Source organism: Raphanus sativus, chromosome 4 (genome assembly GCF_000801105.2).
Source record: "Raphanus sativus cultivar WK10039 chromosome 4, ASM80110v3, whole genome shotgun sequence".
NCBI lineage: Eukaryota > Viridiplantae > Streptophyta > Magnoliopsida > Brassicales > Brassicaceae > Raphanus > Raphanus sativus.
In genome coordinates this window covers 8,667,953-8,805,126 of record NC_079514.1, presented here as the reverse complement: position 1 = coordinate 8,805,126, position 137,174 = coordinate 8,667,953, and the positions used below count along the sequence as shown (strand labels likewise).

The window sequence follows — 137,174 nt, the reverse complement described above, 5'->3', positions numbered from 1 at the left end:
ACATAGATAAGTAAGAGAAATTTAGATTTAAAAGGAAAAAAACAAACACAATGCATTACAATTTCCGGTTTAATAATTTAAATGAAGCGGACATTTTATAAATTGCACTTATCTAGGTTATTCAGTCAAATATTTAATTCATACAAATAATTCGGTTAACGTATATGTATGACCAAAACTTAAAATACAATCACAATCTCAGGTAAATTAATATCTAAGTTAATATTAAAGTGAACAGAATTTGTCATACATATCACATAATATAAGGTTTTAGTTAATGTTCATGTTTTAATAAGAAAGATATCAATAATAATTTGAAACAATAAATTAAATTACTACATGTAAACTATAAAATTGTTGTGTTTGAAAATATTATATTAAACTATTAGTAATATGATAAATATTAAAATCACATACCACTGATCATGTAAATCAAATATTTATATGTATATAATGTGAATAATTATTTACTCGGTTGTGCTGATCAAGATCTAGTAATCCTATTAATAAAGATTTTAAAGTCTACTTGTTTCTCAGTCGACTACCTTCGACGGTAGTTATGGTTCATTTTTTTATAATCAGCAAGACCTCTATGCTCGTTACTACTATTGGAACTTGGGACTAAGGAGAGTGTATAAAACAAGGCCAGAACAACTTTATTCACTGTGAAAATTTAAATAAAAAGCAATGCAATCTAAATGTCCGTCCCCATAAACTGATTTTAAGACTAGCATAATATATTAATCGCTAGATTCATAATCAATCACGGAACCCCGAACTCGTCGCTGCCCGCGTCCTAACACTTGTGATGGTGGCTCATATAACACAGGAACGTTCTGTGGTATGCTCATCTCCGGCGAGTGTCCAGAGATGCACATCGAACCAGAACCATCTTGTTGCCAGTACACTTCCACCATCATTCCTCTAGGATTCTCCGCGTTTTCAGTTCCTGGTATACCTACAAATCTTGCTCCAACAGGTATCTGTACATACATAGAGTTTGTATCCATTAAACTACAACATGTGAAACGTGAATTTTTTTTGGTGGAATGTCGTAGATGATTTACCTCGACCAAGATGCCTGATTCTTCTAACTCGAGAGTAACCAAGGTTCCTTCAGCTGTTGCACTTTCTAGTTCAGCCCGTCTTGCGATGTTCAGAAACACTTCTTCAAGAGTTGCAAGCCCTAGCTGTATGTCCGAGATTCCAAATTCAGATTCTCTGTGTTGTAGCTCTTCAAAAAAATCCTGTCAAATTGAGAAACGATGATGAACATCATAGACGAAAATCGAAGAGTTTTAAAGTTAGTTACCGCCAAAAGTTTCTCTTTGTCGTGGGGGATAACAAAAGTCATGAAAGCTTTTTTCTCTTCTATTGGCTCAACTTTCAGTTGCTGCAAGAAAGATATTGTTCCAGGCTCAGAGGCACTACCTACTTCAACAATTGCCGGTAAAAAAAAACAAAAAAACTTTGGCCTGAGTGTACACATACATTTTTGAAGAATTTTTTAAGTGGCTCAGGTGAGGTTCCAGCACCGTCGTTTTTGTTTTCAAGGAAGCTAACTGTAGTGATGAAACCCGTGCCGAAGCGAGATTTTAACCTGATGGAGGTTCCAATGCAGCGGAGCCTGCCTTTAGCCATGATCCCTATTCTATCACCTAAAATATCAGCTTCTTCCATAGAATGTGTTGTTAGTATGATGGCACGGCCTTTCTTTGATTCCTGTATAATGTCCCACACATGTCTCCTTGTGATAGGGTCCATACCAGTAGTCTACAATCCAAAAATATGTGTTACTGTGTGTGTGTGTGTGTTTATGTATAAACACATACTGTAAGTATGTGTTACAGAGGAAAGTATTAAGTTGCATGGCATACATACCGGTTCATCTAGAAAGACCAGCTTGGGATCACCAATGAGTGCAATTGCAACACTGAGTCTACGTTTCATTCCACCACTGTAGCTTCCTGCTCTAAATTTAGCTGCTCCTGTCAGCTTTACATCTGCAAGTAACTTCTCTGCAATCTGTTTAACCAGAAAGAAAAATCTTTAAGAAAAAAAAAAAAAAAAAGAGGGGAAGATAAAATCAGTTACCATTTGTAAAATACATGAATAACATACCGGTTTGATAGATGCAGGTGGCAACCCTTTGATGCTAGCAAAGAGGTGGAGGTGTTCTTCACTTGACAAAGCATCCCAAAGGATATCAAACTGATAAAAAAAATAAGAGTGATGATGAAACAAATCATTTAAGCAGAACATAAAGATCATTGTGTAAGAAAAAGAGAAGACAATGCAGGGAGAAGTTGACTTTACCTGAGGACAAACTCCAATCATTTTACGAATGTTGGACATACCAACAGAGCTTCTTATGGAATCTCCATAGATAAGAGCTGTTTTAAGTCAATCAAATTGAACTTATTAACTAGTATTAAAATGGAAACTAGCTTCTTGTCAAAGAGATCCTTACCATCCCCACCAGTAACTGGATTTATACCAGTCAGACAGCTGATAGTAGTTGTCTTCCCTGCACCATTGGGTCCAAGAAGACAGAACAACTGGTCTTTGGCTATATTCATCCACAAACCCTAAACATATTTCATGAGCCAAAAAGAAATGTAATAATACATTAGAAACCATAGCAGACAACTAATGAGCACTAGGATTGTTGATGTCTTGGCGCCTTTGAACACACACTAACTTCCGCAACAAGAATAATTGATTTACCTTTACAGCATGAAAAGGGGATGTTTTGGTACATTTGCAACAACCAAGCTTTGTCGTGCCAGGATATGTCTTTGCAAGACCATGAATCTCAACAGCAATGTTAGGATCAACTATCCCACCGCTTGCTTGTTGTCTAACTAGTGTCTCCTCTTCAAGCACATCTTGGTCCTCTGGTGATAAATGCTCTACAGGTGGAACTGAGCCAAAGCAGCTACAAATGCTCCCTTCTGAAAAAAGTATTACATAGGAACATCTTTTGGCTTTACACTTCCGAAACACACAATTTGTTTTTTTTTTTTTGGTCAAATGAAACACACACAATCTTTTCTATAAAATCAAGAGACAAAGAAATACCTTTCACTTTGTTGCCCTCTTTGCTAGTCCAATAACTAGGCTTTAGAAAGTAGAAGATTGTTTTTCTTACACCAGAGGCATTGGGGATGATATTGTCAAAGTAGATAGCCAAAACAAACCAGAAAAAGAATGTCCCCACAAGCCATATGTAGATTTTATTCTGCACAAAAAGACTCAAATGAGAGACAAGACAAACAACAACAACAAGGTGAGATCTGTTGTCGAAAAAGTTGGCATACCATTGTAAGAAAGCAGGTGGCGTCATCCCCTGAGCATACATCTCTTTTACTCCAACTAATTCCAGGGCTTCCGGGAACTGATGTCGCTTCGATAAGCAGCTGCAACCCAGCAGAAAAGGTATTGGGTGGAAAGAATGACCAAATCACCCGGCGGGTAAGGGAATATGTGCTTGAATAAGGGAATCCACCAGAAGCTACAGTCTGCAGTCAGAACTATAACGAGTAAGAATCCAACAAATCTCAGCTAGTGTTTTAGCTAAAGAGAGGCCACACACCTGTGTGATAAAGCCAATGAGAAAAACAAGGAAACCAACGGTTGTTGCTGAAGATGATTTGCTAATGAAAGATGACAGCACGAACGCTAGGCTAATCTAGCAACACAAATGACATAGATAAGTTTATGTATTATCCAAGAAAAATCAATGGAAAATAATTAAGAATGGATGAGGATCTTTAATTACCATATTAAACTGAAAAAGCAAGAAAAGTAGGAAGACAACAAAGAAACTGTTCTTCAAGAAAAAATCGAATTGGAACATCATTCCAAAGAGGACTAAGAAGAGTGATGATACAAATGTAAGGATGCCTTCCCATATGAGCCATGATAACCAATAAGCTGTATCGTAAACTCCCATCATTGTCATTGCCTGTTGGAAAAAAGAAAAAAAAAAACATTATTGAACACAATCTAATATAAAATACACAATGGTAAACAATCTTAAAGTGAAGTATTAGACCTGGCGAAGTTTAAGCTCTTTCTCGGTAGCTAGAGAACCGAGTTGGAGAACAAAACCAAACATGGAGAAAGCAAGAAAGAACACTGGTCCCATAAGATTCAGTGGAGAGATAGTTACTTCTTTAGCAACAGCTGGTCGTGCAAACTCTTTAAATCCAAAACTCCAACCAAACTTTGGATCTAATAATGCATATACAAAATACATTTAAATCTCCACGTAGAACATATGAATCCCAAATCAAAGATTTTCAAGATAGATGTTACCTCCAATTAAAGACCTTGCGATCTCACGCTCTGCAGCGATTTGAAGAGGGACAAGAAACTTAAACGTTGGATCTTCAGTCCGACCACGTTTTGTAGCCGAAGAAGAGTTTGTCTGAACTCCATAGCTGATCACTGTAGCGTTCCTTTCCGTAAAATGCAAAGCTCCTGGGGCATGCAAAGGATGTGACGTAAACCATGCATCTACCTCCTTGGGTCCTTTGAATGATTGAACCTGAAAAACACACACACACACAAGAGAAACATTTCAGAAACAAACATTAAAACAAAAAAAAAAGAACCAAACATAAGAAAAAAGAAACTAACCTTGTTGGTCGGAATAGGTCTTCCTGGATTGTTCGCCATAATAGCAGAGACGATGTTGGACACTCGTCGGCTCTGGTTCCCACTCCACACGAAGTCGTAGCATGGAAGCTTCGCGTAGAACTTATCCTCACAAGGCGGAATCGGAGGCGAAGCTAATGCCTTAGGATCGGTGATATTTACGTGCGCCAACGAGGTTACCTCGCTCGCCTTCGTCGCTTCTTGGATACAGAAGATGAGAAAGATGAAGAAGAACGAAGAGAAGAGATGGAGACACGTGGCGCTCTTGTTTCGCCATGAGAGCAGTAGATTCTTTTTGAACAACGCTGTGAACTGCTGATACAGAAGCGGCACACCTTCTCTCAAAGTCATGGTCAGAGGACGAAGACGATTGGACTATTTTCTTTTATTTTTATTGTCTTTTTTTTTTAATAAATTATGATAAATTACTAAGTAACGCGTATGAAAGAAAAGAGTAACCATTTATAAAGACATACGTTATAAAACTCTCATTTATTAACAAAATTACAAAAAGAATCTTCCTACTTGTTAACAGCTATCAATGTATAATCAAATCTATTATATTTTGAATTTTGAGATAAATATTATCTTCCTATTTTGTATCATCAATCCATAATTTTAACACGGTTTTCTAAATTCGGAATACAATGTATGTAATTATATTTCTCATATTTTTTCCGTCTCTACACTAAAGTTGTTTCCGGGTTACCCTTTGTTTGATATGTTTGGCAACTAATCTTCTTTTAGTGGAAAGGTGATCAAAGATTAGCAACATTGTTACATTGTATTCAACCAAACTTTAACACAATATGTTACTAATGTTTTACTAATGGATTGTTATTATTGATTAATTATGATTTGATTTATTAATATATATTTCCTCTTTCTCTTATTTCTTTCCCATTAAAGGCTGATTAGTTCCCACATTAACGTCAAAAAACTAGGCGATATTTTTTTTGTAAAATAAAACTAGGCGATATTGAGTCCTAGAAAAACAAAAACGTTCGGTGAAAAATAAACTGAGGAAGAAAGGACAAAACAAAAGCTTCTTTCTTTCATCAATGGCGGATCATGGTCAAGCCAGTTTCTGGACTCAGGCAAACGCGTTACTTAGGAAAAACTTAACTTACCAGGTAATGTTTTGTACATGTGATGTGTCTACGGGGTTGGGTGGAAAACATGATCCTTGTCCTCCACGATGTAATATTGTCAATCTTTTTCTTTTGGTACAGAGGAAACACATATGGACGAATGTTAGACTCGTTCTGGTTCCACTCTTCCTTTGCTTACTTCTCCTGTCGATTCAACTCTTGATCGAGGCTCTGATGAACAAAGTCTCGGATATGACTAAATGTGGAAGCAAAGATGCTTCGAATGGAGATTATTGTCCCATCCCAAACCCTCCATTGTTGCCTCCCATGTTGCATATTCCAGAACCTGAATCTCGTGCTGTTAAAGCTGGTTTCTTACCCTACAGTAAAGACCTTCCTGACTTGTCCTGCAGAAAAACAAGAACTTGCCCTGTAACTATGCTTCTTACTGGGAACAACCAGTCTCTTGGTAAAGGTATATAGGCTTATTATCATTGTTACTCTTCCTTCTTTCATATATATACATACTTATTACATGCATGTGTGTTTCTTCCAGCGTTGTCCGGGACTATGTTTGGTGGTTCTTTTGCAGTGAATACCTCCGACCTCTTGCCTAGTTTAGCTGATAATGTCTTGGTATGTTTGCTTTTTTTTTTCTTTTCGTTGGAGAAAAAAAAAGTGAAACACATGTATCTCTGTTTCTTACTAAAAGGTCAATGAGATTTTAGGGTACAACAATAGGAGCAGGGATGGACAGTTTCACGGATCCAGCGATTACCTCAGTTCTCCCCATCTACAGCATCCAACCTCAGTGCAATGCAAACTCTACATGGCCACTCTCATTAGGAAAAAACCGTACAGGTAACTTAGTTATATGAGTGCTCTTGAAGATTTAACAAAGAATGATAGGATAAAAATGAAAAAAAAAAAAATGAGAAAAGCAATGAGTAACTTAGTGGTTTGTGTCAAAAAAATATATACCAGAGGTGAAGTGTGTTCAAGGTTTCTGCCTTTGGAGAAATACATCTGCAGAGGTCAATGAGGAGATTTTCAAGGGTAGTTGGAGGGGAAATCCTGAGCGGATGACAAATGAGATTGCTGCAGGTTTTTTTTTTTGTTAAAATCTTTTCTATTTGTTTATATAAGTTATCTATATCTTGACTGTTGATGTATATATTGTTGCTTTTTAGCGTATGATCTCTTGAGTACGGATGGAAAAAACTTGGATGTGAACATCTGGTATAATGCGACATATTACAGTGACGGTCCTCAAAACAAACCTTTGGTCCGAGTTCCTCGCTTGATCAGTCTGGTATGAACTTAGGTCTTTGGTATATGCTATTTTCTTTATATGTTTCATTAACTGAATGTACCGGTCGCAGGTATCAAGTGCTTATTTAAAGTTTCTGAAAGGCCCTGGGACAAAGATACTATTCGAGTTTGTCAAAGAAGTTCCTAAGCACTCTACTAAAAGCAATCCAGATGTTGCATCCTTGTTTGGTCCGCTGTTCTTCACTTGGGTTGTTCTTCTTCTGTTCCCTGTAAGTTATATATTATTACTACAGATGAATACTTACAAAAGTACTAAACTCCACAACATATTACTAATCATCCCAGTGTAATTTTTGCAGGTGATTGTGACATCATTGGTGTATGAGAAACAACAACGTCTAAGAATTATAATGAAAATGCATGGCCTAGGTGATGGTCCATATTGGTTGATTTCATATGCCTATTTTCTCACCATATCCGTGTTGTACATTCTTTCTTTGGTGAGCTTTGGGTCAGTGATAGGACTCAACTACTTCCGGCTCAATTCATATAGCGTCCAGTTCGTTTTCTACTTTATCTACTTAAATCTGCAAATCGCCATTGCCTTTCTAGTCTCTTCATTGTTCTCAAAGGTTAAGACTGTTACAGGTAATAAATAACAACTTATCACATTTTTTTTGAATCTTCTCCTCAAAAGAGTAAAAAAATTCAACTGTCTTCTTGGCTTTTTAAATGTTAGTTGTTGCTTACATTATGGTGTTTGGAACTGGGCTCTTGGGAAACTTTCTCTTCGCACAGCTACTTGAATCTCCCTCATTCCCCGGTAAGTTAAAACTATAAACCAATACACATGTCTATGACCACTTGTTAACTAGTATTAATTTTTACCTAAAACAGAGAAATGGATTATGGTCTTGGAGTTGTTTCCTGGATTTTCATTATTCAGAGGGTTGTATGAGTTTGCACAAGCTGCCTTCCATGGAAACGGGATGAAATGGGGGGACCTCAACGAAAGTGGAATGGATAAAGTTTTCTACATCATGTTAGTGGAATGGTTTGTGACTCTCACTCTGGCCTACTTTGCCGATCAGGTTCTTGCGTCAGGGAAAAGCCCTTGCTTTTTCATCAAGAAAACTACTACTTCCCTACCAGACCCTAGTGCACAGAGTCAAAGCTCTGACAACGTCCTCATTGACATGGAAAAAGCAGATGTCACTCATGAGGTATGTAAACGAAATTTGTTATTGTTCTTTTTATTTTCAAGTCGTTCTGATAAAAAAAAAAGAAGGTGGAACTAATCAGAGGGAGAAAGTGGAGCTAGTGAGGATAGAAGGGAGCACAGGGCACGCGATTGTATGTGACAACCTGAAGAAGGTGTATCAAGGTAGAGATGGTAACCCTCCAAAAATAGCAGTAAGAGGGATGTATCTCGACGTGCCTTCAGGGGAATGTTTTGGCATGCTTGGACCTAATGGTGCTGGCAAAACCTCTTTCATCAATATGGTCAGTTCCACAAAAAAAAAAAAAAAAGAGACCAATGTTCTTACACTGATGAATAACGTTTCAGACTGTTATAAGTTTTGTAATTTTTTTTCTCTGTTGTGTTTAGATGACTGGCCTCTTGAAACCGACATCTGGAACTGCGTTGGTTCAAGGTTGGGACATATGCAAGGATATGAACAAAGTCTACACTAGCATGGGCATATGCCCACAGCACGAGTAAATACTCTTCAACAATACTTATTGCATGTTTCTTTCATTACCAAGAAAATAAGGAACAGCTTTGTTTTGATGTCGTCAGCTTGCTTTGGGAGACACTAACAGGAAGAGAACATCTTCTCTTTTACGGGAGACTCAAGAACATCAAGGGCCGTGCTTTAAAGCAAGTAGGTTTTAAACACTTTTATTATTTATTATCTCATATGTTATTACTCCACCAAGAAAATGCTAATTTTTATAGATGTACGTATGATTATATTTTTCAAGGCTGTGGAAGAGTCTCTCAAAAGCGTCAGCCTCTTCGATGGAGGAGTTGCTGACAAACCTGCTGGAAAATACAGCGGAGGTATGAAACGACGACTTAGTGTGGCCATTTCGCTTATTGGGAACCCAAAGGTACATCTCTTGGTCTCTTGTTTGTTAGAAATATAGCTCAAAATTAACTCCATTTTTCTGATATGTTAAAAGGTGGTGTACATGGATGAGCCTAGCACTGGACTTGATCCAGCCTCAAGAAAAAACTTATGGACCGTGATCGAGCGTGCAAAACAAAACACGGCCATAATCCTCACAAGTAAATCAATCTCTCTCTATTCTAAAGGGTTCTGCAGACTAATACTACCAGATAAGAAAGTGATGGATAGTTTTTTAACCTAGCTTGCCCCTCACGTTTTTTACAGCTCATTCAATGGAAGAAGCAGAGGTTCTCTGCGACAGATTAGGGATTTTTGTTGACGGAGGCTTGCAGTGCATAGGAAACCCTAAAGAGCTAAAGGGAAGGTACGGTGGATCGTATGTCTTCACGATGACGACCTCATCAGAACACGAGGAGGTAGTAGAGAGAATGGTTCAACGCATTTCACCAAACGCCAAGAAAGTGTATCATCTCTCAGGAACGCAGAAGTTCGAGATCCCTAAGCAAGAAGTCATGATTTCGGATCTGTTTTTAATGGTGGAGAGTGCCAAAAGCAAGTTCACAGTTTTCGCTTGGGGGCTCGCCGACACAACTCTCGAAGACGTCTTCTTCAAGGTTGCTACGAGTGCTCAAGCTTCCTTGTCTTAATCTTCGTATGATCCAACCCCTATTTAAGCGGGTCTCAAATTAGGGCTTTTTATTATCGAATCCGATGTCTTGTGGAACACGTTAGTTCTTAAAAGTCATAAACTCTGGTTTGATTTTAATAACATTGTGAAAAAAAGAAAAAGAAAAAACAACTTAGAGCTCATCACGGTCCGTAACTAACGACCTCGTGATGTTCACCATACGTTCTTGATCGATCCCGAACACGCCTCCAATGTTCACGACGCCAGGGTTCTGGCTATTGTAAAACGAGAGAGCGGTGGCTCGTTCGAAGCCACCGCTCAAGCAGAAATGAAGCAAGCCTTTAGGGAAGACGAAGACATCGCCTTTCCGCAGAACCGTCTGAAAAATCTTGTCGTTGGTATCGACAAATCCGGCGAACACGACTCCACTGGCCACAAAGAGCAACTCGGATGACCTCGGATGCGAATGGAGCGGCACGGATCCGTCCCTTTCGAGGTCAGTGCGTGAGACAGAGAGGCCGAGAGTGTTGAGACCTGGAAACTCTGATGCAGTGAGCATCGTCACGTTCGACTGGAGATAATTGTCTGTGTCTCCAGCTACAGTAAGTTTGGTGGACTTGAAATCCTGAGCGTTGACCTGGGTTGGGTTCTTGCAAGGATAGCCGTTGATGAAAAAGATGCTCTGTTCTCCCGGAGCCGTTGGACAAGTGTCTTGCATATTGTCTAAATCCGCAGAGACAGTTAAGAAGATTGCACAAAACAAGATCAAGTAGAAGAGTTTCATCACTGTGAATAGGTATGAAGAGTACATATATAACTTGTTAATATTCACATATATATATATGGAAACTAAAAAGTGAAGCCAAAAAAAAAAACAATATGTTGCTAGGCGATATGTGGCTTAGAGTTGAGTACACTACTTGGTGGCTTTTTGAGTAAGATTATGTTCTAAGATGAAAATCGCTTCTAAGTAATTCACTAATGTTCCAACTTACTGATGTTGACATTATTACTTCTTCAAGCTCTAATTCTAATTTGGTTACCTGAAATATGCAATTTAGCTTTGCTATAACTGGAAACCAGACAAAAGCTTAATAGGCTTAGCAATCTTTCTTGGAGACTTCGTTATTCCTCAAATGAAAAGTACAGCACAGTGTTCTGGTTCAGTTTGGTTCGGTTGGAGTACATAATTTGAAATGAGTCAGACCATTTCAGACCGGGAAGTATAGGTTTCATGTCTGTTTGTCCGAGCTCTCAAGTCTCAACTATATCTTGGTCAAAGGGACACACTAACCTAGTGCACCCAACACCATTTCCATCAAGAACATGAGTAAAATCCACCAGCTTTATGTGCGCCCGCTCATCATCCTCTCCTTTCATCAAAAACAATTCATTCTCGTAAAACATCAAAACCGAGCAAGAATTGGGAAGTTATAGCATTTGAGTTTCTAACCAAGCCTTAACAACTGTGTTAAGATAACGCCATAAGGTTGTGACGCAAATCCAACCCTGGCTGTTCTTACTGACTCTCTCTCACTCGTCACTCTGCTGAAGAATGGAGATTCTCAACCTGAACTGTTCGGTATCATGTTTGATATCTATAATGCTTTGTCTTATTTTGATGTTATATCCTTTCATTTCATCTCTAGGAACTTTAATAGTGAGGCTGATAATCTGGCTAAATCAGCTCTTGCTCGGTTGATTGTAAACTCCAATGTTGGAGTATAAACCTTTTTAGTGTTTTATGAAATGTTGTTTGATCAAAAAAAAAAAAGGTTGTGACGCAAATCCAGAGTCTGATGGTATCGAGTTGGCTAGTGAGTTTATTGACACAAATCTTCCTCAGAGCCAAACTAACATCATCGACATTGAATCCATGAACAACCTTGTACCATGTCCTAGATCCAATCATAACACCCATTATAGACGGATTCGCGTAACCTGAAAAAAAAAAAATCTTCAAGAGCTATATGTAGAAGCTTGCCAGATCCATCAGATGCCTCCACTAGGTGAGTATCGTGTCGTGATACACGGGAAGTATCCACGGATATGATCCGGAACATTCTTGTTGGAGGAGAAGGACTCTTTGATACTCTGAAAGGGCTTGAAATATCGGCATTCTCCGTCTACGAGCGGACCAAACTTCCCATCTTTAGCCATGTGACCAGCAGCTTGGTGTTCAGGAACCTTGAGCATCTTTGTCCAGCAAACAGTATCTACGTACGATGATGAATCTGAAGAATAAGAAATCAGATGTATCTTTCTTGAAAGACAAGGATCAAAATGTTTCATCAATTGACTTGAGATAACCTAAAATCGTATTAAAAAGTCAACAATGATCTTTTGATTAAACTAAGCACTGAACTGAACTATACAAAAGGTTGGAGAAAGAAGAAGAACTTATCAATGAATAACCATCCTCATTGGCAGCTGTGGATTTATAGATGAAATCGGAAGCAATTAAATAATTCAGCTAGGACGTAACTCCTATCCAAACACGATGATAATGATGATGAAGTAGGTGTTAGAGACAACACAGCCATGGGCCTCGTCTCAACTCCTTCTGAAGCCCATAGACACCTACAGTCCAAGCAACGGCTCTCTGCTTCAAAATACCGAGGAGGTCAATCACTAAAATTATCTATTGAAACTAATGACTAAACGTGTTTTGTCCAGAGTGACAACACCATGTGTAAGGTAAATGAAATCAGTAAAATTATTTATGAAAATTAATGATTAAAGTTTAAAATTATAAAATCATAAAAATGTGACAAGTAAGTAAAATTAATTCTCAAATAATTGTATAAATATATTTTCAGTTTTATAAATAGTTTTTAACCGTGTTAGAAGTATATTAATTTCTAATATGTTATCAAAGTAGAATAGAATAATTCGTGTTTTAAATTTTTGTAGTCAATTAGTTTTATTAATAATTTGAAATTGCAATCATGTGATCCATAATTTTAATATGTGTTGTATTGTTTAAATTCATCTCATATTTGATAATATTTTTATGTTTGTTGAAAATTTTCGAAATGCACTATCAAGGATATCCTCTTACTTTAAATATTTTATAAATTAAAAATAAGTATAGTTAACATAAATATACCTTTTCAGTACTTTTAAGAAATTCAATTTATCTTATAAAACTGTTGAATCTGATTTATTTGTATTATAATTACTTTATTTTAATTTATGATTTAATTCCACAAATTATTGGTATATTTATCAACAAAGTATAATCATAATATACATTATTTAAGTGTATATGTCTTTACGTATTTGCCAATTAATTTAATTTAAAATATATAATAATATTATATATATGATTAAACTTATTATCAGTCCATAGTAGAAAGTCTATAAAAGCATTGTAAAATATAAAACAAAGTATAAAATAGCATAAATATTTTTGAATATATATACATACATATATATATATATATATATATATATAAATAATTTACTCTTATATTATAAATGTATGTCAGTTATATTGTATAGTATAAAAATGGAGAATTGTAGCAATTTAACATACATATATGACTAATATATTTTATATCTTTCTAAACACTTTTTGCTGAATAAATTTAATTTGTTTCTATTGGTTATATTTTTATTTAAGATATTTTTTTTTGCATGTGAGAATATTAAATAGAACGTCCATGGATTGAAATCAATAACAACTCTATTAGAATTTTAAATATTAAAATCAATTCAAGACTTTGTTACTGATTTGGTGTTTAAAAATATTGTATTGCATTATTTAGGAATGAAGCGACAAATTATAAATTAAAATATTTTAATTAGTAAGTAAACCCCACAAAATCTAATGAAAATTTTGATTTCAAATATTATTTTAATTAAGTGCTTGGAAAATTACATATGTGTAAGTTGAAATGATAGAAAGGATAATTAAATGTAGTGGTCTAACAGTAATTTTTTGAAATTGGCCTTTTTGAGTGATTCTATTTAAATAGCATAGATTTATTGCAAGACTTAACATAATATTTCTGCCAAATTAATATGGATTTTCTTAATTAATATGTATTTGATTTTGGTAACAAATAGGAAATCAAGCTTCAGCAAACGAATCTTAATGCAACACATCCATCCAAAAATATATCTTCCCAATTAGCACACAGGAAAAACAATAGATCTTCCCCTCACACGTGCTTGTCGATTCTCATTAATTCGAATGATAACTAAATTTACAAAAAAAAATCCATTATTTAGTCCTAGTTTTCACTATTTTTTAAAACTGATTTATTAATTTATTATTCAATGCAAATGCAAGGAAATGGGTTGAATATGGAAAATTATTCGATCGTCCGGGTCCATAAAGAAGAAGACAACAAAGTTCACCTAATATGAGTACGACTTGTTCCATTGGGTAATATATAAAATGTATTTCTCTTCTCGACTCCAGTGCCTTTAAAATCTGCTTTTGAAAAAATTATCAGAAATTCACAATTTTTTCACTGCACAAACCATTATTGTTGAATGTTGACCAGTGAAATATTGTAACTGGCAAAAGATAAAAATGATGCAGACAGGACTGTTTTCACTGACTAGGTACTCCATTATCAAACTCAAAAACTATGATTGCGTCTCTCAAGACTCTTTAAATGTTACAGTACCATCACCTCAGACTTGTTCTCGTCATTTTCAATTGGTAATCCCTATTACTGAGAAGTAAGAACATAAACAGTCTCTTTGGTGTCGTTGCTCATGCATGCCTTGTGGGCCTTGTTGCGGTCCTAGTGACAGAAATGTGATTACGGTGTCTGTAAAGGGATGTTCTGGTCAGTTAAGTGTTAAGTTTTGGTAATCAAGGTCCAACTAATAATGATATCCGCTAATTAAGAAAAAGAGGATCTCTCGAGAAATTGGGAAGTACATGAATTTTGGTAGGATCCATCATCTTCTTTTTTTTTTTTTTGTAACTTGCTTGATCTTCTTTTAAACTGTAACATCTAGACCGTTCATCGTCATAATCAAAATTCGTAATCATGGGTTTCTTTTTATCTTTAAAATTATCTTTATGAATTTAGATGGTTCGCTTGGAGATTTTTTTTTTTTGCCAAAAATTGCATATTTGATTGAAGCTTATGATATGCATTAGGGCTGGGCGTTCGGGTTTCGGTTCAGTCCATTCGGGTTTCGGTTCTTCGGGGTCAAAGATTTCAGCCCCATTCGGATATTTCTAAATTTCGGTTCGGGTTTGGTTCGGATCTTTGCGGGTTCGGTTCGGGTTCGGATAACCCATTTAAAATATTTTTAAATTTTCAAAATTCATTATATACTTTAAATTTTCAAAATCTATAAGAAAGATAATATATTACATATAAATTTTCATAACATATATGTCAAAATACCTTAATTTAACATATAAATTGGTTTTCTTTGAATATTTGGATAAATAATCAATAGATATTTAACTATTTTTGGTATTTTCAGTATACTTTAGCTATTTTAAACATTTATTTTTGACTATTTGCATATATTTTTCGAGTATTTTGAAAAACTTAAAGGTATCTTATATATTTTTAATATTTTAATATATATTATATATAAAAATAATGTATATATTTAAGTATATAAATTTATTTCGGATACATTCGGGTACCCAAAATACTTCGGTTCGGATCGGGTTCGGTTTCGGTTTTTTAAATACCGAAATTTTGAACCCGTTCGGATATTTAATCAATTTTGGTTCGGGTTCGGTGCTACTTTTTCGGATCGGGTTCGGTTCGGTTTTTCGGGTGCGGATTATTTGCCCAGCCCTAATATGCATGTTACATTGTTAATATGTCATGTGACGTAAGTTTTATGACTTGCTGAATGAATTAATAAACACACAATGTCACAAATCAGAAGATTTGTCAAAGATTAGGTAACAACATCACGTTTCAACAGATTTAGAATTGGAAACAACAAGGCTCCAAAATATTTTGGGATACTAAAATCCATACATTCGGTATTTTGAGAGTGTTATATAATTATGATGGGAAAAAGGAACTTTAAGGCACAAATCTTTAAAATAAAAACGATGTAAATAATGTTCAAACTGACAAGAATAAATTATATTGATGAAAATGGATTACAAGATGTAAACACGACATTTTCATCTTCTTCTTCACTTACCCTCACCACACTATCACCCTTTTTAAACCTTACCCTAACCTAACACAGAAAGAGAAACAAACAGAACCATGAAACTTCTCCTCCTCCTACTCCTTCTTCTCCTCCACATTTCTCACTCATACGCCGCCGTTCATTCAATCTCCGAGCTCCGTGCTCTTCTCTCACTCAAATCCTCCCTCACCAGCAACGAAAACGACCAACACTCACCTCTCGCCTCATGGAACCTCTCCACAAGCTTCTGCCTATGGACCGGAGTCACGTGCGACGCCTCTCTCCGTCACGTGACCTCCCTCGACCTATCCAGCCTCAACCTCTCGGGGACTCTCTCCTCCTCCGTAGCTCACTTACCTCTCCTGCAAAACCTCTCCCTCGCCGCCAACCAGATCTCTGGCCACATCCCGCCGGAGATGGCCAACCTCTCGGACCTCCGCCGTCTGAATCTCTCCAACAACGTCTTCAACGGCTCGTACCCCGACGAGCTCTCCGCCGGATTGCTCAATCTCCAGGTCCTCGATTTGTACAACAACAACCTCACCGGAGACTTGCCCGTCTCCGTCGCTAACCTGACGGAGCTCCGTCACCTCCACCTCGGCGGTAACTACTTCGCCGGGAGAATCCCTTCGGCGTACGGAAGCTGGCCTGCTCTCGAGTACTTGGCCGTCTCCGGCAACGAGCTAACCGGGAGAATCCCTCCGGAGATCGGAAACCTAACGGCTCTCCGAGAGCTCTACGTCGGATACTTCAACGCCTTCGACGGCGGCCTTCCGCCGGAGATCGGAAACCTCTCGGAGCTCCTCAGGCTCGACGCCGCGAACTGCGGGCTGAGGGGAGAGATCCCGCGGGAGATCGGGAGGCTCCGGAAGCTCGACACGCTCTTCCTCCAGGTGAACGCCTTCTCGGGGCCGTTATCGCCGGAGCTGGGAACGATCACGAGCTTGAAATCGATGGATCTGTCGAACAACATGTTCACCGGAGAGATTCCCGCGAGTTTCCAACACCTGGAGAATCTAAAGCTCTTGAACCTCTTCAGGAACAGGCTGTACGGCGCTATACCGGAGTTCATCGGCGATATGCCGGAGCTCGAGGTGCTGCAGCTGTGGGAGAACAACTTCACCGGAAGCATCCCTAGGAAGCTTGGGGAGAACGGTAGGTTGGTGATTCTCGACCTCTCCTCAAACAAGCTCACGGGGACTTTGCCGCCGAATATGTGCTTCGGTAAACGGTTAGTGACGTTGATCACTCTCGCCAACTTCTTGTTCGGTTCGATTCCTGATTCGCTTGGGAAATGCGAGTCTTTGACCCGGATCCGGATGGGCGAGAATTTCCTAAACGGGTCGATTCCGGAAGGGCTTTTCGGGTTACCCGAGTTATCTCAAGTGGAGCTCCAAGATAATTACCTCACGGGAGAGTTACCGTTACCTATAAGCGGAGGAGTGTCTGTAAACCTTGGTCAGATCATTCTTTCGAATAACCAACTCTCCGGTCCGTTACCGCCGGCTATCGGGAACTTCTCCAGCGTCCAGAAACTGCTTTTAGATGGTAACAAGTTCGCCGGTCCGATTCCCTCGGAGATAGGGAGGCTTCAGCAGCTCTCGAAGCTGGATTTCAGCCACAATTTGTTCTCCGGCGGGATCGCGCCGGAGATCAGCCGCTGTAAGCTGCTAACGTATGTTGACCTGAGTCGCAACGAGCTCTCAGGTGAGATCCCTAACCAAATCAAGAGCATGAGGATCTTGAATTACTTGAATGTTTCGAGAAACCATCTCGTCGGTTCCATCCCTGCGACGATATCGTCGATGCAGAGTTTGACATCCGTTGATTTCTCTTACAACAACCTCTCCGGTTTGGTTCCCAGCACTGGACAGTTCGGTTACTTTAATCACACGTCCTTCGTGGGTAACTCTGATCTTTGTGGTCCGTATTTGGGTCCTTGCAACCAGCCTCATCATGTCAGACCACCTCTATCGGCTACTACAAAGCTCTTACTCGTCCTCGGGTTACTGTTCTGTTCGATGGTGTTTGCCATAGCTGCCATAGTCAAAGCCAGGTCCCTGAGAAACGCCGCCGAGTCCAAGGCTTGGAGACTGACAGCTTTCCAGAGACTAGACTTCACTTGTGATGATGTCTTGGTCTGTCTCAAGGAAGACAACATCATAGGCAAAGGCGGCGCTGGGATTGTCTACAAAGGCGTGATGCCTAGCGGCGACCTAGTGGCGGTCAAGAGATTGGCTACCATGTCTCATGGTTCTTCTCATGATCACGGGTTCAACGCCGAGATTCAGACTTTGGGTAGGATCAGACACAGGCACATCGTCAGGCTGCTTGGGTTTTGCTCCAACCATGAAACGAATCTCCTTGTGTACGAGTACATGCCCAACGGTAGCCTCGGAGAGGTCCTCCACGGAAAGAAAGGAGGTCATTTGCATTGGGACACACGTTACAAGATTGCACTTGAAGCGGCCAAGGGTCTTTGCTATCTCCACCATGACTGTTCACCTCTGATCGTCCACAGAGATGTCAAATCCAACAACATCCTCCTAGACTCCAGCTTTGAAGCTCATGTCGCTGACTTTGGTCTTGCCAAGTTCTTACAAGACTCTGGTACTTCTGAGTGTATGTCTGCTATTGCCGGCTCCTACGGCTACATCGCTCCAGGTACATCACTTTGGCATGTAAATCAAAACCTCTCTGAAACTAATATGTGTTCTTGTTATGGGCAGAGTATGCGTATACATTAAAGGTAGATGAGAAGAGCGATGTGTACAGCTTCGGTGTTGTTCTTCTGGAACTCATCACCGGAAGGAAACCCGTGGGAGAGTTCGGAGACGGCGTGGACATCGTTCAGTGGGTACGAAGCATGACGGATTCGAACAAAGAATGTGTGCTCAAAGTTATCGATCATAGACTCTCTTCCGTACCCGTCCACGAAGTAACGCACGTCTTCTACGTTGCGATGCTTTGCGTTGAAGAACAGGCGGTGGCAAGGCCGACGATGAGGGAAGTCGTTCAGATCCTCACCGAGGTCCCGAAGATCCCTCTTTCGAAGCAGCAGGCGGTGGAATCAGACGCGACGGAGAAATCTCCGGGAGTAAATGAATCGTAGCCGGATCTCCTCAGTAGTTAAGACTTTCCAAACGACGGGTTTAAGTTCATCGAGGGGCAAACTCGTCTTTTAAGGCAAAGAGATGGTGTTTAATCACGTGTTTAATCCCTAAAGGCAACTATGAGTTTAAGCAACTCTTGAAGTTTGTCGTTTTTTTCTGCCCATAAATTCGAGTTGCATTATTTTGATAGAAATTTTGACGTTAGGCTGGTGAGTTCTTGTTCTCAATTTGGTTTATTCTTTTGGACCGTAACTGAATGTGGTAACTGTTACGATGCAAGAAGACAATTACATGTGAGAGGAGACAGAGAAGGGAAAACTAAGGGTATGCTGAGAAGGGGAGAAAGTGAAAGCTCACTCACAATTTCTCCAGTTATTGCAAATGCATGTGTAGTGTCTTTAATGAATCTAACTAGATTTTGACCCGCGCTTTCAAAGCGCGGATTTATTTTCCTTTATTTTTTTAAATTAAAAAATATTTAGTATAGTAAATGTCATATTTTCATATATTTATTTTTTTTATAAAAGACTTAAGCTTTTTATATTTCTTTATCGTGTTTCATTTTAAATGAGTATAGGCCTGAGTACAATATCCGGACCCGAATAACCAACCCGAAACCGACCCGAAAATCAGGGTCCTGAACCCGATCTGACCCGGGTTAAATATCCGAATGAGTTCTAAATTGCTATATCCGAAGAACTGGTCTCGAACCTGACCCGAACCGAGAACCGAATGAGTACCCTAAAATATCCAAAATGTGAATATATATCTAAAATATATGTTATAGTTATATTTATAATTATTTTAATATTTTACATTAATATTATAAGTTAATTATAGTAGTTATTTTTGGTACTTTGAGTATTTTTGGATAAAATATGATAAGTTGAATAAAAGTTTACCCAAAAAAACTGTATAGAATGGATATTTTGGTTATTTTTGGTTACTTTTGAGTAATTTAGATACAAAATTTTGAACTGAATCTAATACTTTGGTTAGTTTGAGTATAAATAACCAAACCCGTTTTAGATACTTTGGTTATTTAGTTATTTTTCAGGTTCTTATGCATGAGAACCGAACCCACCCGGACCCGGAAAGATCCGACTCGAATCCGACCCGAAATTTTATAATACCCGAATGAGATTTAATTTCAAAACCCGAAAAATCCAATACCCGAAAGAACCGATCCATACCCGAATGGGTACCCGAACGTCCAGGTCTAATGAGTATTTATGTTTAGAAAATTAAACTTTATTTTTTAATGAATTAAGTTGGTATAACTCTGATAAATTAATTTTATTATGTGGTTAATTTTTTAAATAAAAATTTATATAATTTTAGTAAAGATTTATACTTTTCGATGAAAAAATTCAATTTTTTATGAATGCTTAAATTATATTAAAAAGAAAAAACATAATAATTAAGTGATTAATTTTTTTTCACTACAAAAAATATTAAGAATGGTTGAAAATAAATTATTTGAACTTGGAAAAAAAAATAAGAATTGGATCTGATTTCTTAATCGGCCCAAATGGCCCAAAAGAGATCTGATGTGAGCAGTGGGCTGAATCAAAAAGAAAGACCCAATATAGATGTGTTATTGATATTACTTGATTGTCATTAATGAAATGTGCAATGTTAATAAAGAAAAGGGTAATTTTAGTAAAAAGACCAATAGGATCCTGCTTTAATAGTATAGATGGTCCTGAGAACTTTTTCAACCCTCTTCCCTTGTCTTTAAGCAAAAATCTACTCCCTCTGTTTTTTAAAGATACATATTCTAGACTTTTCACATATATTAAGAAATCACATTAAAAATACATTGATTTTTGTGAATAACAATTTTCCATAACTTTTAACCAATAAAAATCCAATAAACACAATTAATTTTTTTGAAATTAACAGATTTTCATTAAATAATACATTGGAAAAGTAAAAAATGTATCTTTTTAAAACAAATTTTTTTTCTAGAATATGGATCTTTAAAAAACAGAGGGAGTAATTTATATGAAGCATTTATTGTAAGCCATAAATCCAATTTTGATTTTGACCCATCCAAAAAATCGAATCCTTAGGTGTTGTTGCTTTCTTTGATAGCATATATCATAGTTATTTCTACTAGATCGATTTCCGCGCTACGCGCGGATAATTTTTATTTAAAATTTACTAATAATTAAATATGAGTATAACTCACAAAAAATTATTTTAACCATCTAAAATATGTATATGATGGTGAGCAAATGTAAAAAAAAAAAAAACTGTTAACTCAATGTTTTAAAACCGGATCAGATATTGGTTAGGTTATTATATGCCTAGAGGATCCCATTAACTCGACATTGACTCCTAAAAAAGAAAAAAAAAATTTAAACATAGTGGATTATATTTATTCATTTGATTTTATTTTACTTTGATATAGTTGAAGAAAACTAAGGTACAAATAACTAATATTTTTTTTCTAAACGTTTCACATTTTTATAGTTTTAATTTTCATCTTCGTAATTTTCAGAAAAAATAAGATGTAGTTTAATTTTATTTATTATGAAAGCTGAAATTGAAAATCGAGGCCATTACATATTGTGCTAAAATTAATTTAAAAAGTAATTTGGTCATTTGCTTGTAATAAAAGTATGTGTCATACCGTTTGTCTAGGTTTTTACTGGTGGTTTGTTACTGTTGTTCTTATACTCTTAAAATATTATTATTTTGTAATATTTATTTTTGTTTTTTTCAGTTATATGGATCATAACAAATATCCGCTTTAAATTATAGTTTTTGTTATTTGAAAATCAAAGGGATGGTGGTGAATCAAAAACAGATTAAAAATTAATGATCTGGACGAAATAAATTGGATCATAAATACTTTTGAATATCGAGATATTTGATTCATGCCCATCCCTTGTTAGAAGTTTTACATTCTTGTTTTGCCTGAAATGCTCACATTCTTGTGCAGTTATTTAACACCCCCTCTGAAGTTTTACATTCATAGGGTTGTGTAAATTTGAAGAGGGATGATTGCGTTTCTTGTAACCCCGTGGTTTGATTTGCAGATGTTTTTAAATTTCTCCATATAACAGGTTGTAAGAGGGTTGATTGAACTTATATTGGCTACAATTTGGAGCTGCTGAAGTTTTTTTCTTTTCATAGTTGCTTAGATTTTTTTGCTAAATGGTTGCTAATTTTGATGCTAAGTTGAAAGTCGTGTGTTTTCTGGTTTTAAAAAGTCTTTTGTTTGGATATTGATTCAACTGTGGTTGTCGTTTTTATTTGAGATTTGTATACCTTCCCTTCCAAGTAACTTGTAATGAATATTAAGGAAGCTCAATTTCTCAAAAAAACAAAATATTAAGGAAGCCCAAAAAGAGTATTAAAGCCCACACGTTGGCTCACTCATCTATTGTTTGTCTATACCATTTAATGTAACGTAAGATTCTTTGTAGTTTATGAACTTTGTGGATGCTGGACAGTGGACACGACTAATGAGCCTGCCAAATGGGTCTTAGTATTTCCTGCAAAGTATATTTACTTCAATTAAACTAAGTAGCAGACAAAAAAAAGTGAGTAAAGAATATACGTACACCTCACACATCCATAAGCAAATTCAGGCTTATTTTCAATCATTTGAGCTTTATACAGTACAGCACTGGAAACCACCTTCGTGACACTTCGTTGATGTCACAGTTTCTGTATTTGGGGATCCATTAACGTTTGAATCAAGTTTAGGAAACACCGTATCAATTTTGACCTTATCATTACTCAATTGACGTGTACTTCGTTAGATAGTTTGAATATAGGCAATATTCTTGGACGTGAAGGTAGCCCATCCTCAACTCTACAATGATGTTATCATTATGTGTGTGAAACACCTGTTTAAATTGAAAGCGCAAGTGTCATTGGGGTGATCACTGTTGTATCCCGTGTTACTGTTGTATCTTGCGTTAAAAGGGTAGAATCAGTGAAGTCACTTGATTGACGACTATGGCCGTAAGAGAAAAGTTGAGTTCCTCTATCTCTTGCTCGTGTGCCCTTTATCTGTGTCATAGGCACAGTCCTAGACAAATGCATCCTCTTTACTTTTTCTTCTAGATTCATGCTCGATAAAGGGATGTAAGAAACAGAGGAAGCTGCATAAGGGAAGGTTGATTCTTCTGATAGTTTCCCATCACCATTGCTCTGCATTTACAACAACACATGTTTAATTTAATCCTAATTGCTTGAGTTTGAGAAGAGAGAGAATCCAAACTTGGCCTGACTATACTTCGCCAGCATTAAGTTCTTCCAGGAGAGCTCCAAGTACATGTTGGGGACAATACTTATCTGGAGTGAATTTGCTTGCCTATATTCATTAGTGGAAGGGTGATTGAGTGTAGAGCCGTACCTAAAGTGCAACTTGTTGTTTTAATAGTATCTTGAATATGCTATTCAGTTTTTCTTAAGTTGGATACAAGGCAATATACATCTTTGATATTTGATATGGGAAGAATAATACGAATTTATCTTCAGAGTTTGGTGTAACCAAACTTTTTTTTTTAGTGTGTAATTTAACTATTTTATTACCGTCTGAAGTAATCGTTCAATAGATTGGATCTAAAGAATTTGTCGTGTACATATAATGTCAGCAAAAATAAAATATAAACATGGGAAATAGACTATTAGATGTTGTTTTTCTGTTTGCCAAAAAAAAAAGATGTTGTTTTTCTTCTATCTTCAAAGTAACAATCGATGAGTTTAGTAAATTATTTCCATTAGAAGAAAACTCTGATCTAGGTCAGTGATCTCAGATGGCTTAGTTGGTCAAGTTGTCCTCCAGACCCTCCATTGGGGGCTTGAATATAGGCAGGCGAGTCTCCCCTGAACATGGAGTCAAGTAGCCCTACATACCATCACTGGAAGCAGTTCCAAGAACATCATGAAACAGATTGGGGAGATTTTAAGAGTTGCAAGTATAAAATCAAAATTACCAGCTGACTTAATACTCATCCACTATGACGTAAAAAAAAAAGAGAAAGTTTTGTTTCATTTAAATTATGAACCTTAGCTCCTGTCTAACTTTGATATGAAGAGCATGTTGCAAAAACAGTTATACGCTTTTTTCATCCTGCCGAAATAAAGAAAAACACTTGACAGATAATCATTTAAGAATACAGAGCCTGATCTAAAGACAATTATTCAAACATTGGAGTGACGTGCTGGCACCTTTATATTTTTATTTTTTTCTTAGTATTTTCATTTCATCAACAGTTGCTATTAGCTCTCCATGTCTGAAACTGTATAAGAAGCTTCAACGGCATCTCTCCTCGATCATTATCCTGTAAAGCCAATCGTTCTCTCAGATATACACAAAACCAAGTAAGGCTCGGGAAGACAAATGTTAACAAACGGTACTACGGGAGGTAAATGCAGACCTTTTTATGACCCAAATTTGTGAAGGTTTGTTCTCAAATTAATTGCAATGCTTCCAAAAATATTGATGAAGCTCCGATGACACAATCTCCCATGGTTAAAGAACAGAACATCAATCATCTAAAGCTGTAAACCTGGTGCAATCACAACCTCAGGCTCTCATAGGAAATTAAAGCCTTCCAAATCTGCAAGAAAAGAACCCATCTAAGCATATAACCTAAGAGGGGCTATGTGAGGAAATTGCAAGAGATAGAAACAAAACACAATCTTGCAGCATCACAATCAACAAACGATTGGTAGTCTTGTAATTTATAATGCTGCAGCTGTTTTAAATAAGCGAGTGTGGACCATTATTGTAATTTTAGACGCCAGACTGTAGATAAAACATAAGGAAAAATGTCAAACCTAACTTGAAGAAAATATAAGCATGGAGATAGCATTGACAGCGCTTTTAGATGATCACGTGATGTAAAGTTATTCAAGTTAAACCAAACAGAATGCATCAAGAGACTACTTACGTACCATACCGTGTTCCTGATAAAAGCTTGTGCACCAGGTGGTTTCAGATAGAATTGATAAGCATGATGCCCTTCACTCTGTCAAACAATTAACTCAGAGTGAGATTCAAGTCCTAACATTGCTTTATTCTTAAAGTGACTATATTAGCCTTAGACAAAAACACATATATAACTGTGAAAGCACAACTTGTTTTTGTAAACAGAAAATATCAATAAAGCTGGAAACATATAAAAGTGCAAGAATAGATACGGACTTTGGTCGCTAAACTAACTTGCTAAGAGATGAAATTTTCACTTAATCAGTCGCTCCAAAGACTTCTCTACAGCAAGGTAATGCGCTCCTTTAGTGGGAACATGATTCTTGCTAAGAACAGATACTCCTAGAGACTCCCTTCATAACCTCATCACAACAGAAGAATCCTGACACAACAAAGTTCTCGTTAGTGTGAAGACCATACAATAACCTAAAGCAGAATATGTTCTATGTTTACCTGATGCATAGTCTCCTGAAGTGCTTCAATAGTATTCTCTAGCGTCCAAGACAGTTCACTGTCCCAAGCAAGAGTTGTAGCCATTAGCCAACATTGAGCTTCCACCTAATTCATTAAACTCAACTTGCGTCAACGGAAGTGTCGGAATGACTGGTATCTTATGAAAAAAAAGCTTGAAACTTTAGGCTACAGAGTCTTAATGACATGAAAAAGAGGAGATTATGAAGAACCTTGCCTCAAGGCCAGCGTACACATCAATGAAAAGTGCATACCCAGCAGGACCATAACCTGTTTTCATTCCGTCAAGACAAAACTCATGTCAGCTTCTGAAACTAATCTAAGAACTTGTCCTAAAATGCATCAATTGTCACTGATATCATTTTTCAATGTTAATTGAACTTACGATGAAAGTGGAGACCGCCGCTACGCCTTTTGACTTCATCGAGGTGACATCGCCGGAAGAGACACCGGTCTGGACGACTGGTTTGACGGGACCGGAGGAGACCGCCGCTACGTCTTTTGGTTTCATGGAGCTGACGTCGCCGGAAGAGACACCTGTTTGGACCACGGATTTAACCGGAGTTGAGGGGACCGCCGCTTCCCCGTTCGGTTTTACTGAGTCGGGAACACCGGATAACTTCATCGGAAAGCGCAGTGGAGAGGATTTAAGAACTTCTGATGAAAACCAAAACACAGAGAATGAGATCTTATATAGAATCTCAGAGGGAGAAAGCAAAAAGAAACCATTAATGGGATTAAAGAGTGAAGAAGAGTGGGGAGAGAATTGATTGTTCCTACGAAAGATCTCTTAACGGAGGAAACGAAGAAGAGAAGAAAATAGAAAACCAATCGACAATCGTGAAAGGAGAAAGGGGATCTCAGCGTGAGATGGGCTTCACGGGCTCATCAAATTAGAACGATACGGACCGGTGATTTCGAAGCCCAAATGTTAGACTCGACGCATCTGACGTGGTTAAATGCTCTCTTCCTATTGGACGATTTAATTGGGTGACGTGGACAGCCTAACCTTTGAAGATATTTAGCTTTTAGTATTGTATTGATTGTTGTAAAAAAAAAGTTGCTTTCTTTGATATCCATGACTATGAGATACGAAATATAAGAGTTAAAAGAATATTTGTTAGAATATTTTAGATAAAATCTTCAGTATCAATGATCAATGATGTATGATACGTTCATCATGTTTTTAGATAATATCAATTTTATATTAATAATTAGTGATTTTTTTAAATTAAATATCATGTTTTTAATTTAAATGTAAAGATGACACATAAGAATAATTAAGTATCTAATTGATTGTCACATAAGTAAAGAGAGTTTTTTACTTAATACAAATTAAACTAGGTGTTTTACCCGCAAATGCGGGCTTAATCTTCTTAAAAGTATTTATTAGTTTATGACTATTAAAACAAATATCAACATTATAAATTATTATCTATGTGTCAACTTCTCCATATTTTTAGATAATTTTTTATTTTTTTATTTTACATATTTTTATTAGGTTTTAGCTAAATCATTAATTCATTATTTGTTTTTAGCTAAATCACTAATTTATTAATTAAAATTACCATTAATGAATCTTATATATGATTAAAACGAATTTTATTTAATAATATCACATTTATATTAAAAATAATTTGAGGAGTGAATTTGTTTATGTGTCATGTTCTCCATGATTTTAGGTATTTGACTTATTATATAACTAAAACGAATTTTCTATTAATAATATCAGGTTATATTTTATATTAACTAATTGATTATAAATTAATATGATAATTCATCAAAACTATATTTAAAAAAATAATTCTTATATATATTTTTTGTTATATGAAAATAATACTTTTTATTATAAAACATTAAGACATAGAAAATTTTATAATTAAATATTGTGATTTTGTTTATATATCATGTTTTCCATGATTTTAGATATTTTTGATTATTAGTTATTTTTAATAATATTAGATTATAAAGTATATTAGCTAATTGATTATAAACGAATGTGATAAATCATCAAAATATAAACATGTTTAAAAATATTAAGATAATTCTTATATATATATATATATATATATATATATATATATATATATTGTTGTTGTTGTCTAGAAATAATTTTATTATAAAACATTAAGATATAGAACAATTATAATTAAATATTAATCAATCAGAAATATTTGTATAAAATATCTAAAAAATTTCTAATATATAATTATTTGAAAAGTTTATCACAATAATAAACATATATATATTGATGAATTTTTAACATATATATATGATGTTAATTTAAACTTTATGTCAAAACATAAATAATTATTTATTAAATTAATTTTTGAATTAGTAAATTATATAATTATTCGTAAATAGTTTATGCCCGCATGTGCGGGCAAAACACCTAGTATAATTAGTATTTTGTTGAAATTAAAAAAAAACACTAACATATTAGGAATAACTTAGAAAATATATTGTTGGAATTTTTTTCAATTATAAATTTTTTTATATCTTTATTTTTTAACTTTATAATAGAAAATACTAGTTTCAGATAACACAATATATAATAAATTATCAAATATATTTTAGAAATATAATATTATTAACATAAATTCACTTCTAATTATTTAATAAATTATATATAATTCATTAAAATTATCAACAACTTTAATCACTCTTAACTTTATTTTATGATATTCTATAGGCATAGATAGATTCAACAATTTCATGGTGATATTCTATAGGTCTTATTTGGTTGCCATACTATATTTGTTGTCTATTTTACTAAGTGAATAATTATACTTGCATTGAGAAATATCCCACGAACTAAGTTCTATAGGTAATTTTTTTTCAATTATAAATTTTTTTATATCTTATTTTTTAACTTTGTAATAGAAAATATTAGTTTCAGATAATAACACAATATATAATAAATTATCAAATATATTTTAGAAATCTAATATTATTAACATAAATTCACTTCTAATTATTTAATAATTATATATAATTCATTAAAATTATCAACAACTTTAATCACTCTTAACTTTATTTTATGATATTCTATAGGCATAGATAGTTTCGACAATTTCATGGTGATATTCTATAGGTCTTATTTGGTTGTCATACTATATTTATTGTCTAATTTACTAAGTGAATAATTATACTTGCATTGAGAAATATCCCACGAACTAAGTTCTATAGGTAATTATTTTTTCATCTGACTTTGGTTGCTAAACACGTCCAATACAAACTAATAATATATTAAAAGATTTGAAAATTAAGTATAAATCTTTTGTCGGAGAAAAACATGTATATATATTAAAAATATTTTTTCATTAAGGGTAATATAGATATTAATCACCCTAACTTTTAACGTGAGAGTTCGATTACGAAAAATTACTTCGCAAATAATAGTATAAATTAAGGTTACTATTTTTTAAAATATTTCTTTTTTAATAGGGGATAACTAATAATCATCATATATTGTCAACAATTTAAGTCTCAGAAACTATGAGACAAAAAAATTACAAAGAATTACATCTTTATTCCCTTAAATTATATTATGTTTTATTTGTGTATTCCAAATATGCATGCTTTGATAAAAGATATTAAATCATAAATTAGATATATGATAAACTTAATTATGATATTATCTCTGTAATTTGTTAATAACTATTTATTAATTAAATATTCTATATCGTGACAAATATATATATATAGTAAGACAGAGTTTAAAATACTAATGACTTATCTTTAAATAATAGCATAGATTTGTTACTTGTTCTCTTGATGATTTTAAGTTGGGTTTTGGGTAAGTAGTTAATGAAAATATATAACTATACTATTATTTGCGAAGTGATTTTTCGCAACAAAGTTTTTATGTTAAAAGTTATACTGATTAATATCGTTTATACTCTTAATAAATTATTTATTGATTAATTATATAATATATAAATAAATAAATTACTTATAATAAAATCTGTCAAAAAAGAACATGCGTAGAAAATATTTTGGATTGTTAGATATATTTTGTTTGAGATACTACGTATGATGTTTTGATATTTACTGATGATAATGATTATTCTTTTTCTTTTCATAAAATAAAATCTATAAAATTTTAAGATAAGTATGTACATATATTTATCGAGTAAGGCAAAGAAATATTATATCTATCACAAATTTATTTTACTTTTTATTTTGTTTGTTTCTATTTTAGTTTTGTATTTCGAAGTTCTTTTTGGTAGTTTCATTTATATTGCATTTTTAAAGTAGTAGGCTGCAGAGGTAATGAGGGTTAAAAACAAAGGTTTTTATAGCCAATCTCTCATCAATTTATAGATTCTATTAATTTTTAAATGATGAAGTTCAAAAGAAAAAAAATAAAAGGAGAAAACAATTAAAAATATACAAAAAATATCATAATGGTTTTCATATTTATAAAACACAGATTTTATATATTAAAACAGAAGTATTACATTTTCATGTGTGATTTTTTAATTTAGACCATCTTTTAATTTTTCTGAAATATATTTTATTAAAACTAATAATATATAAAAATTTTAACTATTTTAATCATAATATCTTTTGATATCTTTTCATTTTAAATATAAATCTATTTTATTAAAAGAGGAGGAGTTTAAATAAATCTACCTATGAAAGTTGTTTTGGACTCCTTCCTTTTTATGGTCTTGCAATGCATATTTCATATTGACTAATAATATTTTAGTGTTACATTAAATTCAACTAACAATTAGTTACCTTATATTTCTCAAACAATCATTTAATTAGTCAATATTTTTATTTATTAATTATGCCCATATCTTTTTGTACACGATTTGATTATAGCACATATATATTTTATTTATTAGATCATAGAATTTGGTACACGAAAATAATATTGTACCACATGATACACTTCATTTTATTAAAACATTTTTTATCAACACATCACTTATTAATCCCAACTATGAGTCTTTTTGGGTCTAAATGTTAAGAAACCCAACCTAACCATGAGTGGTAGAATTATTAAAGATTTAACGTTCAAACATGGGTAAATCATCATAACAATATGAAACATGCATTGTAAGTCTATTTCAATAATTATACAAAAACAAAACTAAATTAAGTTAAAACATTTTATTTAGTTTAAAATAGTATAACCGCCGCTGATTCTGAAAGTATATTATAAAACTACATAAATTAAATTTCGAATATTAATTTTAAAAAATTAATTCTTCAAATATCTACACAAACAATCTAACAAAATTTTGAAAATTGATTCATTTTCTTTCAAATTTGTATCTAAACAAACTATATCTATTTAAAAAAGCTGTTGGACCCTTTCACTAACTAATTATTTTTGGTCCAACTATTTTTTTTTTGTCAGCAACATTACAAATTCATATTGACTCTGTTAACCAAACAGGGGAATCCGCATCCATGTGAATGACGTAAGACGATTGCTTTCTTGCACTGCGTGCTAGACTGTCTGCCTTTTTGTTATTCGTCCTTAGTACATGAATGATCTCCGTAATATTGAAACTAATCCTCAGACTATTTTTGGTCCAACTATTTGAAAAATCGATTTGTGGATATTGGTTATTAGTTTTTATGTGGGATGAGTATGGATTGGTGGATTTTAGATCGTGGCAACCCGTCGATCCGTAAAATATTTAAAAAATAAAAATTAAAAAAATATTTTTTTAAATACAAGAATTTAAAAATAATAATTTAAAATTTAAATCATGTATAAAATTTGTATTGTAAATATACTTTTATAGTAATTAAATTAAATAGTGATTTTTGAAATATGTATATAACCCGTGGATAACTACAAAATTAAGCGGAACGGATGCGGGTACAAAGTTATTTGTTTGCGGGTTGTGCGGGTCATATTTTTTAACCAAAACAAAATTATTTGTTTGCGGTTGGCGGGTCAGCGGGACGAGTTTGACCCGCAACCCATCCTTAACTTTGTGTATACCAGATCAATTTTTAAATTAATATTATTTAATATAATATATTTTGATTAAAAATTATATATATATATATATATGATTACAAAAAAATAAAAATATAATCAGAAAAAAAAATATCAAAAATTATATTTAAAACAAAAAATATACCCACCCTTTTAAGGGCGGGTCAAAATCTAGTAAATATTTTAAAACTCTAACAAATCTTTGTAAAAGATTTTAACAAGATCTTAATTTTCAAACATTATATGTAAATATTTTCACTAGTTCGATATTATTTATGAATATTATTATAGATTAATATATTTCACAAAATTAAAATTTAAAATATAAATTTAAAATATAAATTTAATTCTATTTTATCTATTGTATAATCATAATCAATCATTGTAAGAAAAAATTATTATATCAAGCTAAATATGATAAATTATATTAAATTGTTATATTTTATTTTCTTAAGTATTTATATTTAAAAATATAATACGTTTGTGAAGCAGGTTAACATTAGCAAATTATATAAAACATGTATAAAATCAAGATGTATTTCATTAAATCTAATAATATAAGATATTTTAATCATGATATCTTTTCATTTTTAATATAAATATTTATTTTAACAAATCTGTTGAAAAATATTTTAGCAATATCTTAATTTTCAAAAAGTTTATGTAAATATTTTAACTAATTTCGTAATTAGCAATGAACTATTATTATACATTAATATATATTTAGTTATCATATAAAATGAAAAAAATAAAATTGTTATATTGAACTAAATATGATAAAGTTATATTAAGTTGATAAATTTATAAATTTTATTTTAATAAATATAAATATTTATGCTAAAAATATAATACGATAACATAATGACTTAAAATTCGTAAAGTATATAATACATGTATAAAACTGACATATCTTAGACTTTTGTATATATAGTAATATATTATCTAATGAATAAACATAGCAAAATATTGCTAATATGAAATTCTGTTTTCAAAGTCGGTGGATCAAAATGAGTATATAATAAGAAGAAAATAATGCATATATTATATACTTATAGATTGTTCTATAAGTATATAATAAGAAGCGAGAAATACATATAACAGTTTTAAACAATTGATTAATTATAACATGTAAACTATAAAACTATTATATTTAAAATAGTTATATAAACATTTAGATATATAAGTAATGTTTAAAATATATACCACTAAAAATTTAAAATAAATATATATTTATATAAAACTGAAAATAAATATCCCCGCGATCAAAATCTAGTTAATAAGTACTTATAGAATGGGTAAGCATATATGTGCGTACAAAATATCTAGTAAAAGTAAAAATCAAACATTGAATAAAGATTAAAAAAATAAAAATCAAACATTGAATAAAGATTAATTACAATAATGCATAGACTACAATGTCATCGGTCGTTGCATAGCATGCGGAAGTTATGGCCTGAGATCATGAAGAGTTTGGACATGCTAATTTGTTTTTTCTTTTTGAGAAAAAAAAATGTCCATGTTAATTTGTTTCTTTCTTTCTCTTTTTTATTTCTTTTCAAAAGTGAAACTTATACTAGTAAGAATTTGTACAAATGTCAAACAATGACAAGAGATAATCCCCCATATGTGAATCTACGAACATGTTCTATCGTTATAAAAACAACCGACCAGATTGTGATTTGTTATAGATATTTGTGATCTAAATCTTATCGAGACCAACTCACAAATCTCAAAATTTAATAGTTTTTTTACTTGAGTAAGACCATACGTATGGTCGATAAAAGAGACGACAAGTTCTGGATGGGTCGTATGCAATTAAGAACATCATTGATTGCAAATTTCTCTAAACATACGAATATCAACCAAAATTCTCAAAATCATTTTAACGTGTCTTTATTATTATTTTTACCTGGAGAATACCTTATGTTATACGGGTCGACGACCAAAGTACTGCTCCTCACATGTAATGATTTTTCTGTGGTTACATGCGGTTTCTCCGCGTTTCATACAATAGGGAACAAAATCGATATTAGATGTGTTGTTAGATTTGTTTTCATAGAAAATTGACAAGTGACATTATCTTTTATTTTGTATGATTTTTTTTTTGAAACCTATTTTGTATGATTTTGATTATTTCTTTCGTCGAAGTACCAACAACGCACATGGGATTTCGAACAATTTCTTGTTGAGAATATTCTGAAAAAGTAATATTTATTGTTTATAGTATTAGTTATATCATGTTTGAAATTCTACATAGTTAGTGTTATAATCTTCGACCGGTATATGATTAACCGATGTTGTCAAAAAATGACTAACCGATAACAATAGACTAGGATATTTGATAGTTTCTTGATTGATATTTTTTTGGATTTAGATTCTTAAATTGCTATTATTAAGAATTTTTTTTTTTTTTTGAAAAGTATTATTAAGAAGTTGACAAAATGAAATAACTACTAATGAGAAAATTATACTCTTGCGCGATGACTACCATTATATATAGGTTTCCCCAACCGAACGAAACAGAATGATGAATGATATGTAGTGTATGTAAGTTTCTAACAATTGTTACCTAAGATCCTATGACCTAACGTACGACAATATAGCATGTAACTAAAAAAATGCAATTAACGAAAATCCTGTTAGGTGGGATTTTATGGCCTAAAGCCACTATACCTTATAACCGGATTTTAAGATAGTTAAAATCAGTCATGTGTTTCGTTTTTCAAATTCTAAGACTGTTTATGTTTCGTTTTACTATCCTTGCTAGGCCTGGGCATCCGGGTCTTCGGGTCGGGTTCGGGTCGGGTCTTGTCGGGTCCGGGTCTTTCGGGTCCTCGGAAATTAGACCCATATGGGTATTTATAATTTTCGGGTCGGTTCCGGATCGGGTCTTGTCGGGTCCGGGTCGGTTCGGGTCTAGAATTTTAGTACCCGTAAAACACATATAATATTCGGGTATTGTTCGTATCCGGGTCGGTTCGGGTATATAAAACCCCCAAAAACTCGAAATACCCAAACTGGACCCGAAAACTCGAAAAGTACCCAAAAAACCGTAAAAGTACCCGAATATTTACTTAAAATCAGACCTGAAAACTCAAAAAATATCTGAATACCCAAATTATATTTTCTGAAAATCTAAAAGTACACTCAAAATTTGAAATTATACCCGAAAATACGAACCTAAAACTTAAAAAAAGATTAGAAATACCAAAAATATACCCAATCACCTAAATATACCTAATATATAAAATAAATCTCGGGTATTTTGGGTACCCGATCGGGTCTCGGGTCGGGTCCGGGTCTTACCCAAGACCCGCGGGTCCAAAATAAAAAGACACATATGAGTACTTATAATTTTTCGGGTCGGTTCCGGGTCGGGTATTTTCGGGTCGGTTCCGGATCGGGTCCTCGGGTCCGGGTAAAATGCCCAGGCCTAATCCTTACCTTACTATCCATGGCTTTCAAAAACAATCATTTTTGCAACCATAAAGTTTTAGAAAGCATGATGAGACAATTCTCATATTGAGCTAAACAGATTTAGAAAAGAGAAACTTACGGACATAAGTTTAATAAAGCAAAACCATACCTTGTATGTTTTATGTTTTTAATTAGAATGTCCTTTTTCAAAAAAAAAAAAAAAACAATCATTTTTAGTACATGTTTGGTTCCATTGGACATTAAGTTGATCAATCACTAAATCTGAGTATTTGAATAAATTCATTCGCTTCCTCTGCTTTCCTTAACCGGCATTACAATTTCATTATTTACGACTATTTAAAGATGCAAGTTACCAATTTTATAAGGTTATAAATTTGTAATGGTATATGTTCTAACCTGCGTTAGTTAATGATCACTGGAGGCAAATGAGAATGTATCAAAATGAGAAAGTATTACACGTATACATGTATTATTTATACGTGAAAATATATACCAACTTAACTTAATAAATGTGGAAAAGGTTCGAAATGAAGTAAATCAAAGTGAGTAAATTCATAGCCAACATTTGTATAATGCAAAAGATATCAAACTTAAGAAAATATGAGATGTACTTATCTCTTACAATTATATGCATACACGCGCAGCTTGCCAGCTTTCGCTGACATTACAAGAGGAATATATATAAATAGCCATTGCAAATACAAATCTGGATCCAGTGCACTTAACTAGTAACACCCATCCAAAAGAAAAAAATTGCAACAGGCTCTCAAAGAACCACACACATATATGATTAATAAAATAAAACATAGTTATATGAAATGAGAAAGAATATAGTGATGTAAATATTTTGGAAAATGTTACATTTTCCAAAATATTAAAAAACGAATTATTTATATAAATATGAAGATTTGTGTGCCTTAAACATGGGACGATGAATTAATTTCATCGTTCATCGGGTACACGGTCGGTCCATGACACCCGGAAAACCCAGTTAGAGACAGTCCTCTTCCTCAAACTCTTGATCCTCTCATGGCTGCTCTTTGACATCACTCTCCTACTATCAGTTGACTCCACGTATTCTTTGAGCCTTTTCATCGCCAAATCGAGTGTCTCTTCACTCATGTTAGCGAAACACACCCTAAACCAACCCGGTTCAGTACAATGACACGATGAACCGGGTGAAATGTTAAGTTTCACTTCGTATACAATCTTTTTCCATAGCTCAAGCTCTGCTTCGAATGTGTTTGTGTCCAAGAGATGTCTCATGTCGACCCAGCAAAACAAACCAGCGTTGCTTTTAAGACAAGTAACCCCTGCTGCTTCAAGACCAGACACGAGTTGCTTTTGACGAATCTTGAGTCTTTTCTGGTTCTCGTTGAGGTATGTTCCTGTGAACTTCTTGTCGGAAAGCAATGCAGAGAGAAGGTATTGTGTTTGGGAAGAAACGAGGCCGAAACTCGACATCTTTGTCGCAGCCGAAACAACCATTTCGTCGTTGGAGTATATTGCTCCAACGCGAAAACCGGGTAAACCGAGATCTTTGGAAAGACTGTAAACGACATGAACTCGTTTGGAGACTTCACTGTTCTCGAGTTTCTTGTCTTTTAAGACATCCATGACACTAACGAATTGTTCAAACCCAAAAACTGTACCTGAATAGATCTCGTCGCTTATGAGATGAATGTTTTTGGAAGTTATGAAGTCAACGAGAAGGTTAAGTTCTCTTCTGGTCAACATTGTGCCAAGTGGGTTAGATGGGTTGGTAACAAGAACTCCTTTGACTTTAAGATCAAGCTTCTGAGCTTGTTGATAAGCTTGTTGAAGAGCTGATTCTGTTATCTGGAACCCATTAGAGCTCGAGCAATGAATCGGTACGATCTCTGCTCCCGTTCTCCATTTCAAATCCCTATCAAATCTGTACACATAGAGCGAATCAAATGTCAGCTCATGTTTCTTGGGAGTCAAGTAAAGATTTAACCAACATAATTAGGGTTTGGAAATTACCCTGGATAGTAAGGAGTGGGTAAAAGAAAAGCGTCGCCGGGTTCCGCTAGACAAAACATGAGAGTTTCGTTGGCAGAGGTTGAACCAGCAGCTAGGACAATCTTGCTTGGATCAAATGTTACTCTATTACCTCTTATTTCCTCCATAAACTCTGCCAAAGCCTGTGGACAGGTAAACCATATTAGATTAATTGTGTCTTAAGTTTTATATATATATTGGAAATTTGAGGGGGTACAATTTTAGTTACTTAATTACCTTCTTGAATTCGGGTAGGCCATGATAGTCTTGGAAGAGAGCAAGTTCTTTGAAAATGGATTGGCCGTCCTTCTTGAGAGCGGCTGCGTCCGGATTCTTAGCTAACCATGTCTCTATGAGATCAAAACATAGCTGCATACAAAGAAAATCATATATTAAGTACCAAAAAATATTGAGTAATGATTTGTCGATTGGTTAAAAACTTGAAGTTATATATTTACCTGATTTTCGGCAAGACCCATTTGAATAATCCCATTAGGGTTCTTGATTTCGTCGTAAGGGTTCTTCTCGTATTCTTCCCATCCCAAGAAGTAGGAAGAGTCTTGTCCATGAGCATTGCTTGTCACTTTTGTCGACAACTGTTTCATTTTTTGTATATACAAAAGATTTTTTTTGTTTCTAATGAGAGATGATCAATGAAGAATAAGAGATTGGTTGTTGGAGAAAGAGATGTTGAATTAGGGTTTGGTTAGTTGGTGAAGAGTGAGATGTGGAATGTAGATGCTTGAGGTCTGTGGGATGTATATATACATTTTTTCCTTAGAAATTTTGTCTCCACATGTGAGAGACAACTTCCGTTTTTTACTTGACGTATCTAATAATCTATCAGTTATTATTATTGTCATTACGAGCTTAAACATTCAAGATTTTGGTACTAAAAATATTCAAAATACTGCTTCATTTGTTGTTTTAGTTTTATGAATTCTTATATAAACTGAGATTTGGCTAATCTTACACAAATCTAAACATATCTTTTAAGTATATTTAAGCTAAATACCTCTCTATCTTTTTCCATTTGAAAAAAGTTTGTGTGGACAGAAGAAACAAACCAAACCAAACCAGTCAAACCAAGATCACCCCAAACCATTCGGTCAAAAGTTTTATCAATCAACACAGTTTGGTTTGGATTGGTTTCAAATTGAACCGAATGGAAAAACCGATACGCTTATTTTATTAAATTAACTAAATATATTAATAATATTAAGTTTTAAGATAATTAACCATCTAACTTAAATGACTAAATATAATTTTATACATTTTACTTCTATATGTATAGAAAATACAACTAACAGCAAAAGAAAAGAATATGATTTGTTTTCATTGTCATCGAAAACAAAATTGACCTATTTTATCCAAAAAATGACTTACGATTAATATACTAGGTTTGTATATAATAATTGAACTATTGAATTTATACTTTAATGTAATATTTGATTGTATGTTTGAAAAAGTTAATAATTTGATGATCAAATGATGAATTGTTTTATGTCTCATAAATTGTTTTTTCTTTAATCAAACTATAACAAAACTAAAAACAGCTTGATTGAGCTAAACTGGACACAAATCAAACCAAGCTCAAATTAAATAGAACACAAACTGAACCAAGCCTTATCCAAACCGAACTAATTTCATTGACTATAGACTATAACCAAATCTAACTGAATCCAAACTAACCCCAAAACTAAACAAGATTCTCACCCCTAGGAATGGCCTAACTAAAATAGAAGAAGTAGACGAGTGATTAAAATTAGAGCAAGTTGAATAAATATTACACAACGGTAGAAATAAATAGTAATCCAATTAAAAATGATTTTGTTTATAAAACGCGTTTACTGTCACCGCCCATACCTGACAATGCATTACCGACCAAAACTATACAAAACCTGATATAAGATCGACTGTCATGATGATGTGTTGGGACTTTCACCTCCTATTTCGCGAGTTATCTGAAAACAAAGTCGTTTTAATTTTCTTAATTATCACAGTTCTACAGAATATATTAGTAAAAAATACAGAGTGTAGTTAAATATGTAAAAAGGAAAATTATGACAAATATGCTAACTAAGTCTAAGAATCTGAATCTGCCTGTAATCACAAATATGCAAATGTAATTATTCGTATCTAATTTTTAATATATATATCTATAAAATACGTATAAATTAGTTGCTGGAAACAGATATCAACAAGATCAAGCTGGATATTTAGAAATATTAGCTCTCCTAAATAATAGACAAGCCGGAGAAAACGTAAACCATAATTACCGACAGAAATGAATTTGCTCAACACAAGAACATGTAATGTATAATGATAGATCATTTATCAAACTAAATATATATATTCTACACAAGCAAGATGAAAGATCTTGTCACCACTATGTATAGCCGATAATATTCAAGGTTGGTTGTTCGTTTGTAAGTTTGATTCGTCAAATAACTAATTGATCTCAAATATTCTCTCTTGTTGTATGCCGGACATAAAAGAACAAAACAATTTGAAGAACGGAAAGAGTTGTTACTATTATAAAAATCTCACACCCATCTCTAGCTCTCTACAGTGTTATACACACAAACAAACTTCTGATTTATTAACCAAAAGATATATATATATATATATATATATATATAATATATATATATATGATTATTTATTTTCGGGATTGTATGAAAAGGGAGATATAGCTTAGAAATATTCATCAGATTATTTTGGATTGTTTTAAACAGATAAATTACTTATCAGCTTAAAATTATATGTTATTAATAATTTTTAAAATAATTATTAAAACGATGTTCAACAAACATTTTAATTAATTTACGCCAGACATGATTGATTCTGAATTTATGATATGCAACAAACAATATTTGGTCAGGGTTGCTGGCTAGCAAACGAACGAACATGCCAATATATTTATTTGGGCCGTATTTAATCATAATCCACTCGATCTGGAGAACTAAATGAGCCCAATATAGATCTAACTAATAAATACTAAGCGAAGAAGAAGGAACACGTAGGCCCTGTTCGTTTGTACATCTGAAAGATGCATCCAGATGGTCCATCTAGATGCTTTATCCAGATGCTCCACTTAGGTGTTGTTCGTCTCTGCATTTCGTTTATCCATCCAGATGAATCATCTGAATGCAACTATGTTTGTTTGCTTTTTTTAACTTACATTTACATCAAGATGAACTTGTTACTAAAATAATTAAAATAGACTTGTTTCTAAATTTTTGGCGGGAAATTGTATTTTTCCGGTTTTGACGAGAAATTGTGTTTTTCGAGTTTTGACGGGAAATTGTATTTTCGGTTTGCCGGAAAATTACGTTTTTCGGCGAGAAATTGCGTTTTCTCGGTTTTGGTAGAAAAGTGTGTTTTCTAGTTTTGGTGAGAAATTGCGTTTTACCAGTTTTGGCGGGACATTGCGTTTTCCCGGCTTTGGCCAGAAATTGCGTTTTCCGGTTTTCACGAGAAATTTCGTTTTTCGGTTTTGGCGGGAAATTACGTTTTTACGGTTTTGGCGGAAAATTGTTTATTTCCGGTTTTGACGAAAAAATTGTGTGTTTTCCAGTTTTGACGGGAAATTGCGTTTTTAGTTTTGCCGGGAAATTGCGTTTTTGGCGAGAAATTGTGTTTTCTCGTTATTGGTGGGAAAGTGTATTTTTCCGGTTTTGGCAAGAAATTGCGTTTTTCGGTTTTGGCTGGATATTGCGTTTTCCCGATTTGGCCAGAAAATGTGTTTTCCGGTTTTCACGAGAAATTTCGTTTTTCGGTTTTGGCGGGAAATTACGTTTTCCGGTTTTGGTTGGAAATTGTGTGTTTTCCGGTTTTGACGGGAAATGGCGTTTTCCGATTTTGGCGGAAAATTATGTTTTCCGGTTTTGGCGGGAAATTGTGGTTTCTCGGTTTTGGCGGGAAATTATATTTTCCAGTTTGGCGGGAAATTGTGATTTCTCGGTTTTGGCGGGAAATTATATTTTCCAGTTTTGGCGGGAAATTGTGATTTCTCGGTTTTGGCTTGAAAGTGTGTTTTTCGATTTTGCCGAGAAATTGTGTTTTCCGGTTTTGACGAGAAATTGCCTTTTTCTGATTTTGACGAACGATTTTGGCGGGAAATTATGTTTTCCGGTTTTGGCGAAATTATCTTTTCCCGATTTTGACGAGAAATTGTGTTTTTCAATTTTGACGGGAAATTGCATTTTTGGATTTGGCGAGAATTTTTTTGTTTTGACAAAAAAAATATCAAATTTTTGGTGAAGACTCACCTTCACCCAGATGCTCCGTGAAGACTCACCCTCATTTGGATGAGAATTTGTGATGAGTTTTCATAAATGCAGTTGGGTGATCTATCTGGATGTAGCATTTTAATGTACAAAACGAACATCAACTTGCATCTTCACCCAGATGGATCACCCAGGTGAGCAAACGAACAGCACCGTATTTGTAGGGTGTGTCACCCTCGGATAGGGATGAAGTGAACAGAGTACCTAGAGGAGATGATGAAGAAAATTAAGAATGTCATGGAGAAGAAGAGATTGGCAATAGTGAAGGAGGAAGAGGCTGTCTTAAGGTAAAAAGGAGAAGAAGAGTTGTGGTTCCCCGAAAAGCTAGATGTCAGAGACAACACATGAAGAGAAAGTAGTTATGAGGATATGTGGGCTGCTGTGGGCATTGTCTGACAATACGATCAAGTTTATGCCTAGGTTGCAAACAGAGAGAGAGAGAGATCATTCATTGTAAGGGATAACCTTCAGGTCCATGTGGATATTATTTGGTGATAGTGATGATTTGAAGTTTTGAACTAAATAGGAAAAAAATGAACATTGAAAGGACAAAAACTGACTTGTTACAATAATACAAGGAGAATATATTTACGCTATTTTTGGTTTATTTGTTCTTGTTCTGAGAGCGGCTCTACGTGTGAGAATATGCTTTAGTGTAGGGGGGCTGGTTAATGTAGTGGCTTGAGGTGGAAGACTTGGCAGGCCGGTTTGTCCTTCTTCTTTTCGAAGTTTGTCTGCACGAAGAATCGTTTCCACCATGATGCGCTACGCATTTTCGCCTGCAATATATATAAATTTATATACGGGGTGACAGTAATCAAGTCTTCGTAGTCTCTTTCTTCTTTAAGAAGAACTTTGTGAATGTCATTTAAGCAGGCATCAAATACTGCAGCTTTCAAGAGTCATGGTGTTTAAACCATATGAGGATATGCTAACGGCTAACTACATGACCTATGCTTATGGCACTTAATAAAAGTAAAGTAAGGGGAAGGGTTGTTTCATATAGGAGAAGAGGGTATATAGTAAACATACATGGCGACCAAATTTAGACAATTCAGCAACTTTAGCTCTCTGCTGACCAGGGAGACCTAGAAGAGTTGAAGTTCAAAAGAGTTTTGTTTTTCTTTTTGGTCAAAAGAGTTTAGTAACCAAAACTAGAATGAATAAAAACACAAGAGAGTTCAGGCATGGTCTTGTTGAGGTACTTGGGCGAGAGATAATCCAGAGCATCTGAGACGATCACAAGAGAGGAGGATTTTGCTCTGTAGGGGAGAGGGAACTTGATGTCAGGCCTTTACTGACAAGACTCCTGCAGTAAGACTCAGCATCCTCTCGATGTCATATGGCTCGACACCCCCATGCTTCAGTCTCTCATCTTCTTTCAAGAGACTGGAAACCACTGAGCATGTCTCACTCAGGGCCTACGTGCAAAACCTTGCGCATACCATCTCCATAGGAAGAAGGCCTTATTAAACGACTTCGTTTCTTTTTCTTTTTTTTTTTCAAATCTTATTATTTTTAAATATCTTATGATTAATAAAATATATAGGAAGATAATAAAAACAATTTGTAAAAACAATTTGTGTTTTTAAAAGTAATTTTTTTTCAGGATTAAGCAAGAAAAATATCTGGTGAGTTTTCTTGCATGTTCTTTCACATCTTCGCATGTTATCTTTTTTTAGTGTCATATGAGGAAATAACTAGATATCCTGATCTTCACATTAAACTGATGTTGAACTTTTTCTAAAAATAATATAATTGTCATGCTGTTATACATTGGTTATTGTTACAATTATACTTAGCCGTTTGTACATATAGATGTAGTGGTGAACATGAATCGGATATCCGGATTTTTGGAGATATTCTGATCCGATCCATTTTGTTATAATAATCAATTATTTGATCCAATTCGATATGTAGCCACACGGATATTCGGTGCTCCGGATATTCAGATAATTTTAGATTTTCGACCGGATATCCGATTCAATCCGCAAAAATAAATTAAAATTAGTAAATAAATCATAAATTTCAAAATAACAAAAAATAATAATAACATTTTATTACAAAAAATAAAAATTTATTACTTTTAAAACTCTAATAAATAACTTAATAAATTTATTTAAAAAGTACTATAAAACTTATATACAATATTATATTTATATAAATTATATATATATATATGTCTTTACATACATGTATATCAGATATTCATTCTTAATAATATTAGTATTTGTGTTTTGCTTCGTTTCTTACAGATATTGCATATAAGTATTTTCTTTGCTTCGTAGAGTACATATATTTGGAATTTCGGTTCAAATCGAAATAGATAAAATCAAAATTTACGGATATTTTGTCCAACTGTTATGCTATTGTGACTAAGTTAATGTGACTATTATGCTTATATGTGATTATGATTATGTGTGTTTATTCTTATCAACATATAAAAATTGGTTATGTTGTTGTAGATCATACTACTATGAAATTTAAATCAAAGAGAACGACTTTCCAATGGATTGTTGTAGGTCATGCTATTAAGGAATTTAAATCAAAAAGGAAGACTTTCCAATAGAATAATGTTATGAATAACTCGCCTATACAACATGAATATTGAAGCCGAAATCCTAACCGGAAGTTATGTGGAAAAACATATTTGTATTCGTTGACCTTTTAAAATGAAAAGACTTCAATTTTCTATAAGAGTGTTCTATGAAATGACTATCAACCAGAGTTAAGGTCAAAGCTTAAAAAGTTGGTCTATTTGTCAAGTCTAGTCTTACAATTATATGTCGCACTATCAAGAGTCACTACAACTGGAGAACTTTAAATTTTTAAACCATAATGACAATAGTGTTTTATAAAATATTGTATATAGAAAAAGATGTTAAAGTCACACCATGAATGTTAAAGTAAATAAATTTGATATTTTATCTAGAAATATATTCGATATTTAGCTGACTATCGATAAAACATATTGACTGGTGTTATGTAATATTAATATTTTTAATTGTGTCGTTTTTAGTTTGTCTTACACAATATAAACAATATAGAGAGTTCACAATTCTATATATTTCAATTAACTATAGCTAATATTATTTTAAAAAATAATAAAAAGTGAAGTATTTATTAAAAAATAAAAATATCAATATACTATTTAAAACACCATTATTATTGAAATAGAATATCAATCAAAAATTATGTAATAAAACAGATTATTGTTATTAAAATATCATCAATATATACTGAAAATTCAAGAATTAACGTGAGAAAAATATTTCCAATCTTTTTATTTTTATGTGTTCGTAAATTAAAACATCAGATAAAATCCATCCATATCCAGTTCTTCTTATAAAGCCTCCTCTTATTTTGAATAATGACCCAAACTCTCCGACAACGACACACAACTAGATGAGAAAAGCTCTATGTTTAACAGAGAGCCGATCACCAACCTCAACCACCTTGCTCGATCTCAACCGCCGACTAACCGCTCTCACCCGCTCCGGCTCAAACGCAAACGCTCTCAACCTCTTCGCCGACATCCACCGCTCCACAACCCTAAAACCAGATCACTACACCCTCTCCTCCGCCATCACCGCCGCTTCCCACCTCCGCGACCCCACCGTCTCCGGCGGCCAGTTACACTCCTACGCCGTCCGCTCGGGTCTATCCCGCCACTCCCACGTCTCCAACACGCTTCTCTCCCTCTACGCGGGGACCTCACTACTTTCCCTTAAGAAGAGCTTCCTAGAGATCGAACACCCCGATGTCTACTCGTGGACGACGCTTCTCGCCGCGTGCTTCAAGCTCGGGGAAATCGATTACGCCTTCAAGGTGTTCGACGAAATGCCTGAGAGAAACAACGCCGCGGTGTGGAACGCGATGATTACTGGTTGTAAGGAGAAAGGGTATTATGGAACGAGTATGGAGCTGTTTCGTGAGATGCACGTGGTCGGTGTTGGGCATGATAAGTTCGGGTTCTCTACTGTGTTGAGCGTGTGTTGCTTGCGTTTCGGTAGGCAGGTGCATTCTCTGGTCGTAAAGGCTGGGTTTTTATCTGCTTCTTCTGTTGTTAACGCCGTTATAACGATGTATTTTAACGGCGGGGTTGTTAGCGACGCTTGTTCGGTGTTTGAAGAAGCTGGTGTTGGTGTTCGTGATCAGGTCACTTTCAACGTGGTTATTGATGGTTTGGCGGGTTTGAGAAGAGGAGAGCCTTTGCTTGTGTTTAGAGAGATGCTAGAGTCTGGTCTTAGACCTACTGATCTGACTTTTGTGAGTGTGATGAGTTCGTGTTCGTGTGCTGGTATGGGACGCCAAGTACATGGACTAGCTATCAAGACAGGGTACGAAGAGTATACTTTGGTTAGCAATTCGGCGATGTCAATGTACTCTTCTTTTGAGGATCTTGTGGCGGCGAGAAAGGTTTTCGAGTCGCTGCGAGAGAAAGATTTGGTTACTTGGAATACGATGATCTCAGGGTATAACCAAGCGAGGTTGGGCGAGTCTGCGGTGTCGGTGTACAAGCGAATGCATGGAATCGGAGTTAAACCGGATGAGTTTACTTTCGGGAGTCTTTTAGCAAGCTCTCTAGATTTAGATGCTTTGGAGATGGTTCAAGCGTGTGTGATCAAGTTTGGTCTCAGTTCGAAGATGGAAGTTTCCAACGCGTTGATCTCTGCCTACTCTAAGCAGAGTGAGATAGCAAAAGCTGATCTAATATTCGGAGGAGCTCCGAAGAAGAATCTAATCTCATGGAACGCGATGATCTCAGGGCTTTACCATAACGGGTTACCTTTTGAAGGTTTGAAAAGATTCTCTAGGTTGCTAGAAACAGAGGTTCTAGTCTTACCTGACGCGTATACTCTCAGCATTCTCTTGAGCATCTGCGTGAACATTTCTTCGTTGATGCTCGGGAAGCAGGCTCACGCTTACGTCATCAGACACGGGCTCTTCGAGGAGACGTTGCTAGGTAACGCGCTTATAAACATGTACTCTCAATGCGGGACTGTGCAAAAGTCTCTTCAAGTGTTCAACCAGATGTCTGAAAAGGACGTCGTGTCATGGAACTCTCTGATCTCTGCGTACGCGAGGCACGGGGGAGGAGAGAGCGCGGTTGTTGCTTTCAAGACGATGCAAGAGGAAGGAGAAGTGGATGCCGATGCAGCCACGTTCACAGCGGTTCTCTCTGCTTGTAGTCACTCCGGTTTGGTCGAAGAGGGGCTTGAGATCTTTAACTCGATTGCGAAACCGAGTGCGGATCATTTTTCGTGCTTGGTGGACCTTCTTGGTCGGGCGGGTTACCTGGATGAAGCGGGAAGCTTGGTGAAGAAGATGAGCGGGTGTAGGGTAGATGCGTTGTGGGGTTTGTTTAGTGCTTGTGCTGCTCATGGAGATTTGAAGCTGGGGAAGATGGTTGCTAGGTTGCTAATGGAACAGGAGAAGGATGATCCTTCCTCGGTTTATGTTCAACTGTCGAATATTTACGCAGGGGCTGGTTTGTGGAAAGAAGCAGAAGAGACTAGAGAAGCCATGAATCTGATTGGTGGAGCTATGAAGCAACGAGGTTGCAGCTGGATGAGATTGTGATCCGATTTGGTTTACATTACAAATATGTATATTTACTTAATACCGTATGTATTAAATGTGGATTAAAGCAAATCCCGTTCATGCATGCATGCTCTTGTAACATTTATTACAATAATAACCATAACACTGTAACAAGCATGTCTCCTCTTTGATTGTTTTTGCATGCTTTTATCATGTCTCAACTGGAACCCTTCGAAACGTAACAAGATCGTGTGATGTGAATAGATCCGTATATATAAAGTTTGCAAATCTATCAAACTTTTCGGTTTTTTTTTCTTTTCTTTCCCAAAATCGATCGTGTTATCGTTGATCTGATCAAATTCTCACGAGTTACATAGAATTTAAAGCCATATGTTTTCTCAGGAAAACAAATTGGTTACGTCGGATTCATCATCATCGCTATCTAGGTTAGAAACAGACATGACGTCAAAAAACGAGGTGGTACCAGCATTGCTACCTTTGCCGCCACCATATCCGTCACCAAAACGGTTGGTTACATCTTCCTCGTTAATGAGATATTCTTGTGTAATGAAATGGAGAAAAGCAGGAAAGAAACGAGAAGAAGAGAAAGATGATCCTTTTCTTATCGCGATGAGAAAGTGTACAACAACTGATGTAGAAACTGAAGATGACTACAAGGTTGTGTCGGAAGCAAAGAATAGTCTTAAGTCTCTAGTTTCTTGCAAAGCTCCTTGTGTTAGAGAATAGCTTCATACATATATTTTCTCTTCTATCTCTCTTAATGTGTTTTATATGTGAATATATACACCATTGCATTAGTAACACATTTTATCATGAACATACAAAGTCGTCGATTTTCTGAGCTTCCTAGTGCTTGATTTTAGTTATTGAAAGTTTTTTTTTTTTTTTTTGATAAACGTTGAAATGGATGTTGATTATGTGTACTAGTTTTCGGCGTTGGGATTCTCGGAAACACACATTTGAGATGTTTGCGTTACACATTAGATGTTGCAGTTTGAGGATTTTAAGCTAAAAGTATATCTCAAGTATAAGCAGAAGTTAGATAGATCAGATCAAATCAGGACAAGAGAGTGATCAACTTTGTTTTCTCTTAAATAACAAGAAACTTTCTTTGAACTTTTCGCATGAAAGAACGTATACGGCTATGGTTCTTGTCTTATCCACGTCAACCTCACTCAGCAACTATATATCATATTTATCCACAAAAACGAAACACAAACGTGAAACAAATAATGTCCCAAGCCTATCATTATCCAAATATCCAAATCCAGAACAAAACAAACAATCATTTTCTTCTACCAATCAAAAGAAAAAAACAAGCAATTTTACATCGAATTTGATTGAATCCAAGAATTACAGAACCAGAAGAAGGAAAAAAAAGAAACTGTGTCTTGTCTTTAAGCCTGATCAGTTTCTTGGAGTCAGTATCCAAGGAGCCTCAACAATCTGTAAACACATAGACAAACATAAACTATGCAGAAGCGATGATTTAACTCTCACGAATCTCCTCGTCTCGTTCCCTCTCTCTCTAACTCTCTCCACGTAACTCTCCACTTTACCATTCGCTCTCTCCACCAACACTTCTAACAACGATCTAACCGTCTCAAACGTCACCCTCCCGGTTAAATCCACCACGTATTTTCGGTTACTCGGTACAGACAGCGAATACGAAACCCGATCGATCCACGTAGGTGCCGGTTTAGATCCAACGGTCAGCGTTTTAGATAACGACCGGTCCGATCCCGGTTCTGTCGCTCCTCTTCTCGACGCTCTTACAAACGCTTCGACCGCAGCGTTGCATACCGTTACAAGCGTTTGCTTAACCTCGTCCTCGTGTTTCGGGTTGGTTAAACCGGCGAACAAATCGTCGAACACGTTGACGCCCCTCGTCTCGTCCAAATAAACCGAAACCGCGGTGCTGACGAAACGCTGAACGCAATCGCCGATCAGCTTTCTACCGTCGTCGGAGCAAACCGCGTCGCGCAATCTCGGATCGGAGAAGATGGAAGACTCGCCGGAGGAGGAAGAAGAGAGCGCGAGGACTAAGTTTCTAGCGAAGCTTCCGACGATCGCCGAAGCGAAACCCGTACCGGGTTTCGTGAACAGCTTATCCATAACCCGATCCGCGAAACCCGACCCGGAACCATCATCACCACCACCGGATCCTCTGAGCAGTCCCACGGTGACGGCTTGTGTGAGTTCGATCAAAGAAGAATTGAGCTCGTCGGATTTGGCGAGTTTGGAGATCTGTTTGAAGCTGTTCGGGATCTGGTCGGAGTCGGATCTGAGGAACTCCGTGAGATCCTTGGCGATTACGCTAACGGCTTCGGCGGAGTGAGAGGATGCTTCGACGAGGTTGAAGAGGAGAGCGAAGAGGTTAGAGATTCGCTTCCTTTTCTGGGAATGATAAACCTTGAAGGCGCCATAACCAGTGGCTGCGAGAAGAATCCACTTCTTGTTTCTTAGAGCGAAATTAAAACCTTTTTTGCTTAACGCTAAATCCATATAACACTATTACAGAACCGAAGAAGAAGAGAGGGGATGGATATTAAGACATAGCTTTAAACTCTTTTGTTGCTGTCGGGAGCTTATGATACCATTTTTCTCTCTCGCTTTCATGGAAAAAATTAGTGAAAGCAAATTTATTGAAACAGAGCAAAGAATATTAAAGAAGAAAGTGGGAATATCAAGACTCTCTTGAGTATGAGAAAAAAGAAAGAAGAAAAAGAATATTTCGGAATTGGATAAGAATTCAAATAATGACGTCAAAGCCAATAACGGAATTGTAGAGAGAGAGAGAGTTTGTGTATTATTATTGTGGTGCAGATAACTGCTCTACCAAGTAGATACGATGGAGACAAAGGTATGCAAGTGTGTGTATACATGCGTGTAATACAAGAACAAAACGACTGGGTTTTACTGGAAGTTTCCAGCATGGGTGATTATGGAATCATCACCAGTTTCTTCAGAAATCAGAGTCCATTGGAATAATCTTTTTTTTCCTCTAAGAATTAATTTATTACAGACTGAAAACCCAACATTAAAAAACATACAAAAACCCAAAGAGAGCTAAACTAAATAAAACAAGGGACAAAATCCACCCGAGCCGATATAAAGGTCCATTAAATCCAAGCCCTTCACGCATCTTCAAAGAACCACGCGTCACAGGTCTACGCTTGGCCACCCACGTACTTCACTAACATCGAAACAGACGACACGCGTCACCCGTTCACAACGGCGTGACCCACACACCAAGACAAACGCCGGGAAAGACGAAACCAACTGTAGTTTCACCGGAACATCCCGGAGTCGATAATCACCTCATCTTTTTTCCGCACCCCAAACCACCGGAAAATATAACCGCACCGGAATGAGACCCATCCTCCACACAGTTGTCTTCAATAGCTTCACTTCTCCCGAGAGCTTCCCCGATCAATTCGAGATCTCGATCGGAAAAAACGAAGCCGACCAACCTGGATCTCAGTGATATATGCCGCATCCAAAGAGAAAGGATCGACCACCGAAGCCAGCGGTGCGAGGTTGAACAACCTCCACACTCTGAAAGCAAAAGCCGACGGCGTCGAACTGTGTAAGTGTCAACGCCCCAGAGACTTTAATCCTTTAGCGTCAATCTCTCGCAGTCTCAAAACTATCTCTTACCTTTTAAGAGAGGAAGAGGAATCGAGAAAGAAACCTTTCTCTAGGAGAGGATGAAAGAGATTGGACTGATGTCCATTGGAATAATATTTAATATATACAAGTAATTTAAAACCCTTATCAAGAAAAGTGCATGGTCATGCCTCATCTTGTGAATTTAATAATGATAGGAATTGATAAAAAAATTATATTTACTTTTTTCTCATTCATTATAATAAAATTGCAGTCTTTGCATAGTTTTATAATCATTCATTCATTATAACAAATTGAAGCTTGTTATACTATGATCATTCATTCATTATAACAAATTGAAGCTTGTTATACTAAATATACCGTTTATCCTTTTTAGAAGTATATTTCAAGTTGAAGCTAATGGATAACAATGGCGGTGTTTTTTTAGTACCAAATGTCTATAGATTTTATATATGTAAAAGGAAGATATCAAAGTTATATTAATACGAAATCACAGCCGGACACGTGGACGGTTTGAGGTGCTAGCGCTTTGGAAGAGGCGAGCCGTCGCGTCTCTTTGAAGTCAAGAATCTCATTCACCGTTCGTTAACTAGTGAACACCATTCCACGTGGCCGGCTGCATGTTCTTGGATCATGCGTACTGTGTTATAGGTACTCGATTGTCTCCAAAAGAGTGGGAGGATAGTATAATTCGCGCTGAACATCAATTGCAGTCTTTACAAAATTACATATATTGGAGTATGATTGTTACAAGATTCTGAACTGGATTCTTAAGAAATTATTAAATATTTAGATTAGTCCTCTCTCGAAGACGGTAGCTCGTTTCCGCAAGTGGTGGTAATGCTGGTGCGGTTTTGTTCAACTTCTTGTCTTTGTTCTCCTTCTTTGTCGCAGTGGCAATGATATCTCTGTTTTTTTTGGTGGGTGCATGCTTGGAGGCGACAGCTTCCTCTCATACTACAGCTAAAATGCATAGTGGTTAGTAGCTCATTTTGCAGCTAGAAGTGAGAACGGATAACTTGACTTATCAATCCATCTTCTAATCATGAAAGAAAACTGGATTATGTATATGACTTTTTGGCTTAGTGTTAGATAAGGACACTACTATTTTTTAACATGGAGATGAGGCAATCCATGAAAGACAGTAAAAAAAAACTTTAAAAGATTTCTATACTAGACCAAAGGGTTTTTTTTGTGAAACTGTTCTCCAAAAACCCCAACTAATTTTTTTGAAGTTCATACTTTTCATCATAAATGATATGTTTGCTGCAAAATGAACCGACCAAATAGGATTAGCTGGTTCTAACGGATTGGACCATTTTGTAGATCAATTTGTTTTTTAGATATCTTACTAAACGGTTACAAGACCAGCATATATGGAGAAATAAGATTCAAACCATTTTATCGAGGAAATATAGAATGGGACTATAGTTTGAGAGATATCTAATGTTATATGATTATTCTCGTGTACGTAGAAATAATTTGTCGATCCAATTTTATTTTCAATCATTTATTTATTTTTAATATTCTTATTAATTTTTATGATATATATTTTTTGGATTTATATTTTCCTTTCAACTTTTCTGTATATATTCATAAAATTATTCTTTATTAATCTTATTTTCTATTTCTTTCCAAATTTAGAGATGCATATATTTATTTCCCAAAATTTTAACCTTTAGAGTTTCAATATCTCTCTCTTTTCCTCTATCTCTCATGCGCCGCCAGCCATTTTCATGGAATTCTCGATTCTCAAACTTTAAACTCTAATGTTTTATTTCGTCGCAATAATTCGTTTTTAAAAAACATATTTTTGTCTAAAACCTATATTCATTTTTTATCTCGATCTTGTCATCTGCCTCCTTCTTGATCCCCTCCTAAAGACCAAGGTTAGGATTTGATTGCTCATTTTCCATATTTGGTTCATAACTCCTTCCATTAGTCTAACATATTATATAGTATAGTACTTTGCTTGCTAGATCTAGATTGTTGATTGCTGCAACGTTATTATAATATAAACTAGATTTTGACCCGCGCTTTTGAAGCGCGGAATATTTTACGATGAAAAATTTCACTAATAATTTAACAAATATTTTGGTAACTTTTAAAGAGTGTGTATTTAAAATATTTTTGCATTTAAATCTGTATTTTTTAATTCAACCCGATTGTGATTATACCGGTTAATCCGGAGATCTGACAATTCAATTTATGTTTTTAAAATATTCATATTAAAAAATCACTAAAACCCGAGACTAACCGATTCAACTGATGGATGACTGATATGTAATCTAATTAGATTTAAATTGTAATAGTTTCATAATTTGTAATCTTATAATCGAAATTTTAAAGTTCACTGTTTTGCAATTTATGAAATTATGACGTTTCTACAAAATTTTAAAGAGAAAATTTAGATATAAAATAACTAAGATTAATTATTGTATTATTCAGAAACATTGATAGTAGTATAAAAAATATATTGTTTGGAAACATTGATAGTAATATAAAGAAATAAATATATTGTTTGGAAACATTAATAGTAGTATAAAGAAATAAGTATATTGTTTGGAAACATGGATAGTAGTATAAAGAAATGAACATTAGTGATTTAATGTATGTTTAACTATAAAGTATAAAGGTGTATTTAATTTAAAAACTTACAAAATAAATGTTAGGTCCAACCAAATGTTTCTGTTTTAATAAGATAGATTATGTTGATATATCTAAAACCAAGTTCGGTTAATGTAATTTTTAAATTTATAAATGCTGCTTACTGATTGAGAACAAGGAACTTAATGACTGATCTAAATTGGTGGCATTTAGGTGCTATATAGTAACCAATAGTATTATTTTCATGTTATACAGTGTGATATATGGATTTATATAATTCAAGCACATAATAGCATTTAGACGGATATTATGCGGTCTATGCGGATGTTTAGGCAAATTTTAATCATTAATATTCAAAAAATAAACTATTAATATTATTATTATGTTTTATTAATGTTATTATTTTCACTTATTTTATGTATTTATATGAATGTAGATATTAGTTTAATTTTTGCAAAATCATTTTAAATTTATCATCTTCATATATTTGAAATGCTTTTATTTTTTTTAATTTAAAACTATTTATATATGTTAAACTATATAATTATAGTTAAAATTGTATTTAAAATATACTTATGTTCAGTTTTTTCAAAAATAATGTATAATGCCCTGTTTAGGCGTCCGCCTATATGGCTAGGTGCTATACAAATGCGTAATGAGCGCCTATCCTAGCGGGTTTTAGAACCACAGGGAGAGATAGATTCAATATAATGATCTTCAACAAGCTTAGTAGCTAGTTAGACATTTTCTCAGTCTTTTTCGGATGAAGAATATGCACTTTGTTTCGGTTTCGACACAAGTGTTTTCAACATGGTTGCAAGAATCTTCAACATGATCTTATAGATTGTGTTACAGCTCACAACTGTGATCTTATAGATTTTGTGCGTCCACTTTCTTGGAGACCCAAGTTAAAAGCGTTACCTTAACTCTATAAGGCATAAATCTTACGTTAACTCCAGTATTATTGCGTTGCATCACTGTGACAAAGTCATGGTCTGCAACGAACCAAGTAGCAACAAATGTCATGTTTTGTTTTGTGAGTGTGTTTCCTTGTTTAGTGAGTGTGTTTTCGTGATCTATGACATTTTCTGTTGAATATCTAAGTCATTAATGCAATTAAGGAAATTGGATCCTCGTAACCATCTCTTCTACATCTCAGTTTCACGTTTCTAAAGTGTTTTTTTTGTGACATGGTTTCATATCTTGATAGAAAAGAAAAAGAAGTTAAGAATGGGAGCTCCAAAGCATAAGTGGACACCGGAAGAGGAAGAAGCTCTTATGGCTGGAGTACTCAAACATGGACCTGGAAAATGGCGTTACATACTCGCAGACTCTGAGTATTCCTCTGTTTTGCACTCTCGCTCAAATGTGGATCTCAAGGTAAATTTAAAAAAAAAAAGATTAGATAAGGCTAATAGAAACTTACATTGTTTTTCTGGTTGAAACACTTGTCAGGACAAGTGGAGAAACATAAGTGTAGCAGCTACTTGTGGATCTAGGAAGAAGGCTAAGCAGGATGATGACAATACCAAAGCTCTTACCATTTTGGCTCTGACTAATGGTGATGATGGAGGACAACAACACTTTGCACTCTCATGTGACACACCACAAGATCTCTTCACAAGGTTTTGACTTCTTCTTGTATATGAGATATCTGATCAATGCTTTGAATGTTTACATATTGGAAAGAGTCTAAGATTATGAAACTTTAGAGGCTTACTTTACTCTAGTCTAAGATTCTTCAAAATAGTCCAAAGCTCAAATATGTTTTCTTGTAGTGTGGATAACATGATCTTGGAGGCTATTACTAACTTTGAGGGACCTTTGGGACCTGACAGAAACTCAATCTTGATGTATCCAGAGGTACTCTTAAGCATTCTTTCTCTATTTATTCCTTGAGCCATATATATTCAAATCATCAAGAACTTAGTGTGGGTGTAATTTTTTTCCAGGTGGATGCTAATATGCAACTGAATATGGAGCAGCTTGTGACTTCAAGACTTGAGCATTTGATCAATATTGAAACAATAGTCAAGGTAAGAAAGAGAGACTTACCTTAACTATAAACATTTCTCATGATTCAGTTTTTAACAATTGTGTGTTCTTGCATTTGATCTTGTCTCTCAGATAGATCACAGATACAGTATTTCTCAGGGCTATACAGTTGCAAAGGCAATAGCAGAAGCAGAGTTGGCAATAGCAGAAGCTGAAGGAGCGGCAAGAGAGGCAGAAAACGCAGAAGCCAAGGCTGAAGCTGCCCGTATTTTCGCAAAAGCTGCAAAGAAAGCTTTGAAAGCATACAATGCAATGCAACCTCGGTAAGTGATGTTGTTTCTTTGCAGATAGCGGAAGACAGATCATGTCATGTCTGAACCTTGCATCTGATAAATTTGCAGCTTGTAGCTCAATAAGATTATGTTAAAAAAAAAAAACCATTGTTCTGTTTATCTGTTGTTGTAGTAACTTTTTTACCTTCAGGTTTCTCGTGACGCATTTAGAGAAACAAATAAAAGCTTTTGAACCATTTTTTTGTTTTTTTTTGAGTTTCCAAAAATTGCAAATGCTTTAGAATAGAATACCATCCCACATCCAATATACAGAGACAACCTGGAGAATAGAGACAAACTCTTGTTTTCACACGAGTTTTAAAATAGTCTTCATCAGGCACACAATACAGGAAGAGGACTTGAGAAGAGAGAATGTGTGTTCTTCTTGGTGAAGTTTTTTAGTTCTTTGATTTTGAATGCTTCACCAGCCAATCAATGACCTGATCAATGTTGGTAGAGTTCTTGCAAGATATCATGAAACAGCAAACTTCTCTATCTGTAAGCGACTGAAGCTCCCTGCAACCACAATGGAATATATTAAAAAAAAACATGATCAGATGGAGCTAAGGGGTAGATAGACTCTTGGTGATGTTTAGTTGAAGAAACAAAGGAATAATACATTTCGTGGGTTAAGGCTTCTTTAGAGAGAGCTCCAGGTTTGTCGATCTTGTTCCCAAGAACCAGAAGAGGGATACCGTTAAGCGAAGTCTTGCTCAACAGATCATGGAGTTCGCTTTTGGAGACACTTAGGTTGTCAGGATCTGCAGCATCAACTACATACCTGCAGGAAGAAAAAAAAGACTCTCTTAACATGAAAAAATAAGAAAATGTGGGAGATACAAAGAGACATGAAGTGTTAAAAAGATCCTTACACAATGGCGGAGACAGCGCGGCAGTAACGTTCCCACATGCTGCGGAACCTAGGTTGACCACCAAGATCCCATAGCTTGATAGTAACATTTCCTTTTGTCACTTTCCTCATGTTAAAACCCACCTGAAAAGAAAGAAGAAACCTCATTCATCATGTTATTGATGTACTTCTTAAAAGATGAATTGTAATAAGAGAAAAAGATGTTAAAACACTTACCGTAGGAATCATGTCCTCACTATAACCACCAGTCTAATTAAAAAAGAAAAGAAAGATAAAAAGATATCAAAACTGAATGTTATTAAGACAAAGAATAAATAAACTATCTCATGGAGGAAGCAATATACTTAACTGCAACAACATTGACAAGGGATGTCTTCCCTGCATTCTGAAGCCCTATCAGAGAAAGTTCCATTTCTTGCTTGAAGAAGAGGCTGTAAAAAAAAAAAGAGAGCATCATTACCCAAACAAACAAACAAGTGAATCTGTGGTTCCTCTCGGCATGGAGACATAAACTGTCTAACTAATTTTCCAGCAATGTTTTAGATTCAGAGGAACATGTTCGATAAACCAAATCCATCATCACATGAAAGCTTATCAATTCTCTCTTGACAATCTAAGGTAGAGAAAGAAGAAACGAATAGCATCTTAAACCCTAAAACTTGGCAAAATCATTAACCCAAAAAGGTTTGATTTGAAAATTCGAGGGAAATCAACAAAAAAAACGAGACTCCAATAACGATTCAAAGTTTAATCAAGATTGAGGATTTGTCTCTCACCTACGAAGCCAATTGAGAAAAGCTTCCCACAAACCCATTGAACAGCTGATTCACTGAAGAACTTCAAAAAGATGTCAGATCTGCCTCAAAAAGAGAAGCTTCTTCTTCTCCTCCTCTTCCTCCCTGGTCGCTTACTAATGATTGAGAGAGAGACGGCGAACTAAGAAAAGAGAGTCAAAGCCACGAGATCTAGACCGTTTATATTTTTTTAGTTCTGGTCCTTTGTAATCAACGGTTCATGTCTTTTTAGGAGTTTCGTTTTTATCTGCTGTTTGGTCGGTAGACCGAACATTATGGATTTATTATGGGGTTAGCTATTTTTAAATAAATATTTTAATTTTGGATTGGCCAATCAGAGTAGAGAGATACGGTGACAGATACACCAGAAGCTTGGGAAGAAAGAATATATAGAGAAAGGATAAAACCACTCGCGATAAAGATGCGCGTGAAGAACACGTACTTACATTATTTTTTGGCCGGTGCCGCCCCCGCCAAAGAAACTTGCGGTGATACTGGAGATAAGGGGAGGTGGTGTCGTTAACCAAAATCGTGGTGACATGTGAGGTGGTGAATAAACACTCATTGGGTTCTTTATCATGGGCTTTTTAACTGACCCACAGTAATGGGCCAAATAATTTAAATTAATGAAGAACTCTCAGTTGAGTGCGGGTCAAATATAAAACCGGACCGGAATCCGGAAGAAGGTGGGTGGTTATCTGTTGATTAATTCACTAGGGCACCCGCAATAAAACCCTTGTCGACCGGAGAGTTCAAAAAGTTGGCCGAGACAGAGAGAAAGAGAAAATAAGAATGGGTGACAGGGGAGGAGGAGGAGATAGCAGCAGCGAAGAGGAAGACGATCCCAAGTGGAAAGCCGCCATCAATTCCATAGTCACCACCACAGCTTACGCCGCCTCCGCCACGAAAGCCGCCGCCGCAGCAGCTGCTACTCAGCAACACGAAGATGGAGAGTTTCGACTCAAACCTAAAAAGCTAACACATGCCCAAATCAAGGTTACTCCAAGTCTCTCTCATTACATTCGAAGTTATCAGAGTATAGAGAATGGTTTCATTGTGTGTAATTGATGAGATTAGATATGATTAAAGTAGTTTAGTTTAGTCGAATTTGAGTGTTGAGTTTCTTCTATGGTGTTGAGTTGATTTAAGGTAAAAGCTTGAAAACACAGGTGAAGAAGCTATTGAATGAGATGGTGGAGAATACTTTAGACTTTGTGAAGGATCCTACTCTCACTCTTGTTCCCCAAGATGATGAAGAACCAGAGAATGACTGTGGAGTTCGGCTGTTTAAGCGCTGTTCAACTGGCATAGTCTTTGATCATGTAGGTTAGTCACCACCACGCCCTCTCCAGATATAAAATCTTGATTGTTGTGTCAAGAAACTTATTTGTCTTCCTGTGTTAACCAGATGAGCTTCAAGGACCTAAGAAGAAGCCTAATTTACACCCTTCTAGAGGACTTGAAGCAAGCTCTAAAGAGGTTTCTCATCATTAAGCACGATTTTCTCTGTTTTTATACAGGAAAATCTATCTATCAAGGCTGATGTCTTTCTTTGTTTTGTTTTACTGCAGTTTAAGAAACGAATAGAATCGATTGCTGTTGACGGGTCGGATGTATTGTCTGCTGCTGTGGAATCAGCTAAGAAAGCCTCAGCTAGACTAGAGGCTAAAGAAGCGGCTGCTAAAGCTAAAGCCAAGAAAGAAGAAGAGAGAGTCGCTGAACTTAAGAAAGTAAGAGGAGAGAAATGGCTACCTTCCGTTGCACGTGCATTGCAGGTATATATTAATATAGTCTTCTTGTTTTCATTCTTGTCTTAGGACAGCGTTACACATGATGAACTTGACAAATCTCTTTTGCATGTATATAATTTGCAGCTAAACAAAAATTCAACAGGGAGATCTGCAAAATCCTAAACATCCATCCATTCACTCAACTTGTATGTCAAGTTAGGAGGGAGAGAGATCATTTATTCTTGATGTAGTGATGATAGTGAAGTTCTTCAGATTTGAAAGGAAATCCTTCTTGTCCATCTTTTATATCTCCTCAACTTTCATGATCACATAAATGATACATTTCGATTATTACATGAGAAATTCACACAACTTGTTTTCACTTTAATTTATTTTATTGAAACTACCTTTAAACTATTTAAATCATAGACAAAATTCAACAACAAAAAAAAAACAATACTATTTCAAGCGTAACTGCCTAAGTTATAAGGCCAACAAAAAAATGCATTCCTTTAGAGTATAGGCTATACTCACTCACACAAGTTTTCATACTAGGGAAGGCCCATTATAAAACTAACAAGAGTGGTAGTCCTACATAGGCCCAAGCCCATTATAAACAAAGCCCTAATTTTCTCCTAAACCTAGCTCTGTAACAGACTATATATTCTGTTAACACACTCATCCACTTCCTCCTTCGTCGAGAAAAAACCCTAGAAGAGACCTCCATTTTCCACCAAAAAGACCCGGCGGCGAAGATGAAGTACAACCCAAGAGTCACCTCCTCCCGCAGGAAGAACCGCAAGGCCCACTTCACAGCCTCGTCGAGCGAGAGACGCGTCATCATGAGCTCGCCTCTCTCCACCGACCTACGCGCCAAGTACAACGTCAGATCCATGCCCATCCGCAAGGACGACGAGGTCCAGATCGTCCGCGGGACCTACAAGGGCCGCGAAGGAAAGGTCGTCCAGGTGTACCGTCGCAAGTGGGTCATCCACATCGAGAGGATCACGAGGGAGAAGGTGAACGGGACGACCGTGAACGTCGGCGTTCAGCCGTCGAAGGTTGTGATAACGAAGCTTAGGTTGGACAAGGACAGGAAGTCGCTTTTGGAGAGGAAGGCCAAGGGACGTGCCGCGGCGGATAAGGACAAGGGGACCAAGTTTACCGCTGAGGATGTTATGCAGAACGTTGATTAAACAAAAAGGTTTTTAATCTTTTAGTTTTAATCGTTAAGAGTACTGTTTTGTCTTTGGTCGAATGTTTTATTTATGTTGCGGACATGAGAAGGATCATTTCAATTTCAATTACGAGTTTGACTCTTTAGCCATTTATATATTGCTTTTATATATGAATGTTTGCTTTTTTTTTGTCTTGTTGATTAGTTTTCAACTTGTGAATCATCTAGAAATGTTAGCTAGAGATTTGATAGTACGAGTCATTGGATTTGGTAGCTAAGATGAATTCATTCCAGTCGTTTTGGTTTTAGATCCATTTTCTTATATTGGCATCCAGTTATCAGTTGTGGTACAGTTATTTTTTTTGCATGACCTTAAAATCAATTGTAGAATCGGGAGCTTTATTTACTTTAGGTCGTTAATCTTTTTGTATATATGGCTTTGCTCAACTCTGAAACTAGAAGAAAATCACTCGTATAGTTCAATTTCATTACTTCTCTTCTGCTTCAAATAATAATTTCATTACTTTTAGCTTCTAATAATGATTTTTCAAATGCTGTATAACCCATGTAATACTGAAACATGTAATTAGTAGTAGACAAATGTAATAGTAGTAGACAAAGACCACTTTGGAGTATAATAACAAAGACCACCATCTATTACATTTTTCCAAAGTTTAGCTTCCAGAAAATATCTATCTTTGCAGTTGATATAAAATTGTTTTATTTGAGCATCTACCAAAATAGTCCACAAAGTTAGAAAAATGGAAAGGAATTTGAAAAACAGTAAACTACAAAGGAGCTTATGTTCTCAATTTTTTATTCATGCTCATTGTCACACTTCAAAACATTGAGTCCTTCGGAATGCATTGATATTTCTGTTTTTGTTCAAATCATCCGTGAGTGTCTTTCGTTCCCAAACCGAAAATAGGACAATTCAACTTGGAAAGAAACTGATATGATTTTTTTGACTGAGCATATGGTTCAAGAATAGCCTGGAAAAAAACAAATCCCGAAAAATAACTCTTCCAAGAGAAGTTTTACCTCATTATTAAACCGAAAACAACAAATCCTTGGTTACTTGTATCTACTGAGCTGCTCTCTTCAAGGCTTAAGAGCAAGCGAGAGACCAAACCTCGGGTACTTGTCCAACGTCTTGGTATCAATCTCCCCTGCGATCGTCACGATCGATTTCGGGAGAACCTCATGCTGCACGAGAGCTCCAAGCTTACCGTTACTATTCAGCTTAGCTTTCACACTCGTCAAGTGATCAACCGCATACAACCCACCAACGGTAATGACGTTCTCGTTCGTGGAGAATCTCCTGTAAACCTCTCCCACCGCAGCGCTCCTCTTGGACTCATCTAGGTGTTGAAGGTAAGAGGCTTTGATCGAATCTGCTTTGTCTCCACTGTAGTAGTAGACCCAAAAAAGAGTGTCAGATTATTCTATGTTATATACTAAAAATACAAACCCTCTCATCACTTACAGTATAACAGAGGCGCATTTGTCTGGTTTTGTGACACTGATACCGAAGTTGTATTTCGTGAAAGAGCGAGAGGTGGTGTCGTATCCAGCTTCGGCACCGAATGAGATAGTTGGCGAACCGAGTGTAGCGGTTAGATCAACGAGAGGGTTTTGTTTCAAAGCTGCAGTGGCTGTAACCGTCGCGTGGTCATGGAAGTATTGAACCTCAAGCTGTTAAATAAATAAAAAAAAGAGTAAGAAATTCATCAGAAGGCTCATTAATTATTTAGATTAAGATTAGAAAAAAAAAAACAACCTTGGTGGAGTTGTAATCAGGAACTTTGAAGGAAGCGATGGCTTTTGTAGAGGGAAGGATCTCAGTGATTGTGATGGTGGTCATGACCTGACCAAAAGTTTGAAAAAAAAGACATTTGGTTTTTAACTAACTTCTTGTAGTAATAATAATGACAAAAAAAAAGAAGTTGTGAATAAGAAGATCAAAGAGGACTCCTTTGTACACTGGAATCAGTATCGATCTTGAGGTCGAAGAGAGAGTTTCGGTACTTGTATTGAGTAGAAACATCAGCAGCGTGGACTACTCCTTTCTTAACAACAGTGGAAGTAAGAGCCTATAGAGAACAAGTGTCAGTGAGTGGATTTGCATTGTGAGCTTCTGAATTTGAATTTGAACTTACGACGCCGGAGACAGAGTTAGTGGAGATACTGAACTTCTGATCCGTGTTGTAATCTCTAGTCAATAGATCTGTTATGTTTGCCATGAAAGAAAGAAAGAAAGAAAGATTCAGTTTTAAACCCAGAAGAAACTTAATGCAACGGCGGCGTTTCGGTACACTAGAAATCGAAAGCTCAGAGAGTGTGTGAAGATTGTTATTATTATTACCTCTCGCCTTTTTGCCGATGTCGGCGAATAGTCCCGGTCCCTTACTCATCCCACCTGATCCGAGAGCTAGCCTCTAGAGAGAGAGGGAGAGATCGGCACTAGAGTTGCTAGAGAGAGACCGAGAGGAGAATCCACCAGGCAAATATACACTAGAGTGAAGACTAAACTATAGTAGTAAATATATTTTGCCATTCTCAACATCAAACAAAAGCGGTTTCGTGGTGTAGTCGGTTATCACGTCAGTCTAACACACTGAAGGTCCCCGGTTCAAACCCGGGCGAAGCCAATATTATTTTGTTCTTTTTTACTTTTCGAAAGAAAAATTTAGGCTACCAGCCCATTGGACTTTCGGATGGCTCTTCTAAAGCGACTAACGTTCAATGGATATGATAAATTGAAAACCAAAGCATTATATCAGGAGAAATATTTAATATTCAAAATAACCAAATGTTTCACTTAAAAAATAAATATACTCCCTCTGTTCCTAAATATAGGATTTTTTGGAATTTTTTTTGTTCCACAATATAAAATTTTATATATTTTTAAAGTAGTTTTGTATACTTTTGAGGTTCTTTTTTTATTAAAAATTGAACTGATTAAATTTTATTGGTAGATAGTTATTGGAAAGTGTGTAAATGGTATAAATAATAAAATAAAGTGCAAATAATTATTATAGTCTTAATAAACGTGAAAAGTGTAAAAAATCCTATATTTAGGAACAGAGGGAGTACATGACAGGATTAACTAATCTAGACATAAGAGTTTAGAGTTAATGGATGGAATTCTGGGAATGAGTTTCTATTTTTTTAAGCAAAAAATAAATATTAAAAGTCAAAAATATTTTTTTAAAAATAATTTCAAAAACATTTTTGAATTTTTTATGATTAATCTCTGATTTTTACGTTGCTTGTTAGGTCTAAGGTGATCGGCCGACTCACGACTAACTATTCGAACATGGGATATAAAAAATTTGTGACAAAAAGTTAAAATTTATCTAGTTAGAAAAATTATCCTTATATTAATTTAGAAATTATATATCTTTTTTTTTTGGTATTACGCCATGACTTGTATATCTTTCAATGTAACTATCTTCATTTATTTTATGTGGTCTTATATATCTATTTCTTATTGATATATCTATTTTTTTGTTCTTAAATAAAATGTACTGTTACTCAGTAATAAAAAACAGTAGAGAAACAATTTAAGAAAATTCTTGAAAGAATTCGATTAAAACTTCAATTTCAAGCTCCCAAAGGCTGTAAATTTTGTACTAAATATCAAACTTACAAGCAACAAAAAAAAATTAAAGAAAAAAGCAGAGATTAAGAGAGAAAGAGAATCAAGTGGGTGATCACAATTCACACAACCAATGTAGTAGCCTGAGCCTTAAGAAAGTCACGTACCGTCTTTTTAAAGTCTCCACCAAATCTCCATCCACTTCCACCATACATAACAAAGAATCACACCTTCATCTAGCCAATTAAAACACGACAGGCCAGCTAAGACGGGTCTGCCACACATCACAGGTGAAAAGATTCTCTAAACTGGCCAAACCTTTAAACCAACTCCACAGAGATTAGTAACTCAAAAACTTCATCAACCGCATACCCACGTGTTACTTATGTAGATTATGGATGTTTATATGTTAGTGTTAGTAAAAAAAATGTTTAGATTATGGAGTATTTAAAATCTCTGTGATCGTTCTCTTTTTATTTGCATAATATATATACTTTGCAAAATAAAATAAATAAGGATAAATTGAATTAGCTGATTAATTCATGATTTGGACGGGTACCTATCGCCAAAACTGGCACAACTTTGATATTTCATCTGTGTGAATGTGTTACCTTTTTCGGGGTTTCAATAAAGGTTGATGTTAGACTCTAATACATATATATAGTTTAATTGCTTGATTTTATGATTTTATCCCACCCCACATCATTTAAATATAGGCATTCTTAGATTATGCATCATAAAAAAAGGCTGGTCCTATTGAAAATATGGGTTTTCAGTTTCTGATGTAATTAATTAATCTGGAACTTCGTATATTTATATGTTTATATGGTTTTCAGATTTCGGTGTTCATATATTTCTACGTATGAAATTAGCTCAATGTTTAATATTGTTTATATCTCTCGCCATATGTATAAATAAAAATATAATAATTATTAAAAGATTAAAAATAGGATGAGATATTAATGGATATGTGGAGGAATAAGAGAAGATGCACCACTTAGAGCCCACGTTCCCACTCTTAATCACCCAAAATTATAACAAAGACGTGCTCTCACATCTCATCTCACTTCCTCACCAGCTCACTTCACTCAATCCTCTTTATTTTTTTCTTTTCCTTTTAATTTCTTATACAACAATCTCTCTCAATCCTCAAGTAAAACAGAGGTGACCATATGGCTCTCGACACTCTCCATTCTCCAACCTCCACCACCGCTCCTCTTCCTTTCCTAACCGAGCCCGCGGAGAATCTTGAGTCATGGACCAAAAGAAAACGCACGAAACGACACCGGATTGTAGATCAGTCACATCCTCCTTCCGAAGAAGAGTATCTCGCTCTCTGCCTCCTCATGCTTGCTCGTGGCTCCTCCTCAGATGATGATCATCACTCTCCTCCTCCTCCTCCACCGTCTGATCATCACCACCGGGATTACAAGTGCTCCGTCTGTGGTAAATCTTTCCCGTCTTACCAAGCGTTAGGTGGACACAAAACCAGTCACCGTAAACCGGTTAGTAATAATAACGAAGACACTAATAACAGTGGTAACGGTAACGTTACTAATAACGGGAAAATTAGTAACTGTTTAATGGGTCAAAGTGGGAAGACTCATAAGTGTTCTATCTGTTTTAAGTCGTTTCCATCTGGTCAAGCATTGGGCGGTCACAAACGGTGTCATTACGACGGTGGTAACGGTAGTAACAATCACGGTTTTGACCTGAATTTACCGGCTGATCACGATGAAACACTTGTAAGAAGTCAACTCTCCGGCGAAGAATCAAAGTCGGTTGCGTGATTATTATTATTTTTTAACCGATCAGCTAGCTAGTGATGGATCATTAGCTGAGATGCTGATGAGAGTCTGTAATGAAAATGATTGGAGTGGACTTTGGATTATTTTTAGTTTCTTTTTACGTATACGAAAAGAGAAAAGAAAATCTTCATGTAGTTATGCGTTCTTGGGTTTTGTTTATATAAAGTAAATAAAGAGGTATAATATTTGGATTTGTATTTTGTTTTAATAAGAGAAACTAGATTAATAAAACTTCTATTTCTTGGAAATTTCCTTTTTTTCATTTACTACTTCCGCAAGCAAAGGAGCCCCACTTCTATGAATCTGACTGTCAGTGATCTGTTCCTTACGATTAACGACTTTGCTAAACAACTTCTAATATTTAAGTAATTCCTAATTCGAAATAACATGTTTTGATTGGAGAAATTACTATTAATTTTGGCAACGTTAGTATTAATTATTAAAGTAGTGATAGATCGGTTAGTAGTACCTAACGAAGCTAATCCTTAAGTGTCCTGTCGTCTTTGATTACTATTATCCGTTTTTTTCTTTTTCTTTGATTACTATAGATTGGTTGGCACTCACACTTCCCTCTTTTTTTTTCCTTATAAATCTGTAGTACTTCGTTTTTGAGTCTCAGGAGTCTATTTATTATGATAGTTTATCACGGTAGAATATCTTTACACCGTTACACGTCCTAATCTATCCCAGTTCTTATGTATCTTCTAAGAAAAAGAGTAGTTATGCATTCCAAAGAAAATGTAAATTTTGGGTATCTTCTCTCAATTTAGTGCTCATATATACAGACAAGTATGAAGTATTAGTACTTTTGTGACACTGATTTTTTTTGGGTATTAGTATTTAGTGCTCACACATATTTCCAGAAGATAGTAAACAAGTGTCACGACAGGATATCACCATTTTAGTCGGGTATGGAAAATAGCTCTAGATTGGTAGAAGAGCAACTAATAGCCAACCTGAGATATGTGCTCTGCTGCAGCAACCCGTGGCTTAACAACTTGGCAATTCGCTCTAGCTATGACTAAAGCATTGGGAACACTGCCATCCTAATGACATCACAACCAAGCAAAAAAAAAATCGTATACAAATATCCAGAGATCTTGCTTGAGACGAATGGTTAGGATGAGACTGGCAGGGAGACCAGACGCCAGCAAGGCCATTTCCAGCGTTCCCATTCACCTTGGTATATACTCCCCCAACGGGAATCTCGCTTTTAAACTTTTATCCTCTTTGCTGTGTGTGCAGTTGTCAAGTTGACACTGATTGATCTTCCAGGGCTTACAAAAGTTGCTGTTGGTAAGTCACATTACTGCACTCCTTCCAGGAACAGTATAGCAATGGTTTTAGGTCTATTTCTCTAGCTATGGAGCATGAGGCAATAGACTTTATTCTTAACCATAGATAGTTTTGCAGTGACACGACAAGCTTCTTTTGGTTGATGCAGAGGGGAAATCTGAAAGTATAGTGAAGGACACTTAAAACATGGTCCGGTCCTACATTGAAAAGGTAATCAGAAATCCTTAGTCGCAGACCCTTTTGGATTTTGATTGACATTGCCAGTTTCTGTGGAGCAAACTAGTTGGCATGATTCTGTTTTAGTTCTTAATAAAATTTCCTTACAAGACCAACAGCATCATTTTGGAAATTTCAGCAACTAATTTGCAAACCATTCATTTGCCACCAAAGATACCCCGACTGCATCATTCGTGTAAATTAGTTACCAGATGGATCAAACACTTTTTGTTGATCCATCTGGTTGTTGTTGTTTGAACAAAATCTAGAACATGTGATCAAGTCGAGAATTCCAGGCATTTAGTTGCCTATTAACAAAACAGTGTTAGAGCTGGAATCTGAACTTTGTCGCCTTGGAAATCCTATTTCAGCTGATGATGCTGGGGTAAGATTGTGTATCCTTTTGTCTTCAGTTTGTATTACTAGACATCACGATTTTATTACTGTTTTGGTGCAGGAGAAGTTGTACTCAATAGTGGAGATACGTCAGCTTTTCGATCAAATTTTCAAGGAGCATCTAGATGGATGGAGTGTCTGTTTTAATTTGGCCATTTTTTGGCTAATGTTCATAAAATTGGACCATGACTTGTTACAGTGTCTGATATGATATGACTCTGAATCAATTAATGTATTTACAATTCTTTGCCTGTGGTTGATGATGTATTGCCGTGTTTGATAACCAACTTCCGGCGGCTCTGAAGAGACTTCAACTTGACAAGCAGCTGGCAATGGACAACATCCGCAAGCTGGTCACTGAAGCTGACGGGTTACCAGCCTCACTTGATTGCTCCTGAGCAAGGTTACCGTCGTCTCACTGGTAACCCCACGCACTCCATTTTCGACCTTTACAACGATTCGGTAAGTCAATAGCATATCCCTTTTATATAATATGATTCTGATGCGGTTATCTTTATTCTTTGTACGTCACACACACAACTTTTTAACATCTGGCAGTAGGATCCAATGTTCTGTCTTACGTGAACATGGTCTGTGCTGGACTGCGGAATTCAATCCCCTGGTCCATTTCCTACTGCCAAGTCCGAGAAGCCAAGCGCAGCCTCCTCGACCATTTCTTTGCAGAGCCCGGTACCATGGACGTAAGTTCTATCTCCTGTCTTAAATTAAATGAAACCGACATATGGCTAAAGTAATCACTGAAACGGTGAGAATTCAATTACCAACAGATGAAGAGGTTATCGTCACTTTTGAACGAGGATCCAGCGGTCCTGGAGAGACGAAGCGCCATATCTAAGAGGCTGGAGTTGTACCGAGCTGCTTAGTCGGAGATCGAAGCAGCGGCTTGGTCCAAGTGAAATGAGCATCATCATCATCAAATGGGGACTGTTTTGCTGAGTCCAGACCCTGAAGACGATATCACATTATCATGCCATGTCGTTCTATTACTACATCACAACGTTTGTTTTTTTTTTACTATCACAATGTTTGTTTTATTGCCTCTTTTGTTTGTGTTCGTTTTTGGCCATTACTCAATATGCCTGAGCTCTTGCTTGACGTATGGACGATATTTGATTTGTTATGTAGAGGAGGGAGATATGCAATCTCTTAGTATGATTAAAGTCCTTTTATTATTTTCCAGAAATCTCTCTTTTTTTAAAAAAAAAAAAGGTTTGTGATGCACAACTAAACTGCAAAAAAGGATGGATGTGTCCTATTTTTTTCATCCTGATCCCTTATGATAATTAATTGTTAGTTGGAAAGCTTGCTTGTGATTAAAAAAAAGAAGTGGATATGATGAAGAGTACTCGAATGCCGAGTCGGTAATGACAACCACGTAAGCCATCAAAATGGGGCCGTAAACCACATTACTCCGAGAGAGTAGAAGCATACACTTATATGTTTATATCTTTGTTTTCTAATATCTAGAGATTATATTTGATTTGGTCACACACGTGAGACAGCATCGTTGGCGAAAGCCTCTCTCCTTCTTCTAAAACATTTTTTTATACTAACTTATCAGAACCCTTAAGGATGATTTAAGGGTCAGCTGGTGGAGATTTGTTTGGTTGAAGGGCCAGCTTAGACTTAACCCTAAACAAACGGTTTTATTGGTTTGATAAATTAAGCAAATTGTTTACAAACTCTATGTGCATGAACCTTAGTTGTTTATAAAAGCATACATGGGATGATTAAGAAATGTAAGTTTAGTTTAAAGAGTTTAGCAAATTATTGGACAAATAGAAAATGCTACTTTAGTTTGACAATTCACAATTGTCATCAAATACTCGAGATCGTTCACGCATGACGCAATATTTATATGAATTATGGTAAATGACGTAAATTTATAAAGTTTGAGAAAAAAGAACCAATGGTGGAGGAGACATAGCCATTCGCGGAGACACGGAGCCGTTTTTGCACCCATCACCTTGGAATCTCACTTTTCTCTTCTCTCTCCTAATCACCAACTAGTCAACAACCACACACCATTTCCTTTTTAACAATATTTTAAACTACATTTTTTTTCCTGCTTAATTTATTTATATAAATTCACAATTTAATCAGTTTTCTAATTAATTTGCCGAAATAAAATTAATATAAATATATCTTGCAGCTGCAATGAATCTATTTGCAAACTAGTAGGGTTCATCCATTAATTATCATCCAATTAAAAATGTTTAGAATAAAATAAAATCACAGCATGGCCCATTCCTTAACTCAAGTTTCAATGTGTCCTCTATATATACATCGGTCTGCTTCATCTTCCAAAAACATTGAATCCCTTGTCGGAATCTCTATCTCTCTCCAAATATCTCTTGCTTGCATCTTAAGCAAATCTTCATCATCTTCTCGTCTCCCAGATAATAGCAAAGCACCTTTTTTTAAAGAACATTAATTAATTTGATCTGATATTATGAGCTGCAACGGTTGTCGTGTTCTCCGGAAAGGTTGCAGCGGGACTTGCATCCTCCGTCCCTGTATCCAGTGGATCGAATCCGCCGAATCTCAAGGCCACGCAACCGTCTTTGTAGCCAAATTCTTCGGCCGTGCTGGTCTCACGTCATTCATCTCCTCCGTAACCGAATCTCAGCGCCCAGGTACTTACTTTAAACCAAAAATCTTCTTTCCTTTAAACGGCATCGTTTTTTCTGATCGTTCTAGGGGTATTTTGGTCATTTTCAGCTTTGTTTCAGTCCTTGCTCTACGAAGCTTGCGGTAGAACCGTGAACCCGGTTAACGGCGCCGTCGGGTTGTTGTGGACGGGGAACTGGAGTATCTGCCAAGCGGCGGTCGACACGGTTCTCCGCGGCGGTTCTTTGAGACCTATCCCCGAGCTTCTTACACGCGACGGAGGATTCCCGTCGGCGACTCCCGACGAAGCGTCCGAGATCTGTACGGAGATGATGAATGATTCCGGTGACCGGAGCATCTACCACCACTCCAGATTCTCGAGCTCTAGGTCTAGATCGACGGCTTCTCCGCCCAAACGGAGACGGTTGGCGTCAGAGCAACGACGACGACCGTCGTCGGAGATAGATTTCTCTCTAACCCCTGCTTTTCCGACTAAAACGACGCCGTTTAAGGAGGAAACGCGGCGACCAGAAACGCCGTCGTTGTATTCAGAGGAATCCGTTATAACGGCGCCGTTTACGGATAACATCGCTAGTGAACGGTTTGTACGCGGAGGAGGAGAAATGGCAAAGTTGCTCAACCTTTTCGCTTGAAAGGACTTGTTTTGTTATTTCGGGTTTAAAATGTAATTTTGATGAACTTTTTTTTTTTGGCCTCTTCGTGGATTAATATTTTGGGAAACTAATACACTGCCAAATTACGTGCTTATCTTTTTCTATCTGCTTGATGATGACAAATTAACCAAAGTAATTGACAGAGTGATGATGATGAGTCGTTGGTAATGTGTACGATGAATGAATATTATCAGTATATAGAAACAGTAAATGATAAGTGAAGTCAGCATAGACATAAATACTTTGCACCCAGCATTACTTTCAAATCTTTGAGGACCAACATGTTGCATTTGCTTATACACAATACACTTTTTTTTGTGCAACACACAATACACATATTGATATTTTATAATAATTTTGATCACCATCTATATATATATATATATATATATATAAACATGATAAGATAACTATTGCTACTTGAAATTATTTTATATTTTTCACTCGCTGTAAAGCCATCAGTATTGGATGAGTTCTTAATTTTTAACTTGTATTAAAATAAAAGTAACTAATAAAGCTGACAAATACTGAGAAATTTCTTTAAAGTTTTCTCAAAATCTCTAAAAGGAAAGACACTTATATTTTTTTCCTCTTTCTGCTTTTATTTTTATTTATGATATAGTTTCCGAGAATTTTATAACCCTCTCTCAAACTCAATGGCAGGTCTCGGGTATTCTTTCAGTGTGAAATAAAACTTCATTGGCGTATAATTAGTACATAGAGCGTATGAATGCATAGCTCTTAGTTTACATAAACCCTAAGAACAAAACAAAAAGGAATAGGTGCATTACATGAAGTACAAAACATCGTATTAGTATAATATATGTAATATAATACGATATGATAAGTATGGATTATATAATTCATGTAGTTGGATTGAACCAAAAAAGTTGAGGTAAAGCCGCTTTTGCGAGGGGTGAGGCGGCTTTTGGACGATGCTAAGAGTCGTTTACTACTTACCATCATGGAGTCTTCGGTACTTCTCTTCTAATTCGCATATTGGTAATATTTATTTCTGTATCCAGGTAATGCTGTTCGTTTGAACATTTACATCAGCTTCTAGATGCAACATCTACATGTAACATCTATAATATCTAGATATTTGAAATGTTAAAAATAGAGATTAAATAATACATTTGCATCTCAAAATTTAAAAGACTCAAATACTCTTAATTTAAACATAGAATTAGGTTAATTGAAAATAATAAGGCATATGTACTGTGCTTTGTGGATGATGGCGTATAAACTATAAACAATGAAATAGACCAATAACATTTTCTAAACACCAATAATATGTTGATTCTGTATTAACATTATCTTTTTAGGATTCGTTGACATCAAAGCAATCGGTAAATGTCAAACTAATAAAAACAGGAAAATCCAGTGACTAAATACGATTACAAAATCATAATGTTTTGGTCTAATATGATCGTATCTTTCGAATATGATAGTAAGTTTTACTGTAATACTACTACTTAACTCTCTACTTTTAAAGATGTATTTTTGTTCTATACATGTCAAATATTTAAAATTTAGTTATAATATATTATTGTTTAGAATTAGCTATTTTCATAATTTTAACCAATAGTATTTTAATTAGTAAAATTGTTTTTAGAGAAATTTAATATACTTTTATTAGCTAATAAGATTACATAGAAAACTTCAAAACATATTTTTTTTAAATAAACAAACCTTTTAAAAAAAATTAACACACAGATGGAATATGTACGAAAATACACAAAATTAAAATCTAAGTTACTGTTAGTAACTAATAAGATTACATAGAAAACTTCAAACATATTTTTTAAAAATAAACAAACCTTTTAAAAAAATTAACACACAGATGGAATATGTACGAAAATACACAAAATTAAAATCTAAGTCACTGTTAGTAACTCAACTGGACTAGTAATCTGAAGTAGTTATTGGCATTCGTCCAAACGTTGTTTAACATTGCAACTTCAAAATTGTAAAATATACCAAGTAATATATTGTACATCAACAGTGACTTTGCTTGCAATAATGAGACTTGTCAAGTTCTATCCCAAACAAAGTGAATTGTTTGAAAAAAAATTGTTTAAAAATGAATAAATGATATATGTTCGAACAGAAGAAGTGATTTGGAGATCTTGCAAAGTGGAACCCACTGAAAATATACTTTCGAACCAACCACCAATTGGCAAACAAATGCTTGTGGTCCACGTCACTCTCCCTTCTTTTTCTGACCACCTGACTTTTTATGTCTTTTTATATAAACCTGTTAAATATTTTTAGTTTTGTCCCTCCCAAGTTTCCCACGACCTATCGTCAACAAACCCTCTCAGCTTAACAACTAAATAAATAAAAAAATGATCAGTGGACAAGAAAAAAAAACAGAGAAGATTTATCATTTTTCTGCATAATAACAAGCTGGAAAATTTAATAAAACGAATTTGATTTATTTATTTCGAATGCTATACTCGATTCACATAGTTGGCACAAATGGATATGTTAGAAAATGTTCACTGTAAAGGACATTTAATTTTAAGCCCTTTTTAAAAAAGGACATTTAAATTTCTATGCAAGATAAACATTCGCTTCAAAAAATGAAGGTCAGTCCTATAATTCTCAAAATAACATTTTTCCTTCGAAGAAGGTTATATTAATGAATGAATTACAAACATTAATTATGCCATTTAAAATGTTTTTTATTTGTTAAAACGAGTTAAAAATATAAAATGTCCAACAAACCAATCACGTTTAGCTGTATTGTTTCTTATCCCATCCTAATTAATCAAATTGCGATTTATTTTTACCGATATGTAGAGATGGAGATTCAGTGTTTGGAGATTTTGTTAATTATTTATAATTTCAGCTATTTCTAAAATATTACAATGTTATTTGTTTTGATCCAGGTTTTATTTTGGCTGAAACGAAAAACCGCAAAGTAGATATTTTATTGGTAGATAATTTTGACCTCAAAATTAGGGTTATGATTTATACTAACATATCGAATAAGTAATTTGTAGAAAGAATTCTATTGATGATTTTTGCATACACTTGTATATGTTATTGATCATCTTATGAATCTATACAACTTTGATGAATAAGGTATGTAAGAGAATTTTTTTAAAAAAATACAAGAATAATTTGATTATAAGTTTGATATTTGAAAATTTGGATATTTTCATCCTTTGTCACTTTTTTTTTATAAATGTTGGGATGGGCTTCTATTTTTTGGAGAACTATTGTCTTTTTATCAGATCCTCAAACTATTGAGCCTGATTTTTAAACTCGATTTGAAGTGAAGAAAAAACTATTTCCTGAAATAATCTCACGCACTTGAAATCCAAAACAATGCATTTTAAATCATGTTGGTTCTTACAGAAAAAAAATTATATCATGATTTCTTCAATACAAAGATGGATTATATTGCAGATGGATATTGAAATTATAGGATCTAAGTTTGTTTTAAAACGCGAGAATATATCTTTCAAAAATGATAAAATTAAGGGTCTTTGCACAACTTAAAAAGACAGCTGTATACAACTATGTTTCAAAATAACCTTCCATTCTGAATTTAAAATGGCAATGGAAATTAAAAGTTAGTGTTCCACGATCTGAGGATTTAATAAATGATCTTCTCGAATAACAGGACATGAAAGTGAGGTTCATTTACATTCTCCAGCTTTCAGTGTCGTCCGTTCGTTCGTTACACGTAATCAGTGTCTAATCATGAATTTACAAACTTTATGGAACTAATAGGAGAATTTCTTTACTACGGTGATGGAGCTAATTATACTCAAAGATTCTCTTTACATTTGAAAATAGTCAAAATACTAATTTGAATAAACATGAGTCCACCAAATAAAACGAAAATAAAATAACATCAGCAATTCATGTTTGATGCCGAAAGCCACGAGGAGCCGCAGTTTCTGATGGCTCAAATACATTCATCAGCTCTTCCACCTAGAGTCGGTGTGAGTCCACTTGATGTTTTCTTAAACTTTTCTTTCGAATACAAACAAAAATTAGTTATTAAGAATTTAAGCCTAGACATCAGTTTCTTTAGTCGTTTATAATGAGACATAAATGAATGCGGAAAAACTAGCCGACGAAAATTAGTAAGAAGAGAGTAAAGGTATTAAGGTAACGTAAATATAAGTATTCAAATGACAACAGAATAGAGCTCTGGAAAAGAAATCTAAAAGAAAAACACGAAGGTGAAAAACAACGGGGAACATCAACAATGTGATATTCACACAAAATTCGGAATAAAAACACAAAATAGTTTGATCCAAAAAAAAAAACACAAAATAGTTGAAACTTTATGTTAAAATGTTTTGAAATCACATGATGTCATACGTCAACTATAACCAGATGTGTAGCTACTGGTTAGTGTCTATTATCTGTTTTTCTTCTCAAGTTAGCTTCTGCTATTTCAAGGTTGCGTTGATGATTATTTTTTTGGGTAAAATGTTGATTTTTTGGATACCATTTATTTGTGTGGATAATATTTGATTTATGTTATTATCCAAACAGTTGTTATTGTTTTTAATCAAGCTGATCATAAGACTGACACGCACAAATCGAAAAATAGTCCAAATTTTTTCTTAAAAAAAAAAACTGATCATAAGACTTGCATTTTTCGTTGAGGAAGAGCCAAATTTAGGGCTTTGTGTGATCATTCTTCAAGTATTAGGAGAAAGACCAAGAGCCATCTTGCCCCTTCAAAGCTTTTATTAGCCGTACATTTATTTACAATTTGATTAAATAACGTCACTAAACTTATCGTTTGTAAGAGAAGCTTTCAAACAAAAAAAAAACTTATCGTTTGCAGATCTAAATCTACTAATCTTTGCGGGAAGGGTAGATACGTAAATCTAAGGAGACTTTGGAGGAGCTCGGATCAGTGAAGATTTGGAGAGAGATCGCGACATGGACTTTAAGAAATGTATCCGACACGTGACTGGTTCCCTCATCGCTGGAACATATTATCCACTCTTCACCTTTAGGTCCCACTGTAGCTTCTACCTTTGACTTGTACACCATATTGGCATATTTATATAAAAGTTAAATATATACGAATTATAATCTCCAAGAGAAATTTATTTTTAAAGTTTGGGTAAATTTCAAATTTTAGACTCGAGGATGTTCCTTTTTAACGTTAAAATTTTAAATTTAACTTTAAAATAATTTTTATTTGCATTATTAGTCTTTAAAATTAATCAAAATTGCAATTTTTTATAAATAATAAAGCATATATTACAGAATATTACAAAAATATTAACATTATATTAGTGAATGAGAATTCAAAAAATACAAATTAAATCATAAATTATAACTGAAATATCAAATTATTCAATGTAGCTATTTTATAATGTTATAATACATAATCAATAGAATCTAGGGGTGTATGTATATTTTATGATACTATTTGGTTGAATCATATTGGTTAAAAAAATATTAATCAAATGAAATAAGAAAAAAAATTAGAAAGTTGATTATAGATTGTGATTTATTTTACAACAGATTATGATTAGTTAATGGTAGATATAGTAATATTACAGGAATATATATATATATATGGTAGCCATATGCTTTTGATATGATACGTCTTTCTTTTTTGCTAAAATTTATTGCATTAATAATTTTTTGGGAATTTTATTTTTAATCCGGTACAAAGCCCTGCCCTAACTAATGAACCCATGATTGGGCCTGGTTGAGAATCCACTAACCAAACCGACATTGCAACAAACCGAAAGATCAAAAAACCGGAGTAGACCAGTTAGCAGAAACCCTAGCTATGAGAAACAAGACCGCCGCCGTCACATGGAGAACCACCGCTTGAACCTTCACATGTTCCACTTTTGTTTTGTAAATTCTTATGACATGTTTTGGGTTTTCCTTTCTGAGTAATCGCCGTTTTTCTATTATTATAATAATTAAAACATAATCTTAGTTTCATATTTAAAATAAAATATCAATTTTTGTAAAACATATGTTTAGGGAATTTTCTAGATATTTAAAGAGAAAAAAACTGAAAATCTAAACATATTGGTTTTTAATCATTGATTATTCTTGGAAACCCATTGAATTCAATATTACCGAATTAGACATATAATTTATGAATGTATATAAAATAAACTAGATATTGACCCGTGCGACCGCACGGGTATTAATTTTCTGTTTTAATTTTTATTTATTTATACTAAATGATTTATTTGTAATACTTGATCCTTTTACATTGACTACGTTAGGGATGTGCATTTGGATACCCACTGATTCGGTTAAAATCTATTTGAGTTTGAGATTTCCGAGTTTAAAGATTTCAACAACATTCAAATATTTATAAATTTTGGTTTTGGTTTGATTCGGATATTTGCGGGTTCGGTTCGGATACGGATAACCCGTTTGAATTATTTTAAAATTTTCAAAATTTATATATACTTTAAATTTCTCAAAACATATAAATTTGAGTAATGTAAACCAAAATACATAAATTAAAAATTAAAAAAATAGGTTGAACTTCAATATTTGGATGGAGAATAAATATATATTTTAAATATTTTTGGTGTTTGATTATTGTTTATCTACTTTATGTTTACTTTTGACTATTTTTATATTTTCAAATAGTTTACACAATTTTAAGTTGACAACAAAAAAACAACTTTAAAATATCATTAACTGTTGAAGAATAAAAAACAAAATACATTAATCTAACTAAAAAGACAAACATTAAAATAGGAAAGAAAAAAACACATTAATCTAACTGAAAAAACAAACATTAAAATAGGAAAGAAAAAAAAAACACATTAATCTAACTGAAAAAGACAAGCATTAAAATAGGAAACTCAATTTAATTCTCAGTGGCATGGAAGTGTAATTAAATTTGAAAATTAAGAGTATTTTTATATGTGTACTTCTCTTTTAATAAGATAGACTAGATTTGACCTGTGCGACCGCACGGGTATTAATTTTCACTTTTAGTTTTATTTATTTATACAAAATAGTATATTTATAATATTTGATCGTTTTATATTGACTAAGTTAGGGATAGATATTTGGGTATCCACTCGAATTCGGTTAAAATCTATTCAGGTTTGAGATTTTCGAATTTAAAGATTCTAATTTTATTCGGGTATTTATAAATTTTGGTTCCGGTTTGATTCGGATCTTTGCGGGCTTGATAATCCATTTAAACTATTTTTAAATTTTCAAAACTTATATATCTTTAAATATCCCTAAATCTAAAAATAAAAATAATATAACATGTAAATTTGAGTAATGTAAGCCAAAGTACCTAAATTAAAAATTTAAAATATGTTTAACTTGAATATTTGGATAGAGAGTAAATATATATTTTGAATATTTTTGGTGTTTTTTGATTATTGGTTATCTACTTTAGATGTTTACTTTTGACTATTTTTTATATTTCAAATATTTTAAACAACTTTAAAATAGCTTATATCTTGGATATTAACTCTAAAAATAGCTAACATATTGAAGTATATAAATATGATTTAAATACATTCGAATATCTGAAATATTTCGTTCGGATCAGGTTTAGTTATGGTTCTCTAGATACCAAAATGGTAAATCCGTTTGGATATTATCTAGTTTCGGTTCAAATTTGGTAATATTTTTTCGTTCAGATTCGTTAAATGAAAATTTGATATTATAATTTCTATGAATTGTTTGTCCAATAAAAATGTAGTTTTTTTTAATTTAAAATTGATTTAATGGAGAAGTTAATGAAGTGTATTTAATTCAAATTTAATTTTGAAAACACACTAATCTAAGTAGAAAAAACAAAGTATTAAAATTGGAAATATTATTTAACTGTGTATTTAATTTTGGAAAACACATTAACTAAAGTGAAAAAGACAAACATAAAAATAGGAAGCTTAATTAATACTACAGTGGCATGAAGTGTAAATAAAAGTGAAAACTAAAGGATATTTTAAAATGGGTACTTCTCTTTTAATAAGATAGATGGCATCAAATAAAATTAATTTTAAAATGATTATATAATATATTAATAAAGTTGTAAATATAAATAAACACGAGCAGAAGAATTGTGAGCATAAAAAAACTAATAAACCAAGGTTTGAAAGCAACTTTCATCTTCGATAATGAAATAGTGGTGTTTTAAAAATTAGAAAAGGCATATATATAATAAAACTCATATTGCAATTGATATATAGTGTAGCTGCCTCCAATGTCTCTTGCTCTCAAAGTCACAAGAAGATGAAGTCTGACAGATCCAAAACCTTAGATTTCACCTGTGATCTGAAAGCTGCCCAACCTGATGCGCTCATGTTGATTTGGTTGGTGGTTTTGATCCCTTTGTTGAAGGGAGATTTGACGTTCGTGGCGGATCGAGACTGTAACCTTTTAATTTGTAATGTTATTATACTCCCTCGTTTTATTTAACTGATGTTTTACATTCAAACTTAATTAAAACAAATAAATTAAGTTATTAACATTTTCATTTCAATTTTAGATGAAATTAATAATTGATTCTAATAAATTTTAAGTGAATTTAAGCAACTGTACAAAAAATAAAAAGGGAAGACACACATATTAATTCTTCTTACTGTGCCAAAAACACCAGCAAAAATTTATTAAAAGTTTTATTCATTTCTTTGACAAAGTCGTTGTATTATTAGAAATATTTTTTGAGTTTTACTGTAGATAAAAAATTAGGGAGGGCAAGGATATTGACATCGACAATACGATGTCCCGTCTTTTTCTGTAATGCATATAGTACCAATCAGTATTTTTTTATGCTTTTGGACACAGTGAGCTTTGCAGCTCTTGATTTCACATGTTCCCATTTTGTTTGAATAACATGGTTCTTTTCCTTTCTGAGCAATCACCATTTCTCCTGTTATTAAATAATTAAAACATAACTTTATTTTTCGTATTTAAAATAAAAAATGATTTCTTGTAAAACATATGTTTAGAGAATTTTTGTATACTCATAGAAGAAAAGAATTAAACGTTTAAAGATCTTCTTTCTAAATCACTGACTATTCTTGAAAAATCATTAAACTCACTATTATATAATTAGACATTCAATTAATATAGGTATATAAATATATATACAGCATCAAATAAAATTTATTTTGAAATGAGATTATAATATATCAATAAGGTTGTAAATGTAAACACTAACCGAATAGAAGAATTGTGAGCATAACAAAACCAATAAGCGAAAGTTTAAACGCGTTTTTCATCTTTTCTAATGAAATTATAGTGTTTTAGAAACTAGAAAGACAGAGAAGTACATTTATAGATGAATCACATATTGAAACCTATTTAATTTAAACTATGTATGTGTTCAAAATCCGATATAAAAGGATCTAGTTTGACTAATTCACAGGTTCAGAATTTATATAATATATATTTAGAAAAAATGAAAGATAAACAAATAAATGACAATTTGGTCAGCAGAAATATAACTTTGAAGTTATAAAAACAATCAGTTATTTCTATATACATTTTTTACAATACTTCGTATACAAATGACATATAAGATAAATCACACATACGCAAATTTAATAGATATATGAAGATTTTGTTTAGCCTTATGATTTGAGGCATTTTGGATATTTTGGATCTGACTGTTAGACAATGCCATATTAGCATTAAGATTATGCTATTTTGGAATTGTTTTTAAGAATGTACCAATTTTTGTTCAAGCTAAAGAAGGTGTAATTAACTAAAGGCCAAACAATAAGCAAAAATGGTTAGGCTTTCTATATTTAGTCAATTGTGGATGGCTAGGCAGCACCGGGGTTGGCGTTATATTTTCCATTTCTAATGTAGTAGAAAATGATTTTGTTTTTTTTTTGCTTAGAAGAAAAAGTACAAAATCATTTTCTACTACATTTCAATAATACAACCATTTTTTATATAATATTTCCTTTAGTTAATGCAAATACTTTTTTGGTATAAATTTGTTTCAGTCATGAAAATCATCCCAAAATAATTTTCGTTTTGACTTTTTTTAGTTATTGACGAAGAAAAGGAAGCCTAAGAGCCTTAGCTTCAAATCCTTTGGTTCAAACAACACAATAGTGTTCTGTTCGGCCATAAAGTCTAGGGACGCAAAGCTGGAGCCGTTGAGCTGTAAGGCTGAAGAAAGAAAAATAATAGGGACATTCTTTCGTTTGTGAAATAGTGTATTTATGAGATATTAAAAGATGTGTAACTGAAAGTGGTGATGTTTACTCATTCTAATCTCATAATCATAAACCATAAAGACTACTACATCTTAAGCCTAGAGAGAGATAGATATATATATATATATATATATATAGAGAGAGAGAGAGAGAGCTCATGCAATGGCAACAATGCTATAACACGCATTTGAATGAAGTTTCAAGCATTGTCTCACTTCGGTTTCTCCAAGTGATCAGGTCTTACACATTGATCTTACCTTCAATCTGTGATTGTAGTATATCAGTGTGATTTTCTCTCTCTCTCTCTCTCTCTCTCTCTCTCTCTCTCTCTCTCTCTCTCCTCCTCATATACTTCTCATGATCCAACAAGGCCACATTGAAATCAAAAGCGTTGTTCCTCTCCCCGAACCCTAAACCCGATAAATGCATACTTCCGTCACCCGTCTTCGATTCTTAGAAGCAGTACCTTAGAACGAAGTACACCTTGCACGATACGATGCGGAGTCTACCAGATCAGATCTTATCAGACTGAAGCCATTCGCGCACTTGGATCCCACAGATGTGGTTCGCGGCAGGATCTTGTAAACGGAGACCTCGCGTACCACGAGAAGTATATGCTCATATGTCTCTTTCCCCCTTCTTCTTCCTTGAGCGACATCGTAAAAAGACGCGTGTGAAAAGCGTTTACCATTTTTATTTCAATCTTTATCTGAGTTAGTAGCAAATTCCAATATAATTTTTATTTTAATATATATTTTTAGATTTTGGATAATTCTTATTATTATTAATTTTAATCATTCATCTAATCAAAAATTAAATTTGTTTTCATTTTGTAAATAATTTATATATTTATTCATTTAGGCTATAAACGATATTAACCGTTCTAACTTTTTAACGTGAGAGTTCCGTTGCAAAAAATCATTTTACAAATAATAGTATAAAGGTTAATAATATAATAATATATACTATTATTTGTGAATTGATTTTTCGCAACAGAGCTTTCAATAATGAATCCTACATGATAACTTGGTAATAGTATAGATTATGAATCCTACATCAATAATGTATAATATTTATAGATAATGTCGAATTCTAATTAACTAGATTTTTTTTGGAAAGGAACAAAAGAAAATCAATGCAGACTTCACTACTAGGATTTAAAGTGTATAATGCTATACACAGTCACAGAAAAAATGAACATGAACTAAAAATATCTAACAATTAGTATTAGAACTGGGATGATAAAAATCTGTTAAAGAAAAAGACAAAATACTTTTCAAGTCAAATGAGTCCACGCATCAAGGAAAATGAGACATGTGGTAGAAACCGGTCAATAAAATCATGGATGTTTGGTTATAGGAGAAATGTCCTCGAGGTAATTTCCTGATTAAGGTGCCGACTGGTTTTCCCGCTACCACCCGCAAACGCAGCTTTTGCGGTTTATAGCGGTTGTTGGCGTTTCGAAACAATCACAGAAAACGCTACAAATCGCTTCAAACCGCTCCGAACCTCTTAAAATCAAAAGCTGGTTCCAGCTAGCGTTTGCGGTTGCGGCGGTTGCGGGAGGGTAAATTTTTTTTCTTTAAAAACAGAATAAATAAAAATAATACTAAAAATATCCAATAAAATTTTTCAATTGAAATAATAGAAATTGTAAAATGTATTCATATTATATTTCAATTATATTATAAAATTCAAAACTAAAATATTTTCTATAAATTTTTAAAATTGAATAATATGATTTTATAAATATAAATTTTATATTTATCATATTATTATGATTTTTAATATTTTTATAATTACATAAAATGTAAATATTGTTAAATTATTATTTAACAGATGTTGCGTTTTGTAGTTTACCAGTCATAAGAGTCCCGCAAACGCAACAATTTCTAACAGCTATACCAGTCGTACAAATCTCTAAAAAACGCTTAAAACCGCAACCACCCGCACCCGCAAACTCCCGCAACCGCAACCGCAACCGCTGCGGTTACACCAGTCAGGCCCTAAGAATATTATAGTCCTATATCGGATGCCTCCCTCTTCCCAGCGGTGATACAAAGATCAAGTGAATAATTCCTAATGGTAGGGGAAGATACAAAGATTAGGTGAATAATTCCTAATAGTGCTGTGAAGATTAGGTGGTGATAGCCTAATGATGGTACATTACTCAGGTGAATAAATTCTAATCCCACAGCAAAATTACATGAAGAGTCTTGTTGGTTTGTTGGTGAATACGGTGGATATAAGACGTGTGTGACATTTTGTTGAAGGTTAGAGGTCAAATAATTTATGTGGTATTTGGATTTTTTGTCCATACAGCGTATATAACATTCACACATTTGTTGTTGAACATGAACACTGAGTGACTGACTCCCAGATCTCTGTTTCGCTTGATAATCGAATCTCTGATTAAAACGCAACTAAACTTTTTCTAAAGATGGTGTCACTTTCTCGAAACTTGACTAGTAAAAAAGTAAAGACGTCCTTACACAAAAGAGAGATTCAAAATCTTGAACAAAACACAAAATATTACATGAAACGATATAAAAAAAAAAAAATACTGGGGCTCTGGAGATACGTTTTGTTTTACCCTTAAAGAGGAATAGAAGATGGACCAGAAACAGCAACAGCTTTCTGAGCACGCTGCGTTTCAAACCTATAAAGCTCCTTCGTCTCTTTCTTCATCTTCCTCGCTTCCCTCTTCTCTGTTTTCACAGCAGCTTTCCTCTCTTTCTTCTCCTCTTTCGTCTCTTCCCCGTGAGCCTTCCTCTTGACCGGTTCAGCTTTCGGTTTGACACTGCTTGTTTGCTCAGCTCTCCTACCGGGTAAAAACTCAACCGGAAGCTTCTCTTTGCCTTGGAGGGTAATGATTCTACTACCACTCCCATTCACACTCTTTGCCTTAGCTAGTGCTTCGCTCAGCTTCTTCCTAGCTCTCTCCGGATCACAGATTCTTCCAGGGTGGTTATCGAGATTCGAGTACGTAGTGACTATGGTCTCGCAATCCCACTTCTCGCTCTCGTCGCTGCTCTCTTCAACCACCTCCACAAACTCATCTTCATTGCCGTTAACCAAATCCTCACCGTACTGCACAGATCTTCGGATGATGTTCTCTAGCTCCTCTTTGTCTTTCACATTGTCACTGTTCTTCAACAGATCCGCTGGGTTCATATACTTCTCATCATCAAGCTCGTAACCTTTCGGCTTCTCGTAAATAAGATTATTACCAACGCTCTGAGCATTGAACTCTTCTTCTTCTTCCTCTTCTCCATATCCAACATCATTGTCTTCACTCTCACTTCCATACTCATTAAGCTCAAGCTGATCAAACAACTCATCAATCTGACGAATAACTCTCGGCTTGCTCTCAACCACAACAGGTGTCCCATCAGCAAACTCCTCCTCATTACCCACACCAGAACCACCCTCTCCCTCTTGAGCTTGAACGACAAAATCCTCCTCCAAATCCTCAACATCAGAACCAAACTCAGACCCATCGCTATCCTCAAGCAAAGCCGCCACTTCAGGATCAATAGCCTTCTTCACCTTCACATTAACAGTCTTGGACGCCACGCTATACATCAACTTATCATCATCACCACCACCATCCTCCACCACCACACCAGAGACCTTCACGCGAGAAGCATCATAAGCCTTGACGTCGTCACGAGGAAGATACTCGCCTTCGAACTTAGGGTTCGAGTAGAAGTTAGAACCGCCGCCAGTGTTCTTGATCTCTCTCAAATGGTCCAAGTAGTTATACCCATCGTCAGGGTAACCCAGCTCGAGAATCTCCTTCCTCACGTGAGCAGGCAAAGGGTTGTTGCTGCTGCTGCTCGAACCCGCGAAGCTGGAGTAGCCGTAAGCCAACTCTTCTTCTCCTTCTTCTTCAGGGGCATCATCGAACTGTGAGTTGTCTTCGGTGAAACCGTTGATGTTGACAGGGTTCTGGTCGACTCGTAAGAAGATCTTATCGCCTCCGGGAGCGTCGCTGTATAATGGGTCTGAGGTGTCGCGAGGGCAGAGCTCGAAAGTCGCCGCCTTTTTCTTGTCGATGAACTTCTTCTTCCCCATGATGATTGTCGTCTGTGTGAGCTACAAAACTAATAAAGGTCAGATCTTTGCAACTAGGGTTTTGTCTATCGATCGGAGCTAAGCCTAGGAAAGATGATTAAGCAGCACTGGGATGAGAAGAGAGATGAAGAGAGCTTACCTGAGAGTTTGAGAGAGAGAGAGAGAGAGAGAGAGAGAGAGAGGCGCAGAGAGATGATGAATGACGGAAAGGAAACGCCTTTGAAGCTATTTAGGGTTTAAGATAGACAAAACGCTGCGTTTTGAGAAAATATAATAATGTGATATACCCTGCAAATCATTCAGGGTCCTCTTATTCTCTTTACACAATTAGAGTCTTATTTTGCTAAAAAGGTATAAATATTAGGGTCCTAGTTTATAAATTTAAAACAATGTAACAAAAGTTTGGATCAACTCAGCATAAGGCCTTTAATACAATTTGAGCCGGGCCTGGATGTGGTAGGCATTAGACTTTTGCCACTCGCAAGATACAAATGTCAAGTCACGCAATGTTATGAATGCTCAAAGTTCGCCTAATAGTTTAAGGGACTCTCTGCTCAGTTTTATCATCCAACATCCGTGTTTTGTTATCGCATTTTTTTATATCTAAACTATATAGAATATATGGAGTCATTATGAATAGCTAAGCTTGATCAAATGTTATCTCATATGTCAGATATTTCAAGGGACCCGAAGTTCTAGTGGATTTATAGGACTATGACTATTCTTTGGACTCGTGGAGCCTCAATCAGTTGCATATTTGCTGGTATGGTGAGTGCTATGCTACATTTATATAATCATCTCAGAATCAGGATGTTTCGAAGTTGATCCCAATTGAAACCATTCACCTGGTAGACATGTTGATTAACAGAATAGCTCTGAAAACATTTTTTTGCGCCACCGTTTCATAACACATTTCATATATGTCAAGATCTCATACTAGTTACTTGTAAGTTTTTAATTATAGGAAACATAAATTACCAAACGAAGTATTTTATTTTATTGGAGGAAATAGAACAACTTATTGGAAACTATTAAAACTAAGATCAAACTGAATCATTTTTTTTGTAAACTAAAAGAGCAAACTGAATCATGCATAATAGAAAACAGTTCTTCATCTTCTCACACTTTAGGACTCGTTTATATGACGATTCAAATCAGTCCAATCTCTATGGCCCATCAAAGTCTAGACCAGCTATAGAAAATCAGGTATTTCTTATAACTAAACTAACTAGTTTTTCACCTTTTTATCTTCTCACAAAAACTCACAGCGTCGAATTTATGCAAAATTCAAACCGTCATGAAGTTCTCATATCAGAACACCCCGATTTTAAGTTAATATTTTCTGATTTAATAGTGTCATTGGTGAAATGAACCATTAGTTTGTTAGTCTTACATGTAAATATAAACTGAAAGTTACTCAAAACTCTTCTTTAGAACTCCATTATATTTTCTTTCTTCATTTTATTATTTTTCTTTGTTTAGTGATGAAAAACACTTAACGAGAATCTCCCAATGAAAATACTCTAATATTGTGTGTAGTTATTTTTTGCGAAAATACTACAGCAATTTGCCTTAAGGTCTTCTCAGGTACATTCACCTAATTTCTTCTCCTCACAAGGGTATTATCCTAATTGTTTCTTCTCGATAAAGGTGCTCTAATGTTCAGAGATTTACTACGTTTTCTCTTTAGAAACAAAAATACATTTGACTTTTTACCATAGTTTATGTCCCTAATGTAACTGTGTTTTACAATCCAGGTGACTGATTACCAAGACAAGCTACTCAGCTATTAAAATGGGCAAAAAATGCCAAATCGAAAAGCAAAATTGAAGTAATTTTAATAAAAATATACAACGGTTTTATAAACGACTGTAGAAAGATTAAAAATGGGTTAAAAGGTTTCTAATATGTTGATGGATGATCAAATATAAAATAGTTGAAAATTATAAAGTAAAAAATTGAGCAAAAAATGGTAAATTTAAAAGAAAAATTAAAGTATTTTTTAATCAAAACATACAAAAAATTTATAAACAATGCATACAACTGTTTAGATATGTGTAAGTTATATTATGATTTTGGAAGCAAATAAATATGACTCGTGATGAATATTATTCATATTAATGAAAAATATTGGTTCTCTTTAACGGCATATTATAGTTTATCTCATCATATATATAAGACTGAAAATACTCATAGCCAGTTACACATTACAATTATTTCAAACCTTAACATCAATTGTCTGCAGGGTAGCATTTCATTGTTGGAATAAACCTATTTTTAGAAACACTTTACTTTCAAATATTAATTGATATATTACATTAATCAAAATTCGAGTTGCCATATAATTCTTTCTTGACATTTATTTTAATAGGAAAAACCGTGTTCGCGTAGATAACCCCAAACGCACCAGATTCAGCATCGACGTCTCCTCCCATATCGACGAACACGATTTTACTAGTGAAATTCCTGCCAAGTAGCGCATAAACCAAAGGGGCTTGGCTAATGGTGAAAACTCTACGACACCGTTTGAACAACGATGAGTATCCTGCAAAAGCTTTGCCGTTTCCAAGGAGGACAGTCGCAAGGAAATCACTATCCACGGTTTCCGCTCCAACTGTGGTGATCCAAGGAGCTACATTCATCAGTGTTGATTCTCTTGAACCAGAGTTTCCCGCAGAGACGGAGACAAAAATTCCTCTCTCCACTGCTTCTAATGCTTCAATAGCAATACCGTCTTGGTCATAGTTCAACACGCCTAACCCAAATGAGATGGACAAGACATCGACCTTGTCTTCGATGGCCTTATCCATGGCTGCTAAGACATCAGACGACATGCAATACCCGAAATACCAACATGCTTTGTATATCGCACTCCGAGTCCGTGGAGCCATTCTACGAGCCACTCCAGCAGCGTATCCCAAGAAGGAAGCGTCTTTCACTGAAGAACCAGCTGCGGTTGAGGAAGTGTGTGTCTCGTGGCCATCGGAGTCCCTAGGTAATTTGAAATCATGTGATTTATCGATCTCTGCCTCGAAACCCTTGTAGAAGAATCTGGCGCCGATGAGGTCAACGATTGGGCCTCCACACAAATCTTCACTCTTATTCAGCCAACTCCAAATCATGAAATGTTCATAGGTGGGTTTTTTGGGCCAACAAAATTTCCTCTTAAATTTTATAAAATTTGATTTGACATATTTTAATCAAAATAAAAATATTTCCAAAATTATAATTTTAAATATATACATAAATATTATTAGATATAAATTTGAATAAAAGATTATTTATTTAATATTTTATATATAACTAAAATTAAAAACAATATTTTAAATTTTAAAACTTTTATTTCTGAACATTGGTACAGAAAAACACTTAATATATCATTTTTTGTAAAGTTGATGTATGTTTTTCTAAGGATTTCCAACATAGCATGTGTATTGTCTATTTGTAAAGAAATATGTATCCACTTATCATGAAAACCTCATTAAAAATATTTTCCAATATATTTTCTTCCAATATAGTATATGTACAGTATATGTGTGTTTGAATCTCGCGCACAAGTCACAAGGATTCTCCACATGAGAAGCTAACAAAAATTTTGAACTTTTATGAATCATAAAAGGGTCTTACGATTTAGAACAATGTAAATAGCCTATAATAACTATGGACAAAACTCACCTGTGGTGGTCTCACAGTTCTCAAAAAGAAAAAAAAAAACCCAAATGCAAAAGAATTAGTAGAGAGGGGGAAGAATAAACATAATATATCAACCATGTTACTACTATTCGAGAGGCTTTTTATGGAAATGGGTTTTTGGCATGAGGACAAAAGTCTCTGTACACACATAGAGAAAGAGCTTTTCAGTGAGAGGAGGAGGAGGAGGTTTTATGCCCTCTTAGTGAGGCGGTATAATATCTTCTTCTTCTTCTTCTTCTTCTGACATGATGGTCTCTCCTCCAAACTCATTCATTAGCTTCATGAAACAATGATCAAGCTCTTCTTTGTCCGGTTCTCCTTCATATTCATCTCCATCCATCAGCAGCTGGACAACAACAAACCATATTCTCAAAGACTTTCTCTCAACTCCATAACCGAAAAAAAATTATAATAATAGAAAAAAAACAATACTTACATCTTCGATTGAGGGAAATCTTAATCCTCCATAAGGATTTGGAGAGTTGTTAAACAAAAACTGCCCATCGACTTCAAAAGGAGGAGGAGGACCTTGAGGTATCAATAATACATCTTCATTATGATCAGCAGATATACGTTGCCTTCCAATTTTCACAGATCCTTCTCTCTGATTATGACCTTCCACAAGTGTATAATGTTGCTTACCAGTCTGAGCCGTAAAGTCACTCCTAGATTGAGCTATTGTCCGAGGCATAGATGATGTATTATGAGAATTGCACATCATCAGCTCATCAACACGCTTCTTCAGTCTCTTTGCTTTATCCTGCGCCTCATCAATCTTACACAGTATCTTTCCTATGAGATCATCATCAGAACAATGTGACTCGGAAACAAAACAACAATCATCTTCACTCTCATCTTCCTCGCCTAGAACAATGATCTCACCAGGAACAGGACACTGAGCTTTAAGAGTTCTTGGCTTCCGCTTTTCTGAAACACAACAAAGTTTACATCAGAACATTGTAGTCAAAGTTAGACATGAAACCAAAAAAAAAGATGCAATTGTGAGGGATTACCGGCATAAGAGAAAACATTATGGTTGGAGATATAAGCAGAAACATCTGTTGTCTCTTCCACACGTCTCCTTCTTCCTCTCTTGAAAACACTCATCCTCTGAGTTTGATCATCACCATCGTAGCTTTGGACTTCTTTATCATACCCTCTTGCTTGAGACTCAAGTTCCTTAACCTTGAGCTCTAACCACTTACACCTCCACATCAAAGGCTGACTAAACCTCCTCCACTCATCCGTCAACTTCTTCTTCTTCTTCTTTCTCAAACCCAATAGCTCAGTCCCATCTCCAAAACTCTCAGGCAGTGGATAATCTTTGCTTAACATAGACTGTGCTTCGAAACCACAATCATCATCATCATCACGAGCACATAATGAATCACCAAAAGAACTCGAAGAGGATTGACACAAACCCTCCTCATCATTCAGATTCTCAAACTCCAAGATATCAACTTCTTGGTCTTCCGACTGTTGTTGATTTGCACAACAATCCATATCGGATCTTGGACTTGCTTTAAGCATCATAAAGCCAACAAAAAAAAAGCCTTCAGCTTTGCTCTGATTCAATCGAAAACCAAACCGTTTTGAGACAATGAGATTAGACCCACGTGGACAAAAGCATTAGACTTTGTTAGGCTATAACAGAACACAAAAGCTTTCAACTTTGTTCTGCTATGACCAAAACAGAATCAGACAATGAGATTAAACCCACAAAAGCTTTCAACTTGCTATAAAGCGAAAACAAAACCAGACAATGATATTAGACCCCAAGTAGACAAAAGCTGTGTTTCATTCGAATTATAATTTGATAAAGCGGTGAAATTTGATCTTATTGATTCCAAAGCCTAAATTATTTAATCGTATAACAGAACAAATAGGAATTTCGTTGATAAATTAATCAGAAGCTAAGTGAATCAGACTCAGTTAGCGTGAATCCGAATTTATTGGAGAGCCTTAAACCCTAAACCCTGAGAGAAAGAGAGAGAGAGAGTAAGAAACAGAGAAGATAAGATAATTCACCAAACTGTTTCGAGAATTGACTGGCCGGTTCCTCAGATCGCTTAGTCGAATTCAAAGACGTTTTAATCTCTCCACACAAGCTGTTGTAAATAAAATAAAAATTTTCTCCAAATTAATATTAGATATTTTCTAAAATTAATTTGTTCAGTATCTTCTATCTTATTTGGTTTCCATTCTTTTTTTCCTTTTCTGATTCTCAATGATTTTATTTGATTCTCAAAAATATCATAATTGTTTATATTTCATTTCATAATTGTATATTTTTTCATGCAAAATTATTTGGAAAACAAAACTTTCGCTCCAAGTTATTGGATTTTCATTTTTTATTACCTTGCATTAATTAATTTTTATTAACAGTATACATTACGATCCTCATGTAACAAAATTGTATAAAATAACTTGGTACATAAAACAAATGTAGGAAAGTAACATTGCTTATTGTTTTGTTAAACGATTTTTTTTTTTGAAACTTTGATATGTTAAACGATTTTGTTGCCTTTGGCTTTATAATAGCATGCAATTTGTTAAAAGACTGAAGTCCTTTTTGCCTGCCAACTAAAGAAGAAAGAGATGGTGAAGCTGCCTATCCGATAACTCTGAACAACGGTTTTTCCATAATCCAACCTTAGAATTCTCACGATCATGCACAAGTGTGTTGCGAACCACAATTCCTGATAACACAAGATAATTCGTTCTTTACCAGTGAAAACAAATGAGGAAACAGAGCAATGATATATATTTACCTCAAGTTGTATGATCTTTACGCCGAGACAGTATGAGCCGTGTATCTAATGCTTTTGTAGTTTTAATGAACAAAAATGTAAACCATAAGACTATAAGAGGTTCAAGGACTACTATACTAAGTTACACGGACAAGTCATTTTCAGGGGATAAAAGGCAAATCCTTTTGGAACGTACCTACTACAATAATCCGGTCCAAGTCCGTGAATATCATATCAGACGGGTAAGCAAACCTGTTGAGAAGTGATTCGTTGAGTAAACCTGCAGATGAATGAAGGAAGTTCAGTGAGAAGAAGAAGAAGAAGAAGAAGAAGAAGAAGAAGAAGAAGCTTGAAGCGCAAGAAACAAAGGAAGATAAGAAGAAGAAAATCAAAGTCGTTAGTGTAAGAAGAAGAAAAAGATACAAGTCAAACTTGTATCAAACCGTAACAAGAAACTAGTCAAGTTAAGTCTTTAGTTGGTCAGTTTGTTAACTAAGTTAAAAGTCCAAGAGTTGTTGGAAGATTTGTTAAGAGTTAGTGTGTTAGAAGTGAGCTAGTTTTAGATGACTGTAGCGATAAAAGATGAACAAGAGATCATGATTAGAGTGGGTAGAATGAAAGAATCTAATTAAAGATTGTTGGATGGTTTCTATAGTATCCTCCTTCGTAAGTAAGGAGTATGCAAGAATGAATGAAAAATCAGTTTGGTAAAACAAAGTCTTGCATAAACAAAAATAAAACAGAGAAAAAGAGTTTGAGATTAAGAGAGAAACAAAACAGAGAAAGATACAAAGTGAAAGAACAAACCTGCAAACGAGATAAAAACAGCAAAACCTCCGAATAACCATCTAGCCTCCACCAACATACATCCCTCCATAACACAAACCAAAAGAGTTGCTTTATCAACCAACTGATCCATTAAACTGTAGAGATCACCGGTCTCCACATTCTCACGGCTAAAATGAGTCAAATGACTGTGGGATCATATTTACTGATCTTCAGAGTATTATTAAGATTGTTGGATGGTGTCTATAGTATCCTATCCTCACTCGTATATAAGTATATTTATATAAACATATTTTCTTCATTTATTTAGCCAAGATCTAACCCTTTTACCCAAATATGTATTCCTATATGGAAGTTAACATTGTTATCACACCTTTTTACGATTAGGACAGTGTAAATCTCGCAGGCTAACGTCACAAGGTCTCGCTAATCACAGGCTCTACAAAAGAACAAGATAGCACATTTTCATTTTACTACTCGTCGTCATAGGTTTTGTTGCGAACAATACTTAGTTCACCCCTGAGGTGAACTTATAAATTTACATATTTCCTTATTTTAATTATATTACCATAAATATTAATGTCACATAAATAAATAAATTATAAATTATAAAAGAAGTAAACTTTAAATCATAAACTCTAAATTCGAACTCTAAACCCAAATTTTAGATTTTTAATTCTAAACCAAAACTTAAACCCTAAACCCAAATCTATACCCTAAACCCAAACTATATAACCGAAATCCTAAATCTAAATTTAAATACTAGACCCTAAACTCAAACTATAAACCCTAAATTCAAACTCTAAACCCTAAACCCAAACTCTAAACCCTAAATCCTAAACCTTAAACCCAAAATCTAAACCCTAAACCCAAACTCTAAACCCTAAATCCTAAACTTTAAACCCGAACTCTTTGAAAATTTGGGGTTTATGATTTATAGTTTGGGTTTAAGGTTTATGATTTAGGGTTTAGAGTTTGGGTTTAGGGTTTATGGTTTGAGTTTAGAGTCTAGTATTTAAATTTAGATTTAGGATTTATGGTATATAGTTTGGGTTTTAGGGTATAGGTTTGGGTTTAGGGTTTATGGTTTGGTTTAAAATTTAAGATCTAACATTTAGATTTAGGGTTTGAATTTATAGTTTATGATTTAAAATTTATTTTTTTGTAATTTATAATTTATTTATTTATGTGACATTAATATTTATGGCAATTTAATTGAAATAAGGAAAGAGGTAAATTCATAAGTTCACCTCAGGGTGAACCTAAGTATTGTTTTTTTGTTTCTATATATCATTATCAGGAATTGTACTCAATTCAATTCAGATTTAAATTGTTTGATCATCAAATGTTGAATAAAGATTATTCCATTAAACTTTATATCATCCAAATTTAATTCCACTGTACATTTTCTTTTTTTAATTTGACCACAACCCGAAACTGAATTGCTCTTCAAATCTCCAAATCGATGACTACTTAACTCTCTCTCACATGCCAAAAACTACTCGACCTTTGGTAATAATCCACTATCCCTGAAACCGCAGTTACCAGTTCCGTATAAACCTCCACCTCCTCCGACAGCGAATCCACCACTATCTTTCTGAATCTCCGACATATAACTCCTCACTTCCGCCTTAATCATCTCCTGCACCACCCTCATAAACTCATCTCTACCCACCGCCTCTACACTATCAATCCTCATCTGACTCTCAAACCGCTGAAACAGCAACGCGTTGTTGCTGCTGCTCGAACCCGTGTTCCTCGACCCCTGGCCGACATCACCTCCGGGAAGTGACAGCGACAGGCTCAACGACGTCGCCGGATCCTCCTCCGTCGAAGACATCCCCACCGGCGACGGCACCGGCATTGGAGACGGCGGAGATGGAATCGTGCTGGTGGGACTCTCAGGGCTGATCAAGTACAACCCAGTGTCCACCGGAGGAGAAGACTCAGAGCTCACCGATCTCCTCTTCGCGACGACGACATCACAGTCTCCTCCTCCTCCGGCTACGAACTTTCGCTTGAGCGTCGAGTTCCAGTGGTTCTTCACGGCGTTGTCCGTGCGCCCGTTGAGAAGACGGGCGATGGTGGCCCACTTGTTGCCGAACTTCGCGCGGGCGGAGACGATCGTCTCGTCTTCCTCCGACGAGAACGGACGGTGCTCGACCTCCGGAGACAGCTGGTTGCACCACCGTAATCGGCACGATTTGCCGGATCGACCTGGGATCGATCTGCTTATCGCCGACCAGTTCCTCGGTCCGTGTTTCTCCACCACCATCCTCCGTAGCTGCTCGTCTTCTTCTTGGCTCCACGGGCCTTTCACACGATCCGCCATCGATAGGTTCTTTTGAGGAAGAGGAGGAAGAAGAAAGGTGTATTTATATATACAGAGAGAGAAAGGAGAAAGTAATAATAACCGGTTAACTGGTTGAGTCGGTGGAGAAAGTCCATGGCCCCCATGGGCACCGCTTCTTCCACGCAAGCGGTTATGAAAGTTTTGGGGGTTACAGCTGTTGATGAACACGTGTCATGATCTTGCTGCGTCTGTCTCCTTTTTCTGTTACGCGATCGTACGATTGAGCGTGTAAAAGCAAGAGATCAGTGAGGTCACGCGCGTGAGGAACGCGTGGGGTAATGTGGGAAGTTAAAGCGACAAAATCACGGAAACCTACAAGGAAAGGTCTTGATATTATTATTATTCGCACCAATCTGACGTAAAATGTTTAGAAAGTTTTTTTTTTTGAAATTAAAATATCTGAAAATAAAGACGATAACGGTTTAGGTTTGGCCGTTTGGGTAAAGACAGATCTTTACGCAGTTCTGACTTTTGACTGGCCAAAGCCAACCTGTATACCTTTTACTTTTTTTATTTGAAAATACAAAACGCCTATTTTGAAATTTTAGAAAGTTTAAAGTAGTTGTTGCAGTTTTGATGCGTAATGGACCAGGCAATAATAATGTCAGAATAAACGCTATAAAACAAAATTGTAAATGCAGTTTTTAATATAAAATTAGTAGTTATTTGTATTAACACGATATTCATTTGTCAATTTGAAAGAAACGGTTTCATTTTACAAAAATGGCTAAAATGATTACACATGTGTGATTTATATTAAAAAAACACATGCGTGATAAAAATTATATTTAATGTCACAATTTAATATCTCTCTATTTCAAATTAGATGTTGCTTAAAGTTTTTCATACAAATTAAGATAATTAAATATCCAATTTTGTTTTCATTTAATTATTGAATTTTCATGACATTTGTTGTTTATCAATTTAATATTCTGTTTCATTAACTTGTTACAAAGAATTTTACCCAAAAAATAACTTGTTGCAAAGAAACAGCCACAAAATATTAAAGTAAGTGGTCGGGAAATTTTAGAAAAGAAAACTTAAGTTTAATGACATGGTCTAAAACGACAAAGAGAAGATGCTCAATTGGAATGTGAAATCATACTTACCATTTAAATTTTTTATCATAATTCGATGCAAAGTCCAGGCTGTAATCCTCAACAAGCAACCAACTGTCATCCACTGGACAAACTAGTACGTGTCAGTTAGGACTCTTTTGAGAAAGGTGTGTAACTGTCTCTAAAACGTTAGTAACGCTCTTTAGTCCACAACGTCATTTGCACCTTCCCGGCTTCCCCCAACCTTCCCTTGAACGGTTTCACAACTATTCATTATTCATTTCTTTAAACATATCATTTTCCGTTTATTTTTTTTGTCAAATTAGTTACAAACAATAAAACGATTTGTTGTCAATCATAGACTATCAGCTCATTTATGATATAATAACTGTTTTTGTAGTAACCTTGATATATGCATGAACAAGAGGAATAAAGTCATAAACAGGACAAATCTACTGAATTTTAAGGTTTTTCGTAGCTTATAGGTAAGAACATGGAGCATTCTGTAATATCGTGTATAGTATCGAAATATTATGCTAGATGTGTGACCACGATGTTGAATCTCGTACATGAAAGACGATTAGAAAAATTCTGGTTGTAGCATTTATTTGATTTTCTTTTTGTAACACAGCATTTATTTGATTTATATACACTACATCTCTCTTCAGCTTTTAAATTTAGCTAGTGCTTGGACCTTTCTTGACAAATACCCTCTCATCGATCTACTGTATAAGTTTTTTAAAAATGTTTAATATGTCATCAAACATTTTCCATGTGTTTCAAAATATATGATGTCTTAGATATATGCATAAACATAATTATTAAAAGATATTTTTTGTTTAGAAAACATTATTAAACATTAAATTAAAAATGATTTACTCAACTATAAAATAGAAAATAAAATACTATTAGCTACACCGATAAAATTAAAATTTACCTAAACATGAAAATATCTTATATATTGAAACTTTAAAAACTTCGTAATACATGGTACATTAAAAATCGGAGGGAGTATATAATTTGGTCATTATTATAGTGGCACGTACATCTGCTTTGTACGCCTAGTTAGATTTGAAGGATGCACGTGAACATTTGGTGACCGTAATAATACCTCAGATGTGGAAGTTTTCCAATAATCGCTCTGTTGATTGAAAATATGTAATTAAATTATGGGTAACAGGTTGTTGTCAAAAAGGAACAAGACGGTGCACGATGGGAATACATTATATTGGAGACCTAGTATAAATTATTTGTTGTTTGCTGTTACGATCCATGCTTGTATTGTCGGGTTTGTTCAATTATTTTTTAATGTATCGGTCGATGTATTCGGATAACAACAATACGGTTTAGCTACAAGAAAGATAATACAACATAAAGCCCTTTTCAAAAAAAATAATACAACATATATACGGTCGTAAGTCGGTGTCTGATTGAGGGAATAACAAATGTTGACCGAGTTCATTGTGCTGTTCTGATCAATAGACAGATCTGAATTCCGTATAGATTCGTTTAACGTTTTGTGGATTTATATATGAATTAAAAGTGTAAAAATCACATACGCGTAAATATGCTGGCCATATCTTGCATTTGTGAGTTAATTATTCGAACAAAAATTATAAGGAGCATCTTCATATTATTAACTTGGATCACTTGCAGCCGGATATATACAAATGATATATCAGGAAATTGATTTATGAAGCCGAAGCCAGTACATAGAGGAATGAATCTACTTAAATATTAAAACTTGCTGGTTTTCTAAAAACTTTTGTCTGGACTTCTAAAAAAAATTATGGACAATGATAATTCCAAACAGTTTTTATAGTTTTGATGTATGTTTTATCATCAAGATTAACGGTTTTCCAAAACACACAGAATCAATGATTGAAAGTTCATGTCCACATTATTGAATCTAGAGAAATTTTTTTGTGGAGATATAAAATAAATAAAAAGCAAGTAACAGTTTGGGTGGGGATTCGGGCAAACAGACGATGGAAGCCAACTATGCTACAGAAATTTTGTGGTTTATAATGTACACATATTTATTTCTAGATTTTTATGGGGCAGCTGCCTCCTCCCCACATAACATAGGTTTGTCTGCATGTCCAATTAACATGATATAATCAATTTTGGATTTTAGATTTACATTTTTAATATGTATTTTTTTTTAATATTTCACATTCTCTCTCACAAATTGAAGATCACACTCGCCTCGTATCCACAACTAAATTTCCAAAAAAATTTATCTTAATCTCTGCCACATACTTTTCAATCTTAATTTAAAGCGTATTTTAATATTCTTACAGATTTTTCGTGAACATGTTCTAATACTAATTTTTGGAACCGTGAAAACCTATGTCCAACTCTTTATTATCTAATTAGACGATATTTCATGTTTTACACCTTAGAGATAAGACTACATAAATTTATTTTTGGATTTCTTTCTAACATGCTCTATATATATTAATTATAATTAGACATCTCTTTATATATTATACACTCATTTTTTAAACTCGTTCAGTGTATAGCTTTATTTGATATCTTACATTTGTGACTAATGTTTTTTCGAATCAAAATACATACAATTTGACTTGTTTTTTTCACTAGTAGAAGTTATACATGATTAAGTGTCCCACCCTTGTTCTTTTCCCATCGTCTACAAGTTCGAATTTGATTCTACTCCTTCACAATGTTAAAGGACACCTAGACCATGGCAAATATGGGACTGGCAAATATACAAAATATGACTAAAATACAACCATTGTAGCATCACCGAGTTATTTTACTGATCAAGATGATTCAGTTTCATGAAAGTAACAAAAAATAAATCTTCTCTTCTTCCATTTTTTTGCCAAGATTAGTTTCTTGACAGAAAAAAATAAGGCTTGTACGCTTACATATTCAAAGGACCTAGGGGGTATACATATGCAAAGATTCTAAGGGATATTGTTTTGGGCATATGCCTAGAATATTGGTTTTTCAACGATTGAAGAAGATTTTGATCTAGGAATTTTCAAACTAAATAAGTTCATCGTGTTTATCGTAGTTTCCGTTACATTCAGTGGCGGACCTACGTTAGTGAATAGGATGTCACATGACACAGGTTAAATCCTATAGTTTAACGATTTATTATACGTATATAATGATTTGGTAGGTCATTCGGTCGGGTAAGTCTTCTTTTTACACACCATAACGTGAGTTCAATTCCTCCCCATGTCCTTTTTGAGATAAGTTTCTGTCATTTATTATCATATTGGGTCAAAGTCCAGGTTTTGACACTCCTTAAAAATGAGTCTGGGTCCGCCATTGGTTACATTATATAGTCTCTAAACAAACTAAGAACTCTTAGCTCCTATATATTTGGTTAAATTTTCAATATACATGTTATAGCAAGTCATTGGAGATGTATTATTAAGCAGGTCTGCTGGGAAGATTTTTTTACCCAAAGTAAATACCAATATTGTTTACTAAAACATGCAAAAATGGAATTGAAACAATTATGCACTTTCTCAAAAAAAAACAAAAATAATAACCACTGACGTACACTCTATTTTCAGTTAATACGCACTTCTAAAATACATATCCAAAAAGAGAATAATAGTGGATAATGAACGAACCTTCCTCTCATGTTGTTTTCCATCATCAAAATTGAAAAAGTATGCTGAAAAGAGAGGAAAAATAAAGAAAATAACCAGATAGTGGAAAAGTAGTTTCAAGAAAATAAAATAATAACCCGATAGTGGCAGTAAGGTAGGTGGATATACATTTGCTCTAGTCATCATTCGTAAATAAGTTGTAATTCTTGATCGAGTCTCTGATAAACTGCTTCTTTGGTTTTCCTTCCGTATAGTGTTTATGTGGTGCATCGTGAAGTACAACTTATACGAACATTTTAATGAACAAATAATTTATAGAGCAATTATAAAAAAAATATTTATAGGGGAATTATCTCAAAAGATACATTTTTGAGATTAAAAGAGCACACAATAAGTTTATGACCAAAAAAAAAATCCATTAAAGAGATAAAAGAACTCTCTAGTTTCTAAATTTATAGATTTATAAATGGCCTGGCTAGCCCATAATCTCCATTATACATATATATTCTTTTTGTAGTCTTAGGAAACTTATTCTTGTTGTTCAAAAAAAAGGGAAATTGTTTTTTTTTGGCCCAAAAAAACAACAACTATGTCCTATTAGTCTAATTTTTCTTTTGTACCATTTTTCTCTAATACGTTTTAGTATTTTCTAAAATAAATCAAATAAATAGTTTAACAAACAAAAAAAATTCAAAAAATAGTAAATAATGATGAAATACTTATATCAACTTATAGATATATTTTTTAAGTTCAAAAAAATGTTTAAATCATAAATTCATATTTGGTTCTAAAAAGGTAGAATTGACATTCTACATAGTAGAAAATGTATTATACTTTTTTTCATTGAATCTACTATGTTTAGAATACGTGTTCTACTTAAATAATAGTAATCTAAAAATATTTTTAAAACACATTCTACGCTTAACATATAGTTCTAAAATCTGTAGAAATCAAAATTTACACATTACTAAAAATCTAAAACTATTAGAAATCGATTTCTAACATGTTTACTCTATTCTACCTATTTTAGAATACAAGTTCTACGGATAAGGATAATATTTAAATAGAATATTTGGGAATATTATGTTTCCTTATTTATTAACTAAAATTGATTTAAAAACAGAAAAAAAATCTTTTAAAAAGACTTCTTTTAAAAAAATCTTTTAGTAAAAAATAGTATTTAACAAAAATAGTTTTTAGTAAAAAAAACTTTAAAAAAAAAATTTTTTAGAAAAAAGCATTCTGGTAAAAAATTTTTTTAAAAAACAAATATTTTTTTAAAAAATCTTTAAAAACGAAATTTTTTTTGGGGGGTAAAATATTAATTGAGATTTTAATTTTAATTTTTTAACTTTTTTAGTAAAAAATTATATTTTAATATTTAAAATTAGTTTTTAATTGTAATTTTGAATTTTTAATTGAAATTTAAGGGTATTATTGAAAAAATTAGCCTAATAGGACATAAAGTAAGAAAAATTAGACTAAGAAGACATACTTGTTGTTTTTTTGGGCTAAAAAAAACAATTTTTCCAAAAAAAAAAGGAAACTTATTCTTTGATTGGCATCACTTTCAGAGTTTCAGTTACAGTGTGTTTTTCGATAACACCAAGTTTAAGAATTAACCCTAAAATAAAGAATAAACCCTAACATTTTACGTAGAATTCGTTTCGACTTGAAAAGTTAAGATATTTGTAATGAGTCATATAAAAGCAAATGATAAAAATATGTTGGAGGTTATTTTTGCTTCTGGTGGTTCAATCAACCAATGTGTGACGTATAAAGATGAAACCAATCGGATAGGAACATAATTATGTATGCATCTTTTTAATTAAAAACGCAAATGATAAAATATGCTCATTCTTATTACTTCTTCCAAATTATTTATGCGCCTTTTTGTTTACATTAAATTATGTATCCTAGTTCTTGTTATTTCTTTCAAATTATGAATTGTTCACGATTCTTTCTCTCTTCTAAAGTAAACTCACATATTTATTCATTTGTTAAGCAGAGTCTATTACTTAAAGAAAACGTCTCACTTTGACCGACAAAACCATTTCGAATTTAGCCGCTCATTGGCCGACTAAAAGACTTTCCGTACTAGTCAACTACACGTGTTTGATCTTTCTTTTGAGACACGCATGTCTGTACTACTCATATAGATATAGTCATATGCACGGGTGCATCTAAACCTAAATCCAGTAGCATAAACGTGCTGCTAACTCAGAATAAATGGGCCTTCTCTATCTACGTTTGCTAACTTTTTGGCCCAAGACATGCATCTAGTGACGTCATCATAAATCTCTCTAAAACCAAAGTCAAATACTACTGATTATTTTTGTTGCGCCCTTTGCAATATAAGTTCTTAGCTACAGGCTTGATTCAAGAGCTAGGGTTTAAAAGTCACTAGTGAATTGAAATTTCGGATTTTTATTGGGCTCATGAGATTTTACAGTGGTCGTGTAGTTTGTGATTTGAAAGACAGATCCGTAATGAATAATAAAGAGAAAAAGATAAATAAATAAAGAGACCAGCCACCAGACTGTCGCACACCGTTTTCAAATGAGGGATCGTGACCATGAGGCACGCTTCATGCAAGGTCATCAAGACTGGAGCAGGAGTCATGTTTTCCAGAAGGGGCATGCAGGACCAAGATTTGGTTAGGCCTTTTAAAGTTAGCTAGGCAGACGACCGCAAAAGAGTTCTAGGTATTTGGCGCTGATTGTGGATCTTTTTGAAGAAGGGACTACTAAGCCATCCCTGCACAAACTGGTCGGATATTGAAGCTGTACACCTAATGAGTCAGTCCGAAGCAGGGCAAATTAGTAGGATATATTCTTTACAAAGGAAGCTGGCCTAATATGTAAATGGCATATCCGAGGCGCACGGTGACAAAAAGCTGGATTTGTCCACGGATTCATGAAGTCAAGTCACTAATGAATTGGTTGATACAAAAATTTGATAATGCGATGTTTCCACTGGCTGCTCATGTTTATAAGCGTTACTACTGGCGATATCAATTGGTTGGTGCTTGAGTAGAATAGCTTATTTGAGTTTAGGCTGTTTAGCAACGAATCTTTGATACAGTGTTAATGTTTCGAACGTCATAAAACTCCTTTCGAGCAATTCCAACCATAACAAGATTTAGTGTTGTAAACATCAAATTGTGTGTTTGGTAATTATTTTATTTTTTTATCTCCAATAACAAAAATCAAATTCGTCACCAGTTATATATTGGAAAATTAGATAGATAACCAAACAAAAATCCATAATATATTATCTAACCAAAATCACACCCCTTCTCTTTTTCTTTTTTTTCCTATCTCTGTCTGCCCTTTCTCGACAAAACTAATTTTACTTTATTTTTTGGTCATATCACAAATAAGCCCTTATATATTATTATTTAAATTTTATTTTTATGATTATAATTCATTAATTACTTTAATTTACGAACTATTAACTTATAACTTTTTGATTTTGTGTTTATTTGTTAAAGTTTTGCATTTTCCATTTTCACTCTTTAGTTAATTTATATATTAATTAATTAATTTAATACAAATATTAGTTTAAATTAAAAATTTATACATTTTAAAATTAAAATTTCAGAACAAACGTTTTTTTTTGTTTTGTTACGATTTGATTAAGAATTTTTTTCTAGAATAGCTCATTTTAGTTTTTTCACCAAAAAAGTCTGCGAAAAAAAAAATTACCAAAAGAGATCTAATTAAAGGACAAAAATCATTTATACACATAGAGTTAACTAATATAAATTTATGATTTAGAGTTAACATGTGGACTATGGTGGTGTGGTTTAAATGTTTTAAAAATTGGAAAAGTGTTAAAATTTACAAAATATTTTTTTTAAATAGTTTCAAAAAGTATTTTTGAATTTAAAAAATTGAAAAAATATTAAAAGGTTTGAATAAAACATATAATTCGAAACCTTAACTTTTAATTACTATATTTATTTATATTTGTATATATCTATAAAGAAAGAGTTAGAAGGATCTTTTATCTCTTTAATGAAATTACTTTTGATCGCTTTTCTGTTTGGAGACTCTTTTGATGACAAAAATTTTAAAAGAAGTTATTTGAAAAATCCATCCTTCGATTAATACTCATTTAGTTATATTACTAACTAAAAATATAAATATAATATATTTTAATATTTAGTAATATTAAAATATAAATAGTATAATATATTTATTTTTAACTATAAGTTTAAACTAATTTATACTATGTAACTATAACTAAATGAAAAGTAGTAATAAATATATTATTTTAATATTTGGTGTGAGAGATAGCGTTACTCCAAATTTGATGTAATATTTTCACAAAACATCAAATTCATGCAATGATAAAATTTTAAAATTTTCACTGGATAATAAATTACAATGTTTTGGATTCTCATTGAAATTGGTCTTAGTGTAAAGATTTATTCCTAATATGATTTGTTTTTAGAGTGTTTTCTTTCTTTATTTCGTGAAATTATGACCAACATTTAATTTTCTTGAGTGCAATGAAGATACTACTTCCAAAAAGACACAAGGCTCTGAAATAACAGAACGAATAGTTCTCTGAGTTGTTTGGTTCTGCTACATTCACTCCTTTCAACCAAAAGCTTATATTTTCCTTTTATTTTGAATTTCTTCAATGCTATTTGGTCCTCTGTAACAACAAGACTCTTCTTCAAGGAATGTATTTCTATTTAATGTTTTGACATGACATTACAATGGCAAATATAAGAGAAAGTGAGTGATATGTATGTACATATGTTATCATGTTATGTGTATATCTATTCTCACACAGTTTTGCTTTTCAACCTCAAATGAAAAGAAACAAGTACTTAAATCAACACAATTGGTTGGTCTCACTTCATATCATTTCAAATTTTTAAAAAAAACTCCAAAAATAGGAACAATACATAAACAAAGAAAATAAATGATTTGGAGAAGCCAAACAATGCTTAAGAAGACGAGAGTTTAAATTGATTCTCAAAACTATATAGTGGTCCAAACCAAACCAACTCTTTAGTTGTTTCTTCAATTCAGTGTACAAATTTCCTCAAATCTGTACTAAGTAGATAACCAATAATGTCATGTGATTTTTTTCAGACAAAGGACGAGTACAATGATGATAACATTGGTTCTTAATGAAAGATCTTCACAAAAAGACAAGTTTGGAGTCTTCGATTGGTTTGCGTTATTAGATCATCATTCAAACCGTTACACAAGTTGTTCACAAGAAAAAAGATCTCTGTTCTTTTTTTTTTGTTTTCTTCCAATTATCAAATACTGATAAAAGTAAAACCATGTGAAACCGTCCTTCAACACAAGAGAGCCAAGTAAAACGCATAATTGTTTCTGCCTTACCATAGCCGCTAATATGTAAAAACAGAAGAAAACACACATTCTTGATATTTATTAGCGAGGACTACTACTAGTGAACACATCCAGAAACATTCTGTTCACTGAAGACAACTTCATCTGCTGCTCATGCACTCTTCTCCTCTTGTATAGAGGCTCTGAAGACACAACCCATGACTCGTTAGATCCATCAGAGCTGAATGATGATGCATCAAACACACTGGTTGCGTTAGCGGTTTCCATCATCCTCTTCTTGCTTGGGTTGTGATCTAATACTAACTCATAGCATTTATTTACTTTCTCCTGATTAAAAGTGAAAAAAAAAATGAATATGGGATTAGTCCTTGATCTTTAACAATTAACGACATTGGAGGGCATTTATTGATCTCTAGTTAACACACCACATACCGGATCGACTTTGAGTAGAGCCATGAGCTGAGACTCGTATTGAGCTTCATCACACGCCTTGAAATCTCTTACAACAGAGACCATTATCGCGGTGGCTAACACAGAAGGGGTATAACTTAGAAACCTCGGATCTGAAACAATGGAGAGCAAGAGAGATTCACATCTACTCAAGAACTCCAAATGCTGGTGAGAGTTAGAGCTGTATCGACGGATGATATGATCGAAAAACGAGATCGGAGTGACAGGATGCATCCTCCATTGAAGAGTAGAGAGAATCAAAAGCTCCATTCTCTGTATAGTCTTAGCTTCAAATACATATCTCGCCTCTCCCACCTTTTAACCAAAACACACACACATAAACATGTCAAACTCAAACTCTCATTTCAAGAAGAGGTAAGTAGAGACTTACTTGGAGATCTAAGAGCAGCGGAACACGGATCTCTTCGACTTTAGCAGCTAAGGACAAACAAGCCACAGCTGTAAGCTGAGACATCCACGGCTTATCCGTCTGAAACTTCCTGCTTGTGACAAACCTATCGAAGTAGCTAACAGCGAGAAGAGCCGTCAGCGAACTAAACCCGTAGTAACTTTTCACTCTGAAAATCCAGCCGAGAGCGTTTTCGCGACACAGAGACAGAAACTCGTCCGTGGAGGTTTTGTCTGAAAGACACGGTTTAAAGTCTTCCTCTTTCGAGATCAGAGCTAGCAACTCGTCGTCGTCCCGTGATAACATGTCGTGGTCGAGAAAACCCAGATGGAAAGACGGAGACTTTACGACGTTCCTCTCGTCTTCCTCGAACACGCTGCTACTCTCTTCCTCGCAGAAAAGCATACAAAACGGTGCGTTTTGGGTCTCTTCCTCTTCTTCTAAAGCCATAATATTTTCTTTCTTTTTATGTTCCTCTTGCGAGGAGAAGAGATTGTGAAAGGCCTTTGTTCATTTTGCCATTATTACAGCTCTCTCTCTCTCTCTCCCCTATGTGTGGATTCTACTGTTAAGAGAGAAAATGAGTGAAGACAAATGCCAAGAAAGTGAAGGGTTTTTAATCTCACGCATGTCCTCTTTTTTGCTTTTCTTTTTTAATTTTAATGTTATTTTTTAATTATTTCTTTATTATTGTCTTTTAATATTCGGATGTTTGGCGCGCGAGAAAATTGATGAAACCGTACTTCTCCTTTGTTTTTATTATCAGGAATGGAAAAATCTTCTAATTATTTATTTATTTATTTCCTTCAAAATACTGAATTAAATTAAGAAAAATAAATTAGTAATAATTTAATTAACCAGTGATATGTGTTATTACGAAAATCTTTACTCACGTGTGTATTACACGCTCTTTAATCCCTATCCGTCTGATGTGGATAATAGAAGCTCTCAGTTGAAGCGTGTGAGTTACGCGATCCTGTGATGGTGCTAAGAGTTTTTTTTTTCAGTGGTGTAAAAATCGTTGACCACTAATTATCTCTGTCATCTTTCGGTTTTTGAGCATCGATGATTACAAGTAAAGATTATTTTTTGTCTTTTTCTTTAATACTTTGAAATAATGTAGTAAAAAAAAACTATTGAATTATATAGGTTAAAAGATTGCAACCTGTGAAACATTATTTTCATATTTGAAAGTAAGCTTTTAGATTATTGTTAGATTTTAGCTCTTACATAATTTTTTAAAAAAAATGTTTGAAACAACAAATCCAATTATGAGTACTGCAAATGCATTTTCTTTTCCCGTCAATTAAGTTTGATATACGGAGGGGATGATTCAAATTGATACTATAACAATCTTATAAAATCACTCGTGGGGTCATATATGTCAGATAAAATCCACGTGGACGAATGGGAAGATTTATCTGGTCAACGAGCTGACATAAACATTTAAGAAGCCAAAAACATATCAATAATTAAATATTATTACTCGTTCTATTAAAACGCTCGCGCTTTTATATTAGTACTATTATTTTAACTAGATTCTGACATGTCCTTCCAAAGGGCGGATATATTTTTGTTTTAGTTTTTATATTTGTATTTTTATAATCATATATGTGTTTAATATTAATTTAACATATATTTTTGTTAATTATATTAAATATGTCAAGTTATATAACTATAACCTTGTGCTATATGCCTTTTAAAAATAACTTTTAAACTTTATTCTTAAGCTCTATAACATATTATATTTTCTTATTAGTTATCTAACATAATTAGTCAAAAATATTTATATCCAAAAATTCCAATTTGGAATAGACCCGAAAATCAAAGTATTATATTCTATTAGACCTTATTTACATATTCTATCTGTTCTTAAAGTGTTATATCCAAAATCAATATCAAACCCAATCCGCAACGAAAACCGAACATAACTTTTGAAAAATGTTTGAAAATATTTTTTAAATATTCTGTTAAATATATATATATATATATATAATATATATATATATATGTAAATGAGTTAATATGGTCTTCACTAACTTTAATTAAAATCATATTTAATAAATATTATAATCGAATAACCTATTTAAAACCCGTTAAATTAAATAAATTAATATGAATATTTATTTCTAACAAAAGTTAGTTAAACCCATTAAACTTAGTTAATCATATAAAATAAATGTCACTAATAACCCGTTCCACCATCAATTAGTATTAGTTAACTCTATTAAAAGTTCACTTAAAACCCATTAAAATCCATTTTAACATTATGTGCTTTGTTAATCTATAAATTTAATGTATGTAATAACATTCACAATTTGAACAAATTAATGTCTTGTTAAGTAAAACCTAATTTCTTGGACTAAAATGTAAGTTATGTTGTAAAAGTGTGATAATGATTTTTTATAGAGTATATTAAAGTTAATTACCATCTGAGATTATACTTTATTTGTAGGTGAAATAGTATGTATTTTTTTGTCAGAGATGAGAATAGAAAATGAAACTACTATAAGTATTTTATTTTGTACTATTTCTTAACATATAAAGTGATTATAAGTTAATAATCACATTTTATACTTTTTAGCTGATACTATAAAGAGTAATTAACATATAATTGTACAGACATATGTCAATAATTTAACTATATACATAAATGTTGAAATATTAGTTAAATTATTGACATATGTTATTAACAAATGTTGAAATATTAGTTAAATTATTGACATATGTTTCTATAATTATATGTTAAGTTTGATGACATATGTCATCACATTTTTGGATTTGATAAAACCCAAAATAGAAGGAATATTTGTTATTATATATATATATATCTGTCGACAGTATTTGTATTAGAAGGAAAAGGTGGTACCCGAGATTTTTGGGGTTGGAAATTACAAATGATACGTTGATTAGTAAAAAGTAATTATAGTTATGGAATTAGTGTAAAATATACTATTTAATTCAGAAAAAGTTACATTTTAATTTGGACTAAACCTATATTAATTGGTCATGCTTTCGTTTTAATAGTATAGATGCAGCTAATGATTAAAAAAAATTACGTATATACAAGATCTAGTATAATCAAAATTGAAAGGGAAATAAATTATTCTAAATATCAAATAAATATAATTTAATGATGCTGTTTTGCGGAGACCTTAGATTTATTTTCACCCTATCAAATTATACACTTAAAAGGTTTTGGTTGTTTTGCCGGTTTTCTACTTAAATGTCCAATTACATTAAAATTGAAGATTTTTGCATTTAAAATTTAAATAACACACATATATGGAAAGAGAAACGCTGACAAAAAAAGGAATATGATCATACAATTCACGTTTATTATTTTCTTAATGGATTTAAGAAGTACGTATTTTATTTTAATTAGAATATGATATGCATATATGAATGTATAATTTTGATATTTAATAATGCGTAAGAAAAATCAAAAGAAAAAATATATAATCTCTTACAACAAATTGGATGTTCGAGTGTACCATTTTTTGATGTTTTCTTTTGACAAGTGGCAAAATAGTAAATAAAACTCTTCTTCTTCTTTTATCTATCGATGACATTTTCTGCAACTTTTACCATAGATGATAGATCTGTATTGTTAAAAAAACAAAGATGATAGATCTATCACCATCCACTAAAGTATTGTGTTTACTTGTTGTTTTTCATTAAATCTTTAGATCTTGTTTGTATATTTTCATTACAAGCATTAAAACCCGGTAACTTAAGATTTTTTAGTGAAACCCATTTGTGAACCGATTAACGCCAAAACGCCATGGTTGGCCTCCCTCGAGCGTTCCAATGCTGTTAATCCAACGCTGTTAATCACCTTCCACAACCTGGCAATAGTAAAACCAAATTGAATATAAACGCAGAGATGGTGAATGAGGATGATGCTCATGGATAGATGTCGAAAACAGAAGACTATAATTTTCAATATATAAACTTTTTAACAGTTTTTGCACAAAAAAACTTTTTAACAGTTGCAACTTGTTAAAAGACGCGACCGTCAAATATTTGTGGTTATAAGAGACGTGTTATTTCGGAGAAGACAACAAAGGAAGCATTGTTTCGTGAAATATATAGCTGACGTGATACTATTTTATGAACACAGTATTCTAACCGTTAGATCATCAAACTAAAACAAATTCAACCGTTTGATAAGATTTTTTTTTTCCTATAAAAAATAGTGACGTCATGAATCACTAAAATTTGGTTTCCTATTATATATAGATTAGACTAAATTATTATTTAATTTATGTATCCTATAAAGGACTGTTCTAAAATATACTAGCTTGATTTTGATGAACATTTTTAATCTTAATTCTCGCTGCTTTATATGCTAATACTAAGACTGAGGCCTAGAAAGTCGATTAAAACGTGTAAAACTGTAAATGTATTCGTTGTACTATGCAAAAAGTTGTACCAAACTTTAACGTTCAAAGCTACATAAATGCAACTCATATAAGAAAAATGTAACTGAGTTTATCTATAATAATTGTGGAACAAACAGTTAAATTATTAGTTCGTACAAAACAACTGTACATATAGAGTTTTAATAAATTAAGATTCGGATTATCGATAATAATGAATTAAGAAAATCAACTAAATGTAACTCAGAACAGTTTGCTTTTACCCATGTTCGAGGACAATAAATACATGTATAAACTTCTTATAATAGTAAAAGTATTACACTAAACAAACAATTTGATTTGTTGTAAGCTAAACAAATTTATTCGTGTTTTGGGGGGTAAAAACTAAAAACACACACATATATTCATATCCTTTATCGATTGTGAAAGTAAGCAATGTGGTAAAAGAACTAAAAATGAAATTAAAAAAAAAAACAAAAGACAAATAAATAAGGGAATTTCTTTCTCAAAAAAGAATAAAATACATAAGGGAATGGGAAAAAGTAAATCACGAGAGAAAGTGAAGCCATTGGTAACAAGCGGAGTCTGAATTCAAAGTTTAATAGTGACTTCTCACTTGCACATTTCATATCTTTTTTTTTTGGCCAAACACCACATTTCATATCTATCTTTCAGAAAAATAACAAATGAAATTCCTTAATCACCTTTTTAAATGCATTCTGTTCGTTGTCTTTATAAGCACAATTCTATTTATTTTACTATGCTTTTGACTGGTAGTTCCTGTAACTGGTAGAAGTTCTGCAATCTGTTTTTTCTTTTACAAATCACACAAAAATTAGGAAATTTTGATATATAGATTTTCTATTTCAGAATATTAAATGTCTCACATCGTTTAGATAAGTGATTTTTGGGCAATATATAAGTATATAGGCAATCCTCTATTCTAGAGTTAAGTTTTGGGTGTGAGTTAGGCTCATCACTAATATGGTATCAGAGCTTATGATTAAAGTCCAACAGATGATTTCTCATATAAATAGTTGTCTACCTATGTAGCCTATAAAAATAGTTCATCTTGCTGTGGTATGTCCGAGATGTTGGACTTTGATTGTTTTCGTTAGACTGTTTCCCATCCACATTTCGAGAGGGACTATTAAATGTCCCATATCACTTAGATAAATGATTCTTGAGTAATATAGTATAAATGTATGAACAATCCTCTATTATAGAACTAGCTTTTGAGTGTGAATTATTTTCATCACTAATACAGAATTTTAGTTATAACAATTTATACTATTTCGTGAGATGAAATTATGTAACTTTCCCTTGTTAGTTATATTATCATAATCAATTTCTTACTAACAGTAAAATAATAATTGATATATTGTTTTCAATTAAGTTTAGTAATTCTTCTGTTACAAAAAAAAGTTTAGTAATTCTGTAAATGTTTATCTTTTTCCAACAATATCATTAATCGTACCTTATGTACTATATATTGATATGCTGGTTTTGTACGTATCTTGGATTTTGGTACACATTTATATTTATTTTAAAATCTGTACTTACCAAATTACCCATAACATTATATTTTGTACGCTATAATGTATTTAGTGATAATTAATATTTGATTTGCAATTCTGTGTTGAAAGTAGAGTAACATCTATTGTGAATAAACTTCGAAATTTGAGCAAATTTTCTTATAAATAAAAGGAGTATAAAATTAGAAAAAAACAGGTTGTAATCTAGAGGAGACAATACTATAGTAGTAATGGTCCAAGAAATCGGACGGTAACCTTTTATTTAATGGTCATCACGCTGAAGACAAGTGAGATGAGTCTTTTGTTTTATCATTTTGATGATAAGTAATATAATACCAATAACCAAAAAACAAAACAAGTTCATTAGATTAAGAGGATGTGTGTGTAAGTGTTGTGTAGTGTCGTGTTGATTTGATCGAAGAAGGTTTTTGGGTCATAATTAATAATGGCGTCTTGTCTGCCAGAAACCAACGCCGTACGCTAACTTTCGATCTCCATCTTCCTACTCTAACCCCTTTTTTATTAGTTGTCTAACTAATCAATATCATTACTATAAAGTATAAGTGTACACATAGTTGTTAATAAACTTAGTTAAGTGTTAGTTGTCACTCATTCAATGTAAAATGTATTGCCTTAGCTTTGCTCCTATTCCTTATAGTGTTTTGTGCATTTTGGTTTAGTTAATACTTGCATAAGTTCTATGCCTCTGGTCTACTTTTTTTTCCGGTCAAATAATATATATTCCATCTGTTTCATTTTAAATGTTGTTGTAAACTTTAAAATCTATTTCAAAGTGTTGCTTTATATTTTCAATATAAAATTATAAATCAAATATTATTTATTAGTAAAATACATGTTATTTCATGGATACATATCTATTAGTTTTGTCTGAAAATTTGTGTGAAAGAACTCATATAAATTGTTGGAGATCCAATCTATGATGAATATAATGATGATGTGTTTTAGGTAGATTTAATCTTCTGGGATATAGTCGGGCTCCTTAAACACTTTTCAGAGTTTTAGCATTGGCTGCATTCCCATACAAAGTAATAGCCTTGAGTGTGACAAGAGATCACAATTACGGCATTACCAATCTTACATCGCTCCGTATGAACCTCTTTGGCTTCAGAATATTCTAGCTGATTATTGATATCTCTTTTATTACTGAACATTTGAAGTTTATTTAATAGACAATTGTGTAGAAATTAGAAAACAACCAAACAAGTATCATGGTACTTAGACCATCTCCAATGTATTTTCATATTTCTACCTCTAAAATAGAGGATTTCTAAAAAGAGATGTGTTTCTCTCCAATGTATTCCTCTATTTTTACCTCTAAAAAAGAATATTCTCACAAGATTTTATTTTTATTTTATAACAAGTACCTTTTATTTTTGAAAGTTGCAAATCAACCCTATTCAATTTTAATTTTATAAGATTTTCATACAGTTATAGTTTTGTTTAAACAAAAGTTTTACTAAAAAGATTGTTAGGTAAATAAAAAGTGTCATTTTATATTTATAAAAACTATATTTTCTTATAAAAATAATTATTTTAATTATTTTTGATGTAATTATAAAAGTTTAAAAATAAAAGGACTGTTTTGAAATAAAAAAGTATGCCTCTATAATAGAGTAATGCTATTTTTTCTCTATTTATAGAGGAAAAAATAGCATTTCTCTATTATAGAGATGAATATAACAATGGGTTGGAGCACTTTTTACTCTATTATAGCATTTGGAGGTGAATATAGCAATGGTTTGGAGATGCTCTTAGAAAGCTATATCTAAATAGAGAGAGTCGTTACAAAAAAAATGTTGTACTTGTAACTGTGTATATGGGGTAAAAACTTGAATTTTCAAGCTCAGTCGCTTTCATAGTCTTCTTCCTCATCTCCAAAGGAGAAGACCGATGCATCTGCAGCAATAGCTTTGATATTACTAACTGCCAATGAGTCGTCTTGCACTGGATTATTATAAAGACCCGAGGACGATGAACTTGTGACGCTCCTGTCAGCAGAATGGTCATCAGTCCTTGGGGGCTCATTGATCTGGTGATCTCTACTAGTTTGGTGTACCGAGCCTGCAGTTTTGTCATTAGTTGAACTAGAGTCCACAGTTTTGGAGTTTCCTTCCTCTTCCCCATCACTGTCGGAGAATACATCATCGTCTCTGTTCTGTTTAGACTTGATTTTGCCTGAATCAGCACCGGAGCTGCTTTGAGGTTGTTGTTGGGTGGATTCTGCCATTACTATCTCGACATGGAACCCCGGCGCTGGTAGTCTCCTCTGCAAAACCGTAACCGGATCAGGTCAAAACAGAAAAGCAAAACACACAGTTCTGTTTCGCAGATCATTAAAGATACAGACATCTCTCTCTCGCTCTCTTTTACCTTTTCAAAGCCATCAAAGTCGATACCTTTCAGCATTGTTCTGGTATCAGTCAATGTAGTATTTAGCCAACTGCGTGTAGGAAAACAGAGAGAGTTAAAATGAAAATTCGAGAGCAGAGACTGTGAAGGAAGGGAAAGCTAACCAGTAGAAATCTCCATCACTGTCTTGAAAGTGGATTTTGAAGTCGCCGGCTAGTTCCGTTAGACCAGCTTCACCAGGTATTGCAAAGACAACAACTCCTTTCTTCGGTGCTTTAATCCAAAAGTCTTCAGGCTAAATATACATTGTCAAGACTAAGTCTACGTTAAAAAGTAGAAAATAACAACGAAAGAGAGAGAGAGAGAACAATGCCTCCTACCACTAAATCCTTGGTCTTCTCATGTTTCTTTGTTGAGAAAAGTATATCTGTTAGGTGGAAGAAAACAGAGAATCTATTTTCATACGTATCCGGATAAAAAATAAAAGAGACCAGAAGAAATAAGCAATGTACCATTGTGGTTAGAGACGGTAATGGCTGGTCTGATCCAGTAAGGGCAGTTGATTAAGCGAAACCCTCTCAGCATGCATCTACACATTAATGTTTGTTCAGTGTGGTTATGTTATATCACTGCCATCAAAACTTAACTGATTGGTCAGATATATCTGAGGCACACCTTCGTTCAGGTGGAACTTTCCCACCAAACTGATTCTGAACACGTTCGTAGTACTTGACATATCGCTGAAGGAAACATGAAAGCTCGTTTACTAGGGACGAGGGAGAATCAAAACAAACACATAAGAAGAAGAATTGGTATGAGTTCTGGACTTACAATCTGACTGGGGAGAACGAGAGCTTTCCCGTCGAGACATCTCTTTTGGTTGTAGTAATCAATAGCTTCCTCTGCTGTAGGAAAGAACTGAAATGGAGTTACGAGTTAGATCAGTCCCATGTGTCTTTGGCCAAAAAACGTGTTTAAGTTTTCACCTTGAGATATAGAAGAAGACAGCAAATCATCAGACCGGTTCTTCCCATTCCAGCTTTACAATGAACTACCACTACGTTCTGGATGTCGTCCTTCAACCACGTGTACGCACTTTGACAAAACGATGGTATTAACTGAATTGGAGGACAGTTATGGTCATCAAACGGGAAAGATGCAACCTGAAAGATAGGAAACAAGATATTATTAAGAAACTGCCTGCAAGATATATGGTCTGAGATATCAAGTTTGTATATTTATATATACCTTCCCCTCAAATCTTGAAGCATCGTACAATCTCTCTGAACAAAGGTTGTAGACCTTATATTTGTCCTGTAGATTGATCAAACACAAGCCAGATAGGTGTAAGAGGGCTTCTAGTCTGTGTCAATGGTTTAGTTGGTTACCTTGTGATGAGTTTCAAAAAACTTGATCACCTCCTCCATGTGATTGCGATATAGTCCCTGAATATGATACTCTGTCAATGACAAACTCAAACCCAGAGAAGAAAAGACCAGGAGAAGCTAATTAACCTCGAAAAATCCGAAAAGACCAGAGCTTATATCACCAGCAGGGAACCCCATTGCGATTATATTCTCAGTTATATATGTCATGTCCAAATCGAACTCCCCTTCCTGAAGCAAAGTGCCATGTAAAACACACAGATGTAAGTGATACTGAAGGATAAGTGTAAGTAACTGGCCTAAAGGCTGTTTACTATAAAGAGTCTACTGTTAAAAAGAATCTAATAAGAGGAGGAAAGACAGATTGACTATATACCTGGTATCTCCTCTTGTTCTGAGAGACAATGTGGCGTGCTTTCACCTGCATTGCTTTCACGGCACCACGCGACGAATCCACCACGGCTTTAGTGAGGGACTCAAGAGCACCACCACCACCACCACCACCAACTTGTTGTGCGTTCGGCGATTCGCCGACCTCGTCAGGCCCTTTAGTTGTCGGCAGATGCAGACCAAGCTCGGAGGTGAACCTAGTGAAAGCTGAGGACATACCAGAATCCGTACCGTTAGGATCTTGCTGGGGGAACTTAAAGCTCTTGGCCCAAGAGGAAAGACCAGAGGATGAGAAGATTGATGGGGGTGAGGAACCAGGCGGGCATGGAACTATATCGTCCTCTCTTTGACTCCAAGGCTCAGCAGCAGCGTCAGGTAGCTGAGTATCAACCACCATTGTAGTTGAAGCTTCTGTCCTAATATGAGTTTCAGCTGCATCTTCTTCAACTCCTACATCTTTATCAGAGATCATAGGTGGAGACTGAGGTGAAGAGTCAGCATGATCTTTCTCCATTTCAGCTCACGTTTAGAGTAAAAAACGCCACTGAATCAAACACAGAAACGACACCGTTTTACCACATTAGTAATGATGACTAGGAAACATATTGATTTCGCAAGGAGAAGGAATAATAAGACCGTACGAGTGCATTTCTAGGATGATCCAATACAATGATCTCATCAACGACGAAACAGATCTTTCAAATCATCTTTAAGATCAATGATATTATTGGGAGAAAGCGGAACTTAAGACTTCCTATTTGGACAAGCATTGCTGGGAACGTAAACGAGAGAGGAGATTGGTTTTACCAGAGAATGCGGGGGACGAATCGATGAGCTCACGGCAGATTCGAAATTTCCGATGATAGAACGTGCGGAGGAGATTAACGATTAATTTCTCGTTTTTATAATGAGTCCGTCCCCGCTCTTGCCGGTCAGAGTTTATGTCAATTTCTTATTGGGCCTTTAACTGGGTGCTGAAACAGTAATTATCCTAGTAATTTGCCTTCAAGTTCAAAAAGTATCAGACCATCATTTTCCTACTTTTTTTTGTTGGCAACTCCTACTTAAATTTACATCCTTCAATATTTTCCTTACATTTTTTTTATCTAGTTTCTGTAACTAGAAAGATTTCATCCGGATTGATAATTTGTTTTGTCTGATGTTAGAGCTTGATTTACTGTTGTAGAGTCTTTTGCAACCATGTGTTTTTTTTTTCATCAACATAAACAACATACTAATATTAAGATTCAACTAAAATTAAGCTGGGAATTTCATGTCAATGTGAATTAAATAAAACAGTTAACTCTGAACACCGCTTGCAAGATTTTCCGTTCTAAGACCATATTTATTGTAGGATTCTTAGGGTCGTGTTCTTAGCGTAATATAAGAATCGTCTCTTAATTTTAACTAAGGAAAACTAAAAACTGTCTCTTAAATAATCTTATTTAAGAGACGGTTCTTAAGTTTTTTTATTTAAAATTAAGTGACAGTTCTTATATTATGATAAGAACTCTTTAAGAACCGTGCAATAAACATACTCTAAAAATCTTATTTTTGAGTTTTTTTTTTTTGAAAGAATGTTAAATTTTATTCAAACAAAAAAAACGTTTTTACAACCAGTGCAACATAATTGAAATAATCATTATTCAAACAAAAAAAATCTTATTTTTGAGTTTGAGTATGCTATACCAACCTTTCCCACGAAATAATCATTATTAAGACCTGTCCTTGCACTATCTTACTAATCTTGATTGTGAGCTTTGTGTGTAGTGTCACCCATCATGGTTAATATTTTTATTTCTGTTTGCAGCATTGTTATCTGTGCTTATTTCCAAATTATCGCTTCTGTTTCTGCTACATGTAAAAATCTTCTTTCTTTTTGTTAAAGGGTTGACTGCTACATCTAAAAATCACCAAGAGCATTTCCAATGGAACACAAAAACTTACTCTATAATTCACTCTAAAATAGAATAACTTTATTTTAGAGCATCTCCAAGGGTTCACTCTATTTTTCACTCTAAAATAGAGTGACTCTATAATAGAGTGACTCTATAATAGAGATGGAGTTTGTTCCCATGGTACTCTATTTTAGAGTAAAAAATAGAGTGATGAACAAAGAAAAAACAACTTACTCTATATTTGGAGTAAACCTATTTTTCACTCTATTTAGAGTGAGAAATAGAGTACCATTGGAGCATTTTTTACTCTAAACTCTATTTTAGAGTGAAAAATAGAGTTGGATTGGAGATGCTCTTAGAGTTGGATTTGCTCCAATGATTCATTCTATAATAAAGTTACTCTATAAATAGAGTGAATTATAGAGTAATGTTACTTTTCCACTCCAAATATAGAGTGAAAATCAACATTACTCTATAATTCACTCTATTTATAGAGTAACTCTATTATAGAGTGAACCATTAGAGCAAATCCAACTCTATAATATAGAGTTACTCTATTTTAGAGTGAATTATAGAGGGAATTTTTGTGTACCATTGGAGATGCTCTTATGACACTGAAAACAACATTCACAGCATTAGTCTACATGTTTAATTCTAAAATATAAATATAAAACTATAACTGCATCCAGTCAGCCTCTTAACTGCATATTTTTACTTGAATTCTATTTTATAAGGTTTACTTTTATGTTGCCAGCATATGCATATTGAAAATGTGTAGGTATGCCAATATCAAGGCAAAAAATGTACCATATCTTTTAAACCCCCACTGTTACAATATCAACGTTCTTAGCTTACAATAAAGAATACATATATATAATTAAAACACACACACAACACAAATATGTTTCTTGAAAACCAAACGAAGCTATTAAAATAATGATGGTTAAGAAGGTGGCTTATAATAAGCATAAACAGCATAAAAACTCTGACATAATGTGAGGACTAGTAGAATAACTGCAGCACAGAAAGAGACAACTGCCCATGGATTGTTGAAATATTTGTGTTTCAAGGCAGCTCTCCAAGCATTCCACTTTTGATTGTAATAACGGTTAACCTCAGCTGATAACCGAGATAGATAACTATCTTCTGTATCAAAAACAACTTCTTCACATAACCGGTTGAACAAATTTGCAACCTCAGCATCGCTCCCTAGCCAATGTTCTATAATACCGCAGTAGTGTAAGTAGCTCACATCTGCATGGGAATCTATTAGATTGTCCATGAAGATTATGTAGGACGTTATGTCATTGCTCGAGTCAATATGACACTGCTCAAAAGCTATAAGGTTCAAGAAAAGAGATTTGGTACCTACAAAAAAAAGTGCACACTCTTTTAGTCTGTTACATTTCTTACATCATTGATGACATATCTTTACTAAGCCATTTAATATATGATGAATAAATAAATAAATATGACACTATTTTTATACAGGTAGCTGGATATCACGTTATGATCCTAACTAATATGGGGGCAGGGAATTAAAAAGAGATATGTAGTGTGGAAAACGTGAACGTACCATCATGAATAAGTAGCCTCGGTATCTCTAGATAACCGTTATTGAATTGGATATCCCAAAACCGGTCGGTTTTTCTTCTCCTGAACTTGATACCGGCCTCTTTCAGTTCCGTCACGCAATGTATCAGCTGTTGTCGGCGCTTGTCTGCCACACGCGTGTTCCTAGACCATCTCCTTCTTGATAACCTCGGCTCCGGTTTAGGACTAGACCGGAGCAGACTTCGACGGAAAACATCAAGACAGTGCAACTCCCCCATGTCGGCGAATGGGTCAAAGGCTTTATCTCCTGCCAGATAGTTCTCGAGTTTGGACTGGTCGGTTTTGGTCATTGGCTCGTCCGTTGGCATTAGTGGATCAAAGAACCGAACTGCTAATTGGGCCACTAAACCGGTTTGGTTCTTTGCACCAAGCTGTAGCTCTAGTAACCGGTTAAGGATGAACAAAGGAAGTTGATTTTCCAGCATTATCATATCACGTTGAATTGAATGCATTGATCCTCTCATCGCAAACACCGGATCATTACGTGCATATCTACACAAAGCAATAAATTCAAAATCCAAATGATTGAGATCGGTTCAGTATTTATTAGAGATAACCGGAAATAACCAATAATTACCCGAGTTCGGTAAATCCTTCAACGGCTCCTCTGAAGAGCTCAAGCACAAAGCAACCATCAAGAACAAGCATTTCCACGAACTCGTTACTGCTCAAACCCAAAGGCCCTTCATAGCAAGCTCGAGCCTTGTCCTCGAGCTCTCTCATTGCGTCAATATATATTTTAATGCTTTGGTTCGTACGTTTCAAGATTCTATTGACCGCACGCCATTTGTGTCGGTCCATGGACCGGAGCCGTTTCTTGCCATGGTGGTACGGACCAAGAGACACGGTCTGAGGAAAATACGATTGGTTGTCGTTTTCTTGCAAGTAATATGGAACTCTGTAGATACAGAGCTTTCCCCAGATGGTCGTGTCGTCATCTCTATTTGCTTGCTCGAGTTTGTCAGTGATTGAGATCACCCAATCATCTCGTGTCTCTCTTGGGCTCTCTTTGGTTACCTCGATCTTACCGGTTTCGGATAGAGTCTGCTCGTGGTTATGATTGTTTTGGTCTTGATCGGATCTGGTGACTTGTAAAGGGAGGAGGCTTTGATCTTGGTTAACAGGTTCGGATCCTTGGTTTTCGGTTTCTAGTTTTTCGCGGATCTTGAGGGTTAGTAAGTACCAGCTCAACATGTCTTTGTAGAAGACAGCCACCATTTTCTTTTTGTTGTTGTTGAAGTTTTTTTCAGAAGAATGAAGTAGTTGTGAAAGTATCAGTGAAGCTTTTATCAAAGAGAATAAATAAAGATCAGAAGCGACTATATGTAATGATTTGAAGCTATAATTGGTGGGTTACTGTACTTATGGACCCAACTGATCTGTAATGACAACAACCATAATTAGATATAATCTAAACGCACACACACGCATAATTTGAAGTCCTTTTTTTGGTTCAACGTAATTTTGAAAAATAATATCTAAAGTTTTTATTTTATAACTGACTATTTTATAGAACAAATAAACTAATTGAAACTTATATATTGGGGCCTCTTTTTCGGTTCAACATAACTTTGGAATCACCACTAGAACAAAACTAAAACATCTATTGATAGTCCATTAATATAAATTATATTTAGTTTAGTGTAAAAGTTTATATATTAAATTTATAAATTCTCCAGAATGCCTTTTCTAAATTTTTTTTATAAATTCTATTGATAGATATATCAAAAATTAAAGAAATTCACACCAACTTTATCTATCATGATTTGACTTTTATGATTTGGCTAAAAGGAAATCGTGCGTAATTGTACTTACACTATTAGCTTTTGATTGGAGATGTGCTAAAAGTATTTCCGACAATAAATTCTCCCAAGGTATTTTATAATTGGCCAATCCACTAATCACTAGAAATGAACTCATATAAGGAACATGAGAGTGTTTGGACTAGATAAGATAAGTTATTTTGTCAAATCATGGAAATTTTGAAGATACTAAAATCACAATACTAAAACTATTTTCGAGGTTTTTTAATTCAGAATTCATCACGGTTATTGATGTTTAGGCGTGTTTTCTTATGCATTGGATATTTTTCTTCTACGATGATGAGAGCATAACGAAACATGTTCATTACACAGCTAGTGAGGAACGTGGCACGACATCACCATTTTCCATATAAATGATGTTTGCTTTAACAAACGCTGAAATCTACTGGTCGGAACACGTTTATTTGTTTATTTTGTTAGTCAAACCCTTGTATGAATATGATATGATTTATTGATAACAAGTTCTTGTAATCCGGTATGGAGAATGTTAGCGAGCATGAATGGTCCGATAGTCTGAAAACGTACACTTTATGCTGGTTTACGACCAAGTCCTGTATTTTTTATTAACTTCCAATGTAGGAGAATCATATGAATAACATTCAGAGAACTTCTAACATATATATATGGCTTAAATAAACTGTGAAGTCTCTGATCTTTTAGTTAACTTTTTGCAATACGATAAAATCATACTGTGAAGAATAATACACGATGTTCGGCAAAAAAAAAGGAGATGTATAATACAAACATTCCAAATTATTTGAGTGAAATAAACTATGGAACAATGATGAAAATTAAGACGGTGGCTTAAAATATGGATAAACACTAAAAAAACTCTGAAACAGTGTGAGAACTAGGAGGACAAGTGCAGCAAAAAAAGAGAAATACGCCCAAGGATTATTGAAGTACTTGTGTTTCAAGACCGCCTTCATAACATTCCACTTTCGGCTATAGTTACGGTCAACCTTGTTAGACAACTGAGATAAATAGCTATTTTGAGGGTCGAAAGCTACTTCTTGACATAGCCGGTTAAACAAATCCGCAACCTCAAGATCACTTCCTAGCCAATGCTCGATAATACCACAATAATGCAAATAGCTAACATCTTGTGGAGAATCTATCAGATTATCCATGAAGATTATGTAGGATGTTATGTCATTGCTCGAGTCGATATGGCACTGTTCAAAAGCTATAAGATTCGAGAAGAGAGATTTGGTACCGTCATGGATGAGTAGTTTGGGTATCTCTAGATAACCATTTTTGAATCTTATATCCCAAAACCGGTCGGTTTTTCTTGCCTTGAATTTGATACCGGCCTCTCTTAGTTCCGTAACACAATGTATTAGTTGTTGTTGGCGCTTATCGGCAACACGTGTTTTCCATGACCATCTCCTCCGTGACAACCTCGGCTCTGGTTTTGTACTAGGCCGAAGCAGATTTCGACGAAAAACATCCAGACAGTGCAACTCGTCCTTGTCCTTGTCGGCTATTGGGTTAAAGAATTTCTCTTTTCCAATGTTAGACTGATCGGTTTTGGTCAACGGTTCGTCTGTTGGCATTAGTGGGTCGAAGAACCGAATTGCTAATTGCGCTACTAAACCGGTTTGGTTTTGTGGACCAAGCTGTAGCTCTAATAACCGGTTGAGAACAAACAGAGGAAGTTGATTTTCTAGCATCACCATGTCACGTTGAATTGAATGCATGGATCCTCGCATAGCGAAAACCGGATCGTTACGATCGTATCTACGCCCAAACACCAAAACAAATAAAAAAGGGCTTCTTTCAAAAACAACCTACAAATTCAATTCAACCCCAAAACCAACCTCTTTTTTTTTGTCATTACTATTCACCATGAAAAGTTCCAAACTATCCTTATGTTTTTAAATTATTTACAAAATTGCCATTATTATTTAATTATTTAATAATTTCGAAAATCATAAAAAACCTATTACACCCTAAACATTTCTTCTTATTTACAATAATGCCATTATCATCAATTTTTCAACCACCATTAACAACCATTTTTGAGCTCATTAAACCTCAAGAATTCAATATACAACCACTTTGTTGTGATTCTAAGCAAAAAAACTCTCATTTCCTCTCATTTCCTCTCATTTCCTCTCCATTTCAATCTAAAAATCTCCCATAACTTTCATTTTCATAACTATAATTTCATATTTTCGAGTTTACACTGTTGTGAGTAGGCAAAGTTGGATCCTTTTACTCATATTTGGAGCTTGGACGGTGGAAAAGGGTGGAAACAAGCTTTACATCGGAAAAAGGTTACTGTTTTCATGGTTTTCATCATTTTTTCAGATCTGTGTCGCGACAGTAGACTGTTTTGTACGTCTACGGGAAGGAGTAGACTTACATTGCGGTCTACAAGTCAACGCACAGGTTAGTTTTGCAATTGACCAAAATGCTAAAAAACACATAAAATAGACTTTGTTGGAAGTCTACGACTTTTCCTTTGATAACAAAAAAAAATAGTATGTAAACTTACAAAGAAGTCTACGTAAAGAGGTTAGTTTTTGCATTTGACCGAACTTTTGACTTTTCAAAGTAGACTTCCGAAACAGTCTACGAAATGTAGACTGCTAGTAAAGTCTACAGAAGGTCAGTTTTGCATTTGACCCAAACTTTGACTATGTTGATTAAGTTAGTTTTGTATTTGACTAAAATTTTTAAAAGTTGACCAGGATGGAAAAAAGTTGTAGATTTCTTATTCCGTCTACCGAACTCTGAAAAAAAAAAGTAGACTGCCTCTGAAGTCTACTATTTTATTTTGGTCAAATGCAAAAGTAACCCATCGGATTATCGCGTAGACTTCAGATACCGTCTACAAAGATGTAGACGTTTGTGTCAGTCTATGTTTAGAAAGTCAACTTGGTCAATTGCAAAAACTAACCTGTTCAGAAAAATAAAATAAATGTAGACGGTTCTTGAAGTCTACTTTTCGTCTGTAGACTGTTGTTGAAGTCTACTTTTCAAAGTCAAATTTGGGATGAGTTCTGGTCAATCGCAAAAACTAACCTTTTCAAAATGTAGACTGAAAACAAAGTCTACTTGTGTAAAATCACAACATTTTTTTTAAATAAAGATAGTAACCCGTGAATTTTGCAATTGCAAAAACTAACCCAAACTTGTCGACCTATATAATAGTCTACATTTCTGTTGACAGAAACGAAAGTCTACTGTTGAAAATATATAAAAAGTGAATTTGTGTATTATTCATAATGTATTTTCAAGATTTTTTTGTTTCAAATTGTGTATTAGTTAATACTAATTGTTCTTAACTATTTTTAAAAGATAATATTTTATAATTAGGAAACTATCGAATTTTTTGTTTGAGTATGTAGTTTGGTAACATGTGTAGACGTCTCTGGAAGTCTACATTTATAATTTTATCAAACATAAAATTATTGTTCGCTAATTTTGTAAATGTATTATTTTTGCAGGTAATGGTTAATTTGCCTGTTGTGTATGGAGAATGGGTGGTGAAAGGCTCTTTGTGGGAGTTTGTGGTTGATAAATGGAAAAAAGGGAGAATGTTCTTTGTGCATGATGGTTGTACATATGGTGAACTTCTTGAAATGGCACAAGAAGATTATGATCTGAACAAGAAAACCGAGAAGGTGGAGCTGACATATTCCTTACCAGACGTACTTTTAGAGCAAATGGGTCCAGATACTCCTCCTATGCATGTCACGAGTGATAGACAAGTACGGAACTTGATCGAGTTATGTAAGACCCACATTGTACGCCTTTGTGTATCAAGCCAGTGTCAAGTAGAAGCTGGAGGTGACGACGATGCTCAAGAAACTGCTGATGTTGCTGTTGATGCTGATGTGTCTGATAGTGGTGATGAAGGGTTTGATAAAGATTGGAATGAGGCTGATGATGCTCAAGAAACTGATGATGATGCTCAAGAAACTGCTGATGTTTCTGTTGATGCTGATGATGCGGTTGATGCTGTTGATGCTGTAAACTACAGTGATTATGGGAAATTGAAAGATGAGGATTCTGATGATCAAGGGTTTTATGATGGACAACAAGCGGAGTATGCTGGTACTGGAGGAAGATTGATGTCTTTTAATGAAGATATATATGTCGGTCAGAGTTTTGCTAGTAAGGCTGAGCTCGTTGCAAAGCTGAAGTTGGTTGCTGTGAAAGGTAAATTTACGTTCACAGCTTACAAGACAACGAAAACTTTGTACGTGGCTAAGTGTCGTGTTGAAGGATGTGGTTGGAAGCTCAGAGCGAGTGTGAAGCATGGACCAAAGACATTTTGGGTGACAAAATATTTGAAAACTCATACATGTTCAGTGGGGGATCGGATGGCTCAACGGAAACAGTATACTCCGAAATATGTTGCTAGACTGTTTATTGAGTCTATTGGGATTATAGATGGGATTACACCGAAGCATATCGAAGATTCGATGCGGAACATGTTTGGTCTGAACCTGGGTTACACCACTTCTTACCGAGCTTTGCTATGTGCCCAAGAGATGGTGAGAGGAACAGCAGAAGATGGATATGAGAATCTGCCTTCTTATTTGCGTCAGATCGAGCAATCGAATCCGGGAACTGTCACATGTCTTGAGAAAGATGATAAGAACCGATTTAAATATCTATTCCTATCTTTTGGAGCTTCGATAGCTGGTTGCAACTATCTTAGGAGGGTTCTTGTGGTAGATGGCACTCATCTAAGTGGAAAGTATGAAGGAGTTATGCTAGTTGCTGCTGCCCAAGACGGTAACTTTCAGATTTTTCCATTGGCTTTTGCGATTGTGGATGCGGAAAATGATGATTCGTGGGAATGGTTTTTTACCCAATTGCGGAGATGTGTTTCAGATCAGTATGCTTTGGTGATAGTTTCTGACAGACACAAATCCATTAAGAAGGCGTGTGAGAAGGTTTTCCCTTGGGCAAAGAGAGGAATTTGTTATTATCATCTACAACAGAACATAGTCCAAAAGTTCAAGGGAAAGCACATGTTGTACTTGGTTAAAGGCGCTGCTTATGCACATACGCTCTTCGATTTTAATCGCTACATGGATGAGATACGGAGTATAAACCCAGACCTTGCAACTTATTTGGAGGATGCTGACGTCTCTTTATGGTCACGAGTGCACTTTCAAGGTGACAGATACAACATAAAGACTAGCAACATCGCAGAATCTATTAACTCTGCACTTAAGCCAGCCAGAGGATTCCCCATCTCATTCCTTCTTGAATTTATACGGGAGAAGCTTGGAAGGTGGTTTTTTAAAAGGAGAGAAGATGCTTTAAGTCTCACATCACAACATAGTCGTGGGGTTGAAAAAATATTGGCTATTCGGGAAGAGTATGCAGATATGATGAAAGTGGAACGGATTGATGGTTGGCGATTTGTTGTGAGAGGAGGACACCGAGATTGTATTGTTGACTTGGAACTTCGAAGGTGCCAATGTGGTGTGTTCGATATTGAGAAGATACCTTGTTCACATGCCATTGCAGCTGCAAAAGATGTAAACATTCATGTCTCTACTCTTGTATGCCAATCCTATTCAAAGGAGTATCTTTATGCAGCATACGCAGCAAATATTTATCCCAAAAGTGAGGATTTGGAAGCTCTCAAGAGTGAGGATTTGGAAGCTCCCGAAAGTGAGGACTTGGAAGCGCCCAAAAGTGAGGATCTGGAAGCTTCTGAAAGTGAGGACACATCACCTACTGATGAAGATTTGGAAGCTCTCAGTAAGGACAAAGAAGGTAAGGACAAAGAAGCTTCGAACAAGCATAAATGCCTTCCTCCTGCTGTCAAGCGTGGTCCGGGTAGGCAAAAGAAATCGAGGTGGCAAACTTGGCTTGAAATTTCTAGGATGAGGGGAAACAAACCACGTAAGCAGCACAAGGACTATAGTTGCTCCCAGTGCAAGAAACCGGGCCACACCCGTCCTAATTGTCCAGGATGAAAGGTCTTATGTATTGAACTTATGTTGGATTTGGCTTATGTATTGAACTTATGTTGAACTTATGACTAGTATTGTTGCTTTGGATGTTGTCTTATGTATTGAACTTATGTTGGATTTGTGGATTTTTAGTCAATATTGAACTTATGAGTTGTATTGTTGCTTTGGATGTTGTCTTATGTGATGAATGTTGAGTTTGTAGGTCTTTAGACAGGTTTATTACATGTCTGCTTTCGGCCGAGCAGACTTTTTAGTTAGTCTACTATGAATGAAGACTACTATGTAAGTCTATATTTTTCGTTGAATTTGTCAAAAACAAGAGTACTGATGTAATGAAAAAAAAAAGAATAATACTGATAATCTCTGATACAAAAGAAGCTGCCTCATTGTCTAGCAGCAGACTTAAGTATTAGTCTTCTTTAAAAGAAGACTTTCACAGAAGTCTGCTGCATGCAAAATACATAGTCTGTTACAACTACAAGTCTGGTACAAAAACCTACTACATCAGTCTGCTACTCACAGCACAATACAATAGTCTGGTAAAAAAAAATCTACTAGATATATCCGTTGAGGAAAGTCACCCAAAAAACTTCAAACTTTCCTCCAATTCTACCCCAAAAGTGAACTGCAAACCTTACTCATAAACAAGTGCAGTTTTGTACTCTCTAGTTTCTGTGCCGTTTATGTTGGTCTCGTCAAATATCTCTGCCGCTAGCTTCGCCCTCATTTGTTTCACATTCTTATCACAGAAGTCATGAAACGGGAATGCCAAGCCAAGTGCATGACATTCTATGTACTTCAAACAGTACACTCCACAATCACCACTTTGTACATTCTGTGGTGTCTCGGTTGCTGGGACCCTCTCATGTGTGAAATCAACCGTGTACAACTCCCTGTCCTCACCGCGAGATAGCATATGCAGCATGTACGGCAGCATGTGCGCAATAGGCTTCACAGCCTCGGCAATTTCCTTATCGTCGGTGTGACCAACAAAACTGTCCCAAATCACTATGTGTCTCCTCGGGATTGATATCCAACAAGCTACCCAATGATCCTCGTTGATAAACAATGGCACATATATATCATCAATCTCTAGCACCCATGTTTTGTCTGATCTGCAATAAGCTGGGTGCTCGCCAGTGTAGTAGTATAAGGCCCCGGACGGGAGCAGTTTACCTGAGCCGTCGGGATTGGCAGGAGAGTTCAAAAACTCTTTGTACTTTGCTGACCAAATTTGAGTGAACGCAGTATCCAGCAGGCAAATTCTGTCCGACCTAAACCATTCTGGGTGCTTCGTGTACCGGAGTCTTAAGAGATTAATCCCAGCATCCATGTGCTGCATTTACAAAATTAGACTTCCATCAGAAACAAGTCTACATCAGAGAGAAGTCTACATCAGAGAGAAGTCTACATACCGTGTCAATCAGCCATTTTTGAGGAGTTAGTAGTATGTAGTACCAGTGACATGAAGAACCCTTCACCTTCTTTCGCCAGTTGCTGTCAATAATCAAAAAACCATCAAACACTACCAGTTCCTATATATAGCAGTTATGTGATTGAATGACTTACGGGTCGAGTTGCACCCAATCAATAAGAACAGAGAGCTTTTTGGGGTCAACAGGACCAAATGGGTAATATCCATGTCCTCGCTTTGGCTTGTTAGGTATGATGGACTTGGCCGTGCTATCTCCTTGAAAGGGGGATTGCTGAGAAGCAGCAAGCCTACGAATTCTGTCACTCTTAGCACGTGCCAAGATGCGAGCAGCTTTTAACTTGACGACCTGTTTCAGATTTCTCACCGAATCATAATCAATGCTTGATTGTTCTTTCTCTATTATAACAACACTCTCATCTATGCCTCCATTCTCACTCTGCATTTTTTTCAATTGAAAGAACATATTAATAACATAATTTAGAAAGTGAAACCAACAAAATGAATTCATTACACACGCAAAAGGTTCAAACATTCATATGCACACGAAGTCTGCTGCATGCAGAAAAACCAAACAAGCCAACATGAAATGAAAACAAGCTGAAACGAGAAGGAGAAAAGGTCAAACATTCCAAGTGAAAACAAGCAAAAAAACGTTCAAACATTCCAAAATAAACAAGTTACTTCTTTTTCCCTGTTTTACGGCCTCTTTTCTTTTGGGGAGTTGATTTGTTACTAACCACAGTGGCTTTGTCAGTGGCTTGCTTAGCTTGGCCTCTCTTTGGTCTGTTTAGTTGAGGAGAGGCTTCCACAGCTTTAGATCCTTTCTTAGCTTGCGCTTTTCTCGGTCTGCCTCTTTTGGGAGTGGCTTGCTCGGGAATGGCTTCCTTGGGAGTGGCTTGCTCGGGAATGGCTTCCTTGGGAGTGGCTTCATCGGCTTCAGAACTGCTTTCCTCATCGTTCCTTTCTTCCTCATCTTTGCCACCTTCTTCATCATCTCTGCCACCTTCTTCATCATCACTGCCACCATTTTCCTCATCTTTGCCACCATCTTCCTCATCTTTGTTTTCCTCAGTTTTTTTATCCTCATAATTCTCTCCACCCACAATCTTCTCCATATCTTCTACCTTTTTTGCAAGGCTCTCAATCATGCGGCCCTGTGTGGTCAACAAACTCTCACATCTCCCCAATCCTTCAACCATACTAGAAGCCATGGCAGTGAGCCAAACTTTTATCTCTGCATTCAAGGTATCCTGGCCAGGGGACACACGAGCCTTCTTGCGTGGTGATTCTTCCTCAGACTCGGTGGGAGCAGAGCACAGTGACCTCTTGCTTGTCTTCACCTTTTTGTACTCAACCTTCACACTTGTCCACAGTTTGGTTCCAGTGTCAGGCCAGTGAGCTTGGTTCCATGACCATCCACTGGAAAAAATAGCCTCGATAATGTTATCAGCCTTTTTATCTTCCACTTCATCATCCCAGAGAGGAAACATTTCAGAATAATCCTTCACAGTACATGTGTTAATGGTAGTCTGCAAAAAAAATTACACATTAAAGGTTAGTATGTAACCATTTTAAACACAAAATAATACATCAAATAATACATACATATATTTAAGCATACCTGTTTCTGTAACTTTTCCTTGCCATGTTTCCGGCCTTTGCCACCTAAGAAGGCAAGCAGAGGTGGAGTCGGGGTGCCTGCCAAAGGATCTGCTTCCACAGGATCTCCGTAACCAGCTGCGAATTCAGGGAGAGCGTGGTAGATCCAGACTTGAAGAACCTCAACAAAGCCATCAAGGTAGTATGACGTCTTTGTAAGGTCAGCCTTCTTCACTGAATCCATCAAGCCTTTAAATGCTACTCTTCCCCACGGATAATCTTCAAAAACCTCAAGATCCATCACTAACCTAGCCAGGGCAGCCCGTGTGGGTGTCGTGGTTCTTTGTGCCTCAATGAAGCCAGCGTAGATGGCTAGATAACCTAAGCGCTTTCGATCATCTGTAGACCATGTTTCGCACCTAGCACACGCTGTAGTTAAATCATCAATGCTTGGCCCACGCTCGAAATTCACTCCCAGCAGCTCCCAAAATGCCTTCATTTCATCAGTTACCTCAACCAAAGGATGCTCAAGATTCTTCACATACTCACAGTTCAGACCAGTGATCTCTCCAAATTCATTCAGAGAAAACCTAACTGGTTTAACACCTATAAGACTCCACAACTCATACTTCTTCTTGCAGTCAAGCTGAAATGTGAGCATATAGTGTACCAGCCTAGACGCCCATGAAAACTCCAATTCGTAGAACTTTAAAAACACTCCCAGTTTCGACTCTTTGAGCTCCTCCCATTCTTTTTCATTGAGTGCTTCACGAAGAGCAGAGAAGAGCCTTGTGTTACTACTGTAGTAGCCAATGCTTTTAGCCGGCACTGGCTCCTGCCCTACAGTAAATTGCCTTGGTGGGAAATCAAGCTGTTCCATTTTAAATCCTGCAGGAAAAACAACAACAAAATTATCAAATAATTCTGCAAATCAAACAAACAAATAAGTATGCAGGACAAAGAAGTCTACACGAGTCAAAAGAAGTCTACACGAGTCAAAAGAAGTCTACACGAGTCAAAAGAAGTCTACACGAGTCAAAAGAAGTCTACACGAGTCAAAAGAAGTCTACACGAGTCAAAAGAAGTCTACACTAACTAGAAACAGAGATGAATCACCTTTCGTTCGCCGGAGATATGAAACGCCACTAACGTGAGAAGAAGTCACCGTCTAAAATCTAAAACAAAAAGAAGTAAAGGTGGTTACTTTATACCAAGAATCGCCCACAGACACTAAATGGAAGATATTTAACTTACCAGAGAGAAGATATGGGACTGACGAAGTGGATGGTGACTAGTTTGGGGGCGGAGATATGAAACAGCGAGAGTAGAAGCCGTGCGACTGATTGGAGGCAGAGACACCGTTCGTTCGCCAACAAGAGTAGAGAATCGCCGCCTGAGATATTCAACGAAACGAGGTAAAGGTGGTTACTTTATAGCCTTAAACCTGGACAGACACTAAACCAGAGAGTAAAAGAGATTTACTTACCGGAGAGAAACGGCTGCCTGGTTAGGGTTCGCCGGAAATCTCCCAGGAGCAGACGGAGCAGCCGATGACGAGGTTGAGAGAAGATACAGACCGACGGAACAGACGGTGAGGAGGTTGAGCGCCGGAAACGGCGTGGTTAGGGTTCGCGAAGCGGCGTGGTTAGGGTTCGCCGGAAATCTCCCCGGAAATCGCCTTCATCGATGGCGGCAGGATTAGGGTTTTCTTAATAGAAAAAAGCTTAGGAAATCGTATTTATATGCTGGGTAACTTTTCTGGTTAGGTTAAAAATGTTTGGTTTGAAGTAGATTTGGTTAAAATTAAAATTGGTTGACTCCGGTTTGGCTAAAATCGTAGAGAGTAGACTTCTTTGTTTGTCTACCTTTTTGTCAGTCTACAATATTTTAATTTCCTATTTTATTTTGTTGTTTTAGTAAATTTATATATGAAATACTAAATTTTTTTCTTTATTTATTAATAGTTATAATGTGTGATTTTACTTTTTTATTCATAAACTCAATTTATAGAAGAAAAAATGACTTTTTGTACACTTATTACAGTAGACTGAATTGTAAGTCTACAAAACCCTAAACCACAAAACCCAAACCCTAAACCACGAAACTCAAACCCTATATGTTAGTTTGATAGGAAATTATTGTATCAAAAATCAAATTTACAAAATCTAAACTACTCAGTAATAATATGTTAATTAAACAAAAAAAACAATCAAAATCTAACTCTAAAGATCTAACCTCTAAAGATATAACATGTTATGTTATGTAACCTTTGTTACTAAACCACAAACATTGTCTCACATGGTTACCAAATCAACATATATTTTTTTTAGCTGTTCACTTATATACAAATTTAGTTTATAAACTTCATATTAACATTTACATTGATGATTAATTAATAATTTCATAAAAAATAATTTTATATATTTTTAAATGTAATTAACTAGATTAAATTACATTGTAGACTACAAATTAAGTCGACAATGTAGACCGTGTATGACATCTACGGATATGTAGACTATGTTTGTTATGTGTAGACTTACGAAGGACAGAACAGTAAAATGACTTTATGTTTTTTTGTTTGGTCACAAGGGCTAAATAGTAGTTTTAACACTCCTTTAAGTTGGGTTTGCAATTGATTGAATATGGGGTCTACTTTTAGGGTTGCAATCAACTTTTGGGTTGGTTTTAGCAATTCTCCCAATAAAAAAATCAAAGTCAACAACTTAGAGATAACTCAAACAGGTTTAGCAAGTACTATGAAATAAACAGAACAGTTTTTAGGATGTGCAAGTAAAACGGTTGAAAAGAGTCCACGTGTTTAGAAAACGTTTGTTTAACTAAAGAAATTTATAAATAAGACATAAAACTTTTAAATTATACTTTTAATTTAAGATTTTAACATATATAAAAGCAAACTATTAATTTTAAAAATATCATTGTTATTTTTAATATATAATTAAAAAGTTTTGAATAAAAGCCTGTAAATAATTGGGTTCCTTGGAAACAACTGAAAAAAACCAAAAATTAAATGACACATACCCTAGTTCCGAGAACCCTTTATCAGCTCCTCTGAAGAGTTCAAGAACAAAACAACCATCAAGAAACAACATTTCTGTGAACTTGTTACTGCTCAAACCAATGGTACCTTCGTAGCAAGCACGAGCCCTCTCCTCGAGCTCTTTCATGGCATCAAGATACATTTCGATGCCTTGTTTGGTGCGTGCCATGATCATATTGACTGCCCGCCACTTGTGACGATCCATAGGCAGGAGATGGTCTTTGCCATGGTGGTAGGGGCCAAGCGAGACGGTCTGAGGGAAGTAGGACTTGTTGTCGTTCTCTTGAAGGTATTGTGGAACTCTATAGATACATAGCCTTTCCCAGCTAGTTGTGGCATCCTCTCTGAGTGTTTGTTCCATCTTGTCTTTAATCGAAATCACCCATTCTTCTCGTGTTTCTTCAGGTTGCTGGTTTCGGGTTTGGATTTTTTGGCGCATCAAAAGGGTGAGCAAGTACCATGTCAACATGTGTTTTTGGATCAGAGACATGTCCTTGTTGATGGAAGACGGCAATGTTGGATTGATTTTTCTTCTCTTGAGCCAAGGAAGACTCGGTCCAAATGATGGCGGTGGCGGTGGTGGTGGTGGTGGATTTTTGCTTCTTTTTTTGAAGAAATACCGTCTTCTACGAGGAATCGATCCAAATGATGGTTGTGGTGGTGGCGATGGTGGTGGATTTTTGCTTCTCTTTTTGAAGACATGCAGTTGTGGAGGAATCGATCTAAATGATGGCGGAGGCGGTGGTGGTGGTGGTGGTAAAGTAAGAATATGCACCATTTTGTTGGTTGAAGCTTTTTCAAAAGATTAATTAGAGAGAAAAATGTGAAAATGTACCTACATAAAGAGATCTCTGCACTGCAAAACAAATATTTACACACACTAATAAGTTTGAATATATACATATACATCTAATCATGACTTAAAATGTGCTGGTTAACCGCCATGACTGATCACGTTTGGTTTGTTTTTGTTCTACAAATTCTTATAAAAATACTAGAGAAGTACGTACGTGTTCGTTAGTAGCTCTATTATGGTAGGCTTGAAAGCTATACAGGAAAAATCTCTAGATAAAAATCTGAGTCTCGCCGATATGAGTAACTTGTATATGTTTTGGTTCTTGGTCTTATGACTTTATGTCTAACGGTCTAAACACTTGTTGGTAATCTAAAAACTCGTTGTTATAATTATTGTAATTGGTTTAATTCAAGATATAAATTTGCAACTAGTTTGGTTCAAGCTATCCGTTGCAAGGTTTGCAACATAAAATGAAAATCAGTTGGGAGTAGGACTTGTTGTCTAGTGACAATAGTAAATATAACTTATGCATTCACCATTGGTGTGTCGATTGGGTAGAGCTATCTCTCATATAATAGTTTTTCCGATAAAACTTATTGGCTATCCGGTCAATCCCGGCAAGAAACGTACTGATGGTATGTGACAAAAAAAAATATGATATTGTTCCTTTATACATGCATCAACACATTTTTTAGTTATTAATTAATCAAGTAAACCATAACCTGACTAAAACAATCTTCCATAGTTTTGAGATCTGGCTTAAAGAAACATACTCAAATCAGTAAATTAGTTTATTTAAATGCAATACAATAGAAAAATAGAGTGAAAAGGTACAAACATTCCAAGTGAATGAAATAATCAAATAAACTATGGAATAATAAAGAAAATCAAGAAGGTGGTTTAATGTAAGGATAAGCAGTAAAAAAAGTCTGGAGCAATGTGAGAAGTAGCAAGATAACTGCAGCGAAGAAAGAGAAATATGCCCATGGATTGTTGAAATACTTGTGTTTCAAGGTTGCCTTCATAACATTCCACTTTCGGTTATAATTGTGGTCAACGTTATTGGACAATTCAGATAAATAGCTATCTTGGAGGTCGAAAGCCACCTCTTGACATAGCCGGTTGAACAAATCCGCAACTTCGGAATCAGTTCCTAACCAGTGTTCAATGATACCACAGTAGTGCAAGTATCTAACATCTTCGGCAGAGTCTATCAAATTGTCCATGAAGATTATGTAGGATGTTATGTCGTTGTTTGAGTCAATATGGCATTGCTCAAAAGCTATAAGATTCGAGAAAAGAGATTTGGTACCTATAACAAAAACGAGCGATAATATAATAGGGAGTTTTGTAAGTTTAATGAACTATCGGGATTCTCTAGAAAATGTGCATTTGCTTGACCTTCAAGTCATCCCATACTGGTCAAATGAAGAATTAAAATGATGACAGTTCAACAATCTATTTAATTAGCATCTTGTGGAGAATAATTTAACAAAATGACAAAATTAAGTAGGTCATGCAAATTTTGTTTTTGTTTAATAAATAATGGACGCTTATAAAATACTATAATATGAGTAGAAAAGCCTTTTCTAATAAGCCAAATTTTTAACCCATAAAATGATTGTTTGACTTACATAGGAAAAAAATAAAAACTATTTATATGAAGATAGGAATCACGTTGCGATATTAAAGTAATAGGCTTTTATCAATACATATATGATATAGTCGTAAAAGTTAGATTTGAAATGTAACTGAACAAAAAAGAATTCAATAAAAGGTGCAATGAATTGGAAATAAGAATGAACAAAAAACGTGAACGTACCGTCATGGATAAGTAGTTTGGGTATCTCCAGATAACCGTTTTTGAACCGAATATCCCAAAACCGGTCGGTTTTCCTTCTCTTGAATTTGATACCGGCCTCTCTTAATTCCGTCACACAGTGTATTAGTTGTTGTTGGCGCTTGTCCGCCGCACGCCTCTTCCACGACCATCTAGTTCGTGATAACCTCGGCTCCGGTTTTAGACTAGACCGGAGCAAACTTCGCCGGAAAACATCCAGACAGTGCAACTCCTCCTTGTCCTTGTCAGCGATTGGGTTAAAGAAGTTATCGTTTTCTAACGAGATCTTAATTTCTAGCTGGTCGGTTTTGGTTGCTAACTTATCTGTTGGCATTAACGGGTTGAAGAACCGAATTGCTAGTTGCGCCACTAAACCGGTTTGGTATTCTGGACCAAGTTGTAACTCTAATAACCGGTTAAGTACGAACAAAGGAAGTTGATTTTCAAGCATTACCATGTCACGTTGAATCGAATGCATCGATCCCCGCATCGCGAAGACCGGATCGTTACGACCATACCTACACAACACCCAAAATCATAATTAATAATTCTTTTTACTTATAAACTCGATTCTGGAATAAAACAAAACCGAACCAAACGATCTAATATACTTACCCGAGTACCAAGAATCCTTTATCGTTATCAGCTCCTCTGAAGAGCTCAAGAATAAACAAACCATCAAGCAACATCATTTCTGCGAACTTGTTACTACTCCAATTAATAGGACCTTCATAACAAGCACGACCCTTCTCCTCAAGCTCTTTCATGGCATCAATATACATTTCGATGCTGTGCTTGGTGCGTTTCATGACCATATTGACCGCACGCCATTTGTGATGTTCCATAGGCAGTAGATGTTCCTTGCCATGGTGGTATGGACCAAGCGACACCGTTTGAGGAAAATAGGACTTCTTGTCGTTTTCTTGAAGGTAACGTGGGACTTTGTAGATACAGAGCTTGTCCCTGCTAGTTGTTGCGTCGACTCTAAGTGTTTCATCCATTTTTTCTTTGATCGAGATCACCCATTCTTCTCTTGTCTCTTCTGGTTTCTGATTTAGGGTTTGGAGTTTTTGACGCATCATGAGGGTGATCAAGTACCAGGTCAACATGTGTTTGTGGTACAATTTTCTTTTTCTTCTACTTATTATTAAATGCCGTAGAGGAAGAATCGGCACAAATGGTGGTGGTGGTGGCGGTGGTCGTGGCAGAGGTGGTGGTGGCGATGGTTGTGACCACTGTGGCAGTGGTGGTGGTGGCGGGGGTCGTGAAAGTAGTCGCAGTGGTCGTGGCCATGACGGTGGTGCTGGTGGTGGTCTAGGCACTGGTTGACTTCGGGTTAGTCTTTGGATTAAATTTCCCGGAGTCCGGGAAGAAATGGATCTGAATTGTGGTGGTGGAGGTGGTGGTGGTGGTGGTCGATTAGTAAGATTCACCATCTCTTTTTGCTTGAAGCTTTTTCAGAATATTAAGAGTGAGAGAGAATGTCAAAAGCAAAGATGTAACAAGCACAACAACTAATTAAAGTTGTGATAGTTAGTTGCTAATATTTATGGACATCTGTAATGACATTACAACAACCATAATTATTATACATAACACTTCTGTGCACAAAAACATACACACGCTAATAAGTCTGACAAACAGAATAATTTTTTTTGATATTGTACTAATCATAATCATGTTTGAAACGAATTGGATAATGCCTTAACGTACCATGTTTTGTTTGATTTTTCTTCTCAACTCTTATTTAAAGAATATAAAAAGACTATAAAAGTCTTGTGGCAAATTATTGTAATATAGTAATAATATTTTAATGAAGTTGAAACATTCAAACTCTCATTAAGAAAGGAAAATGCTCTGTACACAACGATTGAGATTTGAAATATCCAAAATCTTATTAATAAAACATTTTTGT

The 137,174-nt window shown here is 34.6% G+C and overlaps 25 protein-coding genes, 1 non-coding gene and 1 pseudogene across 55 annotated transcripts; 9 read left to right on the top strand and 18 right to left on the bottom strand.

The window, feature by feature from the left end:
* Nucleotides 1-718: 718 nt before the first annotated feature.
* LOC108853186 (ABC transporter A family member 9) lies at nt 719-5,013 on the bottom strand. Of its 3 annotated transcripts, none has more exons than XM_057007662.1 (16): nt 4,645-5,013; nt 4,321-4,552; nt 4,058-4,236; nt 3,782-3,967; nt 3,596-3,691; nt 3,321-3,521; nt 3,082-3,241; nt 2,728-2,954; nt 2,471-2,588; nt 2,317-2,393; nt 2,095-2,211; nt 1,882-1,995; nt 1,492-1,773; nt 1,313-1,393; nt 1,068-1,247; nt 719-983 (listed from the first exon to the last, which is right to left on the bottom strand). In XM_057007662.1, the coding sequence occupies exons 1-16, from the start codon at nt 5,011-5,013 to the stop codon at nt 741-743; spliced, it is 2,862 nt and encodes a 953-aa protein (XP_056863642.1). In that variant the 3' UTR covers nt 719-740. The 3 variants fall into 3 exon arrangements, with proteins under 3 accessions (XP_056863642.1, XP_018482136.2, XP_018482137.2); XM_018626634.2 differs by having other exon boundaries at nt 1,882-2,025; nt 2,122-2,211; XM_018626635.2 differs by having other exon boundaries at nt 1,882-2,025; nt 2,122-2,211; nt 2,728-2,924.
* A 1,296-nt stretch (nt 5,014-6,309) lies between these two features.
* On the top strand, nt 6,310-9,946 carry LOC108852680 (ABC transporter A family member 10). Of its 2 annotated transcripts, none has more exons than XM_057006864.1 (14): nt 6,310-6,389; nt 6,482-6,608; nt 6,720-6,857; nt 6,944-7,065; nt 7,136-7,294; nt 7,385-7,673; nt 7,765-7,848; nt 7,923-8,248; nt 8,328-8,528; nt 8,635-8,744; nt 8,827-8,911; nt 9,012-9,140; nt 9,213-9,318; nt 9,425-9,946. In XM_057006864.1, the coding sequence occupies exons 1-14, from the start codon at nt 6,324-6,326 to the stop codon at nt 9,805-9,807; spliced, it is 2,325 nt and encodes a 774-aa protein (XP_056862844.1). In that variant the 5' UTR covers nt 6,310-6,323; the 3' UTR covers nt 9,808-9,946. The 2 variants fall into 2 exon arrangements, with proteins under 2 accessions (XP_056862844.1, XP_018481680.2); XM_018626178.2 differs by having other exon boundaries at nt 6,482-6,614; nt 6,738-6,857.
* Nucleotides 9,842-10,579, bottom strand: LOC108852609 (germin-like protein subfamily 3 member 4). The gene has a single exon (XM_018626111.2). The coding sequence runs from the start codon at nt 10,570-10,572 to the stop codon at nt 9,961-9,963; it is 612 nt and encodes a 203-aa protein (XP_018481613.1). The 5' UTR covers nt 10,573-10,579; the 3' UTR covers nt 9,842-9,960.
* Nucleotides 10,580-15,876: 5,297 nt separating this feature from the next.
* On the top strand, nt 15,877-19,242 carry LOC108834418 (leucine-rich repeat receptor-like serine/threonine-protein kinase BAM2). The gene is made up of 2 exons (XM_018607751.2): nt 15,877-18,590; nt 18,656-19,242. Exons 1-2 carry the CDS (start codon nt 16,004-16,006, stop codon nt 19,036-19,038), a joined length of 2,970 nt encoding a protein of 989 aa, XP_018463253.2. The 5' UTR covers nt 15,877-16,003; the 3' UTR covers nt 19,039-19,242.
* Nucleotides 19,243-23,585: 4,343 nt separating this feature from the next.
* LOC130510781 (uncharacterized) lies at nt 23,586-26,470 on the bottom strand. 26 transcript variants are annotated; one of them, XR_008944549.1, is made up of 9 exons: nt 25,852-26,469; nt 25,679-25,736; nt 25,449-25,553; nt 25,212-25,377; nt 24,962-25,035; nt 24,442-24,812; nt 24,233-24,345; nt 24,070-24,134; nt 23,586-23,922 (listed from the first exon to the last, which is right to left on the bottom strand). XR_008944549.1 is itself a non-coding variant. In XM_057007427.1 (4 exons), exons 1-3 carry the CDS (start codon nt 26,089-26,091, stop codon nt 25,504-25,506), a joined length of 348 nt encoding a protein of 115 aa, XP_056863407.1. In that variant the 5' UTR covers nt 26,092-26,468; the 3' UTR covers nt 25,043-25,377; nt 25,449-25,503. The 26 variants fall into 26 exon arrangements, 1 of the variants encoding a protein (XP_056863407.1); XR_008944553.1 differs by lacking the exon at nt 24,070-24,134 and having other exon boundaries at nt 23,587-23,922; nt 25,852-26,467; XR_008944534.1 differs by having other exon boundaries at nt 23,590-23,922; nt 24,070-24,345; nt 25,852-26,465.
* A 9,046-nt stretch (nt 26,471-35,516) lies between these two features.
* Nucleotides 35,517-37,594, bottom strand: LOC108834828 (1-aminocyclopropane-1-carboxylate synthase 9). The gene is made up of 4 exons (XM_018608151.2): nt 37,353-37,594; nt 37,132-37,263; nt 36,877-37,037; nt 35,517-36,787 (listed from the first exon to the last, which is right to left on the bottom strand). Exons 1-4 carry the CDS (start codon nt 37,497-37,499, stop codon nt 35,815-35,817), a joined length of 1,413 nt encoding a protein of 470 aa, XP_018463653.1. The 5' UTR covers nt 37,500-37,594; the 3' UTR covers nt 35,517-35,814.
* Nucleotides 37,595-41,854: 4,260 nt separating this feature from the next.
* Nucleotides 41,855-43,064, bottom strand: LOC108834419 (probable pectin methylesterase CGR2; annotated as a pseudogene).
* Nucleotides 43,065-44,549: 1,485 nt separating this feature from the next.
* On the top strand, nt 44,550-46,926 carry LOC130511911 (pentatricopeptide repeat-containing protein At3g49740-like). The gene has a single exon (XM_057009767.1). It carries the CDS (start codon nt 44,592-44,594, stop codon nt 46,767-46,769), a length of 2,178 nt encoding a protein of 725 aa, XP_056865747.1. The 5' UTR covers nt 44,550-44,591; the 3' UTR covers nt 46,770-46,926.
* A 1,046-nt stretch (nt 46,927-47,972) lies between these two features.
* Nucleotides 47,973-49,548, bottom strand: LOC108848395 (protein PHLOEM PROTEIN 2-LIKE A10). Its single transcript, XM_018621752.2, has one exon. It carries the CDS (start codon nt 49,254-49,256, stop codon nt 48,159-48,161), a length of 1,098 nt encoding a protein of 365 aa, XP_018477254.1. The 5' UTR covers nt 49,257-49,548; the 3' UTR covers nt 47,973-48,158.
* A 4,654-nt stretch (nt 49,549-54,202) lies between these two features.
* Nucleotides 54,203-55,391, top strand: LOC108852066 (telomere repeat-binding factor 3-like). Its single transcript, XM_057007932.1, has 6 exons — nt 54,203-54,368; nt 54,444-54,613; nt 54,767-54,851; nt 54,941-55,024; nt 55,116-55,306; nt 55,385-55,391. The coding sequence occupies exons 1-6, from the start codon at nt 54,219-54,221 to the stop codon at nt 55,389-55,391; spliced, it is 687 nt and encodes a 228-aa protein (XP_056863912.1). The 5' UTR covers nt 54,203-54,218.
* A 108-nt stretch (nt 55,392-55,499) lies between these two features.
* On the bottom strand, nt 55,500-57,150 carry LOC108852083 (ADP-ribosylation factor-like protein 8a). Its single transcript, XM_018625570.2, has 6 exons — nt 56,963-57,150; nt 56,536-56,617; nt 56,403-56,435; nt 56,188-56,309; nt 55,935-56,096; nt 55,500-55,831 (listed from the first exon to the last, which is right to left on the bottom strand). Exons 1-6 carry the CDS (start codon nt 56,998-57,000, stop codon nt 55,714-55,716), a joined length of 555 nt encoding a protein of 184 aa, XP_018481072.1. The 5' UTR covers nt 57,001-57,150; the 3' UTR covers nt 55,500-55,713.
* A 532-nt stretch (nt 57,151-57,682) lies between these two features.
* On the top strand, nt 57,683-59,082 carry LOC108852080 (uncharacterized). Its single transcript, XM_018625568.2, has 5 exons — nt 57,683-57,976; nt 58,150-58,306; nt 58,389-58,459; nt 58,552-58,755; nt 58,855-59,082. Exons 1-5 carry the CDS (start codon nt 57,773-57,775, stop codon nt 58,891-58,893), a joined length of 675 nt encoding a protein of 224 aa, XP_018481070.1. The 5' UTR covers nt 57,683-57,772; the 3' UTR covers nt 58,894-59,082.
* A 306-nt stretch (nt 59,083-59,388) lies between these two features.
* On the top strand, nt 59,389-60,029 carry LOC108852079 (60S ribosomal protein L26-1). Its single transcript, XM_018625567.2, has one exon. The coding sequence runs from the start codon at nt 59,466-59,468 to the stop codon at nt 59,904-59,906; it is 441 nt and encodes a 146-aa protein (XP_018481069.1). The 5' UTR covers nt 59,389-59,465; the 3' UTR covers nt 59,907-60,029.
* Nucleotides 60,030-60,826: 797 nt separating this feature from the next.
* Nucleotides 60,827-62,377, bottom strand: LOC108852078 (mitochondrial outer membrane protein porin 2). The gene is made up of 6 exons (XM_018625566.2): nt 62,253-62,377; nt 62,047-62,114; nt 61,870-61,980; nt 61,668-61,754; nt 61,374-61,582; nt 60,827-61,295 (listed from the first exon to the last, which is right to left on the bottom strand). The coding sequence occupies exons 1-6, from the start codon at nt 62,299-62,301 to the stop codon at nt 60,989-60,991; spliced, it is 831 nt and encodes a 276-aa protein (XP_018481068.1). The 5' UTR covers nt 62,302-62,377; the 3' UTR covers nt 60,827-60,988.
* An 87-nt stretch (nt 62,378-62,464) lies between these two features.
* On the top strand, nt 62,465-62,538 carry TRNAV-AAC (transfer RNA valine (anticodon AAC)). Its single transcript has one exon. It is a non-coding gene; the product is annotated as a tRNA-Val (tRNA).
* Nucleotides 62,539-64,475: 1,937 nt separating this feature from the next.
* LOC108852077 (zinc finger protein AZF1-like) lies at nt 64,476-65,533 on the top strand. Its single transcript, XM_018625565.2, has one exon. It carries the CDS (start codon nt 64,661-64,663, stop codon nt 65,276-65,278), a length of 618 nt encoding a protein of 205 aa, XP_018481067.1. The 5' UTR covers nt 64,476-64,660; the 3' UTR covers nt 65,279-65,533.
* A 3,928-nt stretch (nt 65,534-69,461) lies between these two features.
* On the top strand, nt 69,462-70,603 carry LOC108852063 (LOB domain-containing protein 38-like). The gene is made up of 2 exons (XM_018625550.2): nt 69,462-69,861; nt 69,947-70,603. The coding sequence occupies exons 1-2, from the start codon at nt 69,678-69,680 to the stop codon at nt 70,486-70,488; spliced, it is 726 nt and encodes a 241-aa protein (XP_018481052.2). The 5' UTR covers nt 69,462-69,677; the 3' UTR covers nt 70,489-70,603.
* Nucleotides 70,604-83,128: 12,525 nt separating this feature from the next.
* On the bottom strand, nt 83,129-84,992 carry LOC108852075 (uncharacterized). Its single transcript, XM_018625561.2, has 2 exons — nt 84,895-84,992; nt 83,129-84,776 (listed from the first exon to the last, which is right to left on the bottom strand). The coding sequence occupies exon 2, from the start codon at nt 84,753-84,755 to the stop codon at nt 83,274-83,276; it is 1,482 nt and encodes a 493-aa protein (XP_018481063.1). The 5' UTR covers nt 84,756-84,776; nt 84,895-84,992; the 3' UTR covers nt 83,129-83,273.
* A 3,425-nt stretch (nt 84,993-88,417) lies between these two features.
* On the bottom strand, nt 88,418-90,550 carry LOC130510690 (uncharacterized). Of its 2 annotated transcripts, XM_057007256.1 has the most exons (4): nt 90,477-90,550; nt 89,462-90,014; nt 88,885-89,375; nt 88,418-88,794 (listed from the first exon to the last, which is right to left on the bottom strand). In XM_057007256.1, the coding sequence occupies exons 2-4, from the start codon at nt 89,979-89,981 to the stop codon at nt 88,648-88,650; spliced, it is 1,158 nt and encodes a 385-aa protein (XP_056863236.1). In that variant the 5' UTR covers nt 89,982-90,014; nt 90,477-90,550; the 3' UTR covers nt 88,418-88,647. The 2 variants fall into 2 exon arrangements, with proteins under 2 accessions (XP_056863236.1, XP_056863237.1); XM_057007257.1 differs by lacking the exon at nt 90,477-90,550 and having other exon boundaries at nt 89,462-90,166.
* A 2,780-nt stretch (nt 90,551-93,330) lies between these two features.
* Nucleotides 93,331-94,341, bottom strand: LOC108852074 (transcription factor MYB77). Its single transcript, XM_018625560.2, has one exon. It carries the CDS (start codon nt 94,314-94,316, stop codon nt 93,483-93,485), a length of 834 nt encoding a protein of 277 aa, XP_018481062.1. The 5' UTR covers nt 94,317-94,341; the 3' UTR covers nt 93,331-93,482.
* Nucleotides 94,342-104,332: 9,991 nt separating this feature from the next.
* Nucleotides 104,333-105,755, bottom strand: LOC108852073 (cyclin-D3-3-like). Its single transcript, XM_018625559.2, has 3 exons — nt 105,169-105,755; nt 104,760-105,092; nt 104,333-104,654 (listed from the first exon to the last, which is right to left on the bottom strand). The coding sequence occupies exons 1-3, from the start codon at nt 105,634-105,636 to the stop codon at nt 104,409-104,411; spliced, it is 1,047 nt and encodes a 348-aa protein (XP_018481061.2). The 5' UTR covers nt 105,637-105,755; the 3' UTR covers nt 104,333-104,408.
* Nucleotides 105,756-112,870: 7,115 nt separating this feature from the next.
* Nucleotides 112,871-116,176, bottom strand: LOC108852060 (phosphatidylinositol 3,4,5-trisphosphate 3-phosphatase and protein-tyrosine-phosphatase PTEN2B). The gene is made up of 13 exons (XM_018625547.2): nt 116,056-116,176; nt 115,235-115,792; nt 114,988-115,089; nt 114,862-114,918; nt 114,722-114,787; nt 114,460-114,636; nt 114,305-114,391; nt 114,149-114,213; nt 113,986-114,062; nt 113,854-113,900; nt 113,638-113,768; nt 113,495-113,564; nt 112,871-113,390 (listed from the first exon to the last, which is right to left on the bottom strand). The coding sequence occupies exons 2-13, from the start codon at nt 115,760-115,762 to the stop codon at nt 112,968-112,970; spliced, it is 1,830 nt and encodes a 609-aa protein (XP_018481049.1). The 5' UTR covers nt 115,763-115,792; nt 116,056-116,176; the 3' UTR covers nt 112,871-112,967.
* Nucleotides 116,177-117,923: 1,747 nt separating this feature from the next.
* On the bottom strand, nt 117,924-120,041 carry LOC108839248 (UPF0481 protein At3g47200). Its single transcript, XM_018612051.2, has 3 exons — nt 119,338-120,041; nt 118,723-119,252; nt 117,924-118,514 (listed from the first exon to the last, which is right to left on the bottom strand). The coding sequence occupies exons 1-3, from the start codon at nt 119,976-119,978 to the stop codon at nt 118,090-118,092; spliced, it is 1,596 nt and encodes a 531-aa protein (XP_018467553.2). The 5' UTR covers nt 119,979-120,041; the 3' UTR covers nt 117,924-118,089.
* Nucleotides 120,042-121,275: 1,234 nt separating this feature from the next.
* On the bottom strand, nt 121,276-133,286 carry LOC108850204 (UPF0481 protein At3g47200-like). The gene is made up of 2 exons (XM_057008581.1): nt 132,605-133,286; nt 121,276-122,323 (listed from the first exon to the last, which is right to left on the bottom strand). Exons 1-2 carry the CDS (start codon nt 133,111-133,113, stop codon nt 121,375-121,377), a joined length of 1,458 nt encoding a protein of 485 aa, XP_056864561.1. The 5' UTR covers nt 133,114-133,286; the 3' UTR covers nt 121,276-121,374.
* Nucleotides 126,899-128,653, bottom strand: LOC130494605 (uncharacterized). The gene is made up of 4 exons (XM_057008582.1): nt 128,513-128,653; nt 128,101-128,154; nt 127,947-128,028; nt 126,899-127,867 (listed from the first exon to the last, which is right to left on the bottom strand). Exons 1-4 carry the CDS (start codon nt 128,626-128,628, stop codon nt 127,166-127,168), a joined length of 954 nt encoding a protein of 317 aa, XP_056864562.1. The 5' UTR covers nt 128,629-128,653; the 3' UTR covers nt 126,899-127,165.
* LOC108857979 (uncharacterized) lies at nt 128,513-132,231 on the bottom strand. Its single transcript, XM_057008580.1, has 5 exons — nt 131,052-132,231; nt 130,820-130,958; nt 130,682-130,740; nt 129,588-130,453; nt 128,513-129,495 (listed from the first exon to the last, which is right to left on the bottom strand). The coding sequence occupies exons 4-5, from the start codon at nt 130,443-130,445 to the stop codon at nt 128,644-128,646; spliced, it is 1,710 nt and encodes a 569-aa protein (XP_056864560.1). The 5' UTR covers nt 130,446-130,453; nt 130,682-130,740; nt 130,820-130,958; nt 131,052-132,231; the 3' UTR covers nt 128,513-128,643.
* A 911-nt stretch (nt 133,287-134,197) lies between the features above and the next one.
* LOC108851883 (UPF0481 protein At3g47200-like) lies at nt 134,198-136,819 on the bottom strand. The gene is made up of 3 exons (XM_057008496.1): nt 135,875-136,819; nt 135,242-135,777; nt 134,198-134,731 (listed from the first exon to the last, which is right to left on the bottom strand). The coding sequence occupies exons 1-3, from the start codon at nt 136,693-136,695 to the stop codon at nt 134,307-134,309; spliced, it is 1,782 nt and encodes a 593-aa protein (XP_056864476.1). The 5' UTR covers nt 136,696-136,819; the 3' UTR covers nt 134,198-134,306.
* Nucleotides 136,820-137,174: the final 355 nt, after the last annotated feature.

Bases quoted from the DNA above. Each gene is read 5' to 3' on its own strand.
- LOC108853186 (XM_018626634.2), bottom strand. From the start codon at position 5,013: ATGACTTTGAGAGAAGGTGTGCCGCTTCTGTATCAGCAGTTCACAGCG. The intron at 3,692-3,781 runs GTAATTAAAGAT...TTGTGTTGCTAG, and splicing joins TGCTTTTTCAGTTTAATATG to ATTAGCCTAGCGTTCGTGCT. The intron at 3,242-3,320 runs GTATGCCAACTT...CTTTTTGTGCAG, and splicing joins CCACCTGCTTTCTTACAATG to AATAAAATCTACATATGGCT.
- LOC108852680 (XM_057006864.1), top strand. From the start codon at position 6,324: ATGTTTGGTGGTTCTTTTGCAGTGAATACCTCCGACCTCTTGCCTAGT. The intron at 7,295-7,384 runs GTAAGTTATATA...TAATTTTTGCAG, and splicing joins TTGTTCTTCTTCTGTTCCCT to GTGATTGTGACATCATTGGT. The intron at 9,141-9,212 runs GTACATCTCTTG...ATATGTTAAAAG, and splicing joins CGCTTATTGGGAACCCAAAG to GTGGTGTACATGGATGAGCC.
- LOC108852609 (XM_018626111.2), bottom strand. From the start codon at position 10,572: ATGAAACTCTTCTACTTGATCTTGTTTTGTGCAATCTTCTTAACTGTC.
- LOC108834418 (XM_018607751.2), top strand. From the start codon at position 16,004: ATGAAACTTCTCCTCCTCCTACTCCTTCTTCTCCTCCACATTTCTCAC. The intron at 18,591-18,655 runs GTACATCACTTT...TGTTATGGGCAG, and splicing joins CTACGGCTACATCGCTCCAG to AGTATGCGTATACATTAAAG.
- LOC130510781 (XM_057007427.1), bottom strand. From the start codon at position 26,091: ATGAAGTTATCCGGTGTTCCCGACTCAGTAAAACCGAACGGGGAAGCG. The intron at 25,737-25,851 runs GTAAGTTCAATT...GAATGAAAACAG, and splicing joins CGGCGGTCTCCACTTTCATC to GTTATGGTCCTGCTGGGTAT. The intron at 25,554-25,678 runs GTTCTTCATAAT...TTAATGAATTAG, and splicing joins TACGCTGGCCTTGAGGCAAG to GTGGAAGCTCAATGTTGGCT.
- LOC108834828 (XM_018608151.2), bottom strand. From the start codon at position 37,499: ATGAAACAGTTGTCGACAAAAGTGACAAGCAATGCTCATGGACAAGAC. The intron at 37,264-37,352 runs GTAAATATATAA...CTTTGTATGCAG, and splicing joins TGGGTCTTGCCGAAAATCAG to CTATGTTTTGATCTCATAGA. The intron at 36,788-36,876 runs GTAATTTCCAAA...CTATGTGTACAG, and splicing joins CCCACTCCTTACTATCCAGG to ATTTGATAGGGATTTGAAAT.
- LOC130511911 (XM_057009767.1), top strand. From the start codon at position 44,592: ATGAGAAAAGCTCTATGTTTAACAGAGAGCCGATCACCAACCTCAACC.
- LOC108848395 (XM_018621752.2), bottom strand. From the start codon at position 49,256: ATGGATTTAGCGTTAAGCAAAAAAGGTTTTAATTTCGCTCTAAGAAAC.
- LOC108852066 (XM_057007932.1), top strand. From the start codon at position 54,219: ATGGGAGCTCCAAAGCATAAGTGGACACCGGAAGAGGAAGAAGCTCTT. The intron at 54,369-54,443 runs GTAAATTTAAAA...AACACTTGTCAG, and splicing joins GCTCAAATGTGGATCTCAAG to GACAAGTGGAGAAACATAAG. The intron at 54,614-54,766 runs GTTTTGACTTCT...GTTTTCTTGTAG, and splicing joins CCACAAGATCTCTTCACAAG to TGTGGATAACATGATCTTGG.
- LOC108852083 (XM_018625570.2), bottom strand. From the start codon at position 57,000: ATGGGTTTGTGGGAAGCTTTTCTCAATTGGCTTCGTAG. The intron at 56,436-56,535 runs GTTAAGTATATT...TTTTTTAATTAG, and splicing joins CCCTTGTCAATGTTGTTGCA to ACTGGTGGTTATAGTGAGGA. The intron at 56,097-56,187 runs GTAAGGATCTTT...TTCTTCCTGCAG, and splicing joins CGCGCTGTCTCCGCCATTGT to GTATGTAGTTGATGCTGCAG.
- LOC108852080 (XM_018625568.2), top strand. From the start codon at position 57,773: ATGGGTGACAGGGGAGGAGGAGGAGATAGCAGCAGCGAAGAGGAAGAC. The intron at 57,977-58,149 runs GTTACTCCAAGT...TTGAAAACACAG, and splicing joins TAACACATGCCCAAATCAAG to GTGAAGAAGCTATTGAATGA. The intron at 58,307-58,388 runs GTTAGTCACCAC...TGTGTTAACCAG, and splicing joins CATAGTCTTTGATCATGTAG to ATGAGCTTCAAGGACCTAAG.
- LOC108852079 (XM_018625567.2), top strand. From the start codon at position 59,466: ATGAAGTACAACCCAAGAGTCACCTCCTCCCGCAGGAAGAACCGCAAG.
- LOC108852078 (XM_018625566.2), bottom strand. From the start codon at position 62,301: ATGAGTAAGGGACCGGGACTATTCGCCGACATCGGCAAAAAGGCGAGA. The intron at 61,981-62,046 runs GTAAGTTCAAAT...TGTTCTCTATAG, and splicing joins CTAACTCTGTCTCCGGCGTC to GCTCTTACTTCCACTGTTGT. The intron at 61,296-61,373 runs GTAAGTGATGAG...CTACTACTACAG, and splicing joins AAATGCGCCTCTGTTATACT to TGGAGACAAAGCAGATTCGA.
- LOC108852077 (XM_018625565.2), top strand. From the start codon at position 64,661: ATGGCTCTCGACACTCTCCATTCTCCAACCTCCACCACCGCTCCTCTT.
- LOC108852063 (XM_018625550.2), top strand. From the start codon at position 69,678: ATGAGCTGCAACGGTTGTCGTGTTCTCCGGAAAGGTTGCAGCGGGACT. The intron at 69,862-69,946 runs GTACTTACTTTA...GGTCATTTTCAG, and splicing joins AACCGAATCTCAGCGCCCAG to CTTTGTTTCAGTCCTTGCTC.
- LOC108852075 (XM_018625561.2), bottom strand. From the start codon at position 84,755: ATGGGGAAGAAGAAGTTCATCGACAAGAAAAAGGCGGCGACTTTCGAG.
- LOC130510690 (XM_057007256.1), bottom strand. From the start codon at position 89,981: ATGATGCTTAAAGCAAGTCCAAGATCCGATATGGATTGTTGTGCAAAT. The intron at 89,376-89,461 runs GTAATCCCTCAC...GTTGTGTTTCAG, and splicing joins TAATGTTTTCTCTTATGCCG to AAAAGCGGAAGCCAAGAACT. The intron at 88,795-88,884 runs GTAAGTATTGTT...GTTGTTGTCCAG, and splicing joins GATTTCCCTCAATCGAAGAT to CTGCTGATGGATGGAGATGA.
- LOC108852074 (XM_018625560.2), bottom strand. From the start codon at position 94,316: ATGGCGGATCGTGTGAAAGGCCCGTGGAGCCAAGAAGAAGACGAGCAG.
- LOC108852073 (XM_018625559.2), bottom strand. From the start codon at position 105,636: ATGGCTTTAGAAGAAGAGGAAGAGACCCAAAACGCACCGTTTTGTATG. The intron at 105,093-105,168 runs GTAAGTCTCTAC...TTTGGTTAAAAG, and splicing joins CGCTGCTCTTAGATCTCCAA to GTGGGAGAGGCGAGATATGT. The intron at 104,655-104,759 runs GTATGTGGTGTG...ACTTTTAATCAG, and splicing joins CTCTACTCAAAGTCGATCCG to GAGAAAGTAAATAAATGCTA.
- LOC108852060 (XM_018625547.2), bottom strand. From the start codon at position 115,762: ATGGAGAAAGATCATGCTGACTCTTCACCTCAGTCTCCACCTATGATC. The intron at 114,214-114,304 runs GTAAGTCCAGAA...TGTTTCCTTCAG, and splicing joins TCGTTCTCCCCAGTCAGATT to CGATATGTCAAGTACTACGA. The intron at 113,769-113,853 runs GTAGGAGGCATT...ATGTATATTTAG, and splicing joins AGAAGACCAAGGATTTAGTG to CCTGAAGACTTTTGGATTAA.
- LOC108839248 (XM_018612051.2), bottom strand. From the start codon at position 119,978: ATGGTGGCTGTCTTCTACAAAGACATGTTGAGCTGGTACTTACTAACC. The intron at 119,253-119,337 runs GTAATTATTGGT...TGCTTTGTGTAG, and splicing joins GAAGGATTTACCGAACTCGG to ATATGCACGTAATGATCCGG. The intron at 118,515-118,722 runs GTACGTTCACGT...TTTTTTTTGTAG, and splicing joins GAGGCTACTTATTCATGATG to GTACCAAATCTCTTTTCTTG.
- LOC130494605 (XM_057008582.1), bottom strand. From the start codon at position 128,628: ATGTTTGAACGTTTTTTTGCTTGTTTTCACTTGGAATGTTTGACCTTT. The intron at 128,155-128,512 runs TCGTGTGCATAT...TTACCCATTTGG, and splicing joins TTTTCTGCATGCAGCAGACT to TCCTGTTGACCCCAAAAAGC. The intron at 128,029-128,100 runs GTAAGTCATTCA...GATTATTGACAG, and splicing joins GATTGGGTGCAACTCGACCC to CAACTGGCGAAAGAAGGTGA.
- LOC108857979 (XM_057008580.1), bottom strand. From the start codon at position 130,445: ATGGAACAGCTTGATTTCCCACCAAGGCAATTTACTGTAGGGCAGGAG. The intron at 129,496-129,587 runs GTATGCTTAAAT...TTTTTTTTGCAG, and splicing joins AGGAAAAGTTACAGAAACAG to ACTACCATTAACACATGTAC.
- LOC108850204 (XM_057008581.1), bottom strand. From the start codon at position 133,113: ATGTCTCTGATCCAAAAACACATGTTGACATGGTACTTGCTCACCCTT. The intron at 122,324-132,604 runs GTATGTGTCATT...GTTTGGGCGTAG, and splicing joins AAAGGGTTCTCGGAACTAGG to ATACGATCGTAACGATCCGG.
- LOC108851883 (XM_057008496.1), bottom strand. From the start codon at position 136,695: ATGGTGAATCTTACTAATCGACCACCACCACCACCACCTCCACCACCA. The intron at 135,778-135,874 runs GTAAGTATATTA...GGTGTTGTGTAG, and splicing joins AAAGGATTCTTGGTACTCGG to GTATGGTCGTAACGATCCGG. The intron at 134,732-135,241 runs GTACGTTCACGT...TTTTTGTTATAG, and splicing joins CAAACTACTTATCCATGACG to GTACCAAATCTCTTTTCTCG.